Source organism: Larus michahellis, chromosome 2 (genome assembly GCF_964199755.1).
Source record: "Larus michahellis chromosome 2, bLarMic1.1, whole genome shotgun sequence".
NCBI lineage: Eukaryota > Metazoa > Chordata > Aves > Charadriiformes > Laridae > Larus > Larus michahellis.
In genome coordinates this window covers 68,774,322-68,915,931 of record NC_133897.1, presented here as the reverse complement: position 1 = coordinate 68,915,931, position 141,610 = coordinate 68,774,322, and the positions used below count along the sequence as shown (strand labels likewise).

General features: G+C 51.9%; 2 protein-coding genes and 1 long non-coding RNA gene across 3 annotated transcripts; 1 reads left to right on the top strand and 2 right to left on the bottom strand.

Annotated features, from left to right (window-relative positions):
- The first annotated feature begins 63,789 nt into the window (after window positions 1–63,789).
- Window positions 63,790–78,602, top strand: LOC141738348 (sentrin-specific protease 2-like). Its single transcript, XM_074573545.1, has 9 exons — window positions 63,790–63,907; window positions 65,119–65,445; window positions 74,367–74,437; window positions 75,864–75,995; window positions 76,419–76,622; window positions 76,742–76,821; window positions 77,210–77,294; window positions 78,003–78,098; window positions 78,540–78,602. Exons 1-9 carry the CDS (start codon window positions 63,790–63,792, stop codon window positions 78,600–78,602), a joined length of 1,176 nt encoding a protein of 391 aa, XP_074429646.1.
- A 14,298-nt stretch (window positions 78,603–92,900) lies between these two features.
- Window positions 92,901–114,479, bottom strand: LOC141738347 (sentrin-specific protease 2-like). Its single transcript, XM_074573544.1, has 7 exons — window positions 114,416–114,479; window positions 95,506–95,633; window positions 94,879–95,082; window positions 94,680–94,759; window positions 94,207–94,291; window positions 93,404–93,499; window positions 92,901–92,963 (listed from the first exon to the last, which is right to left on the bottom strand). Exons 1-7 carry the CDS (start codon window positions 114,477–114,479, stop codon window positions 92,901–92,903), a joined length of 720 nt encoding a protein of 239 aa, XP_074429645.1.
- Window positions 114,480–134,464: 19,985 nt separating this feature from the next.
- Window positions 134,465–137,854, bottom strand: LOC141738300 (uncharacterized). The gene is made up of 3 exons (XR_012585363.1): window positions 137,732–137,854; window positions 136,867–136,921; window positions 134,465–134,601 (listed from the first exon to the last, which is right to left on the bottom strand). It is a non-coding gene; the product is annotated as an uncharacterized LOC141738300 (long non-coding RNA).
- Between the last annotated feature and the right edge of the window lie 3,756 nt (window positions 137,855–141,610).

The following is a 141,610-nucleotide window of genomic DNA, read 5'->3' as shown; positions in this document are numbered from 1 at the left end:
GCAGGTGCCGCTTTCCTGGCAGGAGACGAAGCCCTGCCATTCCTGGGCTCCCCCACCTCATCTCTGTCCACAATAAAAGGCTGTTTTCTCCCATCTGACTGTGTCTGTCGTCGGCTGTTCTGGAGTGAGAGCTCTTGTTTTGTGAGGGTGCTCGTGAGCATCTGCTCTGCCACAGATATGAGCTAAAGACAATAAAACCTTGTTCCCACTTGTAACCCTTCTGGTGCGTGTCCTTGCAAGTGCTTTTGGAGATGAAAAATCTCTGGCATTTCAGGCTCATCATGATTTGACTCATTGGGAAGCAAGGGGAAGGGGAGGAAGGGAAGGGGAGGAAGGGAAGGGGAGGAAGGGAAGGGGAGGAAGGGAAGGGGAAGGGAGGGCAAGGGAAAATCTGTTGTAGTTGTTTTGTGAGCACGAGTAGCAAGAAAGACATGGAGAGCAACAAACACAGCAAGCCTCTCGCTTTCTTCATCAACAAACTCAATCCTTAGGCACACTCAGAAAGGTTCAGCATCTACAGATCATGGGCCTAGGCTCAAAAAGGAATGTTTCTTCTCCACATGGACACAAACTCAGGAAATAACACTAGCGGCAGTGGTGCTGACAGGGAGAGAGATGACGAGAGGCACTTCCAAAGGGAGCATGTTGCAGCTTGACCTGCCCAGGGACCACCGCCTCCCATTACAGAAAGACATTTCAAAAGGAGCATTTGCCTGGCACTTTCACCATTCAAATGCTACATGCACATTAACAAAGAACTACATACTATTCCACCTCCCAGGTTTTCCCAGCAAGTTTAATGTTTCCACCATGTGAAGGATTGCAAAACAAGTTTTCCATAGAGCAGAGCAATCAAGAAACAAGAACGAGGAAGTTCTTGTGGGAGGAACCACACCAATCACAAGCTTGTCGCCATCCTTAGTTGGTGAAACTGTGACCCAAGCACACTCGGACAAAGCAGAAAAAAAACTTTCCTGATTTCACAAGGGCAAGGAAGTAGAATCGCTCTCACCTCAAAGGTACTCAAGGGCAATTTGCATCCATGCATGGTTACACATACATATCTGTAACATATGGTTACACATACATTACCCACCTTTTTTCTCTTGGATTTCAACGAGAAAGTAAAATGGGATGGAAGCTGGCTTGCTTTCTAACATCTAGAGGGATGGACGGAATGGAGCCCAGGGAGACAGGCAGTTGGGGCAGAGCAGCCTGCGCAGGGAATCCTCCCAGTTTCACTTGGGCACAGCAAGGCTCTTGGAAAAACACACAGACACCTGCCCCTTTGACAAGCCTCACTTTGCCCTAAGACACTGCACACAAACAAGAAACTGCACTCTTCAAACTGCTCCAACAACCAGTCCCAAAACTCCTCGTCCCTCCTCACATAGAATCAGAGAATCATTTAGCTTGGAAAAGACCCTTGGGATCATTGAACAAAAAGCTGACAGAAAAGTGCAAAATACGTGCTAAGGCAACCAAGAAAGCTTGGAAACAAAGCCAAGGCTCCCCAAGGGTTATGTTCGGGGCTCATCCCAAGCAAGTGCAGCTGGCAACTTGGAAACCTGCCATCCTCATGCCCACGATTGCCTGACGGAAGGCTCCAAAACCAAAGTGCGCAGGCAACTCGTACCGAAACCCAGCAAAAGGATCGAGAGCGGCTGCCTAGCAAAGGCAAGTTTCTGGGGCGGAAGAAAATACAGGAGGCAGAATGCAACACAAACCCCAACAAGAGCTGCAGGGCATCTCCACAGTTGAAAGGCATCTCTTGACAGAAGGCAGCTGTCAACAGCTGTCTCTTCCCTCTCCTTCCTGCCAAGAGGAGGAAAGGAAAGAGAGGAAGGAAGGAAGGAGGAGGGAGACAAGGAAGGGACGAAGAGGAAGGAAATCAGGCTCACCCAGTGCAAAGCCATAGCCATCCACGCTGAAGGGAGCACTCCGGCCTTTTGGGAATCCTTCTTTTCTGCTCCTTGGCTCGGCCACCAGCCTGACAGCTTGGCCCTTCAGCAGCAGCCTTGCTCTCCCCGATGGAAGCAGGGCGCTCCACATCACTCTTAGCTGCACTCCATTTGATGGCCTTCCACTGCCAGGCAGGACCAACGGAGCTTGGCAGGCAGTTCTGGGGGCTGCACTTCACTGCCACGGAGAGCAATCCATGCATGTCCCACCTGGCGATCCTTTGAGACAAAAAGCACGGGGGGAGTTGAAAAGAGTTACTCTCAGAGGAATGAAACCAAGGATCCATCCAATCTGCCACCCTCCAACAGACACGCTAGAGCACGTGCTGAAAAAGCAGCCACCTAGAACCAACAAATAGGCAACACCCCCTTCCTGGCCCTGGGCCCTCTCTTCCTGCCCTGCAGTGGAAAAAAGCACATCAGTTATTTCCATTTCTCTCAGCGAGACTGAAAGCTTTTCACTGCACTTTCCACCCAACTCCTTGCCTCGGCATCAACGCGGAAAATCACCTGCACAAATCAAGCGCATCACAGGCAAAGGCTCCAGAGACTGCAGATGCTCTAAAGACTTCTCTAGGAAACGCTTCAATGGATCACGCTTAGAGAAAACCTTGACCACGGCGGCTCTCAAATACTTTTGCAACACTTCCCTGACAACCTCCAAAGGTTTGCACAAACGTTCAGCTACCAACTGCCTTTCAAGACAAGAAAGCCCACTCAAGGCAGCAGGCTTTCAGACATCCATTCCACACATCTCCTAGAGCTCAGGGGCCACCACTGCTCTGGCAACCACCTGCTGGGCAAGCACACCTAAACATGGGCCTCTGCACACACCCACCTGCCCACCTCTCCTCCTGCCTTTCACAGACAGCTCTGCAGCACCACAGAAGAAGGAAGCAAGTACATTCAAGAGCTCCTTACACTCAAGGAGTGTGCTTTGAAAACATTGGCCAGACATTTTGCACAAGGCCACCGACCACAATCAAGGGAGCTCCTGCTTTTTTCAGAGAAAGAGAGAGGGCGCGGGGCTGGGGGTGGGCGGGGGTGAAGAGATCAAGAAATGAGCAGCCACAGAAATGAAACTATTTTCTCCTTTCGACACAATTGGTCCAGGCCAGGGACGGAGAGCACTGCTGGGGGAGAAATCTGGGATGTGTCTCTTTCCAGGCGGCACTTGTGAAGAAGGATCGCTTTACAGCTGGTGAAGAACATGACTACAAGTTTCAAGCAACAACTTCTGGCAAGTGCAACAGGGGAAAAGAGGAACTGGGCTTTCCAGGCTACCTCTGGCCTGCAATTCCGCCGCCATGCTCTGCCCTTTTGCAAAAGGACACAGTGCAAACGGCAGAAAATGGCCCTCCTGTGGCCACCGTGGCCTTGAGGGGACCCCAGGCCTGGCAGGAGGAGGGGGCTGGAGCCCAGGGCACACGAGGGCAGCTGCAGGGCAGTCCCGCTGCCCCAGGAAAAGCCTTGCTCTCTGGCAAGCAAAAGGCCCTTCAGGGCAATGGGGCCTTCAGGGCCTCCTGGGCCGCCCTCCCAGCCACACCGGCGGCCGTTGGTGACGTCACCGGCCTGCCGTTAGGCAAGCAGGCACCTCTGCGGCTGGCCCACAGCTCGCTCAGCACCTACAGATTCTCGCAGCAAGCCTGCTTGGGAGAGGAGGAGGCGGCAAAGAGTGACGAGTGCCCACATTGGGTGGGACGAGTGCCCACATTGGGTGGGCCCAGCCACAAGAGGCTCCTTGGAAGCCCCGAGGATGCCCAAACACACCCAAAAGCGCAAGTGGCTGGACACCAGCAGCAGCAGCCATGGCGGGCGAGTGGAGCCCATGGAGGTCGACCCGCCGCACAAGAGGGACAAGGTAGAGCCCATGGAGGTCGACTTGCCGCAGATCAGGGACGAGGGAGAGCCCATGGAGGTCGATGCCCCCACGGACGACCAAGAGCCCATGGAGGTCGATCCATCTCCCGCAGCCATGACGGGGCACGCCTCCACCATGGCCAGGCTGCCTCCAGCAGCACTGTGCCCAAAGCGCCGCAGGACCCCCGCCGCCTCTCAGGGACCCTCCGCAAAGCCAGGGCCCAGCAAGCGGTGCCAGTCCCGCAGACGACGCTAACCGTAAGTGGGCCATCCACACCGCCACGCGGCAGGCTCCGCAGCAAGATCAGACGGCTCTCAAGCCGCTGAGGAGCCCTGCTTTCCCCTTCCCCTAGACCCTGCCCCTCACCAAGGGGGGACATCTCCTCTGCCCTCACGCCTGGGCAAGAGGAAAGGAGAGGGAGAGGGAGAGCGAGACGGAGAGGGAGAGGAAAGGGGCTGCCACCTTCTGCCCGACAGCCCCACAGCACCAGCAGGAGACCTTGCCGCTCCCTACAACTCCCCGAGAGGAGCTTGGAGCCAGGTGGCCCTTGCTCTCTTCTCCCAAGTCACCAGGGATAGGACAACAGAGAAAACGGCCTCCAGTTGTGCCAGGCGACCTTTAGATGGGCTGGTAGCAAAGATTTCCTCACCAAAAGGGTTTAGCTGGGGACTTGGCAGCACCACCTTGAGCTTCCACTTCTTTTCCAACCTCAACCATTCGATGCTTTCTATTTCAGAGCTGTGGGGAAGAGGCGAGGAGAGGGGCTGCCATCTTCAGGCCGGCAGCCCCATAGTACCAGCAGGAGTCCCTTCCAGATGGCTGGAGACGGACGGAGAGCGACGGAGACCACCAGAGACCGCCGCAGGACACCATCGGAGACCGCCGGAGATGACCAGACACTGGTGGTGTCCGGCGGTCTCCGGTGGTCTCGCACCGGAGACCATCGGAGTCCGCTGGAAACCGCCGGAGTCCATCGGAGACCATCGGAGACCACCAGGCACCGCTGGAGATCGCCAGAGACCACAGGAGACCACCGGAGACCGTCAGAGACCGCCAGACACCGCTGGAGACCGCTGCACAACGCCGCAGCCTCTTGGACTCCCCTGCAGCGCCACCCAGGTTATTGGGGCCTGGACTTGGCAGCGTTTCACTCTGAGGATGAGAAAGCCAGTGCGGGGTGGCTGTCCTCAGCTAGCCCTCCCCTCAGCTAACCAAGGGGTGGCTGAAGAAGAAGCCAGACCCACCCTGGCCGTGCCCACACAATAGCAACAGGGCACCAAAGACGGCAGACGCCCCATCCACGGAAACATTCGAGGTGCACACACAGCTCTTCCTTTGCACAAGCACAAGAGTTCCACTCTGACACAAAGAAGTTTGGGCAAGACTGGCCAAGAAACAACTCGAAAAAATACGAAAAACAATCAAAAACAATCAAAGCCAGTTAAAAAGACAAGAACAAACCCAAGAAAAAGCAGGAGCCCTTGCCATCGCACAACTTCCTCCAAAGCATCCCCACCAAGCTCCTCGTCAGCCACCTCTACCAGCACGGGATGCCAGCCCTGCAGAGGACGAGCAAGCAGGCAAAACTGGAAGAGCTGAAAGCGTAAGTGTGGCCAGCAGCCTGCCTCTCGAGCAGCAGCCCTGACCGCTGCCTCAGAGCGCCGCCAAAGCTGTGCAACACAGCCGCTGCCTCCCACCTGCCTTGGCCGAGCTTCGGCCATGCCTCTGGGCAACACCTGCTTTCTTAACGTTGTCTTCTGTTCCCTCAGGGTGGACCACAAGTTGCCTGCGGCCAAAGGCCTCCTCCTGAAGCGGCTCCTCTCCATCCTGCGCCACATCCGCCGCAACGCGTCCACCAGCAGGAGGAGCTGCACCAACCTGGCCATCTGCGCTGGGACAAACCTGATGAGCCCACCTCAGGAGGACCTGCTGCTGCTGCTGCTGCTGCTGCTGGAGGCCATGCTGGAGGGGACGGAGAAGGTACGCTGTCTCGAGCAGCCGCCTGCAGCTTTCCAGGCCCATCACAGCTTGGAGCCTCAGACGTCCCTGCCTGCCTCCTCTCTTCAGCAAAAGCTGCTGGGCTGCCTGCCTGCAAGAGCAGCCCCACAGCCACAGCCTGCCTTCTGCAGGGAGCCAAGGGGGAGCAGTGGCAAAGGCTGCTCCACACCTTTTCAGCCACCTGCCCTGAAAGCAAGGCTCTCACGTGTGCAGGTCAAGGGGCTGCTGGACTTCCTGGTGGAGAGAGAAACACTGGGCAATCTCTGGGGCCAAGACATCTGGCCTTTCCACTCCCTCAGATGAGGAGTCGCCAGCAGCCATGGACACAGCCACAGGTAGCAGGAGGGACTGAGCGTTCTCCCAGCCTGAGCGCAAAGCTGCTGCAGGGCTTTGGGTGGCTTTTGCTTTAGCTCTTGTCCACTTCCCACAAGTCACTTTGCTGCACGGGTTTTTGCTTTCCAGAGTTGCCTTTGCAAGAGCAGGAGTAGATCCGGTGGGAAGACGGGAAACGGCAGAGGTAGGGCAGGTCCACAAACCCTGGCACAAGGCGTCTCGTCTAGGAGGAGTTCCTGAGGAGTCCAAGCAGCTGCTCTGCCTCTTCCTGGTATTTTTTCTCTGTTGCCTTTGGGTAGGGCAAGGGACACCACTGCTAACGCCAACATTTCTGCTTTAGGCACCCGCTGCTTTGCCTCCCACCGCCCCAGAGACCACGGGAGACTCCCCGGCATGCGCACAACAACTAAAGAGCCTTTCCCAGGAAAGAAGGTAAAAGGAGCCAGCTTTCCTTCCATCAAGACCTCAGGAATCCAGCTGATGCCGCCTTGACCTATCTAACCCCACTGCGCCATGGAAAGCTTTGCAGGCTCCCTCCAGGAAACTGAAACCCCAAGAAAAAGGAAGAGAGAAGAGGCCTGGCACGAGGAGAGGCAACGCCAAAAAGAAGAGAACAGAAGGAAGAGCGCAAAAGACGGGGACGGAAAAAGAGGAGGGAGAAGCCCAGGTGAGTCCCAGGCTCTGCTGCCCATCTTGCCCAGCTGGGCAAACTGCTCTGCTCAGCCTTTGCAAAGAACTCCACGGCAGCTCCCCAGGGGCTCCCCACGGAGCTCTGCTGCGTGCCACAGGGGCGCTGCGCATCTCGGCACACGCACAGTCTCCAAGGGCATTTCCCAGGGGGATACGGCGCCAGAGCCATCCCCTCGACAATGCCCGCAAGAGCTCTCTCTTCTGGCCTACAAACAACTCCTTGTCGACTCTGTTTCCCAAAGAAAGGGCAACCAAGTCCTGCCTTTCTGGCTTCATCACTGCTTTCTGACTCTGTCGTTGCAGGTGCCGCTTTCCTGGCAGGAGACGAAGCCCTGCCATTCCTGGGCTCCCCCACCTCATCTCTGTCCACAATAAAAGGCTGTTTTCTCCCATCTGACTGTGTCTGTCGTCGGCTGTTCTGGAGTGAGAGCTCTTGTTTTGTGAGGGTGCTCGTGAGCATCTGCTCTGCCACAGATATGAGCTAAAGACAATAAAACCTTGTTCCCACTTGTAACCCTTCTGGTGCGTGTCCTTGCAAGTGCTTTTGGAGATGAAAAATCTCTGGCATTTCAGGCTCATCATGATTTGACTCATTGGGAAGCAAGGGGAAGGGGAGGAAGGGAAGGGGAGGAAGGGAAGGGGAGGAAGGGAAGGGGAGGAAGGGAAGGGGAAGGGAGGGCAAGGGAAAATCTGTTGTAGTTGTTTTGTGAGCACGAGTAGCAAGAAAGACATGGAGAGCAACAAACACAGCAAGCCTCTCGCTTTCTTCATCAACAAACTCAATCCTTAGGCACACTCAGAAAGGTTCAGCATCTACAGATCATGGGCCTAGGCTCAAAAAGGAATGTTTCTTCTCCACATGGACACAAACTCAGGAAATAACACTAGCGGCAGTGGTGCTGACAGGGAGAGAGATGACGAGAGGCACTTCCAAAGGGAGCATGTTGCAGCTTGACCTGCCCAGGGACCACCGCCTCCCATTACAGAAAGACATTTCAAAAGGAGCATTTGCCTGGCACTTTCACCATTCAAATGCTACATGCACATTAACAAAGAACTACATACTATTCCACCTCCCAGGTTTTCCCAGCAAGTTTAATGTTTCCACCATGTGAAGGATTGCAAAACAAGTTTTCCATAGAGCAGAGCAATCAAGAAACAAGAACGAGGAAGTTCTTGTGGGAGGAACCACACCAATCACAAGCTTGTCGCCATCCTTAGTTGGTGAAACTGTGACCCAAGCACACTCGGACAAAGCAGAAAAAAAACTTTCCTGATTTCACAAGGGCAAGGAAGTAGAATCGCTCTCACCTCAAAGGTACTCAAGGGCAATTTGCATCCATGCATGGTTACACATACATATCTGTAACATATGGTTACACATACATTACCCACCTTTTTTCTCTTGGATTTCAACGAGAAAGTAAAATGGGATGGAAGCTGGCTTGCTTTCTAACATCTAGAGGGATGGACGGAATGGAGCCCAGGGAGACAGGCAGTTGGGGCAGAGCAGCCTGCGCAGGGAATCCTCCCAGTTTCACTTGGGCACAGCAAGGCTCTTGGAAAAACACACAGACACCTGCCCCTTTGACAAGCCTCACTTTGCCCTAAGACACTGCACACAAACAAGAAACTGCACTCTTCAAACTGCTCCAACAACCAGTCCCAAAACTCCTCGTCCCTCCTCACATAGAATCAGAGAATCATTTAGCTTGGAAAAGACCCTTGGGATCATTGAACAAAAAGCTGACAGAAAAGTGCAAAATACGTGCTAAGGCAACCAAGAAAGCTTGGAAACAAAGCCAAGGCTCCCCAAGGGTTATGTTCGGGGCTCATCCCAAGCAAGTGCAGCTGGCAACTTGGAAACCTGCCATCCTCATGCCCACGATTGCCTGACGGAAGGCTCCAAAACCAAAGTGCGCAGGCAACTCGTACCGAAACCCAGCAAAAGGATCGAGAGCGGCTGCCTAGCAAAGGCAAGTTTCTGGGGCGGAAGAAAATACAGGAGGCAGAATGCAACACAAACCCCAACAAGAGCTGCAGGGCATCTCCACAGTTGAAAGGCATCTCTTGACAGAAGGCAGCTGTCAACAGCTGTCTCTTCCCTCTCCTTCCTGCCAAGAGGAGGAAAGGAAAGAGAGGAAGGAAGGAAGGAGGAGGGAGACAAGGAAGGGACGAAGAGGAAGGAAATCAGGCTCACCCAGTGCAAAGCCATAGCCATCCACGCTGAAGGGAGCACTCCGGCCTTTTGGGAATCCTTCTTTTCTGCTCCTTGGCTCGGCCACCAGCCTGACAGCTTGGCCCTTCAGCAGCAGCCTTGCTCTCCCCGATGGAAGCAGGGCGCTCCACATCACTCTTAGCTGCACTCCATTTGATGGCCTTCCACTGCCAGGCAGGACCAACGGAGCTTGGCAGGCAGTTCTGGGGGCTGCACTTCACTGCCACGGAGAGCAATCCATGCATGTCCCACCTGGCGATCCTTTGAGACAAAAAGCACGGGGGGAGTTGAAAAGAGTTACTCTCAGAGGAATGAAACCAAGGATCCATCCAATCTGCCACCCTCCAACAGACACGCTAGAGCACGTGCTGAAAAAGCAGCCACCTAGAACCAACAAATAGGCAACACCCCCTTCCTGGCCCTGGGCCCTCTCTTCCTGCCCTGCAGTGGAAAAAAGCACATCAGTTATTTCCATTTCTCTCAGCGAGACTGAAAGCTTTTCACTGCACTTTCCACCCAACTCCTTGCCTCGGCATCAACGCGGAAAATCACCTGCACAAATCAAGCGCATCACAGGCAAAGGCTCCAGAGACTGCAGATGCTCTAAAGACTTCTCTAGGAAACGCTTCAATGGATCACGCTTAGAGAAAACCTTGACCACGGCGGCTCTCAAATACTTTTGCAACACTTCCCTGACAACCTCCAAAGGTTTGCACAAACGTTCAGCTACCAACTGCCTTTCAAGACAAGAAAGCCCACTCAAGGCAGCAGGCTTTCAGACATCCATTCCACACATCTCCTAGAGCTCAGGGGCCACCACTGCTCTGGCAACCACCTGCTGGGCAAGCACACCTAAACATGGGCCTCTGCACACACCCACCTGCCCACCTCTCCTCCTGCCTTTCACAGACAGCTCTGCAGCACCACAGAAGAAGGAAGCAAGTACATTCAAGAGCTCCTTACACTCAAGGAGTGTGCTTTGAAAACATTGGCCAGACATTTTGCACAAGGCCACCGACCACAATCAAGGGAGCTCCTGCTTTTTTCAGAGAAAGAGAGAGGGCGCGGGGCTGGGGGTGGGCGGGGGTGAAGAGATCAAGAAATGAGCAGCCACAGAAATGAAACTATTTTCTCCTTTCGACACAATTGGTCCAGGCCAGGGACGGAGAGCACTGCTGGGGGAGAAATCTGGGATGTGTCTCTTTCCAGGCGGCACTTGTGAAGAAGGATCGCTTTACAGCTGGTGAAGAACATGACTACAAGTTTCAAGCAACAACTTCTGGCAAGTGCAACAGGGGAAAAGAGGAACTGGGCTTTCCAGGCTACCTCTGGCCTGCAATTCCGCCGCCATGCTCTGCCCTTTTGCAAAAGGACACAGTGCAAACGGCAGAAAATGGCCCTCCTGTGGCCACCGTGGCCTTGAGGGGACCCCAGGCCTGGCAGGAGGAGGGGGCTGGAGCCCAGGGCACACGAGGGCAGCTGCAGGGCAGTCCCGCTGCCCCAGGAAAAGCCTTGCTCTCTGGCAAGCAAAAGGCCCTTCAGGGCAATGGGGCCTTCAGGGCCTCCTGGGCCGCCCTCCCAGCCACACCGGCGGCCGTTGGTGACGTCACCGGCCTGCCGTTAGGCAAGCAGGCACCTCTGCGGCTGGCCCACAGCTCGCTCAGCACCTACAGATTCTCGCAGCAAGCCTGCTTGGGAGAGGAGGAGGCGGCAAAGAGTGACGAGTGCCCACATTGGGTGGGACGAGTGCCCACATTGGGTGGGCCCAGCCACAAGAGGCTCCTTGGAAGCCCCGAGGATGCCCAAACACACCCAAAAGCGCAAGTGGCTGGACACCAGCAGCAGCAGCCATGGCGGGCGAGTGGAGCCCATGGAGGTCGACCCGCCGCACAAGAGGGACAAGGTAGAGCCCATGGAGGTCGACTTGCCGCAGATCAGGGACGAGGGAGAGCCCATGGAGGTCGATGCCCCCACGGACGACCAAGAGCCCATGGAGGTCGATCCATCTCCCGCAGCCATGACGGGGCACGCCTCCACCATGGCCAGGCTGCCTCCAGCAGCACTGTGCCCAAAGCGCCGCAGGACCCCCGCCGCCTCTCAGGGACCCTCCGCAAAGCCAGGGCCCAGCAAGCGGTGCCAGTCCCGCAGACGACGCTAACCGTAAGTGGGCCATCCACACCGCCACGCGGCAGGCTCCGCAGCAAGATCAGACGGCTCTCAAGCCGCTGAGGAGCCCTGCTTTCCCCTTCCCCTAGACCCTGCCCCTCACCAAGGGGGGACATCTCCTCTGCCCTCACGCCTGGGCAAGAGGAAAGGAGAGGGAGAGGGAGAGCGAGACGGAGAGGGAGAGGAAAGGGGCTGCCACCTTCTGCCCGACAGCCCCACAGCACCAGCAGGAGACCTTGCCGCTCCCTACAACTCCCCGAGAGGAGCTTGGAGCCAGGTGGCCCTTGCTCTCTTCTCCCAAGTCACCAGGGATAGGACAACAGAGAAAACGGCCTCCAGTTGTGCCAGGCGACCTTTAGATGGGCTGGTAGCAAAGATTTCCTCACCAAAAGGGTTTAGCTGGGGACTTGGCAGCACCACCTTGAGCTTCCACTTCTTTTCCAACCTCAACCATTCGATGCTTTCTATTTCAGAGCTGTGGGGAAGAGGCGAGGAGAGGGGCTGCCATCTTCAGGCCGGCAGCCCCATAGTACCAGCAGGAGTCCCTTCCAGATGGCTGGAGACGGACGGAGAGCGACGGAGACCACCAGAGACCGCCGCAGGACACCATCGGAGACCGCCGGAGATGACCAGACACTGGTGGTGTCCGGCGGTCTCCGGTGGTCTCGCACCGGAGACCATTGGAGTCCGCTGGAAACCGCCGGAGTCCATCGGAGACCATCGGAGACCACCAGGCACCGCTGGAGATCGCCAGAGACCACAGGAGACCACCGGAGACCGTCAGAGACCGCCAGACACCGCTGGAGACCGCTGCACAACGCCGCAGCCTCTTGGACTCCCCTGCAGCGCCACCCAGGTTATTGGGGCCTGGACTTGGCAGCGTTTCACTCTGAGGATGAGAAAGCCAGTGCGGGGTGGCTGTCCTCAGCTAGCCCTCCCCTCAGCTAACCAAGGGGTGGCTGAAGAAGAAGCCAGACCCACCCTGGCCGTGCCCACACAATAGCAACAGGGCACCAAAGACGGCAGACGCCCCATCCACGGAAACATTCGAGGTGCACACACAGCTCTTCCTTTGCACAAGCACAAGAGTTCCACTCTGACACAAAGAAGTTTGGGCAAGACTGGCCAAGAAACAACTCGAAAAAATACGAAAAACAATCAAAAACAATCAAAGCCAGTTAAAAAGACAAGAACAAACCCAAGAAAAAGCAGGAGCCCTTGCCATCGCACAACTTCCTCCAAAGCATCCCCACCAAGCTCCTCGTCAGCCACCTCTACCAGCACGGGATGCCAGCCCTGCAGAGGACGAGCAAGCAGGCAAAACTGGAAGAGCTGAAAGCGTAAGTGTGGCCAGCAGCCTGCCTCTCGAGCAGCAGCCCTGACCGCTGCCTCAGAGCGCCGCCAAAGCTGTGCAACACAGCCGCTGCCTCCCACCTGCCTTGGCCGAGCTTCGGCCATGCCTCTGGGCAACACCTGCTTTCTTAACGTTGTCTTCTGTTCCCTCAGGGTGGACCACAAGTTGCCTGCGGCCAAAGGCCTCCTCCTGAAGCGGCTCCTCTCCATCCTGCGCCACATCCGCCGCAACGCGTCCACCAGCAGGAGGAGCTGCACCAACCTGGCCATCTGCGCTGGGACAAACCTGATGAGCCCACCTCAGGAGGACCTGCTGCTGCTGCTGCTGCTGCTGCTGGAGGCCATGCTGGAGGGGACGGAGAAGGTACGCTGTCTCGAGCAGCCGCCTGCAGCTTTCCAGGCCCATCACAGCTTGGAGCCTCAGACGTCCCTGCCTGCCTCCTCTCTTCAGCAAAAGCTGCTGGGCTGCCTGCCTGCAAGAGCAGCCCCACAGCCACAGCCTGCCTTCTGCAGGGAGCCAAGGGGGAGCAGTGGCAAAGGCTGCTCCACACCTTTTCAGACACCTGCCCTGAAAGCAAGGCTCTCACGTGTGCAGGTCAAGGGGCTGCTGGACTTCCTGGTGGAGAGAGAAACACTGGGCAATCTCTGGGGCCAAGACATCTGGCCTTTCCACTCCCTCAGATGAGGAGTCGCCAGCAGCCATGGACACAGCCACAGGTAGCAGGAGGGACTGAGCGTTCTCCCAGCCTGAGCGCAAAGCTGCTGCAGGGCTTTGGGTGGCTTTTGCTTTAGCTCTTGTCCACTTCCCACAAGTCACTTTGCTGCACGGGTTTTTGCTTTCCAGAGTTGCCTTTGCAAGAGCAGGAGTAGATCCGGTGGGAAGACGGGAAACGGCAGAGGTAGGGCAGGTCCACAAACCCTGGCACAAGGCGTCTCGTCTAGGAGGAGTTCCTGAGGAGTCCAAGCAGCTGCTCTGCCTCTTCCTGGTATTTTTTCTCTGTTGCCTTTGGGTAGGGCAAGGGACACCACTGCTAACGCCAACATTTCTGCTTTAGGCACCCGCTGCTTTGCCTCCCACCGCCCCAGAGACCACGGGAGACTCCCCGGCATGCGCACAACAACTAAAGAGCCTTTCCCAGGAAAGAAGGTAAAAGGAGCCAGCTTTCCTTCCATCAAGACCTCAGGAATCCAGCTGATGCCGCCTTGACCTATCTAACCCCACTGCGCCATGGAAAGCTTTGCAGGCTCCCTCCAGGAAACTGAAACCCCAAGAAAAAGGAAGAGAGAAGAGGCCTGGCACGAGGAGAGGCAACGCCAAAAAGAAGAGAACAGAAGGAAGAGCGCAAAAGACGGGGACGGAAAAAGAGGAGGGAGAAGCCCAGGTGAGTCCCAGGCTCTGCTGCCCATCTTGCCCAGCTGGGCAAACTGCTCTGCTCAGCCTTTGCAAAGAACTCCACGGCAGCTCCCCAGGGGCTCCCCACGGAGCTCTGCTGCGTGCCACAGGGGCGCTGCGCATCTCGGCACACGCACAGTCTCCAAGGGCATTTCCCAGGGGGATACGGCGCCAGAGCCATCCCCTCGACAATGCCCGCAAGAGCTCTCTCTTCTGGCCTACAAACAACTCCTTGTCGACTCTGTTTCCCAAAGAAAGGGCAACCAAGTCCTGCCTTTCTGGCTTCATCACTGCTTTCTGACTCTGTCGTTGCAGGTGCCGCTTTCCTGGCAGGAGACGAAGCCCTGCCATTCCTGGGCTCCCCCACCTCATCTCTGTCCACAATAAAAGGCTGTTTTCTCCCATCTGACTGTGTCTGTCGTCGGCTGTTCTGGAGTGAGAGCTCTTGTTTTGTGAGGGTGCTCGTGAGCATCTGCTCTGCCACAGATATGAGCTAAAGACAATAAAACCTTGTTCCCACTTGTAACCCTTCTGGTGCGTGTCCTTGCAAGTGCTTTTGGAGATGAAAAATCTCTGGCATTTCAGGCTCATCATGATTTGACTCATTGGGAAGCAAGGGGAAGGGGAGGAAGGGAAGGGGAGGAAGGGAAGGGGAGGAAGGGAAGGGGAGGAAGGGAAGGGGAGGAAGGGAAGGGGAAGGGAGGGCAAGGGAAAATCTGTTGTAGTTGTTTTGTGAGCACGAGTAGCAAGAAAGACATGGAGAGCAACAAACACAGCAAGCCTCTCGCTTTCTTCATCAACAAACTCAATCCTTAGGCACACTCAGAAAGGTTCAGCATCTACAGATCATGGGCCTAGGCTCAAAAAGGAATGTTTCTTCTCCACATGGACACAAACTCAGGAAATAACACTAGCGGCAGTGGTGCTGACAGGGAGAGAGATGACGAGAGGCACTTCCAAAGGGAGCATGTTGCAGCTTGACCTGCCCAGGGACCACCGCCTCCCATTACAGAAAGACATTTCAAAAGGAGCATTTGCCTGGCACTTTCACCATTCAAATGCTACATGCACATTAACAAAGAACTACATACTATTCCACCTCCCAGGTTTTCCCAGCAAGTTTAATGTTTCCACCATGTGAAGGATTGCAAAACAAGTTTTCCATAGAGCAGAGCAATCAAGAAACAAGAACGAGGAAGTTCTTGTGGGAGGAACCACACCAATCACAAGCTTGTCGCCATCCTTAGTTGGTGAAACTGTGACCCAAGCACACTCGGACAAAGCAGAAAAAAAACTTTCCTGATTTCACAAGGGCAAGGAAGTAGAATCGCTCTCACCTCAAAGGTACTCAAGGGCAATTTGCATCCATGCATGGTTACACATACATATCTGTAACATATGGTTACACATACATTACCCACCTTTTTTCTCTTGGATTTCAACGAGAAAGTAAAATGGGATGGAAGCTGGCTTGCTTTCTAACATCTAGAGGGATGGACGGAATGGAGCCCAGGGAGACAGGCAGTTGGGGCAGAGCAGCCTGCGCAGGGAATCCTCCCAGTTTCACTTGGGCACAGCAAGGCTCTTGGAAAAACACACAGACACCTGCCCCTTTGACAAGCCTCACTTTGCCCTAAGACACTGCACACAAACAAGAAACTGCACTCTTCAAACTGCTCCAACAACCAGTCCCAAAACTCCTCGTCCCTCCTCACATAGAATCAGAGAATCATTTAGCTTGGAAAAGACCCTTGGGATCATTGAACAAAAAGCTGACAGAAAAGTGCAAAATACGTGCTAAGGCAACCAAGAAAGCTTGGAAACAAAGCCAAGGCTCCCCAAGGGTTATGTTCGGGGCTCATCCCAAGCAAGTGCAGCTGGCAACTTGGAAACCTGCCATCCTCATGCCCACGATTGCCTGACGGAAGGCTCCAAAACCAAAGTGCGCAGGCAACTCGTACCGAAACCCAGCAAAAGGATCGAGAGCGGCTGCCTAGCAAAGGCAAGTTTCTGGGGCGGAAGAAAATACAGGAGGCAGAATGCAACACAAACCCCAACAAGAGCTGCAGGGCATCTCCACAGTTGAAAGGCATCTCTTGACAGAAGGCAGCTGTCAACAGCTGTCTCTTCCCTCTCCTTCCTGCCAAGAGGAGGAAAGGAAAGAGAGGAAGGAAGGAAGGAGGAGGGAGACAAGGAAGGGAAGAAGAGGAAGGAAATCAGGCTCACCCAGTGCAAAGCCATAGCCATCCACGCTGAAGGGAGCACTCCGGCCTTTTGGGAATCCTTCTTTTCTGCTCCTTGGCTCGGCCACCAGCCTGACAGCTTGGCCCTTCAGCAGCAGCCTTGCTCTCCCCGATGGAAGCAGGGCGCTCCACATCACTCTTAGCTGCACTCCATTTGATGGCCTTCCACTGCCAGGCAGGACCAACGGAGCTTGGCAGGCAGTTCTGGGGGCTGCACTTCACTGCCACGGAGAGCAATCCATGCATGTCCCACCTGGCGATCCTTTGAGACAAAAAGCACGGGGGGAGTTGAAAAGAGTTACTCTCAGAGGAATGAAACCAAGGATCCATCCAATCTGCCACCCTCCAACAGACACGCTAGAGCACGTGCTGAAAAAGCAGCCACCTAGAACCAACAAATAGGCAACACCCCCTTCCTGGCCCTGGGCCCTCTCTTCCTGCCCTGCAGTGGAAAAAAGCACATCAGTTATTTCCATTTCTCTCAGCGAGACTGAAAGCTTTTCACTGCACTTTCCACCCAACTCCTTGCCTCGGCATCAACGCGGAAAATCACCTGCACAAATCAAGCGCATCACAGGCAAAGGCTCCAGAGACTGCAGATGCTCTAAAGACTTCTCTAGGAAACGCTTCAATGGATCACGCTTAGAGAAAACCTTGACCACGGCGGCTCTCAAATACTTTTGCAACACTTCCCTGACAACCTCCAAAGGTTTGCACAAACGTTCAGCTACCAACTGCCTTTCAAGACAAGAAAGCCCACTCAAGGCAGCAGGCTTTCAGACATCCATTCCACACATCTCCTAGAGCTCAGGGGCCACCACTGCTCTGGCAACCACCTGCTGGGCAAGCACACCTAAACATGGGCCTCTGCACACACCCACCTGCCCACCTCTCCTCCTGCCTTTCACAGACAGCTCTGCAGCACCACAGAAGAAGGAAGCAAGTACATTCAAGAGCTCCTTACACTCAAGGAGTGTGCTTTGAAAACATTGGCCAGACATTTTGCACAAGGCCACCGACCACAATCAAGGGAGCTCCTGCTTTTTTCAGAGAAAGAGAGAGGGCGCGGGGCTGGGGGTGGGCGGGGGTGAAGAGATCAAGAAATGAGCAGCCACAGAAATGAAACTATTTTCTCCTTTCGACACAATTGGTCCAGGCCAGGGACGGAGAGCACTGCTGGGGGAGAAATCTGGGATGTGTCTCTTTCCAGGCGGCACTTGTGAAGAAGGATCGCTTTACAGCTGGTGAAGAACATGACTACAAGTTTCAAGCAACAACTTCTGGCAAGTGCAACAGGGGAAAAGAGGAACTGGGCTTTCCAGGCTACCTCTGGCCTGCAATTCCGCCGCCATGCTCTGCCCTTTTGCAAAAGGACACAGTGCAAACGGCAGAAAATGGCCCTCCTGTGGCCACCGTGGCCTTGAGGGGACCCCAGGCCTGGCAGGAGGAGGGGGCTGGAGCCCAGGGCACACGAGGGCAGCTGCAGGGCAGTCCCGCTGCCCCAGGAAAAGCCTTGCTCTCTGGCAAGCAAAAGGCCCTTCAGGGCAATGGGGCCTTCAGGGCCTCCTGGGCCGCCCTCCCAGCCACACCGGCGGCCGTTGGTGACGTCACCGGCCTGCCGTTAGGCAAGCAGGCACCTCTGCGGCTGGCCCACAGCTCGCTCAGCACCTACAGATTCTCGCAGCAAGCCTGCTTGGGAGAGGAGGAGGCGGCAAAGAGTGACGAGTGCCCACATTGGGTGGGACGAGTGCCCACATTGGGTGGGACGAGTGCCCACATTGGGTGGGCCCAGCCACAAGAGGCTCCTTGGAAGCCCCGAGGATGCCCAAACACACCCAAAAGCGCAAGTGGCTGGACACCAGCAGCAGCAGCCATGGCGGGCGAGTGGAGCCCATGGAGGTCGACCCACCGCACAAGAGGGACAAGGTAGAGCCCATGGAGGTCGACTTGCCGCAGATCAGGGACGAGGGAGAGCCCATGGAGGTCGATGCCCCCACGGACGACCAAGAGCCCATGGAGGTCGATCCATCTCCCGCAGCCATGACGGGGCACGCCTCCACCATGGCCAGGCTGCCTCCAGCAGCACTGTGCCCAAAGCGCCGCAGGACCCCCGCCGCCTCTCAGGGACCCTCCGCAAAGCCAGGGCCCAGCAAGCGGCGCCAGTCCCGCAGACGACGCTAACCGTAAGTGGGCCATCCACACCGCCACGCGGCAGGCTCCGCAGCAAGATCAGACGGCTCTCAAGCCGCTGAGGAGCCCTGCTTTCCCCTTCCCCTAGACCCTGCCCCTCACCAAGGGGGGACATCTCCTCTGCCCTCACGCCTGGGCAAGAGGAAAGGAGAGGGAGAGGGAGAGCGAGACGGAGAGGGAGAGGAAAGGGGCTGCCACCTTCTGCCCGACAGCCCCACAGCACCAGCAGGAGACCTTGCCGCTCCCTACAACTCCCCGAGAGGAGCTTGGAGCCAGGTGGCCCTTGCTCTCTTCTCCCAAGTCACCAGGGATAGGACAACAGAGAAAACGGCCTCCAGTTGTGCCAGGCGACCTTTAGATGGGCTGGTAGCAAAGATTTCCTCACCAAAAGGGTTTAGCTGGGGACTTGGCAGCACCACCTTGAGCTTCCACTTCTTTTCCAACCTCAACCATTCGATGCTTTCTATTTCAGAGCTGTGGGGAAGAGGCGAGGAGAGGGGCTGCCATCTTCAGGCCGGCAGCCCCATAGTACCAGCAGGAGTCCCTTCCAGATGGCTGGAGACGGACGGAGAGCGACGGAGACCACCAGAGACCGCCGCAGGACACCATCGGAGACCGCCGGAGATGACCAGACACTGGTGGTGTCCGGCGGTCTCCGGTGGTCTCGCACCGGAGACCATCGGAGTCCGCTGGAAACCGCCGGAGTCCATCGGAGACCATCGGAGACCACCAGGCACCGCTGGAGATCGCCAGAGACCACAGGAGACCACCGGAGACCGTCAGAGACCGCCAGACACCGCTGGAGACCGCTGCACAACGCCGCAGCCTCTTGGACTCCCCTGCAGCGCCACCCAGGTTATTGGGGCCTGGACTTGGCAGCGTTTCACTCTGAGGATGAGAAAGCCAGTGCGGGGTGGCTGTCCTCAGCTAGCCCTCCCCTCAGCTAACCAAGGGGTGGCTGAAGAAGAAGCCAGACCCACCCTGGCCGTGCCCACACAATAGCAACAGGGCACCAAAGACGGCAGACGCCCCATCCACGGAAACATTCGAGGTGCACACACAGCTCTTCCTTTGCACAAGCACAAGAGTTCCACTCTGACACAAAGAAGTTTGGGCAAGACTGGCCAAGAAACAACTCGAAAAAATACGAAAAACAATCAAAAACAATCAAAGCCAGTTAAAAAGACAAGAACAAACCCAAGAAAAAGCAGGAGCCCTTGCCATCGCACAACTTCCTCCAAAGCATCCCCACCAAGCTCCTCGTCAGCCACCTCTACCAGCACGGGATGCCAGCCCTGCAGAGGACGAGCAAGCAGGCAAAACTGGAAGAGCTGAAAGCGTAAGTGTGGCCAGCAGCCTGCCTCTCGAGCAGCAGCCCTGACCGCTGCCTCAGAGCACCGCCAAAGCTGTGCAACACAGCCGCTGCCTCCCACCTGCCTTGGCCGAGCTTCGGCCATGCCTCTGGGCAACACCTGCTTTCTTAACGTTGTCTTCTGTTCCCTCAGGGTGGACCACAAGTTGCCTGCGGCCAAAGGCCTCCTCCTGAAGCGGCTCCTCTCCATCCTGCGCCACATCCGCCGCAACGCGTCCACCAGCAGGAGGAGCTGCACCAACCTGGCCATCTGCGCTGGGACAAACCTGATGAGCCCACCTCAGGAGGACCTGCTGCTGCTGCTGCTGCTGCTGCTGCTGCTGCTGGAGGCCATGCTGGAGGGGACGGAGAAGGTACGCTGTCTCGAGCAGCCGCCTGCAGCTTTCCAGGCCCATCACAGCTTGGAGCCTCAGACGTCCCTGCCTGCCTCCTCTCTTCAGCAAAAGCTGCTGGGCTGCCTGCCTGCAAGAGCAGCCCCACAGCCACAGCCTGCCTTCTGCAGGGAGCCAAGGGGGAGCAGTGGCAAAGGCTGCTCCACACCTTTTCAGCCACCTGCCCTGAAAGCAAGGCTCTCACGTGTGCAGGTCAAGGGGCTGCTGGACTTCCTGGTGGAGAGAGAAACACTGGGCAATCTCTGGGGCCAAGACGTCTGGCCTTTCCACTCCCTCAGATGAGGAGTCGCCAGCAGCCATGGACACAGCCACAGGTAGCAGGAGGGACTGAGCGTTCTCCCAGCCTGAGCGCAAAGCTGCTGCAGGGCTTTGGGTGGCTTTTGCTTTAGCTCTTGTCCACTTCCCACAAGTCACTTTGCTGCACGGGTTTTTGCTTTCCAGAGTTGCCTTTGCAAGAGCAGGAGTAGATCCGGTGGGAAGACGGGAAACGGCAGAGGTAGGGCAGGTCCACAAACCCTGGCACAAGGCGTCTCGTCTAGGAGGAGTTCCTGAGGAGTCCAAGCAGCTGCTCTGCCTCTTCCTGGTATTTTTTCTCTGTTGCCTTTGGGCAGGGCAAGGGACACCACTGCTAACGCCAACATTTCTGCTTTAGGCACCCGCTGCTTTGCCTCCCACCGCCCCAGAGACCACGGGAGACTCCCCGGCATGCGCACAACAACTAAAGAGCCTTTCCCAGGAAAGAAGGTAAAAGGAGCCAGCTTTCCTTCCATCAAGACCTCAGGAATCCAGCTGATGCCGCCTTGACCTATCTAACCCCACTGCGCCATGGAAAGCTTTGCAGGCTCCCTCCAGGAAACTGAAACCCCAAGAAAAAGGAAGAGAGAAGAGGCCTGGCACGAGGAGAGGCAACGCCAAAAAGAAGAGAACAGAAGGAAGAGCGCAAAAGACGGGGACGGAAAAAGAGGAGGGAGAAGCCCAGGTGAGTCCCAGGCTCTGCTGCCCATCTTGCCCAGCTGGGCAAACTGCTCTGCTCAGCCTTTGCAAAGAACTCCACGGCAGCTCCCCAGGGGCTCCCCACGGAGCTCTGCTGCGTGCCACAGGGGCGCTGCGCATCTCGGCACACGCACAGTCTCCAAGGGCATTTCCCAGGGGGATACGGCGCCAGAGCCATCCCCTCGACAATGCCCGCAAGAGCTCTCTCTTCTGGCCTACAAACAACTCCTTGTCGACTCTGTTTCCCAAAGAAAGGGCAACCAAGTCCTGCCTTTCTGGCTTCATCACTGCTTTCTGACTCTGTCGTTGCAGGTGCCGCTTTCCTGGCAGGAGACGAAGCCCTGCCATTCCTGGGCTCCCCCACCTCATCTCTGTCCACAATAAAAGGCTGTTTTCTCCCATCTGACTGTGTCTGTCGTCGGCTGTTCTGGAGTGAGAGCTCTTGTTTTGTGAGGGTGCTCGTGAGCATCTGCTCTGCCACAGATATGAGCTAAAGACAATAAAACCTTGTTCCCACTTGTAACCCTTCTGGTGCGTGTCCTTGCAAGTGCTTTTGGAGATGAAAAATCTCTGGCATTTCAGGCTCATCATGATTTGACTCATTGGGAAGCAAGGGGAAGGGGAGGAAGGGAAGGGGAGGAAGGGAAGGGGAGGAAGGGAAGGGGAGGAAGGGAAGGGGAGGAAGGGAAGGGGAGGAAGGGAGGGCAAGGGAAAATCTGTTGTAGTTGTTTTGTGAGCACGAGTAGCAAGAAAGACATGGAGAGCAACAAACACAGCAAGCCTCTCGCTTTCTTCATCAACAAACTCAATCCTTAGGCACACTCAGAAAGGTTCAGCATCTACAGATCATGGGCCTAGGCTCAAAAAGGAATGTTTCTTCTCCACATGGACACAAACTCAGGAAATAACACTAGCGGCAGTGGTGCTGACAGGGAGAGAGATGACGAGAGGCACTTCCAAAGGGAGCATGTTGCAGCTTGACCTGCCCAGGGACCACCGCCTCCCATTACAGAAAGACATTTCAAAAGGAGCATTTGCCTGGCACTTTCACCATTCAAATGCTACATGCACATTAACAAAGGACTACATACTATTCCACCTCCCAGGTTTTCCCAGCACGTTTAATGTTTCCACCATGTGAAGGATTGCAAAACAAGTTTTCCATAGAGCAGAGCAATCAAGAAACAAGAACGAGGAAGTTCTTGTGGGAGGAACCACACCAATCACAAGCTTGTCGCCATCCTTAGTTGGTGAAACTGTGACCCAAGCACACTCGGACAAAGCAGAAAAAAAACTTTCCTGATTTCACAAGGGCAAGGAAGTAGAATCGCTCTCACCTCAAAGGTACTCAAGGGCAATTTGCATCCATGCATGGTTACACATACATATCTGTAACATATGGTTACACATACATTACCCACCTTTTTTCTCTTGGATTTCAACGAGAAAGTAAAATGGGATGGAAGCTGGCTTGCTTTCTAACATCTAGAGGGATGGACGGAATGGAGCCCAGGGAGACAGGCAGTTGGGGCAGAGCAGCCTGCGCAGGGAATCCTCCCAGTTTCACTTGGGCACAGCAAGGCTCTTGGAAAAACACACAGACACCTGCCCCTTTGACAAGCCTCACTTTGCCCTAAGACACTGCACACAAACACGAAACTGCACTCTTCAAACTGCTCCAACAACCAGTCCCAAAACTCCTCGTCCCTCCTCACATAGAATCAGAGAATCATTTAGCTTGGAAAAGACCCTTGGGATCATTGAACAAAAAGCTGACAGAAAAGTGCAAAATACGTGCTAAGGCAACCAAGAAAGCTTGGAAACAAAGCCAAGGCTCCCCAAGGGTTTTGTTCGGGGCTCATCCCAAGCAAGTGCAGCTGGCAACTTGGAAACCTGCCATCCTCATGCCCACGATTGCCTGATGGAAGGCTCCAAAACCAAAGTGCGCAGGCAACTCGTACCGAAACCCAGCAAAAGGATCGAGAGCGGCTGCCTAGCAAAGGCAAGTTTCTGGGGCGGAAGAAAATACAGGAGGCAGAATGCAACACAAACCCCAACAAGAGCTGCAGGGCATCTCCACAGTTGAAAGGCATCTCTTGACAGAAGGCAGCTGTCAACAGCTGTCTCTTCCCTCTCCTTCCTGCCAAGAGGAGGAAAGGAAAGAGAGGAAGGAAGGAAGGAGGAGGGAGACAAGGAAGGGACGAAGAGGAAGGAAATCAGGCTCACCCAGTGCAAAGCCATAGCCATCCACGCTGAAGGGAGCACTCCGGCCTTTTGGGAATCCTTCTTTTCTGCTCCTTGGCTCGGCCACCAGCCTGACAGCTTGGCCCTTCAGCAGCAGCCTTGCTCTCCCCGATGGAAGCAGGGCGCTCCACATCACTCTTAGCTGCACTCCATTTGATGGCCTTCCACTGCCAGGCAGGACCAACGGAGCTTGGCAGGCAGTTCTGGGAGCTGCACTTCACTGCCACGGAGAGCAATCCATGCATGTCCCACCTGGCGATCCTTTGAGACAAAAAGCACGGGGGGAGTTGAAAAGAGTTACTCTCAGAGGAATGAAACCAAGGATCCATCCAATCTGCCACCCTCCAACAGACACGCTAGAGCATGTGCTGAAAAAGCAGCCACCTAGAACCAACAAATAGGCAACACCCCCTTCCTGGCCCTGGGCCCTCTCTTCCTGCCCTGCAGTGGAAAAAAGCGCATCAGTTATTTCCATTTCTCTCAGCGAGACTGAAAGCTTTTCACTGCACTTTCCACCCAACTCCTTGCCTCGGCATCAACGCGGAAAATCACCTGCACAAATCAAGCGCATCACAGGCAAAGGCTCCAGAGACTGCAGATGCTCTAAAGACTTCTCTAGGAAACGCTTCAATGGATCACGCTTAGAGAAAACCTTGACCACGGCGGCTCTCAAATACTTTTGCAACACTTCCCTGACAACCTCCAAAGGTTTGCACAAACGTTCAGCTACCAACTGCCTTTCAAGACAAGAAAGCCCACTCAAGGCAGCAGGCTTTCAGACATCCATTCCACACATCTCCTAGAGCTCAGGGGCCACCACTGCTCTGGCAACCACCTGCTGGGCAAGCACACCTAAACATGGGCCTCTGCACACACCCACCTGCCCACCTCTCCTCCTGCCTTTCACAGACAGCTCTGCAGCACCACAGAAGAAGGAAGCAAGTACATTCAAGAGCTCCTTACACTCAAGGAGTGTGCTTTGAAAACATTGGCCAGACATTTTGCACAAGGCCACCGACCACAATCAAGGGAGCTCCTGCTTTTTTCAGAGAAAGAGAGAGGGCGCGGGGCTGGGGGTGGGCGGGGGTGAAGAGATCAAGAAATGAGCAGCCACAGAAATGAAACTATTTTCTCCTTTCGACACAATTGGTCCAGGCCAGGGACGGAGAGCACTGCTGGGGGAGAAATCTGGGATGTGTCTCTTTCCAGGCGGCACTTGTGAAGAAGGATCGCTTTACAGCTGGTGAAGAACATGACTACAAGTTTCAAGCAACAACTTCTGGCAAGTGCAACAGGGGAAAAGAGGAACTGGGCTTTCCAGGCTACCTCTGGCCTGCAATTCCGCCGCCATGCTCTGCCCTTTTGCAAAAGGACACAGTGCAAACGGCAGAAAATGGCCCTCCTGTGGCCACCGTGGCCTTGAGGGGACCCCAGGCCTGGCAGGAGGAGGGGGCTGGAGCCCAGGGCACACGAGGGCAGCTGCAGGGCAGTCCCGCTGCCCCAGGAAAAGCCTTGCTCTCTGGCAAGCAAAAGGCCCTTCAGGGCAATGGGGCCTTCAGGGCCTCCTGGGCCGCCCTCCCAGCCACACCGGCGGCCGTTGGTGACGTCACCGGCCTGCCGTTAGGCAAGCAGGCACCTCTGCGGCTGGCCCACAGCTCGCTCAGCACCTACAGATTCTCGCAGCAAGCCTGCTTGGGAGAGGAGGAGGCGGCAAAGAGTGACGAGTGCCCACATTGGGTGGGACGAGTGCCCACATTGGGTGGGCCCAGCCACAAGAGGCTCCTTGGAAGCCCCGAGGATGCCCAAACACACCCAAAAGCGCAAGTGGCTGGACACCAGCAGCAGCAGCCATGGCGGGCGAGTGGAGCCCATGGAGGTCGACCCGCCGCACAAGAGGGACAAGGTAGAGCCCATGGAGGTCGACTTGCCGCAGATCAGGGACGAGGGAGAGCCCATGGAGGTCGATGCCCCCACGGACGACCAAGAGCCCATGGAGGTCGATCCATCTCCCGCAGCCATGACGGGGCACGCCTCCACCATGGCCAGGCTGCCTCCAGCAGCACTGTGCCCAAAGCGCCGCAGGACCCCCGCCGCCTCTCAGGGACCCTCCGCAAAGCCAGGGCCCAGCAAGCGGTGCCAGTCCCGCAGACGACGCTAACCGTAAGTGGGCCATCCACACCGCCACGCGGCAGGCTCCGCAGCAAGATCAGACGGCTCTCAAGCCGCTGAGGAGCCCTGCTTTCCCCTTCCCCTAGACCCTGCCCCTCACCAAGGGGGGACATCTCCTCTGCCCTCACGCCTGGGCAAGAGGAAAGGAGAGGGAGAGGGAGAGCGAGACGGAGAGGGAGAGGAAAGGGGCTGCCACCTTCTGCCCGACAGCCCCACAGCACCAGCAGGAGACCTTGCCGCTCCCTACAACTCCCCGAGAGGAGCTTGGAGCCAGGTGGCCCTTGCTCTCTTCTCCCAAGTCACCAGGGATAGGACAACAGAGAAAACGGCCTCCAGTTGTGCCAGGCGACCTTTAGATGGGCTGGTAGCAAAGATTTCCTCACCAAAAGGGTTTAGCTGGGGACTTGGCAGCACCACCTTGAGCTTCCACTTCTTTTCCAACCTCAACCATTCGATGCTTTCTATTTCAGAGCTGTGGGGAAGAGGCGAGGAGAGGGGCTGCCATCTTCAGGCCGGCAGCCCCATAGTACCAGCAGGAGTCCCTTCCAGATGGCTGGAGACGGACGGAGAGCGACGGAGACCACCAGAGACCGCCGCAGGACACCATCGGAGACCGCCGGAGATGACCAGACACTGGTGGTGTCCGGCGGTCTCCGGTGGTCTCGCACCGGAGACCATCGGAGTCCGCTGGAAACCGCCGGAGTCCATCGGAGACCATCGGAGACCACCAGGCACCGCTGGAGATCGCCAGAGACCACAGGAGACCACCGGAGACCGTCAGAGACCGCCAGACACCGCTGGAGACCGCTGCACAACGCCGCAGCCTCTTGGACTCCCCTGCAGCGCCACCCAGGTTATTGGGGCCTGGACTTGGCAGCGTTTCACTCTGAGGATGAGAAAGCCAGTGCGGGGTGGCTGTCCTCAGCTAGCCCTCCCCTCAGCTAACCAAGGGGTGGCTGAAGAAGAAGCCAGACCCACCCTGGCCGTGCCCACACAATAGCAACAGGGCACCAAAGACGGCAGACGCCCCATCCACGGAAACATTCGAGGTGCACACACAGCTCTTCCTTTGCACAAGCACAAGAGTTCCACTCTGACACAAAGAAGTTTGGGCAAGACTGGCCAAGAAACAACTCGAAAAAATACGAAAAACAATCAAAAACAATCAAAGCCAGTTAAAAAGACAAGAACAAACCCAAGAAAAAGCAGGAGCCCTTGCCATCGCACAACTTCCTCCAAAGCATCCCCACCAAGCTCCTCGTCAGCCACCTCTACCAGCACGGGATGCCAGCCCTGCAGAGGACGAGCAAGCAGGCAAAACTGGAAGAGCTGAAAGCGTAAGTGTGGCCAGCAGCCTGCCTCTCGAGCAGCAGCCCTGACCGCTGCCTCAGAGCGCCGCCAAAGCTGTGCAACACAGCCGCTGCCTCCCACCTGCCTTGGCCGAGCTTCGGCCATGCCTCTGGGCAACACCTGCTTTCTTAACGTTGTCTTCTGTTCCCTCAGGGTGGACCACAAGTTGCCTGCGGCCAAAGGCCTCCTCCTGAAGCGGCTCCTCTCCATCCTGCGCCACATCCGCCGCAACGCGTCCACCAGCAGGAGGAGCTGCACCAACCTGGCCATCTGCGCTGGGACAAACCTGATGAGCCCACCTCAGGAGGACCTGCTGCTGCTGCTGCTGCTGCTGCTGGAGGCCATGCTGGAGGGGACGGAGAAGGTACGCTGTCTCGAGCAGCCGCCTGCAGCTTTCCAGGCCCATCACAGCTTGGAGCCTCAGACGTCCCTGCCTGCCTCCTCTCTTCAGCAAAAGCTGCTGGGCTGCCTGCCTGCAAGAGCAGCCCCACAGCCACAGCCTGCCTTCTGCAGGGAGCCAAGGGGGAGCAGTGGCAAAGGCTGCTCCACACCTTTTCAGACACCTGCCCTGAAAGCAAGGCTCTCACGTGTGCAGGTCAAGGGGCTGCTGGACTTCCTGGTGGAGAGAGAAACACTGGGCAATCTCTGGGGCCAAGACATCTGGCCTTTCCACTCCCTCAGATGAGGAGTCGCCAGCAGCCATGGACACAGCCACAGGTAGCAGGAGGGACTGAGCGTTCTCCCAGCCTGAGCGCAAAGCTGCTGCAGGGCTTTGGGTGGCTTTTGCTTTAGCTCTTGTCCACTTCCCACAAGTCACTTTGCTGCACGGGTTTTTGCTTTCCAGAGTTGCCTTTGCAAGAGCAGGAGTAGATCCGGTGGGAAGACGGGAAACGGCAGAGGTAGGGCAGGTCCACAAACCCTGGCACAAGGCGTCTCGTCTAGGAGGAGTTCCTGAGGAGTCCAAGCAGCTGCTCTGCCTCTTCCTGGTATTTTTTCTCTGTTGCCTTTGGGCAGGGCAAGGGACACCACTGCTAACGCCAACATTTCTGCTTTAGGCACCCGCTGCTTTGCCTCCCACCGCCCCAGAGACCACGGGAGACTCCCCGGCATGCGCACAACAACTAAAGAGCCTTTCCCAGGAAAGAAGGTAAAAGGAGCCAGCTTTCCTTCCATCAAGACCTCAGGAATCCAGCTGATGCCGCCTTGACCTATCTAACCCCACTGCGCCATGGAAAGCTTTGCAGGCTCCCTCCAGGAAACTGAAACCCCAAGAAAAAGGAAGAGAGAAGAGGCCTGGCACGAGGAGAGGCAACGCCAAAAAGAAGAGAACAGAAGGAAGAGCGCAAAAGACGGGGACGGAAAAAGAGGAGGGAGAAGCCCAGGTGAGTCCCAGGCTCTGCTGCCCATCTTGCCCAGCTGGGCAAACTGCTCTGCTCAGCCTTTGCAAAGAACTCCACGGCAGCTCCCCAGGGGCTCCCCACGGAGCTCTGCTGCGTGCCACAGGGGCGCTGCGCATCTCGGCACACGCACAGTCTCCAAGGGCATTTCCCAGGGGGATACGGCGCCAGAGCCATCCCCTCGACAATGCCCGCAAGAGCTCTCTCTTCTGGCCTACAAACAACTCCTTGTCGACTCTGTTTCCCAAAGAAAGGGCAACCAAGTCCTGCCTTTCTGGCTTCATCACTGCTTTCTGACTCTGTCGTTGCAGGTGCCGCTTTCCTGGCAGGAGACGAAGCCCTGCCATTCCTGGGCTCCCCCACCTCATCTCTGTCCACAATAAAAGGCTGTTTTCTCCCATCTGACTGTGTCTGTCGTCGGCTGTTCTGGAGTGAGAGCTCTTGTTTTGTGAGGGTGCTCGTGAGCATCTGCTCTGCCACAGATATGAGCTAAAGACAATAAAACCTTGTTCCCACTTGTAACCCTTCTGGTGCGTGTCCTTGCAAGTGCTTTTGGAGATGAAAAATCTCTGGCATTTCAGGCTCATCATGATTTGACTCATTGGGAAGCAAGGGGAAGGGGAGGAAGGGAAGGGGAGGAAGGGAAGGGGAGGAAGGGAAGGGGAGGAAGGGAAGGGGAGGAAGGGAAGGGGAGGAAGGGAGGGCAAGGGAAAATCTGTTGTAGTTGTTTTGTGAGCACGAGTAGCAAGAAAGACATGGAGAGCAACAAACACAGCAAGCCTCTCGCTTTCTTCATCAACAAACTCAATCCTTAGGCACACTCAGAAAGGTTCAGCATCTACAGATCATGGGCCTAGGCTCAAAAAGGAATGTTTCTTCTCCACATGGACACAAACTCAGGAAATAACACTAGCGGCAGTGGTGCTGACAGGGAGAGAGATGACGAGAGGCACTTCCAAAGGGAGCATGTTGCAGCTTGACCTGCCCAGGGACCACCGCCTCCCATTACAGAAAGACATTTCAAAAGGAGCATTTGCCTGGCACTTTCACCATTCAAATGCTACATGCACATTAACAAAGGACTACATACTATTCCACCTCCCAGGTTTTCCCAGCAAGTTTAATGTTTCCACCATGTGAAGGATTGCAAAACAAGTTTTCCATAGAGCAGAGCAATCAAGAAACAAGAACGAGGAAGTTCTTGTGGGAGGAACCACACCAATCACAAGCTTGTCGCCATCCTTAGTTGGTGAAACTGTGACCCAAGCACACTCGGACAAAGCAGAAAAAAAACTTTCCTGATTTCACAAGGGCAAGGAAGTAGAATCGCTCTCACCTCAAAGGTACTCAAGGGCAATTTGCATCCATGCATGGTTACACATACATATCTGTAACATATGGTTACACATACATTACCCACCTTTTTTCTCTTGGATTTCAACGAGAAAGTAAAATGGGATGGAAGCTGGCTTGCTTTCTAACATCTAGAGGGATGGACGGAATGGAGCCCAGGGAGACAGGCAGTTGGGGCAGAGCAGCCTGCGCAGGGAATCCTCCCAGTTTCACTTGGGCACAGCAAGGCTCTTGGAAAAACACACAGACACCTGCCCCTTTGACAAGCCTCACTTTGCCCTAAGACACTGCACACAAACACGAAACTGCACTCTTCAAACTGCTCCAACAACCAGTCCCAAAACTCCTCGTCCCTCCTCACATAGAATCAGAGAATCATTTAGCTTGGAAAAGACCCTTGGGATCATTGAACAAAAAGCTGACAGAAAAGTGCAAAATACGTGCTAAGGCAACCAAGAAAGCTTGGAAACAAAGCCAAGGCTCCCCAAGGGTTTTGTTCGGGGCTCATCCCAAGCAAGTGCAGCTGGCAACTTGGAAACCTGCCATCCTCATGCCCACGATTGCCTGATGGAAGGCTCCAAAACCAAAGTGCGCAGGCAACTCGTACCGAAACCCAGCAAAAGGATCGAGAGCGGCTGCCTAGCAAAGGCAAGTTTCTGGGGCGGAAGAAAATACAGGAGGCAGAATGCAACACAAACCCCAACAAGAGCTGCAGGGCATCTCCACAGTTGAAAGGCATCTCTTGACAGAAGGCAGCTGTCAACAGCTGTCTCTTCCCTCTCCTTCCTGCCAAGAGGAGGAAAGGAAAGAGAGGAAGGAAGGAAGGAGGAGGGAGACAAGGAAGGGACGAAGAGGAAGGAAATCAGGCTCACCCAGTGCAAAGCCATAGCCATCCACGCTGAAGGGAGCACTCCGGCCTTTTGGGAATCCTTCTTTTCTGCTCCTTGGCTCGGCCACCAGCCTGACAGCTTGGCCCTTCAGCAGCAGCCTTGCTCTCCCCGATGGAAGCAGGGCGCTCCACATCACTCTTAGCTGCACTCCATTTGATGGCCTTCCACTGCCAGGCAGGACCAACGGAGCTTGGCAGGCAGTTCTGGGAGCTGCACTTCACTGCCACGGAGAGCAATCCATGCATGTCCCACCTGGCGATCCTTTGAGACAAAAAGCACGGGGGGAGTTGAAAAGAGTTACTCTCAGAGGAATGAAACCAAGGATCCATCCAATCTGCCACCCTCCAACAGACACGCTAGAGCATGTGCTGAAAAAGCAGCCACCTAGAACCAACAAATAGGCAACACCCCCTTCCTGGCCCTGGGCCCTCTCTTCCTGCCCTGCAGTGGAAAAAAGCGCATCAGTTATTTCCATTTCTCTCAGCGAGACTGAAAGCTTTTCACTGCACTTTCCACCCAACTCCTTGCCTCGGCATCAACGCGGAAAATCACCTGCACAAATCAAGCGCATCACAGGCAAAGGCTCCAGAGACTGCAGATGCTCTAAAGACTTCTCTAGGAAACGCTTCAATGGATCACGCTTAGAGAAAACCTTGACCACGGCGGCTCTCAAATACTTTTGCAACACTTCCCTGACAACCTCCAAAGGTTTGCACAAACGTTCAGCTACCAACTGCCTTTCAAGACAAGAAAGCCCACTCAAGGCAGCAGGCTTTCAGACATCCATTCCACACATCTCCTAGAGCTCAGGGGCCACCACTGCTCTGGCAACCACCTGCTGGGCAAGCACACCTAAACATGGGCCTCTGCACACACCCACCTGCCCACCTCTCCTCCTGCCTTTCACAGACAGCTCTGCAGCACCACAGAAGAAGGAAGCAAGTACATTCAAGAGCTCCTTACACTCAAGGAGTGTGCTTTGAAAACATTGGCCAGACATTTTGCACAAGGCCACCGACCACAATCAAGGGAGCTCCTGCTTTTTTCAGAGAAAGAGAGAGGGCGCGGGGCTGGGGGTGGGCGGGGGTGAAGAGATCAAGAAATGAGCAGCCACAGAAATGAAACTATTTTCTCCTTTCGACACAATTGGTCCAGGCCAGGGACGGAGAGCACTGCTGGGGGAGAAATCTGGGATGTGTCTCTTTCCAGGCGGCACTTGTGAAGAAGGATCGCTTTACAGCTGGTGAAGAACATGACTACAAGTTTCAAGCAACAACTTCTGGCAAGTGCAACAGGGGAAAAGAGGAACTGGGCTTTCCAGGCTACCTCTGGCCTGCAATTCCGCCGCCATGCTCTGCCCTTTTGCAAAAGGACACAGTGCAAACGGCAGAAAATGGCCCTCCTGTGGCCACCGTGGCCTTGAGGGGACCCCAGGCCTGGCAGGAGGAGGGGGCTGGAGCCCAGGGCACACGAGGGCAGCTGCAGGGCAGTCCCGCTGCCCCAGGAAAAGCCTTGCTCTCTGGCAAGCAAAAGGCCCTTCAGGGCAATGGGGCCTTCAGGGCCTCCTGGGCCGCCCTCCCAGCCACACCGGCGGCCGTTGGTGACGTCACCGGCCTGCCGTTAGGCAAGCAGGCACCTCTGCGGCTGGCCCACAGCTCGCTCAGCACCTACAGATTCTCGCAGCAAGCCTGCTTGGGAGAGGAGGAGGCGGCAAAGAGTGACGAGTGCCCACATTGGGTGGGACGAGTGCCCACATTGGGTGGGCCCAGCCACAAGAGGCTCCTTGGAAGCCCCGAGGATGCCCAAACACACCCAAAAGCGCAAGTGGCTGGACACCAGCAGCAGCAGCCATGGCGGGCGAGTGGAGCCCATGGAGGTCGACCCGCCGCACAAGAGGGACAAGGTAGAGCCCATGGAGGTCGACTTGCCGCAGATCAGGGACGAGGGAGAGCCCATGGAGGTCGATGCCCCCACGGACGACCAAGAGCCCATGGAGGTCGATCCATCTCCCGCAGCCATGACGGGGCACGCCTCCACCATGGCCAGGCTGCCTCCAGCAGCACTGTGCCCAAAGCGCCGCAGGACCCCCGCCGCCTCTCAGGGACCCTCCGCAAAGCCAGGGCCCAGCAAGCGGTGCCAGTCCCGCAGACGACGCTAACCGTAAGTGGGCCATCCACACCGCCACGCGGCAGGCTCCGCAGCAAGATCAGACGGCTCTCAAGCCGCTGAGGAGCCCTGCTTTCCCCTTCCCCTAGACCCTGCCCCTCACCAAGGGGGGACATCTCCTCTGCCCTCACGCCTGGGCAAGAGGAAAGGAGAGGGAGAGGGAGAGCGAGACGGAGAGGGAGAGGAAAGGGGCTGCCACCTTCTGCCCGACAGCCCCACAGCACCAGCAGGAGACCTTGCCGCTCCCTACAACTCCCCGAGAGGAGCTTGGAGCCAGGTGGCCCTTGCTCTCTTCTCCCAAGTCACCAGGGATAGGACAACAGAGAAAACGGCCTCCAGTTGTGCCAGGCGACCTTTAGATGGGCTGGTAGCAAAGATTTCCTCACCAAAAGGGTTTAGCTGGGGACTTGGCAGCACCACCTTGAGCTTCCACTTCTTTTCCAACCTCAACCATTCGATGCTTTCTATTTCAGAGCTGTGGGGAAGAGGCGAGGAGAGGGGCTGCCATCTTCAGGCCGGCAGCCCCATAGTACCAGCAGGAGTCCCTTCCAGATGGCTGGAGACGGACGGAGAGCGACGGAGACCATCAGAGACCGCCGCAGGACACCATCGGAGACCGCCGGAGATGACCAGACACTGGTGGTGTCCGGCGGTCTCCGGTGGTCTCGCACCGGAGACCATCGGAGTCCGCTGGAAACCGCCGGAGTCCATCGGAGACCATCGGAGACCACCAGGCACCGCTGGAGATCGCCAGAGACCACAGGAGACCACCGGAGACCGTCAGAGACCGCCAGACACCGCTGGAGACCGCTGCACAACGCCGCAGCCTCTTGGACTCCCCTGCAGCGCCACCCAGGTTATTGGGGCCTGGACTTGGCAGCGTTTCACTCTGAGGATGAGAAAGCCAGTGCGGGGTGGCTGTCCTCAGCTAGCCCTCCCCTCAGCTAACCAAGGGGTGGCTGAAGAAGAAGCCAGACCCACCCTGGCCGTGCCCACACAATAGCAACAGGGCACCAAAGACGGCAGACGCCCCATCCACGGAAACATTCGAGGTGCACACATAGCTCTTCCTTTGCACAAGCACAAGAGTTCCACTCTGACACAAAGAAGTTTGGGCAAGACTGGCCAAGAAACAACTCGAAAAAATACGAAAAACAATCAAAAACAATCAAAGCCAGTTAAAAAGACAAGAACAAACCCAAGAAAAAGCAGGAGCCCTTGCCATCGCACAACTTCCTCCAAAGCATCCCCACCAAGCTCCTCGTCAGCCACCTCTACCAGCACGGGATGCCAGCCCTGCAGAGGACGAGCAAGCAGGCAAAACTGGAAGAGCTGAAAGCGTAAGTGTGGCCAGCAGCCTGCCTCTCGAGCAGCAGCCCTGACCGCTGCCTCAGAGCGCCGCCAAAGCTGTGCAACACAGCCGCTGCCTCCCACCTGCCTTGGCCGAGCTTCGGCCATGCCTCTGGGCAACACCTGCTTTCTTAACGTTGTCTTCTGTTCCCTCAGGGTGGACCACAAGTTGCCTGCGGCCAAAGGCCTCCTCCTGAAGCGGCTCCTCTCCATCCTGCGCCACATCCGCCGCAACGCGTCCACCAGCAGGAGGAGCTGCACCAACCTGGCCATCTGCGCTGGGACAAACCTGATGAGCCCACCTCAGGAGGACCTGCTGCTGCTGCTGCTGCTGCTGCTGGAGGCCATGCTGGAGGGGACGGAGAAGGTACGCTGTCTCGAGCAGCCGCCTGCAGCTTTCCAGGCCCATCACAGCTTGGAGCCTCAGACGTCCCTGCCTGCCTCCTCTCTTCAGCAAAAGCTGCTGGGCTGCCTGCCTGCAAGAGCAGCCCCACAGCCACAGCCTGCCTTCTGCAGGGAGCCAAGGGGGAGCAGTGGCAAAGGCTGCTCCACACCTTTTCAGACACCTGCCCTGAAAGCAAGGCTCTCACGTGTGCAGGTCAAGGGGCTGCTGGACTTCCTGGTGGAGAGAGAAACACTGGGCAATCTCTGGGGCCAAGACATCTGGCCTTTCCACTCCCTCAGATGAGGAGTCGCCAGCAGCCATGGACACAGCCACAGGTAGCAGGAGGGACTGAGCGTTCTCCCAGCCTGAGCGCAAAGCTGCTGCAGGGCTTTGGGTGGCTTTTGCTTTAGCTCTTGTCCACTTCCCACAAGTCACTTTGCTGCACGGGTTTTTGCTTTCCAGAGTTGCCTTTGCAAGAGCAGGAGTAGATCCGGTGGGAAGACGGGAAACGGCAGAGGTAGGGCAGGTCCACAAACCCTGGCACAAGGCGTCTCGTCTAGGAGGAGTTCCTGAGGAGTCCAAGCAGCTGCTCTGCCTCTTCCTGGTATTTTTTCTCTGTTGCCTTTGGGCAGGGCAAGGGACACCACTGCTAACGCCAACATTTCTGCTTTAGGCACCCGCTGCTTTGCCTCCCACCGCCCCAGAGACCACGGGAGACTCCCCGGCATGCGCACAACAACTAAAGAGCCTTTCCCAGGAAAGAAGGTAAAAGGAGCCAGCTTTCCTTCCATCAAGACCTCAGGAATCCAGCTGATGCCGCCTTGACCTATCTAACCCCACTGCGCCATGGAAAGCTTTGCAGGCTCCCTCCAGGAAACTGAAACCCCAAGAAAAAGGAAGAGAGAAGAGGCCTGGCACGAGGAGAGGCAACGCCAAAAAGAAGAGAACAGAAGGAAGAGCGCAAAAGACGGGGACGGAAAAAGAGGAGGGAGAAGCCCAGGTGAGTCCCAGGCTCTGCTGCCCATCTTGCCCAGCTGGGCAAACTGCTCTGCTCAGCCTTTGCAAAGAACTCCACGGCAGCTCCCCAGGGGCTCCCCACGGAGCTCTGCTGCGTGCCACAGGGGCGCTGCGCATCTCGGCACACGCACAGTCTCCAAGGGCATTTCCCAGGGGGATACGGCGCCAGAGCCATCCCCTCGACAATGCCCGCAAGAGCTCTCTCTTCTGGCCTACAAACAACTCCTTGTCGACTCTGTTTCCCAAAGAAAGGGCAACCAAGTCCTGCCTTTCTGGCTTCATCACTGCTTTCTGACTCTGTCGTTGCAGGTGCCGCTTTCCTGGCAGGAGACAAAGCCCTGCCATTCCTGGGCTCCCCCACCTCATCTCTGTCCACAATAAAAGGCTGTTTTCTCCCATCTGACTGTGTCTGTCGTCGGCTGTTCTGGAGTGAGAGCTCTTGTTTTGTGAGGGTGCTCGTGAGCATCTGCTCTGCCACAGATATGAGCTAAAGACAATAAAACCTTGTTCCCACTTGTAACCCTTCTGGTGCGTGTCCTTGCAAGTGCTTTTGGAGATGAAAAATCTCTGGCATTTCAGGCTCATCATGATTTGACTCATTGGGAAGCAAGGGGAAGGGGAGGAAGGGAAGGGGAGGAAGGGAAGGGGAGGAAGGGAAGGGGAGGAAGGGAAGGGGAGGAAGGGAAGGGGAGGAAGGGAGGGCAAGGGAAAATCTGTTGTAGTTGTTTTGTGAGCACGAGTAGCAAGAAAGACATGGAGAGCAACAAACACAGCAAGCCTCTCGCTTTCTTCATCAACAAACTCAATCCTTAGGCACACTCAGAAAGGTTCAGCATCTACAGATCATGGGCCTAGGCTCAAAAAGGAATGTTTCTTCTCCACATGGACACAAACTCAGGAAATAACACTAGCGGCAGTGGTGCTGACAGGGAGAGAGATGACGAGAGGCACTTCCAAAGGGAGCATGTTGCAGCTTGACCTGCCCAGGGACCACCGCCTCCCATTACAGAAAGACATTTCAAAAGGAGCATTTGCCTGGCACTTTCACCATTCAAATGCTACATGCACATTAACAAAGGACTACATACTATTCCACCTCCCAGGTTTTCCCAGCAAGTTTAATGTTTCCACCATGTGAAGGATTGCAAAACAAGTTTTCCATAGAGCAGAGCAATCAAGAAACAAGAACGAGGAAGTTCTTGTGGGAGGAACCACACCAATCACAAGCTTGTCGCCATCCTTAGTTGGTGAAACTGTGACCCAAGCACACTCGGACAAAGCAGAAAAAAAACTTTCCTGATTTCACAAGGGCAAGGAAGTAGAATCGCTCTCACCTCAAAGGTACTCAAGGGCAATTTGCATCCATGCATGGTTACACATACATATCTGTAACATATGGTTACACATACATTACCCACCTTTTTTCTCTTGGATTTCAACGAGAAAGTAAAATGGGATGGAAGCTGGCTTGCTTTCTAACATCTAGAGGGATGGACGGAATGGAGCCCAGGGAGACAGGCAGTTGGGGCAGAGCAGCCTGCGCAGGGAATCCTCCCAGTTTCACTTGGGCACAGCAAGGCTCTTGGAAAAACACACAGACACCTGCCCCTTTGACAAGCCTCACTTTGCCCTAAGACACTGCACACAAACAAGAAACTGCACTCTTCAAACTGCTCCAACAACCAGTCCCAAAACTCCTCGTCCCTCCTCACATAGAATCAGAGAATCATTTAGCTTGGAAAAGACCCTTGGGATCATTGAACAAAAAGCTGACAGAAAAGTGCAAAATACGTGCTAAGGCAACCAAGAAAGCTTGGAAACAAAGCCAAGGCTCCCCAAGGGTTATGTTCGGGGCTCATCCCAAGCAAGTGCAGCTGGCAACTTGGAAACCTGCCATCCTCATGCCCACGATTGCCTGATGGAAGGCTCCAAAACCAAAGTGCGCAGGCAACTCGTACCGAAACCCAGCAAAAGGATCGAGAGCGGCTGCCTAGCAAAGGCAAGTTTCTGGGGCGGAAGAAAATACAGGAGGCAGAATGCAACACAAACCCCAACAAGAGCTGCAGGGCATCTCCACAGTTGAAAGGCATCTCTTGACAGAAGGCAGCTGTCAACAGCTGTCTCTTCCCTCTCCTTCCTGCCAAGAGGAGGAAAGGAAAGAGAGGAAGGAAGGAAGGAGGAGGGAGACAAGGAAGGGACGAAGAGGAAGGAAATCAGGCTCACCCAGTGCAAAGCCATAGCCATCCACGCTGAAGGGAGCACTCCGGCCTTTTGGGAATCCTTCTTTTCTGCTCCTTGGCTCGGCCACCAGCCTGACAGCTTGGCCCTTCAGCAGCAGCCTTGCTCTCCCCGATGGAAGCAGGGCGCTCCACATCACTCTTAGCTGCACTCCATTTGATGGGCTTCCACTGCCAGGCAGGACCAACGGAGCTTGGCAGGCAGTTCTGGGGGCTGCACTTCACTGCCACGGAGAGCAATCCATGCATGTCCCACCTGGCGATCCTTTGAGACAAAAAGCACGGGGGGAGTTGAAAAGAGTTACTCTCAGAGGAATGAAACCAAGGATCCATCCAATCTGCCACCCTCCAACAGACACGCTAGAGCACGTGCTGAAAAAGCAGCCACCTAGAAACAACAAATAGGCAACACCCCCTTCCTGGCCCTGGGCCCTCTCTTCCTGCCCTGCAGTGGAAAAAAGCACATCAGTTATTTCCATTTCTCTCAGCGAGACTGAAAGCTTTTCACTGCACTTTCCACCCAACTCCTTGCCTCGGCATCAACGCGGAAAATCACCTGCACAAATCAAGCGCATCACAGGCAAAGGCTCCAGAGACTGCAGATGCTCTAAAGACTTCTCTAGGAAACGCTTCAATGGATCACGCTTAGAGAAAACCTTGACCACGGCGGCTCTCAAATACTTTTGCAACACTTCCCTGACAACCTCCAAAGGTTTGCACAAACGTTCAGCTACCAACTGCCTTTCAAGACAAGAAAGCCCACTCAAGGCAGCAGGCTTTCAGACATCCATTCCACACATCTCCTAGAGCTCAGGGGCCACCACTGCTCTGGCAACCACCTGCTGGGCAAGCACACCTAAACATGGGCCTCTGCACACACCCACCTGCCCACCTCTCCTCCTGCCTTTCACAGACAGCTCTGCAGCACCACAGAAGAAGGAAGCAAGTACATTCAAGAGCTCCTTACACTCAAGGAGTGTGCTTTGAAAACATTGGCCAGACATTTTGCACAAGGCCACCGACCACAATCAAGGGAGCTCCTGCTTTTTTCAGAGAAAGAGAGAGGGCGCGGGGCTGGGGGTGGGCGGGGGTGAAGAGATCAAGAAATGAGCAGCCACAGAAATGAAACTATTTTCTCCTTTCGACACAATTGGTCCAGGCCAGGGACGGAGAGCACTGCTGGGGGAGAAATCTGGGATGTGTCTCTTTCCAGGCGGCACTTGTGAAGAAGGATCGCTTTACAGCTGGTGAAGAACATGACTACAAGTTTCAAGCAACAACTTCTGGCAAGTGCAACAGGGGAAAAGAGGAACTGGGCTTTCCAGGCTACCTCTGGCCTGCAATTCCGCCGCCATGCTCTGCCCTTTTGCAAAAGGACACAGTGCAAACGGCAGAAAATGGCCCTCCTGTGGCCACCGTGGCCTTGAGGGGACCCCAGGCCTGGCAGGAGGAGGGGGCTGGAGCCCAGGGCACACGAGGGCAGCTGCAGGGCAGTCCCGCTGCCCCAGGAAAAGCCTTGCTCTCTGGCAAGCAAAAGGCCCTTCAGGGCAATGGGGCCTTCAGGGCCTCCTGGGCCGCCCTCCCAGCCACACCGGCGGCCGTTGGTGACGTCACCGGCCTGCCGTTAGGCAAGCAGGCACCTCTGCGGCTGGCCCACAGCTCGCTCAGCACCTACAGATTCTCGCAGCAAGCCTGCTTGGGAGAGGAGGAGGCGGCAAAGAGTGACGAGTGCCCACATTGGGTGGGACGAGTGCCCACATTGGGTGGGCCCAGCCACAAGAGGCTCCTTGGAAGCCCCGAGGATGCCCAAACACACCCAAAAGCGCAAGTGGCTGGACACCAGCAGCAGCAGCCATGGCGGGCGAGTGGAGCCCATGGAGGTCGACCCACCGCACAAGAGGGACAAGGTAGAGCCCATGGAGGTCGACTTGCTGCAGACCAGGGACGAGGGAGAGCCCATGGAGGTCGATGCCCCCACGGACGACCAAGAGCCCATGGAGGTCGATCCATCTCCCGCAGCCATGACGGGGCACGCCTCCACCATGGCCAGGCTGCCTCCAGCAGCACTGTGCCCAAAGCGCCGCAGGACCCCCGCCGCCTCTCAGGGACCCTCCGCAAAGCCAGGACCCAGCAAGCGGCGCCAGTCCCGCAGACGACGCTAACCGTAAGTGGGCCATCCACACCGCCACGCGGCAGGCTCCGCAGCAAGATCAGACGGCTCTCAAGCCGCTGAGGAGCCCTGCTTTCCCCTTCCCCTAGACCCTGCCCCTCACCAAGGGGGGACATCTCCTCTGCCCTCACGCCTGGGCAAGAGGAAAGGAGAGGGAGAGGGAGAGCGAGACGGAGAGGGAGAGGAAAGGGGCTGCCACCTTCTGCCCGACAGCCCCACAGCACCAGCAGGAGACCTTGCCGCTCCCTACAACTCCCCGAGAGGAGCTTGGAGCCAGGTGGCCCTTGCTCTCTTCTCCCAAGTCACCAGGGATAGGACAACAGAGAAAACGGCCTCCAGTTGTGCCAGGCGACCTTTAGATGGGCTGGTAGCAAAGATTTCCTCACCAAAAGGGTTTAGCTGGGGACTTGGCAGCACCACCTTGAGCTTCCACTTCTTTTCCAACCTCAACCATTCGATGCTTTCTATTTCAGAGCTGTGGGGAAGAGGCGAGGAGAGGGGCTGCCATCTTCAGGCCGGCAGCCCCATAGTACCAGCAGGAGTCCCTTCCAGATGGCTGGAGACGGACGGAGAGCGACGGAGACCACCAGAGACCGCCGCAGGACACCATCGGAGACCGCCGGAGATGACCAGACACTGGTGGTGTCCGGCGGTCTCCGGTGGTCTCGCACCGGAGACCATCGGAGTCCGCTGGAAACCGCCGGAGTCCATCGGAGACCATCGGAGACCACCAGGCACCGCTGGAGATCGCCAGAGACCACAGGAGACCACCGGAGACCGTCAGAGACCGCCAGACACCGCTGGAGACCGCTGCACAACGCCGCAGCCTCTTGGACTCCCCTGCAGCGCCACCCAGGTTATTGGGGCCTGGACTTGGCAGCGTTTCACTCTGAGGATGAGAAAGCCAGTGCGGGGTGGCTGTCCTCAGCTAGCCCTCCCCTCAGCTAACCAAGGGGTGGCTGAAGAAGAAGCCAGACCCACCCTGGCCGTGCCCACACAATAGCAACAGGGCACCAAAGACGGCAGACGCCCCATCCACGGAAACATTCGAGGTGCACACACAGCTCTTCCTTTGCACAAGCACAAGAGTTCCACTCTGACACAAAGAAGTTTGGGCAAGACTGGCCAAGAAACAACTCGAAAAAATACGAAAAACAATCAAAAACAATCAAAGCCAGTTAAAAAGACAAGAACAAACCCAAGAAAAAGCAGGAGCCCTTGCCATCGCACAACTTCCTCCAAAGCATCCCCACCAAGCTCCTCGTCAGCCACCTCTACCAGCACGGGATGCCAGCCCTGCAGAGGACGAGCAAGCAGGCAAAACTGGAAGAGCTGAAAGCGTAAGTGTGGCCAGCAGCCTGCCTCTCGAGCAGCAGCCCTGACCGCTGCCTCAGAGCACCGCCAAAGCTGTGCAACACAGCCGCTGCCTCCCACCTGCCTTGGCCGAGCTTCGGCCATGCCTCTGGGCAACACCTGCTTTCTTAACGTTGTCTTCTGTTCCCTCAGGGTGGACCACAAGTTGCCTGCGGCCAAAGGCCTCCTCCTGAAGCGGCTCCTCTCCATCCTGCGCCACATCCGCCGCAACGCGTCCACCAGCAGGAGGAGCTGCACCAACCTGGCCATCTGCGCTGGGACAAACCTGATGAGCCCACCTCAGGAGGACCTGCTGCTGCTGCTGCTGCTGCTGCTGCTGCTGCTGGAGGCCATGCTGGAGGGGACGGAGAAGGTACGCTGTCTCGAGCAGCCGCCTGCAGCTTTCCAGGCCCATCACAGCTTGGAGCCTCAGACGTCCCTGCCTGCCTCCTCTCTTCAGCAAAAGCTGCTGGGCTGCCTGCCTGCAAGAGCAGCCCCACAGCCACAGCCTGCCTTCTGCAGGGAGCCAAGGGGGAGCAGTGGCAAAGGCTGCTCCACACCTTTTCAGACACCTGCCCTGAAAGCAAGGCTCTCACGTGTGCAGGTCAAGGGGCTGCTGGACTTCCTGGTGGAGAGAGAAACACTGGGCAATCTCTGGGGCCAAGACGTCTGGCCTTTCCACTCCCTCAGATGAGGAGTCGCCAGCAGCCATGGACACAGCCACAGGTAGCAGGAGGGACTGAGCGTTCTCCCAGCCTGAGCGCAAAGCTGCTGCAGGGCTTTGGGTGGCTTTTGCTTTAGCTCTTGTCCACTTCCCACAAGTCACTTTGCTGCACGGGTTTTTGCTTTCCAGAGTTGCCTTTGCAAGAGCAGGAGTAGATCCGGTGGGAAGACGGGAAACGGCAGAGGTAGGGCAGGTCCACAAACCCTGGCACAAGGCGTCTCGTCTAGGAGGAGTTCCTGAGGAGTCCAAGCAGCTGCTCTGCCTCTTCCTGGTATTTTTTCTCTGTTGCCTTTGGGCAGGGCAAGGGACACCACTGCTAACGCCAACATTTCTGCTTTAGGCACCCGCTGCTTTGCCTCCCACCGCCCCAGAGACCACGGGAGACTCCCCGGCATGCGCACAACAACTAAAGAGCCTTTCCCAGGAAAGAAGGTAAAAGGAGCCAGCTTTCCTTCCATCAAGACCTCAGGAATCCAGCTGATGCCGCCTTGACCTATCTAACCCCACTGCGCCATGGAAAGCTTTGCAGGCTCCCTCCAGGAAACTGAAACCCCAAGAAAAAGGAAGAGAGAAGAGGCCTGGCACGAGGAGAGGCAACGCCAAAAAGAAGAGAACAGAAGGAAGAGCGCAAAAGACGGGGACGGAAAAAGAGGAGGGAGAAGCCCAGGTGAGTCCCAGGCTCTGCTGCCCATCTTGCCCAGCTGGGCAAACTGCTCTGCTCAGCCTTTGCAAAGAACTCCACGGCAGCTCCCCAGGGGCTCCCCACGGAGCTCTGCTGCGTGCCACAGGGGCGCTGCGCATCTCGGCACACGCACAGTCTCCAAGGGCATTTCCCAGGGGGATACGGCGCCAGAGCCATCCCCTCGACAATGCCCGCAAGAGCTCTCTCTTCTGGCCTACAAACAACTCCTTGTCGACTCTGTTTCCCAAAGAAAGGGCAACCAAGTCCTGCCTTTCTGGCTTCATCACTGCTTTCTGACTCTGTCGTTGCAGGTGCCGCTTTCCTGGCAGGAGACGAAGCCCTGCCATTCCTGGGCTCCCCCACCTCATCTCTGTCCACAATAAAAGGCTGTTTTCTCCCATCTGACTGTGTCTGTCGTCGGCTGTTCTGGAGTGAGAGCTCTTGTTTTGTGAGGGTGCTCGTGAGCATCTGCTCTGCCACAGATATGAGCTAAAGACAATAAAACCTTGTTCCCACTTGTAACCCTTCTGGTGCGTGTCCTTGCAAGTGCTTTTGGAGATGAAAAATCTCTGGCATTTCAGGCTCATCATGATTTGACTCATTGGGAAGCAAGGGGAAGGGGAGGAAGGGAAGGGGAGGAAGGGAAGGGGAGGAAGGGAAGGGGAGGAAGGGAAGGGGAGGAAGGGAAGGGGAGGAAGGGAGGGCAAGGGAAAATCTGTTGTAGTTGTTTTGTGAGCACGAGTAGCAAGAAAGACATGGAGAGCAACAAACACAGCAAGCCTCTCGCTTTCTTCATCAACAAACTCAATCCTTAGGCACACTCAGAAAGGTTCAGCATCTACAGATCATGGGCCTAGGCTCAAAAAGGAATGTTTCTTCTCCACATGGACACAAACTCAGGAAATAACACTAGCGGCAGTGGTGCTGACAGGGAGAGAGATGACGAGAGGCACTTCCAAAGGGAGCATGTTGCAGCTTGACCTGCCCAGGGACCACCGCCTCCCATTACAGAAAGACATTTCAAAAGGAGCATTTGCCTGGCACTTTCACCATTCAAATGCTACATGCACATTAACAAAGGACTACATACTATTCCACCTCCCAGGTTTTCCCAGCAAGTTTAATGTTTCCACCATGTGAAGGATTGCAAAACAAGTTTTCCATAGAGCAGAGCAATCAAGAAACAAGAACGAGGAAGTTCTTGTGGGAGGAACCACACCAATCACAAGCTTGTCGCCATCCTTAGTTGGTGAAACTGTGACCCAAGCACACTCGGACAAAGCAGAAAAAAAACTTTCCTGATTTCACAAGGGCAAGGAAGTAGAATCGCTCTCACCTCAAAGGTACTCAAGGGCAATTTGCATCCATGCATGGTTACACATACATATCTGTAACATATGGTTACACATACATTACCCACCTTTTTTCTCTTGGATTTCAACGAGAAAGTAAAATGGGATGGAAGCTGGCTTGCTTTCTAACATCTAGAGGGATGGACGGAATGGAGCCCAGGGAGACAGGCAGTTGGGGCAGAGCAGCCTGCGCAGGGAATCCTCCCAGTTTCACTTGGGCACAGCAAGGCTCTTGGAAAAACACACAGACACCTGCCCCTTTGACAAGCCTCACTTTGCCCTAAGACACTGCACACAAACAAGAAACTGCACTCTTCAAACTGCTCCAACAACCAGTCCCAAAACTCCTCGTCCCTCCTCACATAGAATCAGAGAATCATTTAGCTTGGAAAAGACCCTTGGGATCATTGAACAAAAAGCTGACAGAAAAGTGCAAAATACGTGCTAAGGCAACCAAGAAAGCTTGGAAACAAAGCCAAGGCTCCCCAAGGGTTATGTTCGGGGCTCATCCCAAGCAAGCGCAGCTGGCAACTTGGAAACCTGCCATCCTCATGCCCACGATTGCCTGACGGAAGGCTCCAAAACCAAAGTGCGCAGGCAACTCGTACCGAAACCCAGCAAAAGGATCGAGAGCGGCTGCCTAGCAAAGGCAAGTTTCTGGGGCGGAAGAAAATACAGGAGGCAGAATGCAACACAAACCCCAACAAGAGCTGCAGGGCATCTCCACAGTTGAAAGGCATCTCTTGACAGAAGGCAGCTGTCAACAGCTGTCTCTTCCCTCTCCTTCCTGCCAAGAGGAGGAAAGGAAAGAGAGGAAGGAAGGAAGGAGGAGGGAGACAAGGAAGGGAAGAAGAGGAAGGAAATCAGGCTCACCCAGTGCAAAGCCATAGCCATCCACGCTGAAGGGAGCACTCCGGCCTTTTGGGAATCCTTCTTTTCTGCTCCTTGGCTCGGCCACCAGCCTGACAGCTTGGCCCTTCAGCAGCAGCCTTGCTCTCCCCGATGGAAGCAGGGCGCTCCACATCACTCTTAGCTGCACTCCATTTGATGCCTTCCACTGCCAGGCAGGACCAACGGAGCTTGGCAGGCAGTTCTGGGGGCTGCACTTCACTGCCACGGAGAGCAATCCATGCATGTCCCACCTGGCGATCCTTTGAGACAAAAAGCACGGGGGGAGTTGAAAAGAGTTACTCTCAGAGGAATGAAACCAAGGATCCATCCAATCTGCCACCCTCCAACAGACACGCTAGAGCACGTGCTGAAAAAGCAGCCACCTAGAACCAACAAATAGGCAACACCCCCTTCCTGGCCCTGGGCCCTCTCTTCCTGCCCTGCAGTGGAAAAAAGCACATCAGTTATTTCCATTTCTCTCAGCGAGACTGAAAGCTTTTCACTGCACTTTCCACCCAACTCCTTGCCTCGGCATCAACGCGGAAAATCACCTGCACAAATCAAGCGCATCACAGGCAAAGGCTCCAGGGACTGCAGATGCTCTAAAGACTTCTCTAGGAAACGCTTCAATGGATCACGCTTAGAGAAAACCTTGACCACGGCGGCTCTCAAATACTTTTGCAACACTTCCCTGACAACCTCCAAAGGTTTGCACAGACGTTCAGCTACCAACTGCCTTTCAAGACAAGAAAGCCCACTCAAGGCAGCAGGCTTCCAGACATCCATTCCACACATCTCCTAGAGCTCAGGGGCCACCACTGCTCTGGCAACCACCTGCTGGGCAAGCACACCTAAACATGGGCCTCTGCACACACCCACCTGCCCACCTCTCCTCCTGCCTTTCACAGACAGCTCTGCAGCACCACAGAAGAAGGAAGCAAGTACATTCAAGAGCTCCTTACACTCAAGGAGTGTGCTTTGAAAACATTGGCCAGACATTTTGCACAAGGCCACCGACCACAATCAAGGGAGCTCCTGCTTTTTTCAGAGAAAGAGAGAGGGCGCGGGGCTGGGGGTGGGCGGGGGTGAAGAGATCAAGAAATGAGCAGCCACAGAAATGAAACTATTTTCTCCTTTCGACACAATTGGTCCAGGCCAGGGACGGAGAGCACTGCTGGGGGAGAAATCTGGGATGTGTCTCTTTCCAGGCGGCACTTGTGAAGAAGGATCGCTTTACAGCTGGTGAAGAACATGACTACAAGTTTCAAGCAACAACTTCTGGCAAGTGCAACAGGGGAAAAGAGGAACTGGGCTTTCCAGGCTACCTCTGGCCTGCAATTCCGCCGCCATGCTCTGCCCTTTTGCAAAAGGACACAGTGCAAACGGCAGAAAATGGCCCTCCTGTGGCCACCGTGGCCTTGAGGGGACCCCAGGCCTGGCAGGAGGAGGGGGCTGGAGCCCAGGGCACACGAGGGCAGCTGCAGGGCAGTCCCGCTGCCCCAGGAAAAGCCTTGCTCTCTGGCAAGCAAAAGGCCCTTCAGGGCAATGGGGCCTTCAGGGCCTCCTGGGCCGCCCTCCCAGCCACACCGGCGGCCGTTGGTGACGTCACCGGCCTGCCGTTAGGCAAGCAGGCACCTCTGCGGCTGGCCCACAGCTCGCTCAGCACCTACAGATTCTCGCAGCAAGCCTGCTTGGGAGAGGAGGAGGCGGCAAAGAGTGACGAGTGCCCACATTGGGTGGGACAAGTGCCCACATTGGGTGGGCCCAGCCACAAGAGGCTCCTTGGAAGCCCCGAGGATGCCCAAACACACCCAAAAGCGCAAGTGGCTGGACACCAGCAGCAGCAGCCATGGCGGGCGAGTGGAGCCCATGGAGGTCGACCCGCCGCACAAGAGGGACAAGGTAGAGCCCATGGAGGTCGACCTGCCGCAGACCAGGGACGAGGGAGAGCCCATGGAGGTCGATGCCCCCACGGACGACCAAGAGCCCATGGAGGTCGATCCATCTCCCGCAGCCATGACGGGGCACACCTCCACCATGGCCAGGCTGCCTCCAGCAGCACCGTGCCCAAAGCGCCGCAGGACCCCCGCCGCCTCTCAGGGACCCTCCGCAAAGCCAGGGCCCAGCAAGCGGTGCCAGTCCCGCAGACGACGCTAACCGTAAGTGGGCCATCCACACCGCCACGCGGCAGGTTCCGCAGCAAGATCAGACGGCTCTCAAGCCGCTGAGGAGCCCTGCTTTCCCCTTCCCCTAGACCCTGCCCCTCACCAAGGGGGGACATCTCCTCTGCCCTCACGCCTGGGCAAGAGGAAAGGAGAGGGAGAGGGAGAGCGAGACGGAGAGGGAGAGCGAGACGGAGAGGGAGAGCGAGACAGAGAGGGAGAGGGAGAGGAAAGGGGCTGCCACCTTCTGCCCGACAGCCCCACAGCACCAGCAGGAGACCTTGCCGCTCCCTACAACTCCCCGAGAGGAGCTTGGAGCCAGGTGGCCCTTGCTCTCTTCTCCCAAGTCACCAGGGATAGGACAACAGAGAAAACGGCCTCCAGTTGTGCCAGGCGACCTTTAGATGGGCTGGTAGCAAAGATTTCCTCACCAAAAGGGTTTAGCTGGGGACTTGGCAGCACCACCTTGAGCTTCCACTTCTTTTCCAACCTCAACCATTCGATGCTTTCTATTTCAGAGCTGTGGGGAAGAGGCGAGGAGAGGGGCTGCCATCTTCAGGCCGGCAGCCCCATAGTACCAGCAGGAGTCCCTTCCAGATGGCTGGAGACGGACGGAGAGCGACGGAGACCACCAGAGACCGCCGCAGGACACCATCGGAGACCGCCGGAGATGACCAGACACTGGTGGTGTCCGGCGGTCTCCGGTGGTCTCGCACCGGAGACCATCGGAGTCCGCTGGAAACCGCCGGAGTCCATCGGAGACCATCGGAGACCACCAGGCACCGCTGGAGATCGCCAGAGACCACAGGAGACCACCGGAGACCGTCAGAGACCGCCAGACACCGCTGGAGACCGCTGCACAATGCCGCAGCCTCTTGGACTCCCCTGCAGCGCCACCCAGGTTATTGGGGCCTGGACTTGGCAGCGTTTCACTCTGAGGATGAGAAAGCCAGTGCGGGGTGGCTGTCCTCAGCTAGCCCTCCCCTCAGCTAACCAAGGGGTGGCTGAAGAAGAAGCCAGACCCACCCTGGCCGTGCCCACACAATAGCAACAGGGCACCAAAGACGGCAGACGCCCCATCCACGGAAACATTCGAGATGCACACACAGCTCTTCCTTTGCATAAGCACAAGAGTTCCACTCTGACACAAAGAAGTTTGGGCAAGACTGGCCAAGAAACAACTCGAAAAAATACGAAAAACAATCAAAAACAATCAAAGCCAGTTAAAAAGACAAGAACAAACCCAAGAAAAAGCAGGAGCCCTTGCCATCGCACAACTTCCTCCAAAGCATCCCCACCAAGCTCCTCGTCAGCCACCTCTACCAGCACGGGATGCCAGCCCTGCAGAGGACGAGCAAGCAGGCAAAAGTGGAAGAGCTGAAAGCGTAAGTGTGGCCAGCAGCCTGCCTCTCGAGCAGCAGCCCTGACCGCTGCCTCAGAGCACCGCCAAAGCTGTGCAACATAGCTGCTGCCTCCCACCTGCCTTGGCCAAGCTTCGGCCATGCCTCTGGGCAACACCTGCTTTCTTAACGTTGTCTTCTGTTCCCTCAGGGTGGACCACAAGTTGCCTGCGGCCAAAGGCCTCCTCCTGAAGTGGCTCCTCTCCATCCTGCGCCACATCCGCCGCAACGCGTCCACCAGCAGGAGGAGCTGCACCAACCTGGCCATCTGCGCTGGGACAAACCTGATGAGCCCACCTCAGGAGGACCTGCTGCTGCTGCTGCTGCTGCTGCTGCTGCTGGAGGCCATGCTGGAGGGGATGGAGAAGGTACGCTGTCTCGAGCAGCTGCCTGCAGCTTTCCAGGCCCATCACAGCTTGGAGCCTCAGACGTCCCTGCCTGCCTCCTCTCTTCAGCAAAAGCTGCTGGGCTGCCTGCCTGCAAGAGCAGCCCCACAGCCACAGCCTGCCTTCTGCAGGGAGCCAAGGGGGAGCAGTGGCAAAGGCTGCTCCACACCTTTTCAGCCACCTGCCCTGAAAGCAAGGCTCTCGTGTGCTGCAGGGCTTGGGTGGCTTTTGCTTTAGCTCTTGTCCACTTCCCACAAGACACTTTGGTGCACGGGTTTTTGCTTTCCAGAGTTGCCTTTGCAAGAGCAACGTGGCCCTGCAGGGGAAGGTGACGTGCAGCACCAGCACCAGACCAAAGCCTTCCTGGATGCACCACCCTGTCTGCTCGTCCTCCACAAAGCAGCAGGCGTAGATCCGGTGGGAGGATGGGAAACGGCAGAGGTAGGGCTTTCCTGCTGCCCGAAATAACTGCGGTTGGGTGGTTATATACCGAAAAAGGTCGCCATCAGGTGTTTTCATGGGGAGCGATGGCGCAGAGCAAGGAGGGAGCATCAAGTCAAGGGAAACGAAATCCTTGAGCGCTTGTTATCTAACAGGATTTCTCATTTTCTTTAACGGAGAAACAATTCGGAAGGGACTTGGGATGCGAAGGACTTGGAGGCCAGAAAATACACCCCGTGCCCTTGTTCGTGCCCAGAAACCATCGCCGGGGGACGCAGGAGATGGAAACCGTCCCTCCAGATTTGAGATGCCTTCAGGGGGACGTCACAGTGGCTTCACCGGCTGATTCCCATCTCGGTACCATCCACGACAAGGAATTTGCCAGCAGGGAAGGAGGTGGGTGGTGATTTTAGTGATTTTTGAGTGTATTTAGCAAAAATCCCACGCTGGAATGGCTTCTGTGAGCCACCGGTCAGCAGTTTAGTAGCTCAGTGTCACGGCTCCCTTAAATTCCCCAATTCTATTCAAATAACACGGCAGTAATGGGCTTGGTGGTAATTAACGCTATTGGTAACGGACTTGGTAAAGGTTCCAGGGGCCTGCTGGGTGGAATTTATGGGAAGTAGGTAAGCCGTTAATCACTTTTGCGTTGCGATTTAAGTTCCTCCTAAATCCATGACCTGATCTGATTGTGTGAGTTTGGGGTAACAACTTAATGTAAGCATTAAAAACACGCAATGAAAAATACTTGAGGATGGCAAGGAAGGCTAAAGGATGGTCTTGGCGGAATGATTTTTCTCTCAGGCTTTTTTTTTCACACCTTCCGGGCAGAATGGCCAGGGATTTTGGGAGTTTTGGCTGATGAAACACTAAAATGCGTGCCCAGCCGTCAGAAGAAGAGCAAACTCTGGGAAAACAGGGCACAAGGGAACCGCCATTGAGGAGCCGGCATGTGGTTGGTGCAAGGCCTGGGCTGCGTGGGCCCTCACAGTTGACATTGACCTTCTCCCAGTGGCTCGGCCAGTCCTCAACGGCAGGTTTTTGGAGCCAAAGTTGGCCACAAATGTGCCAAAATGCCTGGCAAAGCACTGTCATGGAGCGTTGCCGGCCTCCCACATTCTACACAACATTACGAAGCACTTGGTGTTCGGTGGTGGTGGCTCTTGCGGCTCACTGCTCTTCTCAGAGTGAACCTCACCACCTGGGACAGGTTTTGAGGAGGAAAAACCCCCAATTTTCTTGCCCAATGGGGCCGAAGAGGACTCCAGAGGCAGAACAGTAACGTGGTGGTGCTGGAGAAGTTGTTAGAGGAGAGCAATTAGTGTTTTCCTGGGAAATAGGGGCCATATTTATTACAGCTCCTCACATATGCACGTGTTTATCCTGCCGGAGCTGTTCCTCGCTTGCCTTCCTCACCTCCTCTTCCTCACACTTTCAGGCGCGTCAACGTCGGCAGCCAATTCCAAGCGGAGCTTCCCGACCTCCAGGACCCAGCCCGTTTGGAAGAGGAGGAAGAGGGAGCGTGGCTGATCTGGAAACCTTGGGGCGACATTGAAACCAACCTGGAGACGCAGGAGAAAGGTTTTTCTAACGCTTTTCTTCCACTTTCACCCCACCCAGGGATACGAGGGGTTGAAAAATCCACCTTTTTGGGCTTCCCTCCCTCCTTTTCTTCCCTGCCTTCACGTTCGAGGGAAGGAGATGGAGGGGTGTTGGTGGGAGAGTGACTAAAGAGTAACAGGCAACGTTCTTGGCAGTGTCTTCCATGAAAAATGGGCGTTTGGAGCCAACCCACCTCATCTGCAGCATCCTCGGGAGAGGGGAGGTTTCTCTCTGAGCTTTTAAAGTAGAGATATTTGGGGTATCGGACTTTTTTCTCTGCCTTTTCCTCATTTCCGGTCTCTGCTGCGCTCATCCTGTTTTCTCTCCCTCTCCTATCACCCCTTTTCTCGAGGAAAACTTGACTTTTTCTCGGTTTTTGTTGCGTTTGTAGTTACAAACCTGCTCAATTTGGCTTCTCCCAATGCCGGGACGGGGGGACGGGTCAACCCGGAGCTCGCTCTGCATTGCCTGCACGAGGCACAAGGCGACGTGCTGGTAAGAGGCGGCAATTTCTAATTAAGAACAGACTTTGTTACTGGTTTGAGCTGGGAGTCGCTCCGAGTTTTCTATTGCGCGGGCTGGAATCTCTTTGCTGAAGGCGCAGGAGGTTCTTGGGTGCTGCCTGTCGCCTCATTAACATCTCTTGGGCTTCCAGACCCCTCTCCTGGTGCATCACTAAGAGTTTGTTTTGATTCTGGGATGATTTGGAGAATAGAATTACTCCCAAATGAAGGGATAATAGATAAAACCTGAGGTCTGCCCTCGATGAGCCCTGAGCGGGTCTGCTTTGCTCCCTCTTCTTCAAAGAAGGGATTTAACATCCCTCGGCGTCTGCTGTGAGAATTTCCCTTTTGGCTCCTCCTCCGGAGGAATCTAAGTCTTTTTTCCCTATTAAATCTCTCAGGAGGCAGCGGAGATGCTGCGTGCTGGGCCGCCTCGGAGACCCGAATCCCATCCCCTGGCTAACTATCATTACACAGGTAAACGAGGAGAACAGATCCCACCGTTCCTTTTGCTCTGATTGAATTGAGTCTTAAAAATGTTCCTTTGGGGTGGGGAAAAGAGTCATTTTAATCCCTTTCTGGGGCTTTTGGAGGCGGGGGATGCCTATTCTAATAATTTGCGTGTTGCTAGTTAATTCCGAGGCTTGGATACTTGGACGCCAGTGGAGGAGCAGTTGTTTAAAGAGGCTTTTTACATCCATAAGAAGAATTTCCGCCTCATACAGAAGCAGGTAAAGCCATTAGAGCGAGGCGTAGCTCATTAGCATGGGCAATTTTAACCCAGAAAGTTGTATTTTGAGTCGTGGGTTGGAATCCTGTTCTTAGGATGCTTCTTCTTGCTAAAAAAGCACTGGTACAAGACATGTTTTTGCTCTCATGTGTGATCACAAGGGAATATTTAATATCTCTAGGAGAAAATACCAGAGATATTAAAAGAATAATGACAGATGATGGTGTGAAATGGAGAATTCTGCCCTGAAAACTCTTCTTGACGGCGTTTTTTAGCAGATGAAGGTTTCTTTTCTGCCTGATCTCACCCAGACGTTGCGTTGCGAGAACCGGAGGAGAGAATCCTCGTCAATCTGCCCCTTCGATATTATACTGCCACGTTTCCCTTATTAAATGGTTTCTGCTTTTCCTCCTGGCAGATCCAGACTAAAACTGTGTCTCAATGCGTCGAATATTATTACACCTGGAAGAAAAAAATGCGTTTTGGTTGCACTCGGCCTCGCCTGACGCAGAAAAAGCGCCCGAGATGCCTGGAGGAGGAGGGAAAAGGCTGAAGACGAGGTAGAAAAAACGCTGGGGGGAGGGGATTTTGTGCCAGATTCCGCTGCTCCAATGAACCCATCTGTGAAAACATTCCTTAAAAAACAGCGGATCTGGTTCACAGAAATATTTGTAATTTTTGCTGGTAGAAACGGGGTCACCATGTCGCTTTGGTGCTTCGGAATTCCATGTTTTCAACCCGTTGGATAGATTTTTGCCGAGGAAAGCACTATTCCGCTAAAATAGAGAATAATATGGTTTTTCTTTCCAGGTCTGGTCCTCCCAGTTGAATTAAAGTGGCTTTTTTTCGACTGTTTAGTGTTCAGAGTCCACCCGGGTGGGGTTGGGCTGATAAATCATGTTACCTCCGGCGCAAAAAATCTAATTCCTTTGCCGTCCACAGCTGATTCAAGCTGGTTTTTTACCTGATTTACAGGCCCTTTGCAGCGCAAAGAGGAGGCGCTGCATCATCCCCAAGGAAAATCCGAAGCTGGGGATTCGGGAAGAGAAGCCCCGCGATGACAGCAGCTCCTCCATCAATCCCGGTGCTTCCTGGTGCTGGGACAGCGGTGCTGGAGATCCTGGTTTTTTCCCCTGTGGCAAGTGTGGAAGGTCAGCTCTTCATTTGTGTTCTCAAAACCGGCTGTTTTGGGGCTCAAAAACCACCCGGGGGGGGCAGAGGGGGAGGGCAGCTCGAGGATTCCCCTTCCCCCAGGGCCGCTTGGCAGTTTTATTTGACTTTCAACCCCCAAAAAATCAGTGTTTTCGGAGTCGGGGAGACCCTTCACTGAGCCCTGAGGTTCAAACTGGTGCGCCCCCGCCTTGCGCAAGAATCCCAGCGTTTCTCCTTTTTGGCCAAAAAACCCTCAAGTTTCGTGAGGATTTGCAGCCTGAGGCTTCCCCACTCCACTCACCCGCACCGAGCAAAATCCCTCGGGTTTCAATTCAGACTAATTTTAAGCGATCGCACAATTAATTCCAATATTTTAATCCCCCACGATCTGTCTTGTTGAACCACCGACATCCGAAACTCTGTCTTACCACACAGCAAAGCATAAGAATTCCCAAAAGTAGGAATAACGAAGCTCCGTCTAGCAAATTTAAAAAAAAAAAAGACTTAAAAATCCCTTTCTTTTCAAACTTTCAGGGTGCTTGAGAAGATCCAGGGGAGAAACGCTCACATGAGACTCCATCACCCAAAAGATGTTTCAAAAGCCCCGTGAGCGTTTTCAAAGGGTGGCGAAGCCACAAAAACCCCACATTCCGCTGACCTCCTCCCGTAACACCTGGGAACTGACACCAAACCAACCACGAGGTCAGTTTTTACCATTTTTCTTAAAAAAACCCACCTTTTTCTCCGCATCCGGGCAGCGGCTGGGCTTTGAGGATTCAAGAACACACGGTCGCCCCCGCTCTAAAACAAGATGGAATAGGGGAAATAGCCCCAAAACAGTCATCATATTTGACAACGTTTTTTCCTGATGGTCATGCGCAGTGTTTAAGATCTGGACTGCAGCACCCTTTTGACAGAGATAAAGTTCGTTTTCATGTGTGTTTTGTTGTTTACTTAATAAATTTGGTTGGTGAATTTTAAAGTTCTTGCCCCGCTCTAGCTCTTTGCACAATAATTAAATGATTTAAAACTCGTTCCGCTGGTTCCAGGGCAGCAGAATTGGGGTGGTTAAAGGTGTTGGGTGGCCGTGAGGCGTCTCGGTCATATTGAAAGCACCCCTTGCGTGTTTATTTTATTGATTGGTGCTTATTTGCATAAATTAACATGGCGTTTGGGAGGGAACATGGAGGGTTTGATTAGTTGAAGGAAGGAAATGGAAAGAAAGGTGTCTTGTCTCTACCGACAGTGTAACAAAGGCTGATTTTTTTTGTTCCTGGGCCACCAGATTTTCATGACTTTGTTTCGTTTTTGCTGAATATTCATGTTCAGTAGAAGAAAAAAAAATCTGTATTTTGGTTCTGTTTTTCTCTTGAAAGGACCAATCCTCAGGTCTGGGCCTCCATAAACTCCTTTCCCCAAAGCAGAAGGCGGGTGGGAACGTTCTTTGGCTTCTCAAGGCTTGTATTTTTCAAAATAAACCTCAAAGTAACATTTTTCTCTAGCCCTTAACGATTCCAAAGGGAAACCGGCTGCCTTCCAAAAACAAAGACGGGCCTCCCAGTAAGGCTGGAGTCAGCGGCAGCCCTGCCAGCTGGGAGGACTGGGAGTTTTTAACCAAAAAAACCTGGGGGCTGTTTCCTTTTAAAAAAAGAAAAAGAAGTGGGATGTTGCAGCACTGAGTGATTTTTTAATTCCATCTAAAGGGAGGAGTTTTGAGCAGTTTGGCTCCGGAGGGGAGAGGCTTACAAAGCAAGTGCCAGGAGGCAGCGGTGCATTCACGCCTTCTCGCTGCCAAAGCGATGCTGAAACCGCAGGAATTTGGCAAAATACTCAGCATCCCAAATCCCCACCACGGGTCTTGATTTAAACCCCACCGGCCCCCAGAAAGGCTCGGCGTGGGGATTCCTGCTCTGCGCCTCATTGCTGTTCCTGACTCATTCTGAAAAATCAAAGTTTTGGTACAAGAAGAGAATCTGGTCCAGGTTCTCTGGCGCCAGGACAGCTCACCGATGCTCCAGGCTGCTCTCGCCGGCGGCCAAGGCCTGCTCGGGTGAGACGGCGGTGGCGGGGATGGCCAGGTACTGCCGGCTCAGCCACCCCCGCCATTCCCCCTCCGCCCACCTCCTCTCTCCCCGGCTCTCCATCCCCCGGCCCACACGGCGGAGGAGCAGGTGAGTGGGGGATGTGGGGGTTACACGGAGTTCCCCCCAAGAGAGGCGGGTCAAGGCCCCAAAATGTCTGGAAGTTGGGCAGGGGGGGCGGGGGGTGTGGTTGTTAAAAAACATTCAAACCTGGAACTCTGTGTGCGAGGCACTGGAATAGAGAACAAGCTCTTCTTTTTACAGCTATTGAAAAATAATATTCATTTCTGTATCTCAAAGGAGATCAAAATAAAAAGCTCTCTCTCTAAGGATGCTCCGATTCTGTACGCTATCAAGGAGCTTAGACTAGGAAAAGATTCGGAAAAGCTGTATTTATGAAGAGCTATTCAAGTGTCAGCATCGATGTCTAAACAGAGAGCCAGTCTAATTAGATGTTCCGTATCATAAGTGTCAACATCTAAGTCTAAAGACATCTGCCTGTTTAGCAGCTATTCTGTAGAAGTGTAAATAGCCAATTTGTGTTCTCTGAGGAGTGTAAATAGATGCAGAAGTGGCAATGTCTGTGTCGTAGGGGTCCTAAAAGGCAAAGAAAGCCTGTTTCTGTCTCTAAGGATTCTATCATTTTTTATTACGTCAAGGAGTTCAGACTACGAAGAGATTGTCGAAAGCTGTATTTAGAAAGAGACCTTCAAGCATCAAAATCCCTGTCTAGCCGGATAGCTAGTGGAAGGCAGTCGCCTGCTGTACGGCCGTACCGCGCGCGTGGGACATCCGCCTGCCGTAACGCGGCACTGCGCATCTTCATGGCCGTGGGGCCCTGGGAGTGCCGGGCTGTGGGGTGGCTGCGCTGCCTCAGCGTCGCCCAGGGGGGCTGCAGAGGTGGGGAGGAAGCAGAGAGGGGGAGCCGGTTTGGGGCCCGACACGGAGAGCGGGACTCCTGCTCCCGGGGCTGGCAAAGGGGCTGGCGTGGCTGGTTTTGGGGCTGAGAAAGAGAGGGAGTTGTGTGGCTTTGGGCTCGGGAAGAGGGCTCGAGATGAAATCTGTGCCAGGCCCCTTCTCTCTGCACGGAGGGTCCGTCCCGGCCCTGCTCCCGAGGGCAGAGGTGGGGTGGGGGTCCCCCGGCTCGTCCCCCTTGGCTGGGTGTGACAACCAGGCTCATTTCTCAGCTCTTCTTTTCCCAGGGTCACCTTCTGCGGCACGGCAAGAAAATCCTGCACAGCTGATTCCGCTTGCTGCTCAGGTAGTCGCACACCTGGGGCGAGACACGTTTGCGAGTTCAGGGACGCTACGGATGCTCCCCGTCAAAGCCGCACAAAAGGCAAATTTGCTGCCAGTGCAGAAAAGCTGACAAGGAGTTTTGCGCTCAGTTTTGTGTGGATATTTAGTCGTTTGACAGCTGGAGCACTCCAAGAGAAGCGTTCTAAAAAGAGGTATTTTTATTAATACTAAAGTGAGAAGTGTAGAGTAACGCGAGGAGTTAAGTGCGTGCTTTTTGTTAGCGTCGACAGCTCTAGATTCACCACTAACAGCACTTCAAAAGCGCTCGCGTCCAGAGCGCTCTGAAAACCATTAACTAATTAATCCAGCGCCAAAGGCTGAGAAATCATTTCAGGAGCTCAAGTCTTGGGATGTTTAATAACGTGAGACGGAGCCTTCGGCTTGGCTTCTGGGATGGGCTCGTGCCCAGGTCAGCGATAATCCGAAGGGGAACCGCTTGCTCCAGTGGAAATAATTGGTGTGAGTGGAAAATAATTAGTGTCTCGTCGCCTGTGGGAGGGAAAAGGGAGATCAAGAGTCCGCCTAAACGAACCTCGCGCCATTAAGAGATCGTTCTCTGGGGGGGTCACTGCCAAAATTATGTTTCAGGGAAGCTCGTCTTACCGAGCAACGTGCTGTGGCCGGTTTGGAGACTAAATATCTCCAAACTTTGGGGTTGATTAAGTGCTTTCTGGTTATTAGTTGGATATCTTGCTTTTGTTTTTTTTTTCCTATTTACCACCTTTTACTGCTAAACGAACTGCAGAGATTTCTCAACTAGGCCCAAAACGGCGGATTGAACGCTGAGGGTGACGAAATTATATTCTTTAAAAAAGCGGTTCAACTTCCTCCCATTAATTTCCCAGCCAATATAAAGCTGGGGGAAGAAGAAGGAAGGGGGGGACGCACAGAGTGACGGCCTTTGTCTTCCCAAGTATACGTTATGTGTGATGGAGCCCTGCTTTCCTGGAGACGGCCGAAGGCCCGCCTGCCCATGGGAAGCAGTGGATGAATTCCTTGTGTTGCTTCTGCTTTACCTATCAAAGTGTCCTTGTCTCAGCCCACAAGTTTTCTCACTTTGACCCTTGCTGTTCTCTCCCCCATCCCAAGCTTAGAGAGATGGGGGTGTTGAGCCTGGAGAAGAGATGCTCTGGGGAGACCTTGGAGCCCCTTCCACCCCCTAAAGGGGCTCTAGGAGAGATGGGGAGGGACTCTTGATCAGGGAGGGGAACCATAGGATGAGGGAGAACGGTTTTAAACTGGAAGAAGGGAGATTGAGATTAGATATCAGGAAGAAATTCTTTGCTGTGAGGGTGGTGAGACCCTGGCCCAGGTTGCCCAGAGAAGTGGTGGAGGCCCCGTCCCTGGAGACATTCGAGGCCAGGCTTGATGAGGCTCTGAGCAACCTGATCTAGTTGGAGATGTTCCTTACTGCTTACTGCAGCGGGGGTTGGACTAGATGACCTTTAAAGGTCCTTTCCAACCCAACACATTCTATGATTCTGTGATTGCAGACTCCACGTAGAACTGCTTATCGTGGTAGGACTCTGCCCAATGCATTGTTCCTTAATTCTTGTTTTTTTGTAATCAGGCACAAAGGTGTTTAATTCACCTCCAGAGGTACCATAAAAATTCCCCAATAGCAGGAAACAGAGCCCGGCCTCCCCACAAAACCTCTCAAGTCTTTGGTTTAACACTGCCCATCTGCAGAGAGAAAGGAACCCCAGCTGCAGGTAGCCTACAGCAGGCACCTCGAGGGGTGGTCACAGCCCTGGGACGCAGGGAACAAGGGCTACGTTGTGCAGAAATTCTTGAGCTCCAACTTCTGGAAGGCCTTGCCACACGAACTGCTCTGTATTGCAGGCTGTGGGCAGTGGCTCAAGCTAAGGCCTCAACTCCCTCTGTGTTTCTCTCCATCCCAGCCTGGTTCCCAGGACAGCTCCAGCCCTTCGGGACCACCAGCACCCACCCCACCCCTCCGCAGCCAGCCCCTCTCTCCCAGGCGTCCTTCTCTCCTGGCTGGCCAAACCAGAGCTCCCTCTTGTTCCCTGCAAGACGGCCAGCAAGCAGAGAGGGAAACGCTTGCTGCAAGCAGCTGGATCTGCTCCTGAGCAGCTTGGCTGCCGCTGTGAGCAGCCAGCCCCTCGGACCCTCCTCGCAGCCATGTCAGCACCAGGAAACACCAGCAGCCAAAGAGGTCTGAAACGGAAAAGGGGGTAAAGCTGAGCCAAAACCCAGCATCTGTGGTGTGGCAGCTCCTTGCAGTTCCTACTGGTTGGTGAGGATGCCCGCTTTGCTTCCCAGAATCACAGAGGAGCTGAGGTGGGAAGGGGCTGGTGGAGATGACCTCTCCAAGCTGGGCCAGCAAGAGCAGGTGGACACAGGCCTGCCCAAACGGGCCTCCAGGCAGCCCCCCCCAGGCCGGTGCACAGCAGCCTGGCGGTGGCACGGCAGCACGGTGATACAACAGGATGACGGCGCGGCAACACGGTGATGTCACACTGCGGCAACGCGACGATGCAACAATGCGCGACTGCTCTATATAGCAGCTGGCTGGGGACCGGCGGGGGTGGCCACAGATGGGTGCCTCTGTAGCGAGAGGTGCCAGCGCAAGGTCACAGTTCGAGGAGAGGTCTTGGAAGGAGCCATGGAACATGGTCTCACTGCTGGCGTCCGAAGGGCAGATGCGCTGCCGAGAGCACTGGGAAAGAGGAGAGAGGTGAGCAGTGGGCCAATGGAGAGGGCTCAGCCTGGGAGCCCGGGACATGGCGTGTTGCTCTGGGGCCTCGGGACGTGCCCTTTTTGCAAGTGCCATGCAGGAGGCTTCCTGAGCTAGCACCTGAGTGTCTCTGTCTTCCTAGCTCGGGCACATAAGACAGCACCTGGGAGAAGGTTCTACTGTGCTGAGGGACCCTGAGCTGCTGGTGGACCTCCCGCTCGGGGTGAAGATCCCTGTGCTGCGCGGCTCCAAGCCTGTCTACTGCCGAGCAAAGCTGGGGGAAAAGGTAAAGGCAGCAGGAAAGGGTAGAAAAGTTCTCACCTTCTACGGGGTCCCCATCATTCGGACAAGTCCTTGTGGCCACCTGCGCTATGGCAGGGGCTGCAGCCCTTCAGTCGGACGGGGCTGGGGAGTCGAGGGAAGCTCCTGCCGAGAGAAAGGAGGACTTGCCCATAGCAGAGCTGCACATTGCCCAGAGCTGGCTGGAGAAGAGCGTTGCTGTCAGGTCTTCAAACTCCCTTTACCTTTCCACAAGGACAGCCTGGCACCTCTGGGGAGCACAGGCCCATTGGTGCAATCAGAGTGAATTGCCAGAGGAGAAGACATGGCTGTAGGCAGCATTTCCGCTGAGCTCCTCACAGGTGCAGCAGTGGGTACAACTCTCTCCCCCCCGTAGTAAACAGCCCCTCGTCTTCCTACAGCAAGAGGGGATAGCCACCAGACAGGAGGATGTAGGCACAGGGTTTCTCCTCCCTTGGAGAGTCTCCAAAGTAGAGAGATCTTTTCTCGGGGTGGGAAGTAAGCCAGGAATTAGGCTACACCTCACGGGTTTGGCAATGCCACCCTGTGTGCGTGAGGAGCTCGGGAGGGCGTTCGTCCCTGCTGCTCTCTCCTGCCCCTTTCACGCTCTGGAACATTGTTCTTACAGCTTCAACGGCCCTCAGGCTTTTACGACCTGGGAGATCCCTACTGTCGCCTGCTGCGCACGGAGTACAACAGCCTGCACGACCCGTATCTGCAGGAGTATCACAACCGCAAAGACAACTTGCAGAGGCTGCAGAGAAAGGGCCTGGTCACCAGTGAGGGCAGAGTAGGTTTGGACGTCATCGGGCTGATAGAAGCGGTTCCCTGGGAGCAGGGATCCCCCTCCTGCAGAGGAGCAGCTCCCCTCGGCTGGGCTGGGGCTCTTTCGGGGAAGGCAGTCTGCTGGCTTGACTGTTCTTGGGGGTTTCTCCCCTCCTCTCTCCAGAGGTGGTCTGCACTCTGAAGGAGTTCAACGAGTACAGGCAGTACCTGACCACGCTCAAGCTGCGCGCCCAGCAAGTGTCCAGGCGAGAAGAGGTAGGCAAAGCCGAGCGTTGGTGGGCACCGGTCAGCGGCACGGTGCCGAGGGCTGGGGCTTCACTTGCTGCGTGCTGGGGAGGCGGTCGGTGCAGCAGAGGCGAGGGCTGTGCTGGGGAGGCCGGGCGGTGTGGCGGGGAAAGGACTACCGGGCTCGGAGCTGAGCCGGCGCGAGGTGCTGGGGTGGGCATGGGCAGCCACGCAGAGTCCCGAGGGAAGCCTTTCTCTTCTGCCCTCGTGGCACGGCTGAAGCAGAGCCCTGGCCTGCGCCCGCGTGAAGCCTCGGCACGCAGGGGTGCGAGCGCTTGTCCAGGCAACAGCGAGCCACAACCTGGTGTCTCCTTCTCAGGAAAGGCTTCGGCAACACCTGACCAAGTTGAAGGATGCCCCCAAACCGCCGGGGGCCATCAACACTTCTCACCTGGCCCAGCCGCCGCTGCAGGCTCGAAGCCCAGCTTGCCCACCTCCACCCAAGAGCTCCAGGATCTCCCTGATATCAGGGCGATGCAGCAGAGCGGGATCAGATCTGGAGGAAGGCCACACCTTCCCCCAGCATGAGCGGGGACAGGAAGGTGCCAAGCTGCCCAGGAGGGTCAGTAGCGATGCTGACTCTGACACGTCCTTAGACAGCCCTTTGAGTGTAAGGACCAGGTCACGTTGCATAGTCGACTCTGTATTGCAGCGGATCTGTCAACGTGGGCCTGCACTGTCCCCCGAACCGAGTTCCGGGAGGGGTGTCACAAAAACAGACACACCACGAGATCCGAAGCAGTGCTGTCCCGCTAAGGACGCCCTCTCCTCCACAGGCCCGCAGTGGTCCCGCCAGCCCGTCCCTCCAGCGGGTCCCAAGCCCCCTGCCCAGACAGGAGCCCGGCACAGATCACTGCGTGTAAAGCCTGTCGGAGGCGAGCCCCAGCCGCCCGCGTCAGAAAGGAGGGCGTTCGTGGGAAGGCTTGTGGACGATGTCCTGAGGAGGTGTGTGGCAAGAGAGGTGTAGAGCCCCTGGGCAGCAGAGACAGACCTTACCCGCTTGTGTTGCAATAAACAGTTTACTCCCCCGTCTGCGTCTGTCTGGGCATCTTCCCTGCAACGCTTTCCCTCTTCTTCCTCCCTCCTACAGCCTGGGTCAGGCGAAGACCCACCTTTTGTCTCGTTTGGGAAGCTTTGCGGCCGGGCTATCGGAGGGGCTGGTCCAGCCCTGTTGAGCCTGGGTTCTGGCGGTCTTTGTGTTGAGATCTTGTCTCCAGGGCTCTTTCTCCTCAGACCAAGCAGCCCTGCACGAAACCCTTGTTCTGGCCGCTCCGGGGACAGACGGTGGCGTCTCCCCCTGGGGACCGCTCTGCCACATGTCCTTCGGGTCTCCTCACTCCACAGCGGGGAGGCAGCTCTATTGTGGAGGCCCAGAATGGTGCAGGTGAGCAGGGTCGAGCAGCCGGTGCCAGGGCTCACCCAAAGGGAGCCGCAAGCCGGGAATGGGAAAAACCAGGGCGGGAGGAGATGTCCCTAAATCAGGGTTCTTCACCCGCTGCGCAAAAACCAATCAACCCACTCAGTCAGGAGATTTGTCTTGATTTCAGTTCTGCAGAATCGGGTGCCGGGCGTTTAACAGCAGCCAGCACACCACACGCCGTGGACAGTCCCAGGTTTATAGTGACAGGATAGAGCCGAGGGGTGAGCTACAGCTCCCTTACCGTCCCTCATCATCCCTGTGCATTCAAGCCCGTGTTTGGAACGTTTTGGGAGCTGCCCCCGGGCGCTCGGGAGCGGCGGCCCCGCCCGCTCCTTCATTAGCCGCGGCCACAGCCGCTCCTTAGCGGCAGCCGGAGGCGGGCGGGGAGCGCTGTCGGCCACGGGGGTGCGGGCAGCGGCAGCGGCGGGGCTGGAGCCCGGTGCCGGTGGGAGGCGGCGGGGCAGGGCCGTGCTGCTGCTGGCCCTGGGGGAGGCTGCCCGGGCGGGGGTCGGGCTGCGGGCTGCCCGGGGGGGGCTGTGGGGTGCCGGGCTGGGGAGGGGCCGCTCCCCGGGGTGCGGAGGCGGGGGGCGATGCGGGCCCCCTCTCGCTGTGGCTGGGTCGGGGCCGTGCGTGTGCGGCCGGTGGGTGCCGGCTGCCGGTGCCGAGCTGGCCGCGTCCCCCCGGCTGTCCCTGCCCCGGGCCCCGGGCCGGGGGTGCCGGTGCTGGCTGCGGGGTGCCCCGGCTGCCCTCGCACGGGCTCCCTGCCCCGGCGGAGCGGCGCTTTCGGGCTCTCCGCAAAGGCCAGCGGGGCTGGGCAGGGGCGAGGGGCGGCGGGAGGTTGGTGCGTGTCCTGCGTGGAAGGGGCAGCTCGCCGTGCCCGGGTGGCACCGGCACGGTGGTGGCCCCGGGGTGCCCAGGTGAGCCCGGGCGGGAGGTGGGCTCTTGGAGGTGGGCTCTTGGAGGTGGTGGATTCACCATCTCTGGAGGTGTTTAAAAAAAGGGTAGATGGGGCACTGAGGGACATGGTTTAGAAGTGGCTCTTGTCAGGGTAGGCTAAAGGTTGGACTCGATGATCTTAAAGGTCCCTTCCAACCTCAACAATTCTATGATTCTATGATTCTGTCCCCCGAGGTCTGGGCGCTCACGCCGACCCCGTCGGTGGCTGGCAGGGCACCTGGCCGGGCTGCTGGCATCGGGCACCGCCCGCTTTTACCAAAATGCCGGCATTTTCCGAGGCGTCTGGGACTGCGTCCTCCAGCGGGGGGAAACCGTGGCCGCGTACGAGAAGGCGGATGGCGGGGAGCTGCAGGGGTTGCACCGAGTCCGTGGGTGAGTGCGGCCCCAGGCCAGGACCCCCTGCCTGTGCCACCCCGCGGCCACGGTCCCTGGAGGAGGGCGGGTTGGGGGTTATCTGTGGGGCACGGCCAGCGTGGCTTTTTGGCATTGCCCCTGTGCCGGGTGCTGCTGGCGGAGCTCTTCTCCTCCGGCACTCCTGGGTGCCACCGGTGTGTGCGGATGCACACGTGCTCCCCGTCTGGCTCCAATGGAGCCCTTCCCTTCCTCCCGAAGCCGCAGCGCTCGCGGTGTCCCACATTTGCTGTCCCCGGTTGGGGGACATATTACAAAAGATGTAATAAGTGTAAAGAGGAGGATGCAGTGGAAGAGGAAGATAGTCAGTCGCTGGTGGCAGCACCGAGAGAGGAAAGGAGAAGCTGAAGAAGGGATAGAGGATGGGCAGCGTGATGATGAGCTGTGGCTGGTGGTACTGGGCGAGGCGGGGGAGCGGTGCTCCAGGAAAAGGCAGATTTAAAAGCTTGGAAGGAAATGTCAGGAATTTACGGAGAATATGTGCAGAAGGCGGCTCAGGGTCTACAATAGAAAAGAGACAGGGCAGAGAGCAAGTGAGGAATGGTCGGTTGTTAACAGCAGCTATTGCAGAAGGAAATCAAGGAGGCAGGAGATGGGATGGGAACAGAAGGAACCAAAACGTAGGGGGAATAGATGGGAATTTTTGCCCCGCTCTGGAAAAGAATCAGTGTGCGCTTGGTAAACGAAAGGGACATTGGAAGAGAGAATGTCCCCAGAACAGATTTCAGAAATGATTTCCCTCAAACATGGAACAATCCCAGGGTAACAGGGTTGCTCACTCTGGACCAGGATTCCGAGTGACGGGGACCAGGAAAAATAAACCAGAAAGTGTCCTCAACGGAACCCCTGGTTACCCTGAAGTTGGGGAATGAAAAGGTAGAATTTTTAGTGGAAACAGGAGCAGCGTGCTCCGTTTTGAACTCTTGTAAAGGAAAACTGAGCAGTGAAAATATGTCTATTATTGGTGCCAGAGGGAACAGAGAAATAAGGCTTTTCTTTCAGCCTATGAAATGTGGATGTGGATCTCGAGCCTGTGTGCATATGTTCCTGTATGTACCCGACTGCCCCATGCTGTTATTGGGAAGGGATTTATGAAGTAAACTTAATGCCCAGATTGCATTTGAAGATAATCATATCCATGTGCAAATACCAGAAGAAAAAGCGTTGGAGGCACAAGTTTTCTTATTCCAGCAAAACCAAGATGTGCAGACATCTACAGTCCCGGAGGAGTGATGAATGCAGTCAATCCTCTCGTATGGGAAGCGGGAATGCCGGGACGATCTAAAGCAGCAGAACCGGTAAAAACTGACTTAAAGCCGAATGCACGAGCGGTAAGACGAAAACAATATCCAGTAAAATTAGAAGCAAAAAGAGGACTTGAACCATCGATAGAAAAGTTTATTAAATACAGACTGTTGCGGGAACGACAATCAGAATATAATACTACTCCGTAGTGGCTAATCCGTACACTCTGCTGACCACTATAAAGGAAAGAGATCAATGGTTTAAAATGTGGCAGTAACCTTGTTACAGTACGTGGACAATATTCTCCTGGGGACACAGACAGAACCTGACTGTGTGCAACATACGGTTGATCCCTTGAATTTTCTAGGAGCAGCTGGATATGGAGTATCTCAGAAGGCGGCTCAAGTGGTGCAACAAACCGTTGTTTGTGTGGGTTTTACGGTTACGCAGGGAGAACGGAGCCTGGGAATGGGGCGGAAAGAAGCAATCTGTCCAACGCCTGAACCAAACTCTAAGCAGGAGCTGAGAGCGTTTTTGGGAATGGCCGGATGGTGTTGCCTGTGGATCATTGATTTTGGCTTGTTAGCGCCTTGGACTGCCAAACCTGGAAAAACCTTTGGAGTTATTTGTTTACGAGAAACACAGTATTGCTTTGGGAGTACTGATTCAGAAGACCGGATCCTGGAAAAGACCGGTAGGATATCTTTCCAAGCAGCTGGACCAAGTAAGTCAAGGTTGGCTTCTTGTTTGCGGGCGGTGGCAGCGACCGTAACGCTCCTCCAAGAGGCGTGGAAGTTAACCCTGGGACAGAAGCTGGTCGTTCAGGTACCACATGCGGCGGCTACTGTTTTAGAGCAAAAGGGGGGGCATTGGTTGTCCCCTCGCCGAATGAGGAAATATCAGGCTATTTTATTAGAACAGGATGGTGTAGAATTAAAAGTGACTTCAGTGCTGAACCCAGCAACCTTGTTACCTTTAGCGAGTGAGACAGAATTAGAACGTGACTGTCTGGTAACAATCGAACAGGTTTATTCTAGTCGAGCGGATTTAAAGGATGAACCTATAGACTCAGCAGAAATGAATCTATTTGTGGACGGGAGTCGTTTTGTTGCTAACAGAACTAGAAAGGCAGGATATGCTGCAGTCCTAGAAGAAGAAGTTATAGCGGCAGAAGCACTCCCTCCAGGAACTTCAGCACAAAAAGCAGAATTAATTGCATTAATCAGAGCTCTGGGAATAGCAGCTGGGAAACTTGCGAACATAGGGACTGACTCGAGATGTGCTTTCAGGGTGTTACATGCACACGGAGCATTGTGGAAGGAAAGAGGTCTCCTGTCTGCTCAAGGAACACCAGCTAAATAAGGAAATTTAATAAAGAAGTTGTTAGAAGTGGTGCAATTGCCTAAACAACTTGCTGGGATGCACTGTAAGGCTCATCAATTTGGCAACTCTTTCATCGTTACAGAAAACCGAAAGGCGGCTCTGACTGCTGGGCAAGCTGCAGAAAAGAAAATCCTCGGGACGTGGCCTGGAAGATCCCAACATTTAAGTCAGCCTCCCAAGTCTACAGGAAGGGACGAGCAATTAGCTAAGTTGTTAATGTCCGGTGAGGATGACAACGGATGGTGGATGGCCAAGGATCAGCGTGTGATATCACCTGAGAATCTTGTGAGAGACATTTCAGAGAAAACTCATAAAGAAACCCATTGGGGAATGGAGGCTTTAGTAGATAATACTAAGACGTAAGCTTTGGGAGTGGGAATGACTAGTATTGCAAACAGTGTTGTAAACAGATGTGAAATATGTCAGAAGAATAATCCCCGCAGTGAGCCGAGACCCCCACCAGGAGCAATAAAGAAAGGAAACACACCAGGGGATTACTGGCAAATTGATTTTTCTGAGCTTCCCGGGCAAGTCGGGTACCGGTGTTTGTTGGTTCTAGTGGGTACTTTTTCTGGATGGCCTGAAGCTTTTCCCTGCCGTACCAGCCAGGCACGGGAGGTAGTGAAGGTGTTACTGAGGGAAATTATTCTGAGGTTTGGAATCCCGACGGGAATGTCATCAGACAGGGGACCACATTTTGCGGCAGAAGTGGTTCGGACTTTAGGAAGGGCTTTAGGGGTAAAATGGGATTTGCATACCCCTTGGAGACGCCAATCGAGTGGGCAAGTAGGGAGAATGAATCAAACATTAAAAAGACAGAGGAGCAAGATTATTTTTTTTCTGATTCTGTTTCCGGCTGCATTGCTTTGCAGGCTTGACTTGACTGTGTAGCCACGAGCCCTAATGTCAGCATTGGGGATGGAGAAGAAATACCAGGGGCTTTCGCAAGTAATGGGACTTGCTATTTCAGCAGCAAAGCAAAGGTAGGGGGGGAAAGGGGGGAAAAAAGTCCCCACTCAAATTCCCTTTCACAGCTTATACTCCATAGTGGGATTAAACTCTGGAAACTCTTTTTAACTAAGAGACTCTAAGTTATTAGACGCTACTGATACTTCAAATACTGGAGTACACTTCAGATACCATCGGTACGCTGTAATAATTGCCACGTTTTTCCAAGTCGCTTTTATTGTGTTTTCATTCATGGAAATTGTGCTCACTGGAGTGCACGTGATTCAGGCATGGAAGGGTCGGGAAGAAGACTAGTTAAAGGAAAAGATAGTGAGTCTCATTGTGTGAATTAGTTAATGGTGGTGGTGATTACTTGGTACGTGTCTGCTCAGAAATTGTTTAATGTGGTAGTCAGGTCTTTTGTTTCGTTGGTTGTTTTTTTTAATCAGAGTAACTTGTATAGTATAAATGCTCAATTTATAGATCTACTTACAAGATACTCCACACATCTATTTTTTAAAATGCTGATTTTTCTTACCAAGTTGTGGAGGAAGAACTAAGGAAGCAGTTTGAGAAGGCTGGAAACAATCTGACAGCTTGATGCCACCAAAAGGATCGGTCGTTCTTTGTGTTCCTCCTTCATCAGCTGCCCTTGATCTGACGTTTTGTTGGGCTGCTCAGTGCCCGAAGCTGTCAGAAAATCATTTGCTTTTTGCTGCTGGACTAGTCTCCTGCCGGCTTGGTGGCACGGAGTGAGCCCCAGGGCCAGTGCAAGCGGCAGAGGTGGTGGGAGGAAGCTGGGCTTCCGTGCTTCTTGTCTGATAGTCTCATTTTTCAAAACACATTCTTGTCTTTTCTTGTCTTTTTTTTTTTTTTTTTTGGTGGAGTGTGGGAACTGTCATGGGAAGGGGCTGCTCTGCTTTCCCTCCCAGTGGATTCCCAGCCCCCCCAGCAGTGATCTGGTCTGGTGATGGTGTGCTTCAGGGGGAGAGAGGCAAAAGCTGTTCCTTCTTTCTTGGATCGATTGCTAAATTGAGTAGCAGGGAGCTGGAAGGAGTGTGAAGTGAGCGCAATTACACCTTGCGTAAATGTTATCGTAGATTTGATGACGTGTAATGTGGGGCTGCAGCTTTCCTTAAGAAAACACGTGGAACTACGTAATTTTATAGGAATTTAGGATTTAAAAAATACTTCAATCGCTTTCTTTGCCGGTATCTTCCATTAAGGAAGTGAAACCTGTAACTTGGATCCCCGTGAGGAAAACCTGGATCTCGGAAGCGCAAAGAACACGCGGTCCTCACTTCCATACCTTACAGCTGCTTCTGTCCACGGAACCCTTTTCTGTCTGCTGCCCCCCAAATAATGCTGCGGCCCTGGCATTCCCTGCCTGCGGAGTCGGTGACTGTAACGCACCTTGATGAACGTGCTCAAAAATATCATCCCTACAGCATTACACGTTGTTTTCAATATGCTTCAAGGATGGAGAGAATGATTGGAAACACACAAGCCTGGACTTCAGGGCTTCCACCTCGATTCCAGCAATGCCCAATGAAGGGGAAGAACCGTTGGTAACCATCAAGGGATCTGGAGATTTTTAAAATGGACACGTCACAAATTCAAGGTCAGAACAAAACGGTTATTTAATACTAACACCAGTCTTGATCCGCTTACCAGCAGAGTTTGAATAGAGGGAGGATAAAGAAGTTTGGCTTTTCTTCTTTTTTCTTCCGCATTCATTCCAGGAGCCTAGTTTGGCAAGAGAGCAAAGATTAGGAAGAGAAAATGCCTGAAGAACAACAAAATGAGCTAGTAGAGACTGTGGAATTTCGGTGAGCTGTGGGAGTGGCTTGTACGAACCCTCAATATGTGTCAGGATGCTGGGGGGTAAACTGCTTTTGGAGGGATGCAGGCTCCTGGTGTTTGACATTTTAGCCAGGGAGGATTTCCTGGGACATTGTGGGGGGTAAGAGCTTTGACATTTTAGGGGTTATTACCAGTCTCAGGAATATCTGGAGCAGGTGAGGTGCCAGGAGTTCCTTTGAGGCTGCAAGTAATGAAGAAGTGGCATGATCCTGGAAAATGTGGTAGACTGAAGAGGGAGGTTTCAACGAATGATGATCTGGAAACAAAAACGTGGATGTTTAAAAACTGGACAACGTTGTAAAGTCCAAAAGAGCGGAATGGATCTAAGCCAGCTGTTTAATTTTCTGGTTTAGATACACATCTATTTCTTCTCAGATCACAGGTGTCCCGCTTCCACATCCATCTTAACGTAATAGAGCAAAGATTGTTCTAAAAATATAGCAAATAGATGAAGACTTCAGTCATTTGCTTGTGCTCATGTAATTTCTCTACTGATTTCTTCCAAGCTTATTAACTTCTAAAAACCAAAAAGGGGTACGGGGTATGTTTGTGGGCAAGATCCTCCCTGCTGCTTCCCTCCAGTTGTGCATTTCTGGTGTCCTTCTCGGTATCAGACCACCCGTATTTCAACAAGGTTCCTTCTGTCTTGCCTGATCCCGCCAAGAGGGTTACGTTTTATGAACAGAAGGATTTTTCCCCAAAGGAAGAACAGCCTTAGTTTTGGGGTTTGGCCCTTCTTTAATCTGGCTTTGTCTAACTCTTTTACAAAGAGTTGAAGGCTGCTTACAGCTCTATTAATACATGAACTCAGAACTCATGTCTGTGGATTGTTTTCTTTTGAAGGTAATAACGCGTTGAGGTTAAATTTGTTGTTTGTAACCTAAATTAGTTCTCAGGATTTGCACTGCCCTTTGCAGGGTTAATATGTGAGGTGGCCATAGTTTAGGACACCTCCTCAAATAATTTGACGGAGAAGAATATGGCCTTGATTCTCTTGCTCCTGCAATTCACTGAAAATCTGCTTTATCCTGCGAGTTGTGTCCCACCCCGTCCCCACAGTGTTGGATGGTAGGCAATTGTAAATAGTTCAACTTGAAGTTGTTTGGCAGTGGTTTAAGCACGATTCCATGTTGGTTTAGCAAATGAATTTCGGAATGCTTAATCTGGAATGCCCATTAGGCTGAATATTCAGGTTTAAGAGATGCTACAAAGATAAACCAGGTGATTTTTGAAAAACATCCGGTACTGCGGTGTCATGAGTGAGCATTCTTGATCAGAATTGACACAAAATTTAGAACTGTTTGGTTTTAGGAAAAAATAGAATTCTGCTGCTGAACTTGAAATGTTCTTTAATCTCTTGAAAGAAAGAAAACCTTCTAGTGTGGTCAAACCAAGCGTTTAGGCAACGGGACTGAAGTTAAGCTTTATACCGATTAAAAAAAAGTCTACCATGCTAATTAGGTTCTGTCATTACCAAAGATGATTGCAAGTAAATAATAGAGTAGAGGGGTTATTTTAGAACAGTGTCTGAGTGTGTTACACAGAATTGCATTTTCGGTCGGTGGAAAATGATGATTTGTTTGGAAGTGTGAAGCCTGCATATGTAATGACACTTGTGCCGGTGTGTGTATATATGCATATATATGCACCACGCAGCAGGGGAGGGAGCAGAGCCCATCTCCAGGAGTGCTGACCACCTCTCTGGTGACACCGGGAGGACAGAACAGGGTCTCCGCACGCCTCCCCCAAACCCATCCTCCCAGCCCAGATCAGATGTGGACCAGACACTGCAGCCGGGCTTCGGTGAGATGATGTGCCACCCCCATGCAAGCCCCTGCCACGGCAATGGTGGCGGGAAGCTGAGGGACCCCTGCCCGGCACTCCTAGTCCTTCTCGGTCCACAAAGTGGTGGTGATGGCGGTGTCCCTTCCGAGCTGAGTGATAAACACCACCACGACAGCCCGTGGAGAAGGAGGAACGTCTGGGAGGGGTTGGTGGGCAGGGGAGAAGACGGGCAGCAATTCAGATGTGCCCTGCTCAGCTCAGGCAGGAGCCAAGTTCAAGTTCTGCGATTTTACACCCCAAGTAAGACCGCCCAGACCCATGCTTGGCCACGAGACGGAGTCTGCCTCCTGGAGTGCCCGTTTTGGGGTGGGAAGCAGGGACAAGCTGCGAGGTGCCTTTAGGTGCCAACTGGCTAAACACACACGAGCCATAAGGCAGCTGTGGTGACAAACTGACTCATATCCAGGGGGATGGTACCCAAGGCAAAGAACTGCCAAGATTAGCCAGCGAAAGCCCCAGGTTCTGCTGCAGGGTGGGAGAAACTGCGGCTGGGGGGACATGCCTGGCAGAGGAATCCTGCAGCCCCAGGGCTGGCTCCACACCTGTGCCCAGGGTAGGGGGTCCCAAGGCAGGAGAGAAGCCTCAGCATCACCCTGTGCCACAGGGCAGCTGTACGAGTCTCACGTGGGCCACATCTGCCTTGGGGGCAGGGAAGAGCCCTTCCCCAAAAGACCACCCTTCCCCCTTTCCTAGAATATTGTCCAGTGGGTTCAGCGCTCTGGCTTTCTCTCTGCTGTGGACAGAAACAGGAGCGCTGCAGGTGAGCTTTAGCTTCACAGAGCTAAACCGAGAAAGACCTTGCATCTTTCCTTATTCAGTAACTCAAACAAATGGATGGGGAGAGGAGAGGGAGGGAGAAGCCTTAGTCAGAGCCCTGAAGCAGAAGTGAAGCGGCAATTAAGTTCCTAAAGGAACGGGGAAGGTCGTTTTCATTAAACCAGACCCCACCATCACTTAAGACTCCCTGCAGGCATAAAAAGCTAGTGGGACCTCCTGTGACAAGGGCTGCCCCAAACGGCCATTCCTGCCCTGAGCAGTTTCATCTGCTGCTCCTCTTAGACTTCCCCTTTGCTCCTCTTAGACTTCAAAATTCGTTTTCACACCTCATGTGCCTCTCCAGGAGAGAAAAGTCTCTCCAGGACGTGGCTGCAGCAACACATGCACATTTCCACCCCAGAGGCAACAGCTGATAAAGCATTAGGAAGCACTGTATTAAAAAAAAAAACTCTTAACAGCGGGGCAAGGCAAGGGATTGCCCCCGAGAGCCAGCCGAGGCCACCAGGAGCCAGCCCAGCACTCGCCAGCCTGCTTGCCAGCCCCACAGCAGCCGCTTTAGCCGGGCTCCCTGCAGCGGGCCCTTGGCCGCCGCTACATCACGGTTCGTCACCATGGTCGAACGCCGCGTCCGCGTCCCTAGTTGCACCGCTGCCATGGCGGAGCCGGGCGCAGGCACCGCAGCTCCCCAGCGGATGGGCAAAAAGCGGTGGCTGCGCTACCTCGATAGCGCTGGGTAAGCCCGGCAATGCCATTCCCTCACCGCCGGGGAGCACAGGAGGCAGCAGGGGGCGCGCAAGGACCCGTGATGCCCGCCTCCGTCCTGCGGGAGGCGGAACGGCTTCTCCAGCCTCTGGGTCCTCCGTGGGGCCCCTCCGGCCTCCGACGGGCCCCCCGGGCCTCTGTGGGTCCCCCGCGAGGTCCCTCCGGCCTTTGTTGGGCCCCTCCGGCCTCCCCACGGCCTCTACGGGGCCTCTCCCTAAAGGGAAACGAGCCCGTCCCCCTCTACGGCCCCCCAGGCCTCGGCTCGGGGCTTTCTGGGAGGGAAAGCTCCCCGCCTGGCCGGGGGCGGGCCGGCACAGGCCCGGCCCAAGCCGGGAGGAGGCGGCGGAGGGCTGGGCGGCCGTTCCCACCTCCCTCAGGCAGTGCCGCGCATGCGCGCGCCCCGCCACCTCCCCTCCCCTCCCCTCCCCTCCCCTCCCCTCCCCTCCCCTCCCCTCCCCTCCCCTCCCCTCCCCTCCCCTCCCCTCCATTTCGCAGGGGCGGGGGCGCTCCCCGGCAGCCAATAGGGAGGCGGCGCCGGGCGCGCGGGCCGGGCGCCCTTCCGCCGCGTGCCGTGTGTCCCGATGGCTGCTGGGGGCCCTCGGCGCCCTCCTCGCCGCCGCCCGCCGCCCCGCGCCGCCCGAGGGCCTTTCGCCGGAGGGGGAAACCTTTGGGCTCTGGAAAGTAACTTTGGAAGTTTGGGTCCTGTGAAGGAGAGTCAGCCTGGTAGAAGCTGAAGGAAGTTTCAACCCGCGGTTCTGTGTGTTCTTTCCTCAGCACTTGTGCACCTGCGGACGATCCTGCCGAGACTGAGGCAAAAAAGAGAAGGACAGGTATTGCACGTTACAGAAGTCTTTAATGTGCCTGATTTTTCTGAGGTTTCATCTACCTTAGAAAACTCTGGCTTCTGTACTTGTTTTTACTTGAAAAGTAAAATTGCAAGTTGACTTATTTTTCTAATACTGCTGCTTTTCTGTGCAGGTGTCAAATGGGCAGATGTTTGCTGCCCAGAGCCATCTCAGGGTGATCTTATGACCAGGTAGAGTCTCTTTTCATCGTGGTTCTTGTTTCTTTTGGCTCTGTGTGCGCGTCTCTTTCCGTCCCTGTTCTTCTCCCCGCTTTAAAGCCTGGCGCTCTCTTTAGCCGTGCGGCACTGTTGTGTGCTTAAATTGTCAGTGGTTCACCTAAGCTCGAGGGGAGAGAAGGAAAGAAAGGAACTGATAGAGTAGGATGGGTTCAAGTAAAAGGAACATTTTCTTGCCTTTTTTTGTGCCTTTAACTACCAAGGGAAGTCATTTGACAAAGCTTGTGATGCCTACTCTTACCACGCTGGATTGAAAGGGGAGAATACCGTGAGAGTCTGTTGTAGGTCTCCCTCCTGGAAAAGGTCTCCCTGTCCTTGTCTTTGGTGACAAGGCAACTTCTTGGTTTTGAAGAAGGCACGTGTATACGGACAACTTTAATGTCTGTGCATTTGTTTGCTCTTCAGAGTCTGCCTGGTTTTACTGATAATCCTCTCCAAATGGGGACAGTCACTCTCTTGACTAGCCTACAGAAGGCAAGTAAATATCCTGTAGGTGTCCCATTTGTAGTTCCCTGTGCTGGTCTTAGTTTCCGTAAGCTAACTCTATGTGGCTGCAGGTAGAGTTGCAGACGTTCATGTTATACCTTGCAGTATAACACCTAGCACGCAGCCTTTATCCCCAGTAGATCCCAGAGCACTTGACAGAGGAAGTGCTGGTTGCTTCCCTGTTTTCCAAAGAATGAAACTGATCAAGAGAAACCAAAGGAGTCTTGCAAAGGGAGGTGGGAAGGAATTTACAAAGCCTCCAGCGCTTCATTCTATCCCAGTCTTGCTGCTCCAAAAGAATCGTGCTGGAAGCTGAGAGGATGTTGTCACAGGGGTGCAACCGGGGCTCCAGTCAGCAGGAGCCTTGAAAAAGCATTTCTTATCCCGAAGGTGAATTCTTGAGAATTCCGTGGGACAGTACAGGTCCACAGCTCACTGCTCTCTCCCTTTCTCTCCCCCTCTCCTCGCAGGGGCTCCCCACCAGCAGAAGATACTCTGCAACAGGATGGACCAGCGAAACAAGCGGTACCTCTGTCACCTGGTGAGGCCAAAAAGTCACCTGCCTGTGATGTGGAAGAAAAGAAACTGCCAAGGCTGCAAAAAAGAGCAGACGGCTTTACTCCGCTCACAGAGGTACCGTAGCTGACAGGCTGTTGGACAAAACTGAAGGCTGTGAAACAGCTGCAAGGAACCCCATTTGTTATAGGTGGTTCTTAAGGCTTTTTGAAATCTGAAGAACTTGGGTTTAACCTGTTAGGGAGTGTCTGCGGCTGTGACTTCCCGGTGCAAAGGTCAGCACTAAAGCTGGTGTGAAGGATTTACAGGATTTAAGCATCTTATGCTCCACGCGCTCCTTCAGTTGTGCTCTAACCTAAGGGTTTGTGGGGCTTCTGTTACTCGGGCAAAAATGAGTCCAGGTTTAGCAGCAGTCTCCCAGAGCAGTGCTAACCTGATTCCTACAGTTATATGGGATCTGCCTCTCAACCTGTCCTACCATGAAGATAGAACTTGTAATAGAAGCTTTTACTGCTCCGTGGCGTTGCCTTGCTTGTGGGGGACCTGAGCATCTTGTGTACGTCCTCGGGATGTCACCGAGCCGTGGATGCGCACTGGGCATGGTTGCGCTGCGTGTAGCAGTGGTCACAGGAGTTCACTTAGTTACGCTATGCAACAGGGAGGGGGAGTTGAGGTTCCCCTGCTTGTCTGAATTTTGGCTGCTTTTGTTCTTGGGAGTTGCAGTCTAACTGAGCGCCCCCTTTTTTGCCTACAGAGGATTGACTTGGAAAGGGCTAGCAAGTCCAGAGTTTACAAAGTCTGCGGGGTGATGCTCAGTACAAGGAAAACCAGGGGTTTTCTTATCCTGCTAGCCCACGTTCAACCGAGAAGAAGATGCTCTTGCAGTTCAGAGTATTTTATACTAGCAGACCTAGTGGTTTATTTGCATTCCTTAGGCAGACTTAGATGGAAACGTCCAAATTGCAACCAGTTGCATGCACAGCCTGGACTCCCGATTGCCTGACTGCAGTGTAGCTGCCTCAGTTTCCCCCTTTGCTGGTGCTTCAGGTCCCTTGAAGTTCCCCCACCCTCACATTCTTTCAGGCTCCTGACTCAGCTGCCTTGGCATGGAGAATGCCTGCTGTGGTTGGCTTAAACCTCAGCGTTGCGAAGGCTGCAGCACCACATGGGAAAGGCGTTTGCTGTGTGTTTGCCACTCCCGCGTTTTATCTCAGCTTCCTTGGTGAAAACAAATTGAGGCAAACCTGGCCCCCAAAGTTCCAAGTTGGGATGCTGAAACCAACCAAGCAACAAAAAGGGGCGATTGCTAACCTAGCCGAAAGCCAGCAAAGGCAGTTGCTCTGTCACCTGAGCTTCATTTCCAGGCCGTGTTTGAGTTGAAAGCTGCCCACAGGTTGGCATGCTCGATGCTCTGTTTCACAAGTCCTTCCCCATTTAATTGTTCATTTCAGGCCATGGAGAGAGAGGTCATTGCTGCATTAGGCAAAGGTGAGCCGGATGAGGTCATGAGCAGTGCCTTCAAACTAAGGGTCACGCGCCAGGACATCCGCACCCTAGGGAACCTTTGCTGGCTAAACGATGAGGTAAAAGGAGCTGCAGCACAGGGGTCTTCTAATGGAGCGTTTATTTCAAAATACCCCTTCAGGGTGTACAGAAGTCTTTGCAAAGTTATTTGATGAGCTGCACTGCAGAGCCCAGAAATCTCTGCACAGTTCTTATTTTAGGTACTGAAGGGTCCAGTGTTTCTGGCAGTTCCTTTACTTGTATTGTGCAGCTTCCAGGAGTTAGTCTACGTTCTTGGAGTGGGTGGCAGGTGTTTTTACCAAAGTGCAGTTTGACAAACAACTGTAACCAAGTGCGAAATTCTCACAACAAAAGCTGACAGCTGAGGCTGGAGTTCTCTCAGCTGCGTACTTCAGGGTGGCCAGAAAAGAGACGTTGCTGTGCTTTTCATTTGGTAAGCTAGTGTCTTATTTTACATCTCAAGCTTCCTCTTTATGGTACAGGTCATTAATTTCTACATGGGCCTTGTGATGGAAAGAAGTAAGAAGGCAGGATATCCATCAGTCCACGCTTTTAGTTCATTCTTTTATGAAAAACTTACTTCTGGGGGCTACGAAGCCGTAGGAAGATGGACCAGGCATGTGGATCTCTTCCACAAGGACATCATCTTAGTGCCCATTAACTTGCGCTTGCACTGGACACTAGCGGTGAGTCAAACGGGCTTGTTATTTAGAGTTGGGTGGGGAGAAAAAGCCAGCAAGAAAAATCATTGAGGCTTGTGCAGCAGAAGGTTGCGCTTTGTCTAACAGTCACCTTTTAATAACAGGTCATCGACACCAGAAAGAAGACGGTCAAATACTACGACTCCCTGGGACAAGAAGGGGACAAGATTTGTGAGACTGTGCTGTAAGTAACTGCTCAGTCACTGCTGTTGTGTTGTGAATTAGGAGAAGGGTTTTGGATTTTGCCCCTGTGACACGGCTGCAAGTTTTCCCATTTCTTGTAGATTACAAAGCAGAAATGTTGGATTCGCTTGCTGCGAGTTGTCTGACAGTGACTCCTTATCTGGTCTCACGTCGTCCCCTCCACCCAGTGTCTTGGATGCCTGGCTTCTGCCACCTTCCCACTATAGCACAGACAAAGACATGGTAGCCCCGTGGCACACGTGCAGCAACTTTGTTTAGTGATCAATAAAACCCTCCTGCCACTCATCTTCCTGTGATCTTTCAGCAGCTCTTTTTATCTCGGCCTGAATTACAGCGATGAAGAGTGATTTTGCTTTTGTTTTAAACAGCAAATACCTGCAAGAAGAAAGCTGTGAAAAAAGAAAGGTGAAGCTGAGTGTTTTGGAGTGGACTGTTCACAGCATGGAGCCACACGTAAGCAAACACTACTTGCACTTGAAATGTGAACTAGAACTCCTTGTCACAGAGCTCTTAACGCTTTCTCATAAGGCCAGGACTTTAGAGAACAGCCATAAGCATCTTCTTCTGGTACCACATCGGGCTGCAAGTGGACCGGGAAACCATGCTGGGATGAAATCTTTGAGCAGTGCCTCTCCTTGGTGGCTGAATACTTTGTTGGGTTTTTTTTTTTTTAATTGCTCTGCCACGTGAAGGTGAATTTGGCTTTACCCCCATTTCACAAGTCAAATTTCAAGTCTCTTTAGCAGTTGTCAGAGCACATAGGCTTCTGGTTTGCAGCCCAAATCCTGGCACGTGACAAAGCAAGGGGTTGAGCTGATGTTTCTCAACAAGTTAATAATGAAAAGCAGCACCTAAAGACTCGATTTAAGGAACGTCACTTCAGAAAGACACTGTGCACACCTCAAGACACCTTGCAGGGAGGAAGCCTGCTGTCCCTTATCAGCCTGCGAGGAATTTGGATTGTAACATCCGAGCGCAGGAAGCCGAGGGGAGGGATGATGTGCAGTTCCTGGGGTGTGTTCCTTGTGTTGGGGAGCGGTTATTGGGGATGGTGCAAGTTCAGGAGTGTCTGGTTAGGGTATTTTTGGTAATGGGTGCTACTTCCAAGTTGCTTTTCCTTGAAGATAGAGGCAAATTCTCCATCTTCTTTGCATTCATTAGGAAATCCCTCAGCAATTGAACGGAAGCGACTGCGGCGTGTTTACCTGCAAATACGCAGACTACATCTCGAGAGACAGACCGATGACCTTTACACAGGTGAGTGAAGGTTCTAAAGAGCTCCAGCCTCTTCCGCACAGAGCCAAGAGCCAGGGAAGTTACGCAGTGGCTGAGGTGTCTGCTCCCAGTGAGATCCCGCTTGGGGGAAGATACTGGAGGCAGTGGGTTTGTGGGATCTGGCCTTTGGATCTTTGGGAGAAATGGGTCTCAGCCTCTGACCAATGAAGACACTGGTTCTTTTCCAAGGCAGTGCTCTTCTGTGAAAGTGCTTGTAAGCTGTTGTGTAGTCAAGGAGATCTGGTTTTGGTGGCATGTCACCCTCTTAGGAGCTGTGTGGGTGAAAGCCAGGCTGTACCCGAAGGGCAAGTGTTGACAGTTCTTAAAAGGAACTTCATAGTGAAGAATTAACTGGGTGTTTCTGCGTATTTTGTGTCTCTTTCTGCCATGAGGTGTATTTCATGGATTTTCTTTTCTTTTCAGACCCACGTGCCTTACTTCCGTAAGAAGATGGTGTGGGAAATACTCCACCAAGAGCTGCTGTGAGACCCGCACTACAGGAGTAACCCTTCTTCTAGTTATTTTTGTCATACCTTATTGTTGTTGGACGTTTTTCTCTGTAGGTTAAGGAAAGAGTTTTTCTCTGTAGGTTAAGAAGTAGTGGTTAAGATTATTTGCCCCCCCAGCCCCCGCCTGCCCCTATTTTGGAGACAGTAACTCTCTTTGAAATTAGCTAACACACCTTAAGTGCAAGCTGGAAAGGTTGGTGTCACCTGGCCAAGGGAAAGCTTAAGAAGAAATGCTGTGAACTTCCATCGCAGAGAGGGCTGCTCACACCTCGCAGCGCACGTGGCCACCTCATGGACGAATGGGACTCATCTGGTGGTGGCAAGAGTTGCATGAGCTGAACTTCTCTCACAGCACACGTGGTCACGTTATGGACAAATGGGACTCACCTGGTGGTGGCAACAGTGGTGTGAGCTGAACTTCTCATCCCAACAACAAGGTGCTGAACTACTGTTTCCTCCAAGAGAGTTTTCTTCTGTTTCTGGAATAATCTACCATCTACTTGATGCCTACAAGTGGATTTGTGATGACCATCAGAAGAAAGCATTTACCATCTTTTGATTTGGGAGAGAAACCCGTGTGGTTGGGGTTGGTTTGGTCTTTTTCTGTCTCCAGGGAGTTTTATAATGTGGAAAGAGAAGTATTTATTTATTTTCATTAAAATAAATATTTAAATTATTTAAAGAGCCTTACTGGAATGAAACTTGATCTGGTAATGAGAGTGATTTTTTTTACTTTTTTTTTTGGTCATTGAAGAAAAGGTTGACATATCAATGTGGGTTTTAGCTCACTCACAGTCTCTGGAGGAAGACGACTCTGGCCAGGCTGGGTATCAGAGCATCAGCACCTCCAAGCGATTGTCCCAAAATCCTGAAGGGACAACCCTTTCATTTTTTCCCCCCCTCTAGCTTACACTCCGGAGCTGGAGTGGGATTTCAGGTCTTTCCTTGACCATCGCAGAGGAAAAATTGCCCAGTAGCTGGTTTGGAAGCCCCGTGTTGGAACGCTTGTATAAATGACCGTGTGGTGTTGTCTCTGTAATGGCAGTTACCATCATGGGAGGCGATTCCTGCCCGCTGATGCGGTCTCTCCTCTCCTCAGCTTTGGGGGAAAGATGCTGATTTTGGGGCCATGCCCTCTGTTGCCGTGGGTGGGATCAGCCTTCCCAGTTGCTGCTCCTCGCCTGAAGGTCTGCTCTCCTGGGCCGGCTGACGCGGTGGTTTGGCTGTGGTGTGGGTCAGCAGCCACATCGCTCTCTGCTTTCAAACTGATGAGCTTAATCCATCCCCAAATCAGAGGAGGTTCTCCAAAGGAAGAACTATTGCAAAGGCAATGTGTCGTGGTTTGTCCCTCCAGGAGATACTTCATCTTCCCGGGCTCCCGGAGGACGTGGAAGATTTTAGCTGTTTATTACCGCTAGGACGCAGTAGCTGAATGCTCGAACTGTCCTTTCCCCTTCCCTTCGGTTCTTGCTGTCTGGGGGATGCAGTTTTGAGGCTGACCCTGTGCTCTGCTGAGTACAAAAGCAGAATTTGGGTTTTTTTTGGGGGAAAAAACCCCAATGAACCAGAAAACAAGCCCTGCAGAGGGGGGAGTGGGGTAAGGACACTACCCAGGTCCTCCTGGGCCACCCCCGTTAAGCAGAGGGGGCTCGGGGGTGTGATGGAAGGAGCAGGGTGATGCTGCTGTGAACACCTTACCTGGTGCCTCTCTGTCCTCTCCGTGACCCGCCAAGGACTTGTGTGGAGTAAACCCCGTCCGGGGACACCTGCTGCTGGTGGCTTGGCAGCACTTGTGGCTGCTGAAAGCCTCTGTGTCTGAGGGGGTGGGGAAATTGTACGCGTAGCAGCCAGCGTCCCCTCTGTCTCCATGGCTCTGGCCCTTCAGCCGGGGCTCGTGTCCTTGTGCCCCAAGGCGGTTCTCTGAGAGCAGCCCCTGGGGGGCAACAGCCTGTTCACACTGTGCTCTGCATGAGCAGTTGTGTGGGAGCTGGGCCTCGCTTCTCCTTAGGAAATGGCCTTTTGGAGATGACGAGCTTGCTCTTTTTTGTGCTGATGGGCGAGCGCGTGTGCGGTGTGAGTAATGCCCTGGGGCCCTCGGCGGGGCAGGGGACACACACACTCCCCATGGGGCTTCGCACAGTTGTGACGCTGCCGGCTGCCCCGTGAGGTGGTCCTTGCTCACAGGAAGGCCGTGGAGGGGGCTCAGCCCCCAAGGCTGGCTCAGACCTGGCCTCGCATGGCCAGTGACCACAGGTCTACCAGGAGCAGAGTCATCCTCGGCTGGGGATGGCGGGGGGACAGCAAACGTGAAAACTGATGCTCTTTTGGTGATTGCTCATGCTAGAGGCAGGGAGGGGATTTCTTTTGTTTCCAAAACACGTGGGTGTGACGAGTGCCGTGATTTGGTGCTTTGAAGTGTTACAGGAGCGGCACCGGAGCCTTCCCCCCTCGGGGGCCACCTCTCCGTGGCACTGTGTCCCTGGTGCCCGATGGGTGGGAGGGAAAGAGCACAGCTCTAGGGACCGTGGGGGTTCCCGTGAGACCCCGTATTTGGAGCACTGCATCCAGCTCTGGTGCCACCAAGAGCAGAAGGACACGGAGCTGTTGGAGCGGGGCCAGAGGAGGCCCCGAAGATGCTGGGAGGGCTGGAGCCCCTCTGCTGGGAGGACAGGCTGAGGGAGTTGGGGGTGTCCAGCCTGGAGAAGAGAAGGCTCCGGGGAGACCTTAGAGCCCCTTCCAGTCCCTGAAGGGGCTCCAGGAGAGCTGGGGAGGGACTCTGGATCAGGGAGGGGAGCGACAGAACAAGGGGTGCTGGTTTCAAAGGGAAGGAGGGGAGATTTAGATAAGATCTCGGGCAGAAATTCTTTGCTGTGAGGGTGGTGAGCCCCTGGCCCGGGTTGCCCAGAGAAGCTGTGGCTGCCCCATCCCTGGAGGTGTCCAAGGCCAGGTTGGAGGGGGCTTGGAGCAAGCTGGTCTGGTGGGAGGTGTCCCTGCCCATGGGATCTCTCAGATGATCTTCAAGGTCCCTTCCAACCCAAGCCATTCTCTGCTTCTCTGATTCCATGAAAGACAGGATCCTGGCCTTGGCCCCGCTCGGCTGGGCAGGACCCCCTTTTTTTCCTCATCAGCCTGTAATTTTTTAACTTATTGCAGCATCAGAAGGAGCTGTGGAGGTGATAAGTACTTTAAATTTTTAACCTTCCCTGGAGGTGGCAAAAAAAAAGAAATTAAGAGAACGTAATAATTCTGAGCACGAAACTGCAGTGTCTGGCTTGGAACATGGCCTTTTCTCTTTCAGATTCACTATGAGAAGCTTTAATAGTACAAGTGTTTCTACTTCAGTGGAGATGAGGTTAGGAAAATTTGGTTCCCAGGAGGTTAAAAATGCTCCATGGAAATGAATGCTGAAAGACAGGGATGAGAGAACAGAGGTTAGCACCCCTCACCAAGTAAAAACCATTTTAGCCCAAACCACGGGAAAACGGCTAACCAATTCAAGAATACTGAACTATGAAGGAATTTTAATTGAAAAGGATGATTTGATTTTAACTAGCAACCCTTGCCTTAACCCAGTGAGCTTTTTGTGAAAAAAAAAAAAAAATATATATATATATAGAGAGAGAGAGAGAGAGGCAAAGGATGAAGAACTTACACAGGAATGCTTAGATGTAAATTGAGTACCAGACTAAGATACAACCTGACTTAAGGGAAGAACCCCTATCTGGGGGTCTTCATTTGTTCGTAGAGGGTTCTTCAAGAGTGATAGAAGGAAAGAGGTGTAATGCATATGCGGTGGTAAATGGAGTGAGTCAACTGTGGAATTTGGATAAGGAGGTGAAGCCTCTGTGCTCAAAGAGCAATTCAGACTGGCTTTGCTATCTCTTGTGCAGCCCAGGGGAGTGAAGGCTTGTCTGGGCATCACAGGATACATAAATGACGGGGTAGTCTTGGGGAGCCAGGACAGCCCTGCTTTTCATCAGCAGAGACAGTAAAATCAAGATAACAGAGACCTTGTGTAGCTCTTTGTTTCCTTGAGAGGCTGCCGTGTCTGGTAATTGACCTTTGCCTCCTTACCTGTGAAATGCATATTAAAGTTGACACCCCCGTATATGCTAATGAAGATTTTAGAGATCATGCTAAACATATATGACTATAGCACTCAGCTCTCCACCCAAATCATGCTACACGTCACCTAGGGGAGGGAAACCTTGTAATTTTGGGGATAAAAGGATGGGGAAAGTGACTGTTAAATTGGGAGAGAAGAAACTTGATACCTGACGGACCAGTCCATGGGCTGCGTTCTCTTCCTCCACCCCAGGCAGGGACGCCTTTCTGGGTAAGCGCTGCACCTTTCACCCTCTGGTGAATGTTACCCCGGGTTGTTGTACTATCATTATTTTTGCTAGCAATGTTAACCTTAAGTAATTAGCACTATTGTAGTTAGCGAATTTATCAACGGCAATCTCAAATCTGTTCTGTCGTTCTCAATAAAATAACTGATTTTGATTATTTGTGAATCTGATTCAATGAAAATCCTTTGGTGGGACTCTGACAGTAAATCAGTGAAAGTCCTGGGACTCTGACAGACAAGTATCGAAACTACAGTCCTTTTAACGCAACACCAACAAGTAAAAGCACCTGAAAAATTACCTAGTGGATGGTCCGCTCAAATATGTGAGATGTATACCTTAAACCAGGCACTTAAATTAATTGGAGAAAGGGGAAGGAACAATATATACAGACCCTTGTTATGCCCTTGGGGTAGTGTAGGAATGTGTCTGAGAGAAAATGGTCACGTGAGCCAGCCTCCCTACTAGGAAAGATTAGATTAAGGGCAAAACAGGTGGTAGAAGATGGAATTAGTACATGGGGAAAACGGGAACTGAGAAGGTAGAAAACATGTTGTGCTAATGACTAAGCAATTTACTATGTGAATTCTTGTAACCAATCTGATCTGTGAATGAACTGCATGGACAGCGCGTGAACAGAGACTGTAAGCCAATCATATAGCTGCCGCTAGCGCGTGCTCTTACTGCCTGTCTATATCTACTCTGTGAAAACTGGAATAAAGGGAGAACGATCATACTCATATTGAGACTCCATCGTTACTCCGGGTCCGTCTCCCACTCCGACAGGGTAGTGCATACGTTTGGTAAGATTTGGGAAGAACGAGGACTAATAAATAGCAAAGGGAAAGAACTTTTACACTAAGAACTTACACAGCAGGTGTTAGCTAATATATTAATACCAAGTGAAATAGCAGCTTTACGTGTTAAAGGTCACCAGAGAGACAATTCAATTACCGCAAGGGGAAACAGATTAGCGGACAAGGTGGCAAAAGAGGCGGCCTTGGGGCAGGAGAAGCAATGACAGAAGCAGGGGCAGTGGAGCAATGCGGTAAATGGATTCTGCCTGATGGAAGGGAAATGGTCAACAAACAATGAGAGAAACAGTGACAGTGTGACAACAGGGAAGCCATTGGGGAACGCATGCAATGTGCAAATAGTTTTGTGGAAGTACAGGTGCTTCGGCATATACACAATAGCCAAACAAATTTGTGAGGGATGTATTATTTGTAAGAAAGTAAACAAGAAAGCCTTGAGAAAGCACTTTTCAGGAGGAGGAGAGCCCGGCTTGAGACTGTTCCAAAGTATACAGGTAGACTTCACTGAACTACCACCAACAGGCAGGCGAAAAGATCTTTTAGTCCTAGTGGACTGCCTTACTGGACGGGTGGAAGCCTACCCCTTGGTGTCAGCTACTGCAGCTGGGGTAATTAAGATAATACTAGAACAAATTATTCCCAGATACAGGTTAGTGGAGACTATAAACTCAGATCAGGGCAGTCATTTTACTTCTAAAATCCTTCAAGGAATTGCGGAAAGTTTAGGGATAGTGTGGGAATTTCATGTTCCCTAGCATCCCCCATCATCAGGAAAAGTTGAGGATGAACCAGACCATTAAGAGACCATTGTTGAAACTGATTTTAGAAACCAAATTACCATGGACTAAATGTTTACCAATAGCATTGTTGAGGATCCAGACTTCTAGAAAAGATACAGGTCTCTTGCCCTATGAGATGCTTTTTGAACTACCTTATATGGGTAACAGAGAAGGTGCCCACTTTTGAAACTAAAGATGTGTTTCTTAAGAACTGTATACTGGGTTTGTCGTCTTCTTTCTCTCCCCTCAGAAATAAAGGACGTCTTGCTCAAACTCCACCCATTGGAATTTGCAGTCCATGCCTTCCGACCAGGAGATTGGGTCTTGATCAAATCCTGGAAGGAAACCAAGCTCCAACCAGAATGGGAAGGCCCGTTCCAAGTGTTACTGACCACTGAGACTGCAGCGAGGATGGCCGACAGGGGTTGGACTCACTACACTCAGCTAAAAGGACCAGCTGAACCCCCGCCAACAGATCCAGTGGAACAGCGGACTGTACATTCTACTGACTGCCCGCTGCAAGTAACCCTAAAGAGACAATAAGCCGTAGGTTGGGGCAGGATGATCCAGTCGGGAGATATAAATCTGTGTACGGCATGAATTTTAAGAAGCATTTTGCGATGATACTGGTCATAGGGGCGGTGTTGTACACCTAGATCACATACAAAGTGCACACCCAGATTACCCGGTTAGACTTATCATAAATATCACCAAAGGAAATACCCCACAGACTGGACACTTCGATGCCAGTCAAGTACTGAAGCGTGGGAATCTAGAGGCCCAAAGATGGTTGAGTGGTGAAAACAAGTACCTGTGCCCAGAAACTTGGAGGGTCGCAGAGGGATACCACGAGGCTACACCTTGTGACCAATGGAGTGAAGTGTGGTGGACCACCCAAATTGGAGGGTGGGCCATTGATAAGGATCACCTTCCCCAGAGTGTGGCCTTTTTGAATGTAATCCTCTGTTGATAACTATAACCCAGGGGGATGATACGGCTAACCTGATGTATGGAATAGGAGCAGATGTGTCTGGAAGAGATCCAAGGGGAAGATTTAGAATAGACACACTGGAAAATAGCAGTTAAGCAGAAGGGACAACTATGACTACTAAACTCCCAGTAATACAACAGTGGGAACCACTGAATGATCCAGCTTTGGTAACGGTTACTGAGATTAAAGATTTTAGAAAAACATTTGGGATTGAGAAAGGGTACGGTGAGACAAATGCTTGGGTAGAATGGGTAAAATATACTGTTAGTAGTTTGAACGAAAGCAATTGCTATGCTTGTGCCCCAGGAAGGCCCACAGCGCAGATCGTCCCTTTTCCCTCAGGGTGGACGAAAGATTCCGTAGGGATGTGGTGCATGATAGCGTTATACCAAGAAAGGACCGCCTGGGGAAATGAGACCTGTCATTCACTTTCCTTACTGTTTCCTGCCTTGGAATCTAGAGATGTTAAAGTGCCACCAGCATTTTCCACAGCAATTGGCAACCATCCAGCGTGCCTCTCACGGCAGGGTGTGAAGGCTGCCAGACCTGTGGGGGGATTTACCCTGTGCACTGAAACTCTGAATGTGACCAAGGGTGTAAAAGGAAACTACTCAGCGATACAAGTGCCTCGGGCGGATCTCTGGTGGTGTTGTGGAGGGAAGACCTTGCGATCTGTGTTGCCAGCTAACTGGAAAGGTACATGTGGAATGGTACAATTGGCAATACCATTCACCCTAGCATTTGAAAAAGGAACAGGAACCCTGAGCTCAGGCAATAGAGTAAAAAGAAATTTGGGTGTATCCTTTGATGAACGGATATATATAGATTCCATTGGAGTCCCTAGAGGAGTCCCAGATGAACACAAAGCAAGGGATCAGATTGGAGCAGGATTCGAGTCTGTCTTTTTCTGGTGGATAACTATAAACAAAAATGTAGACTGGATAAATTATATTTACTATAACCAACAGAGGTTCATTAATTATACCGGAGATGCACTGAAAGGAATAGCTGAACAATTGGATGCAACCAGCCGAATGGCATGGGAAAACAGGATCCCCCTGGACACGATCTTAGCAGAGAAGGGAGGTGTGTGTGTAACGTCAGGGAATCGGTGCTGTACCTTCATCCCAACAATGCAGCTCCAGATGGTACTATAACTAAAGCCCTTCAAGGGCTCACCACTCTAGCTGATGAGTTAGCTGAGAACTCTGGAATAGACACCTCACTGACAAGTTGGCTGGATTCCTGGTTTGGGAAATGGAAAGGTAGGGTGGTATCAATATTGCCTTCTCTTGTAATGGTAGCGGGAATGTTAGTGGCTGTAGGATGCTGTATCATTCCCTGCGTGTGAGGATTAGTTCAACGATTAATTGAAACTGCCCTAATGAAACGAATGGAAGCAGACCCTCCCCCATACCCTGGAAAAATGCTTCATCTAGAAGAAAATAAAAACACTCAAGAAGAGGAATGTAACATCATGCTGTCGGCTCTAGAGGCCTCATATGCAACCATGCCCTAGAAATGCAAAAGACAATAAGATTATGAAAAAGGAAAGGGGGAAATTGTAAGAAAGGCAGGTATTGCTTTTGCAGAGGAGAAAAACCGTTTCCGTCAGAGGTGGCATGATAAGGGAATGACTAAGACAAAGAGGCTCCAGCAAAGGCTCGTAGAACATCTCTTACCACACAGACAACAGGACAAACTGATTCCTCCTGGATTAGTGCCTAGAAGGGCAGTCAAACATTTAACCAGGGCTAATGACATTGAGCAATCTTTTACCAAAAAGGAAAGAAATAAACTAGTCAGAGAATCCCTTTAGGTGTAGCATAAAGAGAAGTAAACAGAGACAGGACATGCGGGAAGAATTTTAGGTGCCTCGGACAGACTGTGAACCCTGGAGTACCCAACCAATGGGAAACAGGGGAGGGAAAAATTCACCCGGGATTAGGGAATAAAAAGGTGTGTTTCAAGAACTGGAAGGGTGCCTGCTTGCTAGGTCACCCGCTCTTGCAAGAACGTGAATAAAAATGTGCTTCACAGAGGATTCTGCCTGAGCCTATTTCATTCGGACCGGAACTTGTTTCTCACAGTACCCCGAGGTCCCGCAGTTACTTCTGTTTTAACAATGGCTCTGGCTTCGTATTCGGGAGGATTTGTGGGGAACAAAGGAACGTCTTCTTCTGACTCGCTGTCATCGGGATCATCCCAAATGTTTCCGTCCCAATCTTCAGGGGATACTATCAGTTTCCTAATCTGTACAATGTCAGGGGGGTGGGGAGCCTGCATAAGGCCTTCGACCTTTTCTCCCAATTTCTGCCTTTTCTCCTTCCCTTCCTGCAATCGTTTTTGCAGCTGTTCATTTTTAAAAGATATCAGTAACTCAGCTGCCTTCCTGCTCTCTGTTTCCTTCTCTAGTTCCTGCTCTCTCCTGTTTCTATTCTCCCTGTCTTGGTACGTGGCTTCTAAACAAGGGCCCAACATTTTACAGATTACTCCCTTATCTTTTCCATCCTTTGGAGGGCCCCTAATCGCTTTCAAGTACTCTTCAACGACTTCCCAATTGTACCAATTACCACGAGCCCATTCCTCTGAGAATCTGGGGCTCGGGTTCAGTCCATGCCTCCGGAAATAATCAGTGGTAACTCCTGACATCCTGCCGACTACGCCAGGTGTCCCGGGCGGAGTGAATAACTTCACTTGTAAGGGAGTAGTGAAACGTTTATTAACATAAAACAGCGATGTAACAAAGTTAGCAGTGAACGCGACAGTGTTTTACGAGATTCGATGCCAGGGTACACTGGGTTATTCACTGCATAGAGGCCAGGGTCAGACAAGCTCTCAGGGAGACCCTCCCGTTGAGTCACGAGGTTCAGAAAGGACCCCCTTGCTTTCTAAACTCCTTCTCAGAGAGGAGTCGAGGTGCGGCTGGATCCAATCCCAGTCCCAGACCTGCTCGACGGTTTATGTCTAAAGGATTCTATACGCGCAATCAATCCTTAGATCACTTAGCTAAGATTTCAAAGTTTAGCATGCTATCAGTCACTTACCGAGAATCTGTTGCGGCAAGGAATCGCTCAACCTCGAGGAGAAGAACCTTAAGCGAGCGTCCCCACTCAAGGGGAGATCCTGTCGTGCAGCCCGCTGCCGTGCAGGAGAGCTCAAAGGGCTCTTGGGCTGTCCACTATTTATGGAGTAAGATAATGGACCTATAGTCATATTCTCATGGGAACAGGGTACCTAGGTTCCCACTCCAGACAGTGTTTTGGTTATGTTGCCAGCCATCTCCCACAGTTCAAGTGCGACTCATAACAACTCCCGCTGATGGCCGTGGCTGGAGCAGGAGCCGGGGGGGCAAAAGGGGAGAGCACACCGCCACACATACACCTTACCTAGTTATGACTCACAAAAGTTCAGACATCACTCATTTTAAGCCTTGGTGAAGACTGCCCGCACATGATTTTATTATTTTTTGTTTGAAATCAAAGTATAGGAAAGGGAAGAATAGGGAAGCAGGAAGAACAGAGAAGCAGGAAGAACAGAGAAGCAGAGACTAGGGAAGGAGGTGGGATAGCAATTGCTGTCCTATCGTACCCTGCACAATTCTGTTTCAAAAAGACTTTGCTCGAAAGGTCTTCGTGTTTCCACTCCTTCTGATCGGAAATACAGCGCAGGTTATCCTGGCAAACTTTTACTCAAGTTCGGCTGCCGTCTGGAACTGGTTTTCAGTTGACTTGCACAATAGCAACTACATCAACTTGTTATAAAAAAACTAACACACAGAAATCCACCTTGAGCGAGTCAGAAGTAATAGTACCTCCCTAAAAACATAACAGTTGTAAGAAGGACATGAAGACATCAGCGGAGAGGTGATACCGGGGGCGGCACGAGTCTATTCTCTCATCCCTGTCTTTCAGCATTCATTTCCATGGAGCATTTTTAACCTCCTGGGAACCAAATTTTCCTAACCTCATCTCCACTGAAGTAGAAACACTTGTACTATTAAAGCTTCTCATAGTGAATCTGAAAGAGAAAAGGCCATGTTCCAAGCCAGACACTGCAGTTTCGTGCTCAGAATTATTACGTTCTCTTAATTTCTTTTTTTTTGCCACCTCCAGGGAAGGTTAAAAATTTAAAGTACTTATCACCTCCACAGCTCCTTCTGATGCTGCAATAAGTTAAAAAATTACAGGCTGATGAGGAAAAAAAGGGGGTCCTGCCCAGCCGAGCGGGGCCAAGGCCAGGATCCTGTCTTTCATGGAATCAGAGAAGCAGAGAATGGCTTGGGTTGGAAGGGACCTTGAAGATCATCTGAGAGATCCCATGGGCAGGGACACCTCCCACCAGACCAGCTTGCTCCAAGCCCCCTCCAACCTGGCCTTGGACACCTCCAGGGATGGGGCAGCCACAGCTTCTCTGGGCAACCCGGGCCAGGGGCTCACCACCCTCACAGCAAAGAATTTCTGCCCGAGATCTTATCTAAATCTCCCCTCCTTCCCTTTGAAACCAGCACCCCTTGTTCTGTCGCTCCCCTCCCTGATCCAGAGTCCCTCCCCAGCTCTCCTGGAGCCCCTTCAGGGACTGGAAGGGGCTCTAAGGTCTCCCCGGAGCCTTCTCTTCTCCAGGCTGGACACCCCCAACTCCCTCAGCCTGTCCTCCCAGCAGAGGGGCTCCAGCCCTCCCAGCATCTTCGGGGCCTCCTCTGGCCCCGCTCCAACAGCTCCGTGTCCTTCTGCTCTTGGTGGCACCAGAGCTGGATGCAGTGCTCCAAATACGGGGTCTCACGGGAACCCCCACGGTCCCTAGAGCTGTGCTCTTTCCCTCCCACCCATCGGGCACCAGGGACACAGTGCCACGGAGAGGTGGCCCCCGAGGGGGGAAGGCTCCGGTGCCGCTCCTGTAACACTTCAAAGCACCAAATCACGGCACTCGTCACACCCACGTGTTTTGGAAACAAAAGAAATCCCCTCCCTGCCTCTAGCATGAGCAATCACCAAAAGAGCATCAGTTTTCACGTTTGCTGTCCCCCCGCCATCCCCAGCCGAGGATGACTCTGCTCCTGGTAGACCTGTGGTCACTGGCCATGCGAGGCCAGGTCTGAGCCAGCCTTGGGGGCTGAGCCCCCTCCACGGCCTTCCTGTGAGCAAGGACCACCTCACGGGGCAGCCGGCAGCGTCACAACTGTGCGAAGCCCCATGGGGAGCGTGTGTGTCCCCTGCCCCGCCGAGGGCCCCAGGGCATTACTCACACCGCACACGCGCTCGCCCATCAGCACAAAAAAGAGCAAGCTCGTCATCTCCAAAAGGCCATTTCCTAAGGAGAAGCGAGGCCCAGCTCCCACACAACTGCTCATGCAGAGCACAGTGTGAACAGGCTGTTGCCCCCCAGGGGCTGCTCTCAGAGAACCGCCTTGGGGCACAAGGACACGAGCCCCGGCTGAAGGGCCAGAGCCATGGAGACAGAGGGGACGCTGGCTGCTACGCGTACAATTTCCCCACCCCCTCAGACACAGAGGCTTTCAGCAGCCACAAGTGCTGCCAAGCCACCAGCAGCAGGTGTCCCCGGACGGGGTTTACTCCACACAAGTCCTTGGCGGGTCACGGAGAGGACAGAGAGGCACCAGGTAAGGTGTTCACAGCAGCATCACCCTGCTCCTTCCATCACACCCCCGAGCCCCCTCTGCTTAACGGGGGTGGCCCAGGAGGACCTGGGTAGTGTCCTTACCCCACTCCCCCCTCTGCAGGGCTTGTTTTCTGGTTCATTGGGGTTTTTTCCCCCAAAAAAAACCCAAATTCTGCTTTTGTACTCAGCAGAGCACAGGGTCAGCCTCAAAACTGCATCCCCCAGACAGCAAGAACCGAAGGGAAGGGGAAAGGACAGTTCGAGCATTCAGCTACTGCGTCCTAGCGGTAATAAACAGCTAAAATCTTCCACGTCCTCCGGGAGCCCGGGAAGATGAAGTATCTCCTGGAGGGACAAACCACGACACATTGCCTTTGCAATAGTTCTTCCTTTGGAGAACCTCCTCTGATTTGGGGATGGATTAAGCTCATCAGTTTGAAAGCAGAGAGCGATGTGGCTGCTGACCCACACCACAGCCAAACCACCGCGTCAGCCGGCCCAGGAGAGCAGACCTTCAGGCGAGGAGCAGCAACTGGGAAGGCTGATCCCACCCACGGCAACAGAGGGCATGGCCCCAAAATCAGCATCTTTCCCCCAAAGCTGAGGAGAGGAGAGACCGCATCAGCGGGCAGGAATCGCCTCCCATGATGGTAACTGCCATTACAGAGACAACACCACACGGTCATTTATACAAGCGTTCCAACACGGGGCTTCCAAACCAGCTACTGGGCAATTTTTCCTCTGCGATGGTCAAGGAAAGACCTGAAATCCCACTCCAGCTCCGGAGTGTAAGCTAGAGGGGGGGAAAAAATGAAAGGGTTGTCCCTTCAGGATTTTGGGACAATCGCTTGGAGGTGCTGATGCTCTGATACCCAGCCTGGCCAGAGTCGTCTTCCTCCAGAGACTGTGAGTGAGCTAAAACCCACATTGATATGTCAACCTTTTCTTCAATGACCAAAAAAAAAAGTAAAAAAAATCACTCTCATTACCAGATCAAGTTTCATTCCAGTAAGGCTCTTTAAATAATTTAAATATTTATTTTAATGAAAATAAATAAATACTTCTCTTTTCACATTATAAAACTCCCTGGAGACAGAAAAAGACCAAACCAACCCCAACCACACGGGTTTCTCTCCCAAATCAAAAGATGGTAAATGCTTTCTTCTGATGGTCATCACAAATCCACTTGTAGGCATCAAGTAGATGGTAGATTATTCCAGAAACAGAAGAAAACTCTCTTGGAGGAAACAGTAGTTCAGCACCTTGTTGTTGGGATGAGAAGTTCAGCTCACACCACTGTTGCCACCACCAGGTGAGTCCCATTTGTCCATAACGTGACCACGTGTGCTGTGAGAGAAGTTCAGCTCATGCAACTCTTGCCACCACCAGATGAGTCCCATTCGTCCATGAGGTGGCCACGTGCGCTGCGAGGTGTGAGCAGCCCTCTCTGCGATGGAAGTTCACAGCATTTCTTCTTAAGCTTTCCCTTGGCCAGGTGACACCAACCTTTCCAGCTTGCACTTAAGGTGTGTTAGCTAATTTCAAAGAGAGTTACTGTCTCCAAAATAGGGGCAGGCGGGGGCTGGGGGGGCAAATAATCTTAACCACTACTTCTTAACCTACAGAGAAAAACTCTTTCCTTAACCTACAGAGAAAAACGTCCAACAACAATAAGGTATGACAAAAATAACTAGAAGAAGGGTTACTCCTGTAGTGCGGGTCTCACAGCAGCTCTTGGTGGAGTATTTCCCACACCATCTTCTTACGGAAGTAAGGCACGTGGGTCTGAAAAGAAAAGAAAATCCATGAAATACACCTCATGGCAGAAAGAGACACAAAATACGCAGAAACACCCAGTTAATTCTTCACTATGAAGTTCCTTTTAAGAACTGTCAACACTTGCCCTTCGGGTACAGCCTGGCTTTCACCCACACAGCTCCTAAGAGGGTGACATGCCACCAAAACCAGATCTCCTTGACTACACAACAGCTTACAAGCACTTTCACAGAAGAGCACTGCCTTGGAAAAGAACCAGTGTCTTCATTGGTCAGAGGCTGAGACCCATTTCTCCCAAAGATCCAAAGGCCAGATCCCACAAACCCACTGCCTCCAGTATCTCCCCCAAGCGGGATCTCACTGGGAGCAGACACCTCAGCCACTGCGTAACTTCCCTGGCTCTTGGCTCTGTGCGGAAGAGGCTGGAGCTCTTTAGAACCTTCACTCACCTGTCTAAAGGTCATCGGTCTGTCTCTGCAGATGTAATCTGCGTATTTGCAGGTAAACACGCCGCAGTCGCTTCCGTTCAATTGCTGAGGGATTTCCTAACGAATGCAAAGAAGATGGAGAATTTGCCTCTATCTTCAAGGAAAAGCAACTTGGAAGTAGCACCCATTACCAAAAATACCCTAACCAGACACTCCTGAACTTGCACCATCCCCAATAACCGCTCCCCAACACAAGGAACACACCCCAGGAACTGCACATCATCCCTCCCCTCGGCTTCCTGCGCTCGGATGTTACAATCCAAATTCCTCGCAGGCTGATAAGGGACAGCAGGCTTCCTCCCTGCAAGGTGTCTTGAGGTGTGCACAGTGTCTTTCTGAAGTGACGTTCCTTAAATCGAGTCTTTAGGTGCTGCTTTTCATTATTAACTTGTTGAGAAACATCAGCTCAACCCCTTACTTTGTCACGTGCCAGGATTTGGGCTGCAAACCAGAAGCCTATGTGCTCTGACAACTGCTAAAGAGACTTGAAATTTGACTTGTGAAATGGGGGTAAAGCCAAATTCACCTTCACGTGGCAGAGCAATTAAAAAAAAAAAACCCAACAAAGTATTCAGCCACCAAGGAGAGGCACTGCTCAAAGATTTCATCCCAGCATGGTTTCCCGGTCCACTTGCAGCCCGATGTGGTACCAGAAGAAGATGCTTATGGCTGTTCTCTAAAGTCCTGGCCTTATGAGAAAGCGTTAAGAGCTCTGTGACAAGGAGTTCTAGTTCACATTTCAAGTGCAAGTAGTGTTTGCTTACGTGTGGCTCCATGCTGTGAACAGTCCACTCCAAAACACTCAGCTTCACCTTTCTTTTTTCGCAGCTTTCTTCTTGCAGGTATTTGCTGTTTAAAACAAAAGCAAAATCACTCTTCATCGCTGTAATTCAGGCCGAGATAAAAAGAGCTGCTGAAAGATCACAGGAAGATGAGTGGCAGGAGGGTTTTATTGATCACTAAACAAAGTTGCTGCACGTGTGCCACGGGGCTACCATGTCTTTGTCTGTGCTATAGTGGGAAGGTGGCAGAAGCCAGGCATCCAAGACACTGGGTGGAGGGGACGACGTGAAACCAGATAAGGAGTCACTGTCAGACAACTCGCAGCAAGCGAATCCAACATTTCTGCTTTGTAATCTACAAGAAATGGGAAAACTTGCAGCCGTGTCACAGGGGCAAAATCCAAAACCCTTCTCCTAATTCACAACACAACAGCAGTGACTGAGCAGTTACTTACAGCAAAGTCTCACAAATCTTGTCCCCTTCTTGTCCCAGGGAGTCGTAGTATTTGACCGTCTTCTTTCTGGTGTCGATGACCTGTTATTAAAAGGTGACTGTTAGACAAAGCGCAACCTTCTGCTGCACAAGCCTCAATGATTTTTCTTGCTGGCTTTTTCTCCCCACCCAACTCTAAATAACAAGCCCGTTTGACTCACCGCTAGTGTCCAGTGCAAGCGCAAGTTAATGGGCACTAAGATGATGTCCTTGTGGAAGAGATCCACATGCCTGGTCCATCTTCCTACGGCTTCGTAGCCCCCAGAAGTAAGTTTTTCATAAAAGAATGAACTAAAAGCGTGGACTGATGGATATCCTGCCTTCTTACTTCTTTCCATCACAAGGCCCATGTAGAAATTAATGACCTGTACCATAAAGAGGAAGCTTGAGATGTAAAATAAGACACTAGCTTACCAAATGAAAAGCACAGCAACGTCTCTTTTCTGGCCACCCTGAAGTACGCAGCTGAGAGAACTCCAGCCTCAGCTGTCAGCTTTTGTTGTGAGAATTTCGCACTTGGTTACAGTTGTTTGTCAAACTGCACTTTGGTAAAAACACCTGCCACCCACTCCAAGAACGTAGACTAACTCCTGGAAGCTGCACAATACAAGTAAAGGAACTGCCAGAAGCACTGGACCCTTCAGTACCTAAAATAAGAACTGTGCAGAGATTTCTGGGCTCTGCAGTGCAGCTCATCAAATAACTTTGCAAAGACTTCTGTACACCCTGAAGGGGTATTTTGAAATAAACGCTCCATTAGAAGATCCCTGTGCTGCAGCTCCTTTTACCTCATCGTTTAGCCAGCAAAGGTTCCCTAGGGTGCGGATGTCCTGGCGCGTGACCCTTAGTTTGAAGGCACTGCTCATGACCTCATCCGGCTCACCTTTGCCTAATGCAGCAATGACCTCTCCATGGCCTGAAATGAACAATTAAATGGGGAAGGACTTGTGAAACAGAGCATCGAGCATGCCAACCTGTGGGCAGCTTTCAACTCAAACACGGCCTGGAAATGAAGCTCAGGTGACAGAGCAACTGCCTTTGCTGGCTTTCGGCTAGGTTAGCAATCGCCCTTTTTGTTGCTTGGATGGTTTCAGCATCCCAACTTGGAACTTTGGGGGCCAGGTTTGCTTCGATTTTTTTTTGCCAAGGAAGCTGAGATAAAACGCGGGGACTGGCAAACACACAGCAAACGCCTTTCCCATGTGGTGCTGCAGCCCTCGCAACGCTGAGGTTTAAGCCAACCGCAGCAGGCATTCTCCATGCCAAGGCAGCTGAGTCAGGAGCCTGAAAGAATGTGAGGGTGGGGGAACTTCAAGGGACCTGAAGCACCAGCAAAGGGGGAAACTGAGGCAGCTACACTGCAGTCAGGCAATCGGGAGCCCAGGCTGTGCATGCAACTGGTTGCAATTTGGACGTTTCCATCTAAGTCTGCCTAAGGAATGCAAATAAACCACTAGGTCTGCTAGTATAAAATACTCTGAACTGCAAGAGCATCTTCTTCTCGGTTGAACGTGGGCTAGCAGGATAAGAAAACCCCTGGTTTTCCTTGTACTGAGCATCACCCCGCAGACTTTGTAAACTCTGGACTTGCTAGCCCTTTCCAAGTCAATCCTCTGTAGGCAAAAAAGGGGGCGCTCAGTTAGACTGCAACTCCCAAGAACAAAAGCAGCCAAAATTCAGACAAGCAGGGGAACCTCAACTCCCCCTCCCTGTTGCATAGCGTAACTAAGTGAACTCCTGTGACCACTGCTACACGCAGCGCAACCATGCCCAGTGCGCATCCACGGCTCGGTGACATCCTGAGGACGTACACACGCAGGATGCTCAGGTCCCCCACAAGCAAGGCAACACCATGGATCACTAAAAGCTTCTCTTTCAAATTCGATCTTCATGGTAGGACAGGTTGAGAGGCAGATCCCATATAACTGTAGGAATCAGGTTAGCACTGCTCTGGGAGACTGCTGCTAAACCTGGACTCATTTTTGCCCGAGTAACAGAAGCCCCACAAACCCTTAGGTTAGAGCACAACTGAAGGAGTGCGTGGAGCATAAGATGCTTAAATCCTGTAAATCCTTCAAACCAGCTTTAGTGCTGACCTTTGCACTGGGAAGTCACAGCCGCAGACACTCCCTAACAGGTTAAACCCAAGTTCTTCAGATTTCAAAAAGCCTTAAGAACCACCTATAGCAAATGGGGTTCCTTGCAGCTGTTTCACAGCCTTCAGTTTTGTCCAACAGCCTGTCAGCTACGGTACCTCTGTGAGCAGAGTAAAGCCGCCTGCTCTTTTTTGCAGCCTTGGCAGTTTCTTTTCTTCCGCATCAAGGGCAGGTGACTTTTGGGCCCCAGCAGGTGACAGAGGTACTGGGGATAACACATCTTCTGAGATCTGACCTCCATGCTGTTCCTGTTAGACAAAAGGACGTCAAGCTAGCAATCCAGCACAGATTTTTTTGCCAGGGGATAGTACAGAAGATCTTGCTCAGGTCTAAAACTGGAAGGGCTTTTGTACACACAGCCAACCAGCAAACTCCAAAGGTACTTTTTGTCGAGGACTGCATTCCAACTGCGCACCCATGGAGTGCTGCACTCAAACTAAACGGAGGCAAGAGAGCCAGAAAGTTAGTTTGCCTTGGAGCAGCATTAAGAACCCCAGCAAAGCCTCCACGTATAGGCAGCAAGTTGAGACTGAGATGAATATTTCTGATTTCCACGACTAAAATGTAATTTTGATCTCAATCCTGACCAGGGATGAAAGTCAAAGAGATGTACTTCCTATCTCACAAAACAAGACACCACTAAAGACACCACAGGCCAGCTTTGCAGGTAACTAAGCCTGTGCGGTAAAGGCTTTGAGGCTCTACCCAGCTCATTAAAGGGGAAGGAGAAAAATAGCGGGAAACCCTTTGTGATAGGGCTACTCAACAAACCATGTTCCCGCTTTCCTTGGGGAAAACGACCTGCACAAATACAGACATTGTTGAGTAAGTACTGAAAGTGAGGAGCGCAAAAATTTCTCATCACCAATAGCTAAATTTTCCTAAAAAACAAAATAATGAATATCACAAGCTTACCCCTGCAACAGCTTGTTTCACTGCTGCGTCCTGTTCCAGAGACTCTTCTGCTGGTGGGGAGCCCCTGCGAGGAGAGGGGGAGAGAACGAGAGAGAGCAGTGAGCTGTGTACCTGTACTTTCCCACGGAATTCTCAAGAATTCACCTTCGGGATAAGAAATGGTTTTTCAAGGCTCCTGCTGACTGGAGCCGCGGTTGCACACGTGTGACAACATCCTCTCAGCTTCCAGCACGATTCTTTCGGAGCAGCAAGACTGGGATAGAATGAAGCGCTGGGAGCTTTGTAAATTCCTTCCCATCTACCCGTGCAAGACTCCTTTGGTTTCTCTTGATCAGTTTCATTCTTTGGAAAACAGGGAAGCAACCAGCACTTCCTCTGTCAAGTGCTCTGGGATCTACTGGGGATAAATGCTGCATGCTAGGTGTTATACTGCAAGGTATAACATGAACGTCTGCAACTATACCCGCAGCCACATAGAGTTAGCTTACGGAAACTAAGACCAGCACAGGGAACTACAAATGGGACACCTACAGGATATTTACTTGCCTTCTGTAGGCTCGTCAAGAGAGTGACTGTCCCCATTTGGAGAGGATTATCAGTAAAACCACGCAGACTCTGAAGAGCAAACAAATGCACAGACGTTAAAGTTGTCCGTATACACGTGCCTTCTTCAAAAACAAGAATTTGCCTTGTCACCAAAGACCCCCTTTTCCAGGAGGGAGACCTACAACAGACTCTCACAGTATTCTCCACTTTCAGTCCAGCGTGGTAAGAGTAGGCATCACAAGCTTTGTCAAATGACTTCCCTTGGTAGTTAAAGGCACAAAAAAAGGCAAGAAAACGTTCCTGTTACTTGAACCCATCCTACTCTCTCAGTTCCTTTCTTTCCTTCTCTCCCCTCAAGCTTAGGTGAACCACTGACAATTTAAGCACACAACAGTGCCGCACAGCTAAACAGAGCACTAGTGTTTCAAGCGGGGAGAAGAATAGGGACGGAAAAAAGACATGCACACAGAGCCAAAAGAAACAAGAACCAGGATTAAAAGAGACTCTACCTGGTCATAAGATCACCCTGAGATGGCTCTGGGCAGCAAATGTCTAGCCATTTGATATCTGCACAGAAAAACAGCAGTATTAAAAAAATAAGTCAACTTTCAATTTTATTTTTCAAGTCAAAAGAAGTACAGAAGCCAGAGTTTTCTAAGGTAGGTGAAACCTAAGAAAAATCAGGCATATTAAATACTTCTGTCACGTGCCATACCTGTCCTTCTCTTTTTTGCTGCAGTCTCAGCAGGATCGTCCGCAGGTGTACAAATGCTGAGGAAAGAACACACAGAACAGTGGTTTGGAACTTCCTTCAGCTTCTACCAGGCTGACTCCCCTTCACAGGACCCAAACTTCCAAAGTTACTTTTCATAGCCCAAAGGTTTCCCCCTCCGAGCGCCCCTGGCATCATCTCAGGCACACACACCCAGCTGCCACCGCTGAGCATCCCCCACCAACACCCCCCAAACGGACCGCTCACACAGAGCTAATTATCCCACTACAGCATATTAGGCCTCTCTGCCTCATTCTGTTAACGCTTTCTAACCTTTGACATTTGTTCCCATCACCAAAAACTCGCGGAAGTTAATATGTCACGTTTCCCTTTCCTCAAGGAAAGCAGCGTACCAGCGATTCCTAAGCCATGCGAGTTCATCAGTCACTACACTGAGTTGCAAAGAAAAGACTAAGTAGGACAGGAAAGAAAAGGTGGGAAAGCAACTCATGCATACACCCACTTCAATAACTCACGGCTAAAGCAGTGCCCGTGAACTAGGTCTTGAAACGATTCTCGGCTGCACCTTTTCTTATTAAGCCTAAGTCCACATACTAGATCAGTTGATAACAACGATAAAATCCAGTAAAACTTTTTACTTTGGGAATGGAGCACAAAGGTTGTTCCCGGTTGGTTTTTTCCTCTGCTTGCCTCCCAAAATGCCATGACAGACGGCAAGGATTCTTGCAAGAATTCTTTGGTCTTTCTTAAACAAAGTAATTTCTTTTAAACTGTTATGCCCCCGAACCCTGCTGGAACCCCTGCGAGCCCACGCCGAGCCCTGCCGCCCCGCAGGGGGGGCTCTGGGCGGGCAGAGAGGCCGAGCCCAGCCCAGCAGCGTGGCCAGAACCCCAGGGCGAGACACCCCACTGCGCCCCAGCCCGCAGAGCGGCTAACGGCTCAAGCCCCTCAGGCCGAGGCGGTGGGGCCGAGGCTCCCGCTCCCCGCAAGCAGGCCCCGGGGGGGTTCCGCAGCCCCCACAGCCGGGGCAGGCCGCGGGCAACGGGCTTGGACGATGGGGCGATGGGACGGGGCGATGGGACGGGGCGAGGCCCTCGGGCAGCCCGGAGGCGACGGGGCGGCTCGCTGAGCTGGGTGGCGGCCTCTTGGGCGGCGGCGAGACCCTCGGGCGGCGCGGGGCGGCGGCGAGGAGGGCGCCGAGGGCCCCCAGCAGCCATGGCCACAGAGGCCTCGCGCCGGCACGCAGCGGAAGGGCGCCCGGCCCGCGCACCCAGCACCGCCTCCCTATTGGCTGCCGGGGAGCGCCCCCCGCCCCTGCGAAATGGAGGGGAGGGACGGGGAGGTGGTGGGGCGCGCGCATGCGCTGTGTCATCTTGGCGCTGCCTGAGGGAGGCGGTAGCAGCCGCCCAGCCCTCCGCCGCCTCCTCCCGGCTTGGGCCGGGCCTGTGCCGGCCCGCCCCCGTCCAGGCGGGGAGCTTTCCCTCCCAGAAAGCCCCGAGCCGAGCCCTGGACGGCCGTGGAGGGGGACGGGCTCGTCTCCCTTTAGGGAGAGGCCCCGCAGAGGCCGGAGGGGCGGCCGCAGGGGCTCAACAGAGGCCGGAGGGACCTCGCGGGGGACCCACAGAGGCCCGGGGTGCCCGTCGGAGGCCCGGGGGCCCCCACGGAGGACCCAGAGGCTGGAGAAGCCGTTCCGCCTCCCGCAGGACGGAGGCGGGCATCACGGGTCCTTGCGCGCCCCCTGCTGCCTCCTGTGCTCCCCGGCGGTGAGGGAATGGCATTGTTGGTGTAATAAGTAACTAAAGGTGATTTGCTGATCGAACAAGTTAAGCAAGAGGAACGGACCCATTGTGGCAGTCTTGAGAACTCCCTGTTTTACCAGAAGAGACATGTCCACAATATTATCTTGCTACACCAAAATGGGAACTCTTGTTTGACAAAAAGCTTAACCACAATGTTATCAGAATGTATTGTTTTGAGCTGATTCTGTGACCAACATTTTATCTAAACTACCTCAAGCAAGAAGGTACGGAGGGGCATACCGAAGATGTCGAAACCCGACCTCCGTGAAGATAAAAAGAGCTGCTCAGCTTGCTTGAATTTGCGAGCCTTTGGTGGAGCTGCGACTCCCCGGCCGCCCAGCGCTGCTTTTGCCTTCCTACCTCAATAAATATTTATTGAATCTATTTCGGACTTGATTTATTTTAAATTCAACTATAACAAATTTGGTGCCGTGACTCGGATCCAGACAGCCGACTCGGAATTCAACTCTGGGAGGGCGCCCCATCTTTGGATGGTCCCAAAGGAGATTCCGACTTAGCTCACCTGGATTTTCCGAACTGAGATAGGAAAGCAAAAAGAAAAGAGAAAGGAGATACTGCAGTTCCCCGTAATTTTTGTGCACGAAGAGCCGGACGAAGACTCGGGAGTGAGTAAGTATATTGCGGTTCCGTTCGGTCGGGGATTGGGTACCCAGGTGCGAGTGACTGAGACGTCCACTGGGCTTAGTAGCCCACCGGACGAAGTGAGTGTGGACCTCCTAATAGTGCGGTTCCCATTGTCCGCGAGGGTGTGGGCCACGAACGGAGGGAAGTGAGTGAATTTTGAGTGAAAGAAGGCACTTTCGGAAGATGGGACAGAAGAAAAGTAGGACTTCTGGTTCCATGCAGGAGATACGGGGTGGGGGTGGGCTCCCCGATATACCCCAAGATAGCCCGTTAGGCCTAATGATTAGATATTGGGATAGTTCCCCTTCTCGAAAAGGGAAATCCAAGGAGAAATTGGTCTATTATTGTATGGAGGTATGGGGAAGAAAACAGATAAGAAAAGATTTATATTGGCCAATTCATGGATCCTTAGAGGATTGGATATGCCAACAATTAAACATATATGTTAACAACAAACGACCATTTAATAAGGAGGAGAGTGAATACGCCTTTTTATGGATCCTGGGCACGGCTCAGGCCGCTAATTTGTTTCCATTAAAAGAAAAGAAAAATGATAGAAAGAAAAGGTGGGATGTAGACGAACCTCCAGCGTCTCCCCCACCCTATGTCCCCCCTCCGCAAGGTCCTGAGCAAGATGTCCCTCCAACAGCCCCCACAGAACCTGGGGAAGAGGCTCCTCCTTCTAATCAAAGAATAACTAGAAGTCAAACTAGAGAAAGGAGGGAGGAAAACTTGTTGTATCCCTTAAGGGAGACTGCTATGGGGGGACCACAACCCGGAGTTGGATTTGTATCTGTACCCCTCAGCTCCGGGGATGTGAGGGAATTTAAGAAAGAAATGGGACACTTGTTAGAGGACCCATTAGGGGTAGCAGAACGTTTTGATCAATTCCTCGGGCCTAACATTTATACTTGGGACGAGATGGAGTGTATTTTAAAGATCTTGTTCACAAACGAAGAACGAGGAATGATCAGAACGGCAGGCATGAGGCATTGGGATCAGAGGCATCAGCATGGTCCCGCCGGAGATGTAAAATGGCCCTTACAGCGGCCCAATTGGGACAATCAAGACCCCGCACATAGAAATAACATGATTGATCTCCGGGATATAATAATTCAGGGGATTAGAGATTCTGTACCCAGAGGGCAAAATATTAATAAGGCCTTTAATGAACAACAAAAGAAAGATGAAACCCCCACTGAATGGCTGGAAAGATTGAGAAAAAGTTTACAGCTATATTCCGGGTTAGACCCCGATAGCCAAGTGGGTCAAGCCCTGCTGAAAACTCAATTTGTAGCTAAATCTTGGACAGATATAAGGAGAAAGTTAGAGAAAGTAGAAGACTGGCAGGGAAGGGGGTTAGATGAATTATTACGAGAAGCTCAGAAGGTGTATGTGAGAAGGGAGGAAGAAAATCAGAAGAAACAAGCCAGAATCCTGATGGCAGCTGTAAGGGAAGGACAAAATCAGGGCAGGAGAGGAGAAAGTCCCCGGAAGGGCCCAGTAGAACCGAGAAGAAGAAGATTTAGTTCGCAGGACATAGAATGTTTTTATTGTCGCAAGAAGGGACATCTACAGAGAAATTGTCGGAAAAGAAGGCAGGATGAGGAGATTTTTAAGGAAGATTAGGGGGGTCAGGGGCTCTATTTGCTGGGGACCCCAAAGGTTACTGAGCCCTTGATAAAATTGAAATTGGGTCCTCAGCACGAAGTGTTCGAGTTCCTTGTGGACTCGGGTGCCGAAAGATCAACAGTCCAAAAGTTACCATCTGGATGTGTTGAATCAAAGGATAAACTCCAAGTAGTTGGTGCAAAGGGGGAACCCTTTAAGGTGCCCCCGATAAGGAATGTAACAATAGAAGCCCCAAATAAATATGGGGTGGGAACATTTTTATTGGTCCCAGAAGCTGAGTATAACCTCTTGGGACGAGACCTGATGGTGGAATTAGGAATCAATTTGGAAGTAGAGCAAGAGAAATTAAAAGTAAGATTATGCTTATTAACTGCAGAAGATGAAGCCAAGATTAATCCAGAAACTTGGTATAGCCCAGGGTCGGTGGGAAAATTAAATATCAAACCGATCACGGTCTCCATAAAAGACCCAGACCAGCCAATTAGGATAAAACAGTATCCCATCTCTAGGGAGGGGAGAGAAGGGTTGCAGCCAGTAATTGAGAGACTTTTGGCCCAAGGGCTTTTGGAACCCTGTATGTCTCCCCACAATACTCCCATATTGCCCGTAAAGAAGCCGGATGGGTCCTATCGTTTAGTACAAGATCTGAGAGCCGTAAATGAACGAACCATTACCCGGTTCCCTGTGGTGGCTAACCCGCACACTATACTTAATCAGTTAAGTCCAGATTATAAATGGTATAGTGTTATAGATTTAAAAGATGCTTTTTGGGCTTGTCCCTTAGAAGGAAAATGTAGGGACTATTTTGCTTTCGAGTGGGAGAACCCCAAGACCCATAGAAAACAACAATTACGGTGGACCGTTTTGCCCCAGGGATTTACAGAGTCTCCGAACTTGTTTGGACAAGCTCTGGAACAGTTACTGGAATCTTATGAATTAAGTCAGGGACTAATTCTAATACAATACGTGGATGATTTATTGATCGCTGGAAGAACTCAAGAAGAAGTCAGAAATGAGAGCATCAAATTATTGAACTTTTTAGGCCTCAAGGGATTAAAGGTCTCTAAATCCAAATTACAGTTTACTGAAGAAGAGGTAAAATATTTGGGGCATTGGCTCATAAAGGGACACAAGAAATTAGATCCCGAAAGAGTAAAAGGAATTTTGTCTCTAACAGCTCCCACTAATAAAAGACAGATAAGACAGTTATTAGGATTATTAGGGTATTGTCGACAGTGGATAGAAAATTACAGCAGTAAAGTAAAATTCTTGTACGAAAAATTAACTAAAAACGGGTTGGTAAAATGGTCCCCTGAAGATGAGAATCGTTGGGAAAATATAAAAAGATCTGGTAGAAGCACCTGTCCTCAGTTTACCCGATATCCGTAAACCCTTTCAACTCTTTATCAATGTAGATAACGGGACAGCTTACGGGGTTCTGACCCAAGGATGGGCAGGGCAGAGAAAGCCTGTAGGATATTATTCTAAAATACTGGATCCTGTAAGCCGCGGGTGGCCCACCTGCTTGCAAGCAATAGTGGCCACTGCATTAGTAGTGGAAGAAGTTGGAAAAGTCACCTTGGGAGGTGAACTAAAAGTATACACCCCCCATAACATTCGAGGAGTATTGCAACAACGGGCTGATAAGTGGCTTACAGATAGTCGACTGCTAAAATATGAGGGAATTTTAATTAACCCCCCTCGACTAGAAATGGAAACCACTTCTATTCAGAATCCTGCCCAATTTTTATACGGAGAACCTAAAGAAGATTTGACACATGACTGCCTCCAACTAATAAATTTGCAGACTAAAATAAGGGAGGACTTAGAAGACAATGAATTAGACGAAGGAGAAAAATTATTTGTGGACGGCTCCTCACGAGTGGTTGAAGGACAACGGAAATCAGGTTATGCTATTGTGGATGGGTATACTTTTAAGATAAAAGAATCAGGACCATTAAGTAAAGCCTGGTCCGCACAAGCGTGTGAGTTATATGCTATGCTAAGGGCATTAAAGCTCTTAGAAAATAAAGTTGGAACTATTTATACAGATTCAAAGTATACCTTTGGGGTGGTACATACTTTTGGAAAAATTTGGGAAGAGAGAGGCTTAATTAACACCCAGGGAAAAGGATTAGTCCATGAAAAGCTAATCTTAGAAGTTTTAAAGGCATTAAGAGGTCCACTAAAGATAGCCATAGTCCATGTAAAAGGACACCAGAAGGGACTAACCCATACTGTAAGAGGAAACAATCTTGCCGACGCGGAGGCAAAACGGGCTGCATTATTAATGGTTCAGACCTTGAGAGAGGAACCTGGAAGGCTAAAATTAGATAAAACTTTCACTCTCCAAGAATTGGATAAGCTACAACAAATTGGAGCAAAGAGAGATGGCGATAAATGGCTGCTACCAGATGGCAGGGAAATTCTTCCAAAAGGATTAGCTCGGGGAATACTGAATAAATTACACCATAAAACTCATTGGGGAATTCAAGCTTTAGTGGATCAGTTTGAGACAAACTATGCCTGTGTCGGAATATACGGTCTAGCTAAAAGGATTTTAGAGGGATGTTTAACCTGTCACAAAGTGAATAAACGACAACTTAGGGAAAAGGTTCAAGGAGGTCGTGAATTGGCTAAAAGACCCTTTGAGAAAATACAGGTGGATTTTACCGAATTGCCAAAGGTGGGGAGATATCAGTATTTATTGGTCTTCGTTGATCACCTTACGCACTTTGTAGAAGCCTTTCCAGTGGTAAGAGCTACTGCAAAGACAGTTATTAAGATTCTTTTGGAAGAAATTATTCCAAGATATGGGACTGTTGTGGTAATTGACTCAGACCGAGGTCCACATTTCACATCCAAAGTAATTAAAGAGACAACTGAATTGTTTGGTACAAAATGGGAATACCATACTCCCTGGCACCCACAGAGTTCTGGGAAAGTAGAAAGAATGAATGGGGAGATAAAGAAACACCTAACCAAACTTATGGTGGAAACAAAAATGAATTGGGTTAAATGTTTCCCATTGGCTTTGCTTTACATTAGAACTCAGCCAAGAACAGATACTGGTATATCCCCCTTTGAAATGTTGTATGGAATGCCTTATGACTTTGGGTTATTAGTGGAACACCCAAAAGTCGAGGATAAACTTTTAACAGAATATATTTTAGAACTTACAAAAAGAAGACAGGAACTAAGAAAGAAGGGCTTGGTAGTACAAAGACCTCCCTTGGACATTTCCATACACCGAATCCAGCCCGGAGACCAGGTACTAATCAAAACCTGGAAAGAAACCTCCCTAACACCCCGTTGGGAAGGACCCTTTGTTGTTTTACTTACCACAGATACGGCTGTACGGACAGCAGAAAAAGGATGGACTCACGCTAGTAGGATTAAGGGACCTATCTTCCCAGAGAAGTGGACTGTGACGTCGGAACCAGGAGATCTTCGAGTAAAGATAAGGAAAAGCGAGACCGGTAAATGAACCACTCCAGAAGGGAAGTAAGAGATAGTTTATATCGATGGTTCCAAATATCACCAGGAAATACTCTACGAAAGGTATATTTTGCACCTTGGAGTGAAGAAAGGATACCGGACCAAACAGGGGGGGGTGGATTATACAAACTAACAGGAACTCCCCAGGTTTTTCCATTTTGTTGCGAAACAGAGACGGAGATACCCGAATCAACCGGAATAGGAGATCTCTGGGGAATACCCTGCTTAAAACACCCTACTTCCGGACATTTATGTTGGGTTGTTTGCCGATGTCTAAATTGTAATAGAGATTGGTCCTGTGTTTCATTTAAGAGACAACCCTACTGTATGAAATGTCGCAATGATTTGATACGTGCCAGGGGACCAGAGGATCCAGTGGAAATTCGTAAATTATTTTGTGGGTGGGAACTGTCAGTACCTGAACTTTGGGAAGTATATGAAACAGACTGGTATAGAGTTTTAAGACAGTGTGCTATAAGATTCGCCTGGAAACGGGCACAACAACCACATAGGTGGAAATATATTTGAGAGATAACTAACTCTTTAGATCTTGGAAATTATTGACAGGATAACAGCAAAATTCCCCTGAAGACTATCTGCTGCTGCCGAGAAGATCTTGATATCCCGTTGCTCTCTGCAAAGGAGTAGACGAGGAAGGCAGAGAGGTACTAAACAGTGGGGAAATGAAAGCTGGTATCCTATTAATGGTATTGATTAACATAACTTTAGAAAATGAACATCAACCCTTCAATTGGACCTTAGGTCGATGGGAAGATTCAATGGAAGTTCGGTATAATGTGACAGCCGGGCCCCCAGAATTCCAAGTTAAATTGGAAGATTTAGTCTTTTATGAACTAGACCCACCTGGCCGACGAGAAAGAGCAATAAAACCTTTTTATCTCTGCCCCAGTTTGAATCCAGGGAAAAGCTATTGCAATTTCCCTAATCACTATTACTGTGCATATTGGGGATGTGAAACCATAGCTTCAAACTGGGACGTAGCCATTAAAGATAGATTTTTAACTATAACATGGGGACCCAGAGGATGCAACCCGCCAGCTCCTAGCTGGGATGGACACATAGAGGGCCCCCACCTTGGCAACTGTAAGCATGTTATACTAGAAATCCTGCAGCCTAATGACCACGGATGGTTATTGGGACGAACCTGGGGAATGCGATATTGGGAATCTGGAACTGATAGAGGAGGACTAATATTCATTCAAAAACGGGAAGTTAAAATGCCACAAGCAGTAGGGCCCAATCGAGTCATCACAAAGCAAAAAGGGAAAAAGAAGAAGCCAAAGGCAGGAAACTCCACAGCCTCAGTCACCCCAGGGACATACCTAACCTCTACAAATAAAGTGGAGAAAATACCCAAAGACAATGAACCCTTATGGGCTGTAATGCAGGCAGCCTATCAAGCTTTAAATACAACAAATCCAAATTTTACCATTTCCTGTTGGTTATGTTATGACATAAAGCCCCCTTTTTATGAGGGGATAGCTGTGTCATCTCCTTTTAATACCTCTACCGAGGACAATCCCTCCAGATGTAATTGGAAGGAACGGAAGGCGGGGATTACTCTCCAACAGGTCAGAGGGAGTGGTTGGTGTATAGGGAAGGTAACGAACGAGAGAAGAACTCTATGTACCAACCAGACTCAAAACTTTACATCTAATACTAAATGGGTTCTGCCCAGTCCTGGGGCATGGTGGGTCTGCTCCATAACCGGATTAACACCGTGTTTGTCCACTGCTGTTCTCAAGAAAAGTATCTCAGAATTTTGTGTACAGGTTACTGTGGTACCTAGAATCCTCTTACATGGGGAAGAAACTATGTATTTACACTGGAGCAATTTAGGACATAAAATCAACAAACGAGAGCCAATATCTACAATTACTATAGCTACTCTACTTGGTTTAGGGGTCGCTGGGACCGCCACTGGCATAACCTCCTTGGTGCAACAACAGCAGAGTCTAACATCTCTAAGAGCTGCAGTAGACGAAGATTTGGCCCGAATAGAAAAATCTATTTCCTATTTAGAGAAATCATTGACCTCATTGTCGGAAGTAGTTTTACAGAATTGAAGAGGATTGGACCTTTTGTTCTTGCAAAACGGAGGATTATGTGCTGCCCTAGGTGAAGAATGTTGCTTTTATGCTGACCATACAGGGGTAGTAAGAGATTCGTTAGCTAAACTGAGAGAGGGATTAGAGAAAAGAAAACGAGAGCGAGAGGCTCAGTCCTCCTGGTATGAATCTTGGTTTAATCAGTCACCATGGCTGAGTACCTTAATTTCTACTTTGGCGGGACCCCTCATGATGTTGCTATTGGCTCTGACTTTTGGACCCTGTGTCATTAACAAATTTGTAACCTTTGTTGAAAGCAGGTTAGAAAAAGTGCAGCTAATGGTGATGAAGCAATCAGAACTGGAAATGAAACTTATACCGAACGAAAATCCTGAATTAGATGCAGCTTGTGAGGTATTGTCTAGGTTTGATCAGCAAATCACTTATAAATAAAAGAAGGGGGGGATTGTAATAAGTAACTAAAGGTGATTTGCTGATCAAACAAGTTAAGCAAGAGGAACGAACCCATTGTGGCAGTCTTGAGAACTCCCTGTTTTACCAGAAGAGACATGTCCACAATGTTATCTTGCTACACCAACATGGGAACTCCTGTTTGACAAAAAGCTTAACCACAATGTTATCAGAATGTATTGTTTTGAGCTGATTCTGTGACCAACATTTTATCTAAACTACCTCAAGCAAGAAGGTACGGAGGGGCGTACCGAAGATGTCGAAACCCGACCTCCGTGAAGATAAAAAGAGCTGCTCAGCTTGCTTGAATTTGCGAGCCTTTGGTGGAGCTGCGACTCCCCGGCCGCCCAGCGCTGCTTTTGCCTTCCTACCTCAATAAATATTTATTGAATCTATTTCGGACTTGATTTATTTTAAATTCAACTATAACACTGGGCTTACCCAGCGCTATCGAGGTAGCGCAGCCACCGCTTTTTGCCCATCCGCTGGGGAGCTGCGGTGCCTGCGCCCGGCTCCGCCATGGCAGCGGTGCAACTAGGGACGCGGATGCGGCGTTCGACCATGGTGACGAACCGTGATGTAGCGGCGGCCAAGGGCCCGCTGCAGGGAGCCCGGCTAAAGCGGCCGCTGTGGGGCTGGCAAGCAGGCTGGCGAGTGCTGGGCTGGCTCCTGGTGGCCTCGGCTGGCTCTCGGGGACAATCCCTTGCCTTGCCCCGCTGTTAAAGGGTTTTTTTTTGATACAGTGCTTCCTAATGCTTTATCAGCTGTTGCCTCTGGGGTGGAAATGTGCATGTGTTGCTGCAGCCGCGTCCTGGAGAGACTTTTCTCTCCTGGAGAGGCACATGAGGTGTGAAAACGAATTTTGAAGTCTAAGAGGAGCAAAGGGGGCAGATGAAAGCTCTCAGGGCAGGAATGGCCGTTTGGGGCAGCCCTTGTCACAGAAGGTCCCGCTAGCTTTTTATGCCTGCAGGGAGTCTTAAGTGATGGTGGGGTCTGGTTTAATGAAAACGACCTTCCTCGTTCCTTTAGGAACTTAATTGCTGCTTCACTTATGCTTCAGGGCTCTGACTAAGGAAGATGCCTGAGCGCTGGACGCAGAAGTGGATGTGGCAGAGGGCTTGCAGGCAGGCTGCAGGCAGGGTGGGTGGTGGGAGCAGCCCGGCAGAGGTCAGGGCAGCCCCACACAGGGCCTGCGACTTGGAGATGAGTTGCCTTCTCCCTCCCTCTCCTCTGCCCATCCCGTGTGTCTTAGCTGAATCCTGCAGCTGAGAGCTGGAGGGGGCGTGGGGCGCTTGTTTGAGTTCCTGGGTAAGGAAAGATGCAAGGTTTTTCTCGGTTTAGCTCTGTGAAGCCAAAACTCACCTGCAACGCTCCTGTTTCTGTCCACAGCAGAGAGAAAGCCAGAGCGCTGAACCCACCGGACAATATTCTAGGAAAGGGGGAAGGCTGGTCTTTTGGGGAAAGGGTCTTCCCTGCCCCCAAGGCAGATGTGGCCCACGTGAGACTCGTACAGCTGCCCTGTGGCACAGGGTGATGCTGAGGCTTCTCTCCTGCCTTGGGACCCCCTACCCTGGGCACAGCTGTGGAGCCAGCCCTGGGGCTGCAGGATTCCTCTGCCAGGCATGTCCCCCCAGCCGCAGTTTCTCCCACCCTGCAGCAGAACCCACCACAGGACAATTCTCAGAAAAAGATGAGAAATCTTCTCTGGGAACTGTGTTTGTTATTCTAAAGCAGCTCCTCTGTGCTTCCTGGTAACACCACTTCCTTGTCCTCACCAGGACAGGGGTTTTAATGCTGTTAAATGATTTTAAAACACCTGTGTGAATGGCTTTGTGTGTGCTGGAAAAGTACCTGACAGTGATGGCAGGGTCAGTGTGGCTGCGGTGCCCGTCCAAAGGTTTTGTCCCAATTGGATTCCTTTGTGCGTGGTGTTTGGTGTGGAGACTGTTGTGATCTCTAGACGTCAATAACCAAACGCATAAAGAAGTGACAGTTTCATTAAATTAATGCCACCAGACTGAGAGTCTTTCTTTTTAGAGTGGAGTCTCTTGTTGCACCTTACATTAAATGTTTTGGGTTTTTTCCTCCTCTCTCTCCTGTATATGGCAAAAAATTCCCATTTTTCTAAAGGCAAATACAACAACAGCTGGATGTGCCTGAGGCTGTACGCCGTAATTCCTGGCATGTCTTTACAGTGCAGTTTTACATCAGTTACACTTCTCAGTGCCTGTGATTTATGCAGCTGATGGTCAGGACTTAATTCCTTACTGCGCCTTTGAGCTTCTTGCTCAGTACATTGATGTGTAATGACTCAAAATTAGGATATTTGGTGCATGTAAATCCAGAATCCCTTTACCAGACATTGACATGTTTACATGGATTACTGGATAGTAATCCGATAGTGAATGCAGATCATTCCAGAATCTGAGCTCATTAATTGTGCGTTACCCAAAGTCTGTGCCTTTAGAGCAGCTTCAGTGTGAAAGCAGCTTCACACACCTGGATGCTGAAGCTGCATATTTCAAATTAGTGGCACAACAAACTGAACAATTAACTTTGGGGCTGGAGGAAGGGTTGGTAATTTTAGCTATACCCCTAATTTTAGGTATGGAAAGCGTAATATACTTAACCTGGCATTTCAATCTCTTTATTTCGCATGTGTTCGGGATGATGCCGGGTGGCACAGCGCTATCCCAGGCTCCAGCGCTGCGACTCCCCACAGCGCGCCTTTGCTGGGGCTTTCGCTGGCTAATCTTGGCGGTTCTTTGCCTTGGGCACCTTCCCCCTAAATATGAGTCAGTTTGTCAACAAAGCTGCCTCATGACTCGTGTGTGTTTAGCCGGTCAGCCCGTTCTGTACAGTCGCTCTCTATGGAGTGGGATCGCACGCGGCAGCAGAAGCGGTTGGAAAAACAGCTTATATTTCACACCGGGTAGCTCTGAGGCTGAAACTCACTCACTCGCTCTTTCCCACTGCCCCAGTTCAGCAAGGTCACGCGTTACAATGCGGCGCCTGTAGTTAAGGTGCATTCATAATACTGGTTCACACTGGTTGCATTTTTCGTTCCCTGTAATTTACAGAGCTGCAGGTGACGTTCACGGCTTCGCTGTGGATTATCCCTTTTGGTTTCCTGCTCGGGACGGGAACAGCTCTCAGCACCTCTCTGTCCCGTTTATGGTGCATCGTAGCCGGTGGGCTGTATTTCACCCAAGCACCGTGTCTCCAGCGTGCCGGGCTGGGGAACCTCACACGCATGCCAACAGGGCACCTAAAGGCACATCGTGGGAGCAGAGATGACTTTCCTTTGAGGACCTTGCAGCTTGTCCCTGCTTCCAACCCCAAAACGGGCACTCCAGGAGGCAGACTCCGTCTCGTGGCCAAGCATGGGTCTGGGCGGTCTTACTTGGGGTGTAAAATCGCAGACCGTGAACTCGGCTCCTGCCTGAGCTGAGCAGGGCACAACTGAATTGCTGCCCATCTTCTCCCCTGCCCACCAACCCCTCCCAGACGTTCCTCCTTCTCCACGGGCTGTCGTGGTGGTGTTTGTCACTCAGCTCGGAAGGGACACCGCCATCACTACCACTTTGTGGACTGAGAAGAACTAGGAGTGCCGGGCAGGGGTCCCTCAGCTTCCCGCCACCATTGCCGTGGCAGGGGCTTGCATGGAGGTGGCACATCATCTCACCGAAGCCTGGCTGCAGTGTCTGGTCCACATCTGATCTGGGCTGGGAGGATGGGTTTGGGGGAGGCGTGCGGAGACCCTGTTCTGTCCTCCCGGTGTCACCAGAGAGGTGGTCAGCACTCCTGGAGATGGGCTCTGCTCCCTCCCCTGCTGCGTGGTGCGAGGCAGGGAAGGGCGAGGACCTTCAGGGCAGCCACAGGGGGTTTCCTGGGAAAGCCCTGCTTGTTTGGGAATGTCTCAGCGGTCCTCTGTGGGTGGCAAGTTCTTCCTGTAACTGCTCCAACGTAACTCCCTCTTCTGCTCTGAGAAACCCACAACAATTTATTGTCGTTTAGACAGTTATTCTCTCACCCGATGACCCCTCCCCACCCAGGAAGGGGAACTGGGAAAAAAAAAAAAAAGGAATGTATCTGAGAGAAAATGGCCATGTGAGCCAGCCTCCCTACTGTGAGAGATTAGATTAAGAGCAAAACAGGTGGTAGAAGATGGAATTAGTACATGGGAAAAACGAGAACTGAGAAGGTAGAAAACATGTTGTGCTAATGACTAAGCAATTTACTATGAGAATTCTTGTAACCAATCTGATGTGTGAACGAACTGCATGCACAGCGCGTGGACAGTGTAACTAGCTAATCAGAAATAAGTGAGTCGCGTGTACGGCTACAACACAGGGTATAAAAGATGATGATCTGTGCTTAATAAACGGCTTCTGTTGATTCACATTGGATCATCTGGAGTCCAGTTTTTTCTCTTCATCCGGCGGTCTCCGGTGCTCTTGCACTGGAGACCACTGCAGTCCGCTGGAAACCGCCAGAGTCCATCGGACACCACCGGAGACGGCCAGACACCGCTGGAGACCACCAGAGACCTCCAGACAACGTTGGAAACCACCGGAGACCCTCACAGACCACTGCAGACCACCACAGCCTCTCGGACTCCCCTGCAGCGCCACCCAGGTTATTGGGGCCTGGACTTGGCAGCGTTTCACTCTGAGGATGAGAAAGCCAGTGCGGGGTGGCTGTCCTCAGCTAGCCCTCCCCTCAGCTAACCAAGGGGTGGCTGAAGAAGAAGCCAGACCCACCCTGGCTGTGCCCACACAATAGCAACAGGGCACCAAAGATGCCCCAGCCCTGGAAACATTCAAGATGCACACACAGCTCTTCCTTTGCGCAAGCACAAGAGTTCTGCACTGACACAAGGAAGTTTGGGCAAGGCTGGCCAAGAAAACACTCAAAAACCAACGAAAACCAATCACAAACAATCAAAGCCAGTTAAAAAGCCAAGAACAAACCCAAGAAAAAGCAGGAGCCCTTGCCATCGCACAACTTCCTCCAAAGCATCCCCGCCAAGCTCCTCGTCAGCCACCTCTACCAGGACGGGATGCCAGCATCTACCCATGCAGAAGAGGTGGCACCACTTCCCGAGGGCTGGTGGAAGGGGCATGGGAAAGACGGGCCCATGCAACCCTGGACTATCAACAAAAGAAGTGTTTATTGGTGGGAGATGTTGCAGGCGACCCTGCAGGATGGCCATAGAGTTTTTCTTCTCTCACCTAAGTTGGGTGCAGAGGCTTGGCTGCCCGTAGGGAGGTGGCCCGGTGGCTCCTGCGAGGCCATTGGTGCCATCTCATGGAAGGAGCCAGGGTGTGCTGCTGTCATGCCACATCATCCCTGGGCAGCTGCATCCACTTCCATGGGTTCCTCCATGTCTCCAGGTTAGTCCACCTCCATGGCTTCTTCTAGATCTTGAGGTCGAGCCACTGCCACGGGCACCACGCTGCTCCCTGCTGTATTGGCAGACGTTAGCCACACGCCACACCTTGCTGGATTGACACGCGTGGCCTGCGCATTGTTCTTCAATGCTGCCAGGTGATGCCCATGCCTGGGTCTCACACCATTCCCTGGCAGGCAGACGTGCTTTGGCTGCACCCCGTTACCTGCTGGGCCTAGAGCCAGGCACTGCATGCCGTGGATGGCAGAAGCCAGGAGGATGGGGCTCATGCCATGAGGCCTGATCTTCTTCCTCCTCCTCCTCCGGCGCTGATTGCGCTTCCTGCTCCTGGCAGGTGCCTTCCTCCTCCGCACTTGCAGGGCGCAGCTCTGGGGCGTCCCACGCCAAGGTGGGCAGCCATCCGCCTTGCTCCTCTTCCTTCCAGCCATGCTTGGCATCGCAGGGCCAGAAAGCTCAGCAAACTGGGGGCCAGCTGCATAGGCCCCTGCTTTTATAGGTGCCCAGCAACAGGCAGTGAGGTGGCTGCTGACATCAGGAGGCCACTCTGATGTCGATTCTGACTCATGCCTGTGGCCAAATACGGCAGGTTTGGGCATGGGGGGCCTGTGGCCTGAAACGTGCCCAAATGCTGGCAGAAGGATGAGGGACCATGGGGCTGAGGGCCCCTTCCCTGGGGCTTGCTCCGCTCTCCCATCATGCTTGCCCAGGAGAAAGGCTGTCCCTTGGAGACAGTGACCATCCTCCAGCTCCCCTCATCACCCCTGACCTCCAGCCCCCTCCTCGTCCCACACATTCACAGAAGGAGAAAGCTTGGAAGGCACCTCTGGAGATCAGCTAGTCCAACCCCCCTGACAAAGCACGTTCAACTAGAGCAGCTTGCACAGGAACACGTCCAGGCGGGTTTTCAGTGTCTCCAGACAAGGAGACTCCACCACCTCCCTGGGCAGCCTCTTCCAGTGCTCTGACACCCTCAAAGGAAAGAAGTTCCTCCTCATCTTTACATGGAACTTCCTGTGCTCAAGTCTCTGCCCGTTACCACTTGTCCTCTCACTGGGCACCACTCAAAAGAGCCAGGCCCCATCCTCCTGACCACCCGCCTTTCAAGTATTTAGAAGCATTGAAAAGATCCCCCCTCAGTCGTCTTTTTTCCAGACTAAAAAGACCCAAATCCCTCAGCCTTTCTTCATAAGAGACATGGTCCAGCCTCCTCATCAACTTTGTAGCCCTTTGCTGTACCCTCTCCAGCGGTTCCCTGTCCTTCTGCAACCGGCAAGCCCAGAGCTGGACACACCACTCCAGATGGGGCTTCACCAGGGCAGAGTAGAGGGGGAGCATGACCTCCCTCCATCTGCTTGCCACGCTCTTCTGGATGCGCCCCAGCATGCCATTGGCCTCCTTGGACACAAGGGCACATTGCTGCCTCACGGTCATCCTCTTGTCCACCAGGACTCCCACGTCTCTTTCCACACAGCTGCTCTCCAGCAGCTCAGCCCCTAACCTCTACTCGTATGTGGGCTTATCCCTCCCCAGGGACAGCACCCTACACTTGCCCTTCTTCAATTTCAGAACGGTTCTCTCCGCCCAGCTCTCCAGCCTGTCCAGGGCTCGCTGGATGGCGCCACAGCCTTCTGCTCTGTCAGACACTTTTGGAGCATCACTCACTCACTCCCACTTTTGGATCATCAGCAAACTTGCTGAGGCTGCACTCTAGCCCTTCCTCCAGGTCAGTGAGGAAGAGATTGAACAGGACTGCGCCCACTACTGACCCCTGGGGAACACCACTTCTCACTGACCTCCAACTAGGCTCTCTGCCCCTAAACGCGACCCTCCGAGCTCTAGCTTTCAACCAGTTTTCAAGCCACCCCACTGTCCGTTCATCTAACCCACACTTCCTACGTTTCCTTTGGAGGATGCCGTGGGAGAACGTGGCAAAAGGACCCCCTATTACAACTCTTGATTCCATCAAAGCAATCCTAAGACTCTTCACACATTTGTTTTACAATTGACAGAACCCTCTTGGCTTTGGCCATGTTATCACCTGCTACCATTCACTTCTGAGGATTTGCACAGGCCAAGCCCCCTGCAAGCGCTGTTAACGTGTAAGATTTGTCTGAGGTGACACGATTTTGTTGCAACTTTCCTCTGTAACTCTTTTCCAATGTCTTTTTTTGCCAGAAGGAAAGGGAAGAAGAAATAGAAGGGGAAGAGGGAAGGGAAGAGGGGAAGGGAAGTCCTGTAGACTAATAAAATGTGGTACAGTGCCAGCAAATAAGGGCAAATTAAAAAATCTGAAAATCCCAGAGATCCCGTTCCAGAGTATATATCAAGGGAATGCCCATTAGCAACAGCATCCAGGCCCGGTAATAATCACAGCTTTGGGAGTCGGGGGGCGGAATCAATATCAACTAAGCGGGCTTAGTATTCTCCTCTACCCATTACACACAGCGGCATGTAAAACATCGTCTCCCACGGAACGCCAGCTTTAATGGGGGAGGAAAACATCACTTTTAATTTGGCAGCAGCGCTGACATTCGCATGAAGAACTTGCGGAGTGTCCTTTTTCTCCGTGCCTTTTCATTCTTTGCTCACTTCCTACAGGGAAGGGACCTGCAATCTGAATCTCATCCTTTGGGAGGTGCTCATGAACCCGGTGTGCAACCCTGCATGGTAAAAACATTGCCAGGCTTTTGGCCACGCAAAAACTAGCACTGCGCTCTCGTCAGAGATTGCTTACTTAGCTTACAGCAGCCCACCCCTGCAACATCAAAGGTCTCGCGGCAAGAGCCAGACCCCAGAGATGCCACAGAAATCACCATCTCCACCCCTGGACCCAAGCAGATACAGGGCAAGTACCAACAGCAGGAATTCCTGATGACCATCACTCTGGCCATCCACCACCAGCCACCCCACGGAAAGGGCCAGCTGGCCACCTCACCCATAGGCGTACAAACCAGGCAGACTCCTTTCACGTGCATTTTCAGGCAGAGCAGACAGAGAGCACACAGCTCTCAAGCTAAAACACCACTCTGCAATCAAGAGAGAGCACAAAAAGCTCCCAGAACTTGAGAGTTTCACTTCACAGCCTGGAAAACCAGACAGATAATGGTGCTGAGAGGGAGAGAGATTAGGACAGGGAGTTCCAAAGGGAGCACGGGGCAGCTTAACCTGCACAGGGACTGCCACTTCCCATCACACAAAGACCTTTGAAAAGCAGCATTTCCCTGGCACTTTCACCTTAAAAACGCTACATGCACATGAACACGTGCCTCCAGGAAGAGATTTCAGCCAAACATACATTTCCACCTCCCAGGTTTTCCCAGCAAGTTTAATGTTTCCACCATGTGAAGGATTGCAAAACAAGTTTTCCATAGAGCAGAGCAATCAAGAAACAAGAACTTCCTCCCACACCAATCACAAGCTTGTCGCCATCCTTAGTTGGTGAAACTGTGACCCAAGCACACTCGGACAAAGCACAAAAAACTTTCCTCATTTCACAAGGGCAAGGAAGTAGAATCGCTCTCACCTCAAAGGTACTCAAGGGCAATTTGTATCCATGCATGGTTACACATACATATCTGTAACATATGGTTACACATACATTAGCCATCTTTTTTCTCTTGGATTTCAAGGAAAAAGTAAAATGGGATGGAAGCTGGCTTGCTTTCTAACATCTAGAGGGATGGACGGAATGGAGCCCAGGGAGACAGGCAGTCGGGGCAGAGCAGCCTGCGCAGGGAATCCTCCCAGTTTCACTTGGGCACAGCAAGGCCCTTGGAAAAACACACAGACACCTGCCCCTTTGACAAGCCTCACTTTGCCCTAAGACACTGCACACAAACAAGAAACTGCACTCTCCAAACTGCTCCAACAACCAGTCCCAAAACTCCTCGTCCCTCCCCACATAAAATCATAGAATCATTTAGCTTGGAAAAGACCCTTGGGATCATCGAGTCCAACCACCAACTCCACTCTACAAAGTTCTCCCTTACACCATATCCCTTAACACCACATCTAAACGAGTCTTACACACATTCAGGGATGGTGACTCCACCACCTCCCTGGGCACCCTATTCCAGTGTCTAACCACTCTTTCTCTGAAGAATTTTTTCCTAATGTCCAGCCTAAACCTACCCTGCTGCAGCTTGAACCCATTCCCTGCCTTCCTTCCCTGCCCCACCAGTTTGACTTTTTCTCTTGGAGAGGCAACAAGAACCCTTACAGATGCTTTGATGCAAACGCAGAAATGGCAACAGCTGACAGAAAAGTGCAAAACACGTGCTAAGGCAACCAAGAAAGCTTGGAAACAAAGCCAAGGCTCCCCAAGGGTTATGTTCGGGGCTCATCCCAAGCAAGCGCAGCTGGCAACTTGGAAACCTGCCATCCTCATGCCCACGATTGCCTGACGGAAGGCTCCAAAACCAAAGTGCGCAGGCAACTCGTACCGAAACCCAGCAAAAGGATCGAGAGCGGCTGCCTAGCAAAGGCAAGTTTCTGGGGCGGAAGAAAATACAGGAGGCAGAATGCAACACAAACCCCAACAAGAGCTGCAGGGCATCTCCACAGTTGAAAGGCATCTCTTGACAGAAGGCAGCTGTCAACAGCTGTCTCTTCCCTCTCCTTCCTGCCAAGAGGAGGAAAGGAAAGAGAGGAAGGAAGGAAGGAGGAGGGAGACAGGGAAGGGAAGAAGAGGAAGGAAATCAGGCTCACCCATTGCAAAGCCATAGCCACCCATGCTGAAGGGAGCACTGTAAGAGACGGACTGCAAATTCCCCGACGAGGGGCAGAAGGCCCTCCAAGCCTTCAATGGAAGGCCTCAAACACCCACAAGGAAAGAAATAATGCAGGCCTGACCTTCAAAGAACTCAGAAGGCTAACGCTTCTGGCCCCTGAAAGCGTGGCAGACCTGTCTTGCGAAGACAGGATGCTTCTGCCACTCGTGTGGTGAGCTTGCTAGTTCTCAAGGCCATTGTGTCCGAGAAGTGACCTTGGCTTCATTAGCCGCCAAATGCATAGGAAAGCGCACACCCCCGCACATGCTGATGAAGATTAGAGAGATCATGCTCAACATGTAGGACTATGGCACTCCTCTCTCCACCCAAATCATGCTACACATCACCTGGGAGAAGGGAGAAACCTGACACAAGGCTGTCCTTGGCAAGGGGGGTGGACCATGCTACTGCAGCAGACATCAAAGGGGAAAATAAGTGCCCCTAGCGGGGAACAAAGGAGAAACAAAAGAAGATACTGCCTGGCAAGATTCTTCCCAAGAAAGAACACCATACCCGGGAAGATTTTTCCAAGAAAGAAGAAGATTATGCCTGGGAAGATTCCCTGAAAAAGACACTGCAACCAGCACCAGCCATCTTTTCATCTCTGGCTTTTGCTCTGGCTTTGCAAGTGGTTTTGGAGCTGAAAAATCTCTGGCATTTCAGAAACATCATGATTTGACTCATTGGGAAGCAAGGAGAAGGGGAAGGAGGGAAGGGGAAGGAGGGAAGGGAGGGCCAGGGAAAACCTGTTGTAGTTGCTTTGTCAGCACGAGTAGCAAGAAAGACATGCAGAGCAACAAACAGAGCAAGCCTCTCGCTTTGTTCATCAACAAACTCAATCCTTAGGCACAGTCAGAAATGTTTAGCATCTACAGATCATGGGCCTGGGCTCAAAAGGAACATTTCTCCTCCACACGGACACAAATTGAGGAAATAACTCTAGTGGTAATGTGGGGACTTAAAAAGTGAAAAAAATGCTCTCCTCTCTTCTTAGGCACTTTGGAGGCTGCATGCAGACTCCTGTGTCCCCTTCTGGTGAGGGGCTGCGGCACAGGGCACACAAGGGCAGGCTGAGGGAACTGCCGCTGTGCAGCTGGCAGAAGAGAAGCCTCAGGTATGGCTCTCACTGCTCATCTGCCACAACACTGACATTGCTTTCTGTGAAAAATAGTGAAGGTATTGTTGGCTTTCGCCACAATAACAAGGCTATAAATCTTTGACTTATAAGGATAACTAACCTTTAGTAAATTAGGAAACATGAGAAACCTCAAAGATAACAACTAACAGCAGCTATGAAGAAAAACATCATGAAGAAAAACATCCGAGAGAAACAAAAGAGAACTTCTCCAAAAGACCCCACAAATGATTAACAGAAGGAAACAGATGCATAGGAGAAGGGAGTTGATGATAATTGATCCTACCAGAAGGAAACACATGCATGGGAAAAGGGAACTGAAGATCATCGATCCTCAGAAACAATTCAGAAGGAAACACACAAATAGAAGAGAAAAAGGACTAATAACAATCAATCATCATAAACAATTACTCTGTCTAATACAGTGAATACGTATGCAATATTCAATGTATATAAGACGTGGGTGAAGTGTTAGCTGGTGTGCCTCTGACTTGAGTCATGCACCCAGCACTGTGCTTTTGCTTTATTGACTTTGTCCCTATCATAAAATAAGTGCCATTTCTGTTTAAGGGATCTGGCTGTTTATTACACTTTCCTTCCCTAATACCACCTTGGAAATCACCCTGCTTAACTCCCACACCCAATTCACTACTGCTACTGTGGGTATTCACAGCAGCAAAGGAGAGCTTGGTTTCCCCACAGCTTCCACCCCTACTCTCTTTGGCATGACACAAGCCTTGGGCTCATCTCTTCTACCTGCTTCCTGAGTCTTCCTCATCACAGAAGAAGTATGAGAGCTTTCAAATGCGAGTGTTCTTTGCCAATGTGCACAGAAGCAGCATCACATCTCTGGTTCGTGAGAAAAAAGCTTCGTCTTCATGGCAGGAATAAAAGATGCATGGGGAGCTTTACTGTGAAAACTGGTTCTACAGAAAAGAATACCTCTGTGAGCTCCTGAGCCCCTCTGCCTTTAAGGTCTTCAAGCCCACAGCCAGCAGGGAGAGGGCCATGCTGTCAACTCTCTTTTCACACCTTGCCTTGCTCCCACCTGGAGCCATGGAGTGGACTGGCAGGTAGCCAGCACAGGCTCCTGGAGACCAGGGCTTGCAGCAAACCAGGGAACACACTCAGCTCACGCTCTTGGGCCACCTCAGGGACTTCATAGCAAGTTTGCTCCATGCATAAGTAAAAACATCAGGGCTTTTGGGTCGGGTTTGCTTTTGGGGGGTTATTTTGGGGTGAGTTGCTTTTTTCTTTTATTTGCTACATCACCTCTCTCCCTCTTAGAGCAAAACAAGCCACACTGTTCCATCGCTTAGTCCTGTATTTTCATATGCTTCCAGTTCTCTCTTTTTTAACACTCTCCCAGCTTTATTGTGCTCAGAGACACAATACGAAACCCCATTCGGCACCGTGGCCATAGGGGCTAGAATGAAATAGCACTCATTCATTCACAGCTGAGGCAGTTGCAGATAAATTGCTAACAGGCTGAGGAGCAGCAAGGTGCAAAAAGGCAGTTCTGAACACACACAGGCAGGAGGGCTGCTGCACTTGGGCAGCTCTTTCCATCCAGTCACTTGTCAGAGAAAACTGCCCTGCTTCAGCGATTTGCGGAGAAAAAGGGGATCCATTTGCTCACCATTAGAATGTCATTCCCAGTACTCAACATTGCAGGACTCCTACTAACTACAGCCTTCAGTGCATTTTCATTAACTAATGGCCCAAAACAGGGCAGCAGGGATCAGTTGAGCTTCTCACAGGAGGTCTGGAGTATGCATCTGTATGAGTTGCAAATTTGACCTAACTCCTCTTTACTTCAGACACCATCAGCAGCAACTGACACAATTTCTATCAGAATCGGGCAGTCTGGATCAGGTCTTAAGACATACAGGGCCTGACTCCTTCCAAATATGTCATTAGGAAATGCTCCAACTCAGAACTTCAATCACAATCGGGCAGTGGGAAGGGCTCTGGAAGAGCCCATAAAGATCTTTTCAGGACCTGTCCAACTAAGGCTCTGAAAGCCTTGACTTAAGGGACTTAACTTTCCAAACTATTAGCACCTACTGCAAAGTTTTGAATTCCCTGAGAACAGCTGAATCCTCAGGGCTTGCACAACTTGCTTAGAAAGCCAAAGTTTATCTTCTCATTTCCAAGGCAATTCATCAGTCTTTTTTCCCAACTTCTTATGCAACCAATCAAAGCAGCTCTTCTGGTAAAGCCTGTTCTCAAATACTCTTTTAGACTCAGGAAAAAGCAGATTGACTGCCTACCACCTCATTTCTGAGAAATACTTGGTGGCAGTATAGCCATACTCCAAGCAGCTCCTAACTTTATTCTGGTCTAGGGCTCCTAAAACTCAGGAACCTATTCAGAAAGTGAACTGATGGCAATTTGACACACTCTCAGCAAAACTAAGCCATCAGACTACGTTTCAATGAAATCCAGCCCAAAGTGTAATTCCTGTGTTTAACAGTTAAAATCATTGATTTTCATGGCAATATACACGACTAGAAATTGCAAACAAGCTCATTGGATGCAATTGGACATTCCCTACAATACAAGCAAACAAGTCTTTCCCTCTAACAACTCTATTTAAGATATAATGCATGCTTGATCCCCGGGGAGAGAACACAAATTTCTGCTTCCTACTGGAGTTAGTCTTTCTTATAAGGTCATTCTATTGCTACATATTACTCGGGACCTAAAGCAGTAATTCACCGACTTCTCTTCAAAGAACAGGCCTTGGAGAAAAAGGCCATTTTAGATGATGCGGGCACGTATGCTTAACCGCAGAGCCAGACATCCTGCAAAGGGGGCAGATGCCAGCGAGGTTCCGCAGTGGTACAGACTCCAAGTGATGGGAACACAGGGGCTGCTGCCCTTCCCACTCTGTCCCTCTCCACAAGGAAATGTCTCCATGTGAAAAATAGTGAAGGTATTGTTGGCTTTCGCCACAATAACAAGGCTATAAATCTTTGACTTATAAGGATAACTAACCTTTAGTAAATTAGGAAACATGAGAAACCTCAAAGATAACAACTAACAGCAACTATGAAGAAAAACATCATGAAGAAAAACATCCGAGAGAAACAAAAAAGAACTTCTCCAAAAGACTCCACAAGTGATTAACAGAAGGAAACAGATGCATAGGAGAAGGGAGCTGATCCTACCAGAAGGAAACAGATGCATGGGAAAAGGGAACTGAAGATTCAGAAGGAAACACACAAATAGAAGGGAAAAAGGACTAATAATAATCAATCATTATCAACAATTACTCTGTCTAAACGAGTGAATACGTATGCAATATTGAATGTATATAAGACATGGTTGAAGTGTTACACCCAGCGCTGTGCTTTTGCTTTATTGACTTTGTCCCTATCATAAAATAAGTGCCATTTCTGTTTAAGGGATCTGGCTATTTATTACAATTTGGGGGCTCGTCCAGGATAATTCACTTGGTCCCAGTGGGCTCCGAGACCCCGAGCAGGAGGTGCACCCCACCGATTTCGGCAGCCTGCTCGGAGGACTTCCCGGTACCTGTTGAGACTCCAAGCTGATAATCCCACGAGAGGAGGGACTCATAAAGCAAAAGGGGTAAGTCTCCCCAGGAAAAACCGCGGTAGCCCATAATTCTTGTGCACGAAGACCCAGGCAAGAAAACAGGACTGTAAGTACTGCTTGGTTGGGGGGGTTTGGGGCTTGATTGCTGTGTGTGTGGAACTCAGACCGGACAGTCCAGATCTGGGTAGCGAGTGTGGAGTCTTTCTAACCGTGGTTCCAATCTCCCACGAGGGAATTGGCCAGTGAAGAGACGAAGCATCAGAGATTGAGTGAAAGACAGCCCCGGGAAAATTGGGTGCTTGACTGCTCTGGTGAGCGGAAGACAGCCCCAGGGAAAAGGGGAGTGGGAAAGTGCCGGCAGATATACCCCAAGACAGTCCTTTGGGGATAAAATTGGCTAATTGGAATATTGATCCTGATGCTAAAAATAAGGATAAAGTTAAAATGATTCAGTATTATATGATAGAATGGACAAAGGAACCTATACGAGCAGACCATTTGTATTGGCCTAGATATGGGTCCTTTCAAGGGTGGATGTGCCAGGCTTTAGACCTTTATGTAAACTTTAAAGAATCATTCAGCCCAGAGGAGAGTGAATATGCCTCCTGCTGGAAAGGGGAGATTTGGCCAAAAGGAGTTAGTACCTTTAAAATATCTGAGATCTCAAGGGAAGAAAAGGAGAAGCAGTGGGATCCTCTGGAAGTTTTGCCCCCTCCCTACCGCCTCCCTCCAACAGCCCCCCCTTCTCCTGGAAAAGAGCTGACACCTAGTGCTAGGAGAAGGTCGGACAGGTCTCAGAGGTTAATTGAAAAAGTATCACTTACAAACTCTCCTAGGTTACGGCAGAAAACTTCTGTTAAAGTCAAGGAATCGGAAGACCAAGACACGGTGCAGGAAACACCAGGAGTTACTTTATTCCCCTTAAGGGAAGTACCCCTAGGGGGAGCACAAGGGGGGGATAGGATTTGTAAACGTTCCTTTGACGCCCACTGAAGTCAGGAACTTTAAAAAGGAATTAAAAGGGTTACTGGAAGATCCAATAGGCCTATCAGAAAAATTAGACCAATTCCTAGGCCCTAATATTTATACTTGGGAGGAAATGCAGTCAATAATAAGTATAATATTTTCTCCCGAAGAACGGCAAATGATTAGAACAGCTGGGATGAGAATTTGGGAAAGGGAAAATCAGCAAGGCCCACCTGGGGACCAGAAGATGCCAATAGTACACCCAAATTGGAATCAAAATGATGTAGAGGGTCACAGGAACATGAGTGATTATCGAAATTTAATTATTAAAGGTTTAAAAGAAGCCGCTCCTAGAGGGCAGAATGTAACCGAAGCATTTGATGGGCAGCAGGGAAGGGAGGAAACCCCGACCGAATGGCCTGAAACGCTGCGACCTGACATGAGACAGCGCTCAGGAAGAGATTCAGAGAGTCCCGCGGGGCAAACATTACTGAGAGTTCCATTTGTTACACACGCCTGGCCAGACATTCGAAGAAAATTAAGAGAAACTAGAGGACTGGCAGGATCGGGGCCTGAACGAATTATTGAGGGAAGCTCAGAAAGTATATGTACGAAGAGATGAGGAGAAGGCTAAAGCAAAAGCTAAAATCATAGTAGCCACCATGAGGGAAGGAAATATTCAGAAAAATCCCAGGGTGATGGGGGGGATGGGACGGAATCCTGAGAGGCGGGAGGAGACTTTTAGAGGGAATCAGATCCCTCCCAGAAGGGGACCATCGGGAACTGAGAAAAGGAATGAAGGAAGTGGATGTTTCTATTGTGGGAAACTTGGGCATTTTAAGCAGGAACGTCCTCAAAGGGATAAAGATCAGAATATGTTTAGAGAAATTGAGGATTAGGGGTGTCAGGGGCTCGACCTCCTGGAGGATAGCTATCACCTTGAGCCCTTGATAAACCTAAGAGTGGGCCCCAGGAGGAAGTATTAGAATGTCTAGTAGATACAGGAGCTGAGCGAACTTGCGTTTGTAACATACTTAAAGGATGCGTTATAAGTAAAGAAGTAATTAATGTAATGGGAGCAAAGGGGGAAAGTTTTAAAGCCCCGGTGATCAAGCAGGTGGTTTTTGAAGGTAATGACAAAATAGGTGTAGGGAATATCTTGTTAGTGCCTGGAGCTGGGTGCAATCTGTTGGGAAGAGACTTGCAGATCCAGCTGGGGGTTGGAGTAATCCCCAAAGAGGGCAAAATGATTGCAAAAATATTAAGTCAGGAGGACGAATCCAAAATTAATCAGCAAGTTTGGGCTGCAGGAGACACACAGGTTGGTGCAAGATTTACGGGAGGTGAATAAGAGAACTCTGACTTGGTACCCTGTTGTACAAAACCCTTATATCCTTCTGAGCGAAGTTCCCCTGGAACACAGCTCGTTTAGTGTAGTGGATTTAAAAGATGCATTTTGGGCATGTCCCCTGGCTGAGGAAAGTCGAGATACCTTTTCTTTTGAACAGGAGGACCCAAACACCGGACGTAAACAGCAGCTTAGACGGACAAAGCTACCTCAAGGGTTTACAGAGTCTCCCAACCTGTTTGGACAGGCTCTGGAGGAGCTGTTACAATCTTTTCACACCCCTCCGAAAACTCAAATCACTCACTTATGAAGGAGGGGAGGCTAGTATTAAACAATATGTAATGCAGACTGCAAAGAACTTGGAACAACTAGGAAATAAAGGGTTGCTCCCACAAGCTACCCTGTTGGATTTTAAGATCCATAACACTAAAATTGGAGAACGGGTTTTAGTAAAACATGGAGAGAGCAATCTTCAACTCCCCAGTAGGAGGGTCCCTTTCAGGTGCTGTCGACTACGGAAGCTGCAGTACAGACGAAGGAAAAAGGGTGGACTCACGCCAGCAGAACAAAAGGACTAGTAGAAGAACCTAGAGATTGGACTCTGACTTCAACTGCCGGGGACACCAGACTCACCTTAAAACGCCAACCAACGCGGTGATGTATGGGAGAGGAACTGAATAACAACTTAGAAATCACAGAAACTTGGGAAGTGAAACCAGAACTTTATCGTTGGTTTCAGGTACGGCCGGGGCAAACCTTAAGGAAAATTAAATATCCTCCTTGAGGAAGAGCACTCCCGTTACAGACAGGAGGGTCAGGGTTGTATAAAACTGAAAACTCTCTGTTTGCACTTGCATGCGATTTATATAAAGAAGATAGTCGGCTATATCCTAACCTTGAGGAAGAACTACAGCCCCCTCCAGTACCCCGTAGTATAGCTTGTCTGATACATCCCTGTGCTAGACATCATAGTTGGGTGAAGTGCGAATGCTTAGGTTGTAAGCAAAATTGGTATTACCATTCATCCCGAAGACATCCCTTCTGTTTAAATTGCCGGAAGCAAAATTCGAGTTTGGCTCAAACTCGGATATGATATACCAATATCGTAACACTAATTTGCGGGTGGGAATTGCTAGTGCTGGTTTTGTGGGAAATTCCTGAAGAATGGTGGGAAACAGTGGTCTCTAACTGTAAAAACCGATTGGCTTGGAAAAAGAGATAAGAACCCTACCTGCTACAAGAGCCAGGGATACCAGATCAAAAGAGGATGGAGGGCAAGACCAGGTTGGCCACTGTACTCGCTGCCAAGAAGAATGATTTCTCGGCTGTTGGAAGCACCCCAATAGGCATGAGAGGCAGGAGTATAAGCCATACTGGACCTCCACTCCTCATATTGTTATTAGCGGTATCCTTAGTATCCAGTAACGAATGCATGAAGTGTTACCAGCAGGTCTCCTGGAATAGGAAGATGGTTTCCACGATGACAGTGCATTCGCATATCAACAGCCGCTGTTATAACTGCCATGAGTTAACAGTGTGCAAATATGACCAACATGAATATTGGGTTGGGAAGAATTTAGGAATAGCTGGAACAAGACTAGGAGCACATTGTCCTAGAGGGGAGCAATGGCTCTGCTTTACTAAAGCCGGGCATTGGGACATATCAGATGGAGGTGGGGTACAAGATATGATAAAAGCCAAAATAGTGAGGACTGCTATCTACCAAAACCAATTAGCCTTAGACTACTTACTGGTGGAAGAAGGGGGCATTTGTGGAAAATGGAACACTTCAGATTGTTGTTTAAAGATAGATGATAATGGGGATGCAATATTGGAAATAACAGAAGAAATCCGGAAAATTGCGCATGTACCGGTTCAAAAATGGGAATCTATGTTAAATGATAATTGGTGGAATAACGTTTTTGGGGGAACCTGGTGGAAGAAACTAGGCTACGTTCTCTTATGTTCAATTGCTTGTTTATTATTTCTTCCTTGCTTAATCCCTTGTTTTATACGCTTAATTATAACAGTAGTCCAAAGCACGCAAGTAGTTTCCATACCCAAGAATCCAAAATTGGCAGCCTCAGGCTCAACTAAAAAGATAATGGTATTAAGGAAAATAAGAAATACTCCACAACAATTGGAAGAAGCAGAATTGATCTATGAACAAAACAAATGGATTAAGCAAAATGAAAGTTATGGCTCAAGCCAAACGTAGTATAAAAGACAAAAAGGGGGAATTGTGAAAAATAGTGAAGGTATTGTTGGCTTTCGCCATAATAACAAGGCTATAAATCTTTGACTTATAAGGATAACTAACCTTTAGTAAATTAGGAAACATGAGAAACCTCAAAGATAACAACTAACAGCAACTATGAAGAAAAACATCATGAAGAAAAACATCCAAGAGAAACAAAAAAGAACTTCTCCAAAAGACTCCACAAGTGATTAACAGAAGGAAACAGATGCACAGGAGAAGGGAGCTGATCCTACCAGAAGGAAACAGATGCATGGGAAAAGGGAACTGAAGATTCAGAAGGAAACACACAAATAGAAGGGAAAAAGGACTAATAATAATCAATCATTATCAACAATTACTCTGTCTAAACGAGTGAATACGTATGCAATATTCAATGTACATAAGACATGGTTGAAGTGTTAGCTGGTGTGCCTCTGACTTGAGTCATGCACCCAGCGCTGTGCTTTTGCTTTATTGACTTTGTCCCTATCATAAAATAAGTGCCATTTCTGTTTAAGGGATCTGGCTATTTGTTACACTCCATAAATTGCCACAATTCCTCAAGTTTCACACAATGGCCATGGGGATTCAGTCCCCTCTCTCACAGCCCACCTGGTCTCGTCACCACCAGCGGATGCCGCAAAATGCTTTCGGGATCCAAATGCCTTCTCAGGCTTCCACCTTAGACCAGCACCCAGAAACAAACCACAGGCGGACTCCAGTAGGGACTTTGGCAACTTTATCATTCATACAATGGTGCAAGGCAGCAGAAAAGAAAGATCATTTGATAAATATAGAAAAAAATCACCTGATAATCAATCAATAAATAACAAAATAAAGATAGAACAAATAATGTTCAAGTTAGCTGGCCTAACTCTGAAGTTCGCCCTGCGCTCAGCAGGAGGAGGGATGAACAGAGCTCTCTGCCAGCCTGAATTATTCCTTTTTGATCAGAACTCTGCAGGAACTGAGCGCTTCTTGAGGGAAGCCTGTTGGTGTCCAATACAGAATCACACCTCCAGTATCAACTCTCTGCTACAGCTAATAACAAAATCTCACCAAGTATTTAGTCGTGTCAGTTTTTATTGGCATAGAACAAGCTTTGCAGAACCATGCCAGTTTTGTCCCTGGGAAATGACCTCTTGTCTCATGTTCCCAGAAGTGTTAAGGTGTGTATGTGTGTGCGTGGGTGTCTGCACCCACGTGCACATGCTGACATTCCACAGACCCCACGTGATCCCTCCTGGGAAGATTTCAATAGCTGAATGCTCCCGAATCAAAGCGTACTGAAGCTAAATCAAAAAGACCATTAAACCAAATCACTGTCATAACTACAACTCAATCTAACAACTCAATCTTAAAACGTGAAGGAAAATAAAAAGATTGGTAAATCAAGAGCAGGAAAAAATGTAAATAATACTGCCTTACTGGTAGTATTGCTGTTTCAAGGGAAACAGGGATTGTCAACAGCATCCATGTCCAGCAATAATCATAGCTTTGGGAGTGTGGGGGGAAATCAATATCGACTGAGTGGGCTTAGTATTCTGCTATTCACATCACGCACAGCAGCACATAAAACATCCTGTCCCGCAGAGCGCCAGTTTTCATGGGGGAGGAAAACAACACTTTGCCTTGTGCAGCAGAGCTGACATTAGCATTGACAAATTTCAGACAGTCCTTTTTCCCCGTGCGTTTTCATTCCTTGCTCACTCCCTACAGTGTTACGATTGCAACTTTACCCACTTGGTATTTGACAGAAATACCAGTTGCTCTCACTGAATCGCAGAGCACGCTTTCATCGCTACGCAACAGAACTCCTCAGCCTGCAACTAACTGAGAACCACCCGTTTGAAAAACCCTGTGACTTCAGTAAGGTTTCATGTGCACATCCAACAGCAGAACCACAGCCTGCATGAAAAACTCCTGTGAGTTTCTCTTCAGGGTACCTGTCTGCTATGTGTAAAGCATCCATCTGTAGCTATAGGGATCATCAAATACCAAAACTCAAACTCAATATTCTGAGCTGAGCAACACTGTGCTGCAAGTAGTTTAAGAGAAAGTTAACATATTTGTAATTTTGACTTCAGGTCTATTTCCAAAGCGGTTTAATAACTTGCTCTACTTGAGCTACCAATAAAAAGAAAAACCAAAACAAAACCTGGCAATTTTCTGTCTGTACTTAGTTATGTGGTGGCACTCAAGCAAGAAGGCTTAGCTTTCAGTTGACATGATTCTAACCCAATCACACTAGCCTTCATGAAGCGCAAAACAAAAGGGGCAAAAGGGTAACGCGTAAAGAGGAAAACAATAGTACAAACTTTGGGGACTAGATCCATTACCACAGCTCAAGAATGCCAGACCCAGAAAGGAAAAGAAAAAAAGAAGGTGAAAAAGTGACTCCATACAAAGCAATCGGCATGCCACGGGGGGGAACTGCAAGGACTTCAGCTATCCCTGTATGCCGGGAAGAAACGGGTAAAATTTGATTTTTAGAAAGCTTTCACTCCTAACAAGCATTCATTGTCAAAACTAAAAGAGACATGCCCTGTGAAGACAGGATAGTTCTGCCACTCGTGTGGTGAGCTTGCTAGTTCTCAAGGCCATTGTGTCCGGGAAGTGACCTTGGCTTCATTAGCTGCCAAATGCATAGGAAAGCGCACACCCCCGCACATGCTGATGAAGATTAGAGACATCATGCTCAACATGTAGGACTATGGCACTCCTCCCTCCACCCAAATCATGCTACACATCACCTGGGAGAAGGGAGAAACCTGACACAAGGCTGTCCTTGGCAAGGGGGGTGGACCATGCTACTGCAGCAGACATCAAAGGGGAAAATAAGTGCCCCTAGCGGGGAACAAAGGAGAAACAAAAGAAGAAGATACTGCCCGGCAAGATTCTTCCCAAGAAAGAAGATTATGCCTGGGAAGATTCCCTGAAAAAGACGCTGCAACCAGCACCGGCCATCTCTTCACCTCTGGCTTTTGCTCTGGCTTTGCCTTTCTCTATCCCCCACTTTCTCTTTGCTCTTAGAGTTCTTAAGTAACCACTTTAAGGACCACCTTCAGTAACGCTTGCCATAAGTTCTCCTATACCTGGTGCTAAGGAACACAATGCATACCTCACCATTTGCCAGCATTTCTCATATACCTAACCAATTCTCTGGACTTGTTAAGACCTATACTAATCATTTGGGGCACCTAATAAATGGTTCTAGATGGACCTTGAGATTTACCTCACCTTAGTCCGCACTGTTGGCAATTTACAAACCTGAAGTCACTTACCCCACCTCTTTCCTGGGAGTGGCACGTGACAAGCACTCCAGCATTTGGGAAATCCTTCCTTTCTGCTCCTTGGCTCTCTCATCATCCTCACAGCTTGGCCCTTCAGCAGCAGCCTTGCTCTCCCCGATGGAAGCAGGGCACTCCACATCACTCTTAGCTGCACTCCATTTGATGGGCTTCCACTGCCAGGCAGGACCAACGGAGACTGGGAGGCAGTTCTGGGGGCTGCACTTCACTGCCACGGAGAGCAAGCCATGGATGTCATTTCTAGACCAGCTGGGCATCCTTTGAGATGAAAAGCACAGGGGCAGTTGAAAAGAGTTACTCTCAGAGGAATGAAACCAAGGATCCATCCAATCTGCCATCCTCCAACAGACACGCTAGAGCAAGTGCTGGAAAAGCAGCCACCTAGAACCAACAAATAGGCAACACCCCCTTCCTGGCCCTGGGCCCTCTCTTCCTGCCCTGCAGTGGAAAAAAGCACATCAGTTATTTCCATTTCTCTCAGCGAGACTGAAAGCTTTTCACTGCACTTTCCACCCAACTCCTTGCCCCAGCAGCAACTGGGAAAATCACCTGCACAAATCAAGCGCATCACAGGCAAAGGCTCCAGAGACTGCAGATGCTCTAAAGACTTCTCTAGGAAATGCTTCAGTGCATCACGCTTAGAGAAAACCTTGACCACGGCGGCTCTCAAATACTTTTGCAACACTTCCCTGACAACCTCCAAAGGTTTGCACAGACGTTCAGCTACCAACTGCCTTTCAAGTCAAGAAAGCCCACTCAAGGCAGCAGGCTTCCAGACATCCATTCCACACATCTCCTAGAGCTCAGGGGCCACCACTGCTCTGGCAACCACCTGCTGGGCAAGCACACCTAAACATGGGCCTCTGCACACACCCACCTGCCCACCTCTCCTCCTGCCTTTCACAGACAGCTCTGCAGCACCACAGAAGAAGGAAGCAAGTACATTCAAGAGCTCCTTACACTCAAGGTGTGCTTTGAAAACATTGGCCAGACATTTTGCACAAGGCCACCGACCACAATCAAGGGAGCTCCTGCTTTTTTCAGAAAAGAGAGAGGGCAGGGGTGGGGGGTGGGAGGGAGAGTGAAGAGATCAAGAAATGAGCAGACACAGAAATGACAGTATTTTCTCCTTTCGACACAACTGGTCCAGGCCAGGGATGGAGAGCACTGCTGGGGGAGACATCTGGGATGTTTCTTTCCAGGTGGCACTTGTGAAGAAGGATTGCTTTACAGCAATTGCTTTATTGCAAACACCGTTCCCCCTTCACCTCCAATGAGTAGAAAGTAGCTCTAAATATCTAAGGAAGGTAGAAGAGGCACTTGGAGTTGAAACTGAATTACGTGGTACGGGCTGAACAAGTTGTCTACTCTCTCCCCTTTCCCAAGGGGAAATTTGACAGGACTCATCACTCGGCATCACTGTGACAAGTGCAGCAGGAGGCACAAAATCAACAGAAAGAAGGCAGAGGGTCATGCAGCAGCATGCCTATTCACTCACATCTAACACTGCAAAAGCTGTACCATTCACAGCTTCCCTGAGAAACAAAACTAAGAGGAGGAAGGAAAACAGCACTTTTGATGTCACCCTGCCACAGGGACCTGCAATCTGAACCTCATGCTTTGTGAGCTCCTCATGAACCTGGTGTGCAACCCTGCTTGGCAACCTCTCACTCCAAATAACTCTGACAGAGGAGGGGGGCAGCCCCAAACACCCCTTGTCTTTATGGATGCCAAGATACAGGCAGCAGAGCACAGCTGTCAACAGCAGGCAGCACTGACAAGGCAGACCATCCCAGAAGCAAGTGAGGAGCGCTCCATGAAAACATTGCCAGGCTTTTGGCCACACAAGAACTAGCACGGCACTCTTGTCAGAGATTGCTTACTTAGCTTACAGCAGCCCGCCGTTGCAACATCAAAGGTCTCGCGGCAAGAGCCAGACCCCAGAGATGCCACAGAAATCACCATCTCCACCCCTGGACCCAAGCAGATACAGGGCAAGTACCAACAGCGGGAATTCCTGATGACCATCACTCTGCCCATCCACCACCAGCCACCCCACAGAAAGGGCCAGCTGGCCACCTCACCCATAGGCATACAAACCAGGCAGACTCCTTTCACGTGCATTTTCAGGCAGAGCAGACAGAGAGCACACAGCTCTCAAGCTAAAACACCACTCTGCAATCAAGAGAGAGCGCAAAAAGCTCCCAGAACTTGAGAGTTTCATTTCACAGCCTGAAAAAAACCAGACAGACTTCAGGGACAATGACAAGGAGATGCTATAATCCACAGCAGGAGTGGTGCTCAGGCATTCCCCCCGCACCCTTTGCGCCAGGGACATTGCTCTTGTGCAGGCAGAGAAACCTTCTCCCCTCCCCAAAAGCAGACTCGCCCCACACACAGACACCTCTCCCAGACCTCCTTTCAAAGAAGGCCACCAGTGACGCACCTGCACAATTAGCCAGAGATGTCTCAGCACCTTACCATTACAGTCTGCTCGCAGTCAGAAGGACAGGTCGGGTTAGAAGCAACTAAGTGCAGAATCCAAGTCACTCTCCAGGAAAACGTGCCATACATGGGCTTGTGGGGTGTCTGCTGAGGTCTTCTGATGAGACCTGCCTCTTTTGGGGCTTGCAAAGCTGCCGGTGCTCTCCGACGAACGACAAACTCCCACAAGGCTGAAAATCAAGACACAAGAACAAAACAGTTCATTGCCACAAGGTACACACTTCCCTGGTCAAAAGGCAGTACACAAAAGGGCAACTGCATTTCCGTGGCCAGCCTGGACCCAGTCACCACACTGTTCCTCTTGCTCTGGTTCCCTTCTAGATGACTTTCAAAAAACACTCCTCTCTATTCCACTCCTCATGGACAACCTTTCAAGAGAGAGGAACAGGAAATCCACAGCAGCATTTTCTTACGGCACAAGAGCACAGGAACTCCTGAGCAACTACTGTCTGAAGAAACAGAAGCAGCTGCAATTCTAAACTTCAGTCCTCGGAGACAAAATCTGCTCTCCTGGGTTTGTGAGCACAAGGAGCAAGAAAGACATGCAGAGCAACAATCACAGCAAGCCTCTCGCTTTGTTCATCGACAAACTCCATCCTTAGGCACAGTCAGAAATGATCAGCCTATTTGGATCACGTGCCTGGCCTCAAAAAAAAAACGTTTCTCCTCCAGACGCACACAAACTGAGCAAATAGAACCATCGGTAATGGTGCTGAGAGGGAGAGAGATTAGGACAGGGAGTTCCAAAGGGAGCACGGGGCAGCTTAACCTGCACAGGGACTGCCACTTCCCATCACACAAAGACCTTTGAAAAGCAGCATTTCCCTGGCACTTTCACCTTAAAAACGCTACATGCACATGAACACGTGCCTCCAGGAAGAGATTTCAGCCAAACATACATTTCCACCTCCCAGGTTTTCCCAGCAAGTTTAATGTTTCCACCATGTGAAGGATTGCAAAACAAGTTTTCCATAGAGCAGAGCAATCAAGAAACAAGAACTTCCTCCCACACCAATCACAAGCTTGTCGCCATCCTTAGTTGGTGAAACTGTGACCCAAGCACACTCGGACAAAGCACAAAAAACTTTCCTCATTTCACAAGGGCAAGGAAGTAGAATCGCTCTCACCTCAAAGGTACTCAAGGGCAATTTGTATCCATGCATGGTTACACATACATATCTGTAACATATGGTTACACAGACATTACCCACCTTTTTTCTCTTGGATTTCAAGGAAAAAGTAAAATGGGATGGAAGCTGGCTTGCTTTCTAACATCTAGAGGGATGGACGGAATGGAGCCCAGGGAGACAGGCAGTTGGGGCAGAGCAGCCTGCGCAGGGAATCCTCCCAGTTTCACTTGGGCACAGCAAGGCTCTTGGAAAAACACACAGACACCTGCCCCTTTGACAAGCCTCACTTTGCCCTAAGACACTGCACACAAACAAGAAACTGCACTCTTCAAACTGCTCCAACAACCAGTCCCAAAACTCCTCGTCCCTCCTCACATCCTTCCCTGCCCCAGCAGGGAGTAAAACCCAATTAAAAGCCCAGGAAAGCGAAAAAAAAACAACAAGAGAAAAAAATTTAAAAAACAATTTTAAAATTATTTCTGCTCTCTTGAGTTTAGATCTAGCCAAAGTTAGTCTGCAGGAAGCCCTGCAAATTGCTAACTTATGTTTCTACATAGAACACGTACAATAGCAGCAGAAAGAATTCAATGGACTTGTGGATGCCTGCTGTGCCATACACTAATCGAAGAACGTCTCAGGGAGTACATTTGTCGTCCTTGCTCTCATAAGATCACCCACGGAATTCCCAATTCAGAGCACATCCTAACACTAACTCAAGAAGTGACAACTTTTTTCTCTAAGCCTATTTCCGTAGACTCCAATTCACTTCTCACTCACAACAGTGGACTTTAGGAAGACCTTCGCAGATGTCAATGAAGTACATAAAACTACTTGGAGAAAACAAACAGACAATTAGCATCTGAGAAAGATGTACAAAGGGCTATTTGCTCCTGTTTCTAATGAGAGAAGGAACAGAAAGGAAACTTCTCAGAACAAGTCACAGAAACATGCCCAGAAATATTGCTGTCAACAGAAGAAGACAGGAACAGACTTTGACAGATCTTCTCCAACAGCAAGAGAATATGTTTATCTATCTAAGAATTGCTTGCTCAAGGGAAAATAATCCGTGCTAACAAAAGCAGGCAAAAGCATTGAGCTGGGGGGCTTTTTTCATTTTTATGTGCTCAAGAGATGTCTACCTGAGAACGGGCTTTGTTTCCTCAGTCATTTCTCTTTGCCTTGACGTGAAAGCGACAAGTTCTTTGACAAATGGACCCAAACACCCTCCCATCCTCCACCCCCAGAGGAGCTACCTCTCAAGTACCATTTCCCCCTCGCATTAAGGGCTGTTTGGGAATAACTTACCGGCACAAGGCGAGCTGGCGCCGGGCAATGCCTGCAGCAATCCAAACCGTGCCGCCTGCAGCAAGGGAGGAGAAAGGAGCGGGGGAGAAGGCAAAACCCCGGCAAAGCAGAGGCTGTCACCCACCGCAGCAGCAGGCCCAGCGGAGCCGCGCTGCCTCCGGAGAAAAGCCGCTCCCGCCCCGGCCCCGACGCTCCCGCACCAGCTGCCCCAGAGGACGCCGCTGCCGGCGGCTCCGGGCCGGGCCGGGCGGGGGGTGTCCGGGGGCCGCGTTCCCCCTTCGGCCCCGCAGCCCAGGGCCGGCGCCTTCCCCCGCCTCTGCCCATGGCCGCCGGCTGCCTGAGGGGGTGTCCGCTCCCCCGGCACCCTCGGGCGGTCCGTGCCTGCGGAGGGCCCGGCCGGCGGGCGGCTGGGCTCCCCCGAGGGGCGGCCGAGAGCCGGGGGGGGCCGGCGCTCCCCGGCGGTGGCTGACAGGGGCGGGAAGCCGCCGACGAGCTGCCCCGGAGCAGCGCCGGCCCCCGGCAGCGGCCGCTGGCGCGGCAAGGGCAGCGGGGGCTGCAGCCCCGACGGCCGCCCCAGCCGGCTGGTGGCCCCGCAAGCCCGCCCGGCAGCCCGAGGCCTGCGGAGAAGGAGGAGGGCTCGCTGGGCAGCGCTCTGGGCCTGGCGGAGAGCAGGCGAGGGCCGGGCTCGGCAGCGGCCTGCCCGGGGGCCGCCGCCCTCACAGGCCTTCGGGCGGGGAAGGTGCTGCCCGGGCGGGGGCTGCACAGGCCGCGCCGCCCCTCCCGAGCCTCCGCCTGTGGCCGCAGACAGGCCTCTGCTTTGTTCAGAACAGTATGCTCACTAAAATGTTGCTTGTTTCTTACCCACCTTCTGACTGTGTGAGAAAATAGCTAATTCCTGACCTTCTGACTGTGTGAGAAAACAGTTGGTCGCTGAGCTGATGTTACAGACAGTGATAATGAGGAGACAAACAGAAGTAGCACGTCACCCAGGATGGGATAACAAGAAGTCGTTAATCACTTCAAGGCTCTTTTATGCATCACGTATGTACTCCTGTACCCATTAGGACAGAGCCGTGGCTACTTCAAGGAACATCCTTAGCATCCTCAAGAAGTTGGCAAACTTACAGTAGACTTTTACTGTCCTGAGACGACTCAATACCTCAAAAGGATAATGTGAGGAAGGGTCTCCTTACCCAAACGACCACCGAGAAGCTCACGCTTGCGCAGAAGTGTTTTGCCGACACAGCAAAATTTCACACACATGTGCAAAAAGATGACTATGTAAGCCTAGGTGGCTTATGTATTAGGCAGGCGGAATTCTGAGACTATTTTGTGTATAAATAATGGGTGAATATCCCCGGTAAGGTGTGCTAGATTTGTGGGTTTTCCCCCTGGCACCCAACATGGAACAAAGCACTATCTCCTCTAAACTACTTTTGGTTTCGAGAGCTTTTATTTCAGGTAACAATTCCCTGACTGCGCTTCACCCCCCTCCATCTCCCAGGACTGATGCAAAGCGATTGTGCCTTGGGCTGTAGTTGTGTGAGGCAAAGGTCAGGGAGAAGCCGTGGGATTTTGGGGAAAAGTGAGAGGCTGGCACATCAATCACTGTTGGGGACGCAGGTGACAATCCCAGCTGTCGCCGGCTCAAACCCCAAACCAAAATGGCCCGTAGGTGCCTTTTGGAGCACACCTTGGGGAAGGTTCAGTGTGCAGAGACCCCAGCGACTTTCCGCCTCTTGCCTGTTAGTCTGAGCACCATTCCTCTCCCCAAAACATGCCAGAATTAACCTTTTTCTGAAGGCTGCTCAGGATACAGTCAGAAAAGGCCTTTTGCTGCAACAGCCTGGACATATTTGCCACTTGCAGGGGAAGAAACCCATCTCTTCTACCCCGCTTTTTCATTTTCATTAGCAGGCACCGCGGACTCCATCTGGAGTGGTCTAAGTGGACCACAGTGGTTCAAGGATATAAATCAGGTGGAACATGAGAGAGAGGTGCCTGCCAGCAGACTTGGTGTTCTAGTAGAGTTCCAAGCAGCAGGATGGTGGTGCTTCCAGGTGCTGCACGGGGCTGTGGAGGAGCCGGCACAAACACTGGAGCTTCTCCAAGCTTGGGAAAAGGACACAAGCTCTTTGGGGCCCTCTTGGCAGAGAAAGGGGGAGCCCCAGATGATCTCCCGTGGCTGCCCATCTCCAAAGCTGGCTCTTTCTCCTTGACAGTCTGCTCAGCCTCCTCTCCCTCTCCCTCTCCTCCAATTTTGGTGCCCAACCCCCCCGCCCTCCTCCAGCCAGTCCCAGCCTCTGCTCTGGCAGCCGGGGGCTCAGTCATGGCCATAACCATCTTTTTCCACTGGCCATGTGCAGAGCTCAAAGCAGCCCAGGCCTCACCTCCAGACTCCTTGGCCCTCCATGCTTTATGGACAACTCATCATTTTCACCAGAATGCAGGAAGCCCAGGAAAACCCGGGAAAGTCTCCTGTGTTTCCTGGCCAGATGGAGCCTGCTGTAGATCAGGTCTTGTAGCCTCTTTGAAGCCCTCAAGTAGCCCTGGGCCAGACGGGAGCCTGCGCTGCCTGTGAGCATCCTTGTCCTTTGGCATGACAGCACGGGACGCACCACACACAGCTTAATTTTCTTTTAATCCTCCATCAATTCCTGTGACTTCTGGAAATGATTCCGCGATTGACTAGACACTGGATCCCTTTCGGGCAGGTACGGTGTTGACAGGAGAGAGAGGAATATTCAAAAGCGGCGTAAAACTGCTGCGACTGGGCAAGGTTGTGGGTCCGTGTAGACTCATGACGGCTGCTGTAAAAGACCTGGATCTGGGTATTTTCAGACGGGCAGGTTACGATCCAGAGGAATGCTGGATTAACAGACAGCCAGAATGTAGAGCTGCGACAGAAAGATGGACAGCTTTTGGCAGGATATTTTTGTACTTGGGTATCTGAATGTATCTCCTGAAATTGCAGTTTAGTCGACTAGGCAAACCTGGGTGACGTGTGGGAAATTGCCCCCCTGCTTAACATCAGCCTCACGGTTTCACCCTGGTTTTCCTTTTCTGATTCTGAGCTAAAATTCTCAAGGCTTTGGGACAAACTGTGTCTCAGGTGTCCGTCAGAACTGGATATGCCCCAGCACAACCAGGAATGGCAGTTTTGTAGTTTTAGTAAATTTGCGGTGCTTGGAGTTGTAGTCACAATTAGGGAACCCAGTTTAATCACTTGAAGAAGTGGAGATGATGGAAATAGCCTACTTACTTTGGTGTGGTACCCAGAGCACGAGGGATTTGGGGACCACTTACTACTGCATGCAGTTGATAACTTCTTGCTTGAGGGTCACTGAGCGTGTGAATTTGCCTGTTTTACCCAGGCCAGTTCTCCTCGACTTTGTAGCTTTTAGGTACGTCATGAGTCCTTCACCTGAAAAGCTGCTCCGGATGCTCTGGTGGGACCAAAGCTTCATCCATTTTGGTGTCCCCTGCTGTCTCTCTGCATCAGGGTGCTCATGGGTGCTTGCCCTGGAAGTCCTGCTCTGTGTGCTCTGCAGAGCACCCGTGGGCCATTTACAATATTATCTAACGATTATTGCTGGATTTAGCAACTACTTCAAAAAGGGTGTGGTTGCTGCAACAATTAGTGGTGTCCCTGGTCATGCAGTGATTCACCTCAACACAGTTGGCTCCGGGCAGGGAGCGAGAGCGGGCGTAGATGGAGCTGGGAGCGTGCAAGGAGCAGAGAGCAGGGCTGGTCCGAGGGGGTGCGCGTGTCCTGTGGAGGGGCAGAGGTCGGCTTGCTTTAATTGCAATTATTTTCTCTGGTTTAGCTATAGAAAAGCAATGTGTGTGCTGAACTTTTCATTTCGGTTTGATGAAGTTGATTCTTCACCTGGCTAAAGGAAGACATGTCTTTTAAAGTGAAATCAATTGTGTGTCTACACGAAAGAGTTGGAGTTCCCTTTAATGCCAGATGTTTGGCAGCAGAGGCATGGCTTTCTCATGGAGGCCAGCTCCATGTGAGCGTGTGCACAGAGCGCAGGAGATGGGAAAAGGTGAGGAAGCCGAGAAAGGCAATGAGAAGACAGATGTATGCGCTGAGTATTTGATGAGCCATCCACAGGGCTCACAGTTAATCTAACGCGGTAAGGTGAAGCAAATGCAAACATTTCCTCTGGATACGGTGGGCCACAGAGGTGCTCACGGCAGAGCTGGTGGGTGTTTTCCCAAATTGGAGAGAAACCCCCTTAGGCTAGCCAGAGCGGATGCCCGAGGGCTGTACTGGGTTGCCCACTGATGGCACCGGGGGTTGTCCAGGGTGGGATCAAGTTGCCCAGGAAGGGCACTAGGTTGCCCAGAGTGTGCACTGAGTTGCCCATGGGTGGCACTAGGTTGCCCACTGAGGGCATTGAGTTCATAGGATCACAGAACATCTCAAGGAGAAGGAGAACCATAAGGATCATCGCATCCACATCCCTGCTCCTTGCAGGACTACCTAAAAGTGAATCATATGACTAAGAAGGTTGTCCAGCCGCTCGACAGTTGCCGAACAGCTGCACCTGGCTGCCCAGGGACTGCACCAGGTTGCCCAGCGAGGGCCAATAGGTTGTCCAGGGCAGGAACAAAGATGCCATGTGAGGGTATTTTCTGGCCCAGGTGTGGCCCCGGCTTGCCCATCAAGAGCACCGGCTTGCCCAGTGGCTGCATCCGGTTGCCATAGCGGCTGCAGGGAGTTGCCCAGACAGAA

Excerpts from the sequence above, each read along its gene's own strand:
- LOC141738348 (XM_074573545.1), top strand. The coding sequence starts at position 63,790 with ATGCAGTGGAAGAGGAAGATAGTCAGTCGCTGGTGGCAGCACCGAGAG. Across the intron at positions 75,996-76,418 it reads TTTGCTGGCTAAACGATGAG|GTCATTAATTTCTACATGGG; the intron begins GTAAAAGGAGCT and ends TTTATGGTACAG. Across the intron at positions 76,623-76,741 it reads GCTTGCACTGGACACTAGCG|GTCATCGACACCAGAAAGAA; the intron begins GTGAGTCAAACG and ends TTTTAATAACAG.
- LOC141738347 (XM_074573544.1), bottom strand. The coding sequence starts at position 114,479 with ATGGCCTCGCAGGAGCCACCGGGCCACCTCCCTACGGGCAGCCAAGCC. Across the intron at positions 95,634-114,415 it reads AGCCTCTGCACCCAACTTAG|GCCATGGAGAGGTCATTGCT; the intron begins GTGAGAGAAGAA and ends TGTTCATTTCAG. Across the intron at positions 92,964-93,403 it reads GACCGATGACCTTTAGACAG|ACCCACGTGCCTTACTTCCG; the intron begins GTGAGTGAAGGT and ends TTTTCTTTTCAG.